Raw genomic sequence first — 137,777 nt, forward strand, 5'->3', positions numbered from 1 at the left:
TGCTTGCTGCCCCCCCAGAACTAGGTGGTAAGACCCTATAACGCACACTTTGCTTGCTGGACATAGAGAAATCAAACTTGAACTTATCAGGAAACTCTTACCCAACTTTCATAGAACCAGAAGGCTCAATGCGGGCACCTAGGGGGAGAAAAGACATTAACAGCCTTATCCAATGCTAGATCCTTCATGCTGTAATACTTATCTGTCAGGCACGATGGATTCGGCAGCATAATACCGGCAAGACTGTCTAGGATAGGAACCAAGAGCTTTCTTGATTGGATTTGAGGCCTACTCCACAGGATTCATGTCTGATACCGTAAATAGGATCAAAACTCATGTCTAAGGAAATTATAGGCATTACTAGTAAGCCCATTTTGGTTGTTTGCCTGAATGGTCATGTTATCAATTTTCCTTCTAAATATTTGTGTTTATGAGCACGGATTTGTGCAGTTCGCAACCTTGGTCCGAGAAGCTTAGTGCAGTGGGTGTGATCAGTGGAAACTCGGGAGAATTCAAAGGGAGGAGAATCAGCAGCTGTGAATGCCCAGTCACAGATAGAAGGTCGCTACTAAGTCTCCCCTCCCCCAAGGCTCCGGGGAAAATCACAGAAGAGAGAATAGAAAGAATATAGAGCCTGAAGCATGAGGAAGAAGGCTGTAAAAGGCTGTTTTCTAGGTATGACGTCGCTATTGGCATACATCAACACAACAGCAGCTGTGGTCACCTGCACAGGACTTGCACAAAATGGAGTCAGTAAAGATAGCGGCACAGATGGGGAAAGGGGCTGCCTGCTGAGGCCGGAGGACTAGCTAGAGAGCTATTGGCAGTTGATGGCTTCTGTGGAAGGAAGAGTTACTTTTCTCGGGGAAAGTATCCACTGGGAGGTTGATTATGGCCCAGTAGAGAACTACGTATGCATGTTCATGTGGGAACACTAGCTGAACTTAGTGGGATAAAATAAAACAAACTAGAAAACGAATAGGAAACCAAGAAGTTTAAAAGGATGTATTGGGACATCCATGGGGATTTGGAGGGGAGAGCGAAGGTGGGTATCATTAAGAAACATTGTATACATAGGTACATTGTACACACAGAGGGGAATGTCAAAGAGTGAATGCAAGTATTATTTTCAAATTAAAAGTAACACTGAAGGGATGGTGGACAGGCCATGAAGAAAGGAATTTTCTTTTTTTTTTTTTTTCTTTTTTTCGGAGCTGGGGACCGAACCCAGGGCCTTGCGCTTGCTAGGCAAGTGCTCTACCGCTGAGCTAAATCCCCAACCCCAGAAAGGAATTTTCTTAGTGTGACTTGATCACTTGGCGCTGAATAAGCACTTTTCTGAATCTCCAAGACAAAGCCAAGCCAGAAAATAGCAATAGTGTGTGCTTTAAAACTAAGAAGTTCTATAAATTGGGGATGGAGGGATAGATCAGGCTCATCCTACACAGGGCCCAGCATCTACATGGCAGCTCTCAACTCCACCTGTAACTCCAGTTCCAGACTATCCAATGCCTTCTTCTTGCCCCCACTGGTACCAGGCTCACAGATGGTACACAGACATGCAGGCACGCACACACATACATGAAATAAGAATATGTTTAAATCTTTAAATGGAATAAATACATTAATAAGAGATGGGGCATATAAAGATACCAATTTACATCATTTTGTTGGGAACGAACCTTTCCAAAAGGCACATTATTGTCCTATTGTGCTTATTATAAATAATGGTAAGGTTTAAAATATACCTTCGTGAATAGCTGAGTTAACCTCTCCAACCTCCACTCTTCCTTTGACATTTTATTCCGTATTATAGCTAAAAATAAAAAAAAAAGAGAGAGTACACAAGATGGATTTTACAACAAGCCTGGTATCCTCTGAAAAATAACTATCAAACATTAAGTTAAGGTGACTTTGTTTCATTATTCTAAACTGAATAGGTACTGTCCTGGGATTTAGGACATTCTCAAGAGCATGGGTCTTGCTATTGGCATTGAGGTTTTCGTATATCTACCAACTTTCCTGTCAAGAATCCATATGTCTTCACAATGGTGTAACCAGATTGAGACGTTAAGTAAATATAGACTCCTCTTTTATTAAGCCATTGCATTTTCTGTACAAAGAAAGTTTAGCCCATTTTGTAGTTCCAGGCCTTGCTTTGTTTTCTTTTTTTTTTTTTTTTTTTTTTTTTTTTTTTTTTTTTTTTTTATTAACTTGAGTATTTCTTATATACATTTCGAGTGTTATTCCCTTTCCCGGTTTCCGGGCAAACATCCCCCTCCCCCCTCCCCTTCCTTATGGGTGTTCCCCTCCCAACCCTCCCCCCATTGCCGCCCTCCCCCCATAGACTAGTTCACTGTGGGTTCAGTCTTAGCAGGACCCAGGGCTTCCCCTTCCACTGGTGCTCTTACTAGGATATTCATTGCTACCTATGGGGTCAGAGTCCAGGGTCAGTCCATGTATAGTCTTTAGGTAGTGGCTTAGTCCCTGGAAGCTCTGGTTGCTTGGCATTGTTGTACTTTTGGGGTCTCGAGCCCCTTCAAGCTCTTCCAGTTCTTTCTCTGATTCCTTCAATAGGGGACCTATTCTCAGTTCAGTGGTTTGCTGCTGGCATTCGCCTCTATATTTGCTGTATTCTGGCTGTGTCTCTCAGGAGCGATCTACATCCGGCTCCTGTCGGTCTGCACTTCTTTGCTTCATCCATCTTGTCTAATTGGGTGGCTGTATATGTATGGGCCACATGTGGGGCAGGCTCTGAATGGGTGTTCCTTCAGTCTCTGTTTTAATCTTTGCCTCTCCCTTCCCTGCCAAGGGTATTCTTTTTCCTCATTTAAAGAAGGAGTGAAGCATTCACATTTTGATCATCCGTCTTGAGTTTCGTTTGTTCTAGGGATCTAGGGTAATTCAAGCATTTGGGCTAATAGCCACTTATCAATGAGTGCATACCATGTATGTCTTTCTGTGATTGGGTTAGCTCACTCAGGATGATATTTTCCAGTTCCAACCATTTCCTTGCTTTGTTTTCAACACAGTGAAATCATGTAATTTGGAAAACGGGTTCCATGGTCCCTGTGTTGGAAGTACGGTGTTTGCAAAAGAACCATTTCATCCCAGTACTGATAGTAGTAAGCTGTGTCACCTCACAATAGAGCCTTGAGGTACAGCCTCAATTTCACAATAGAGGCTTCACATGCTAGCATTTTAAAGCTTGACTTTATTATATATAACTCTAGGAGATTGCTGGCATCCTGGCAACCTTGCTAGAAAAATGGAATAAACTTTTCAACTTCAAAACATAAACACATATCCTAAGTTTTGGAACATAAGGAGTTTTGTTACTATTTTTTTTAATTTACAAAAAAAAAAAACAAAACAAGAACAAAAAACAAAAAAACAACCAATCACAGGTTTTCTTGAAAATACCATAAATGTGTCCAATGATATATAATGCAAGCTTTCTATTGAAGATACAATACAATACAATATGATATTACATAATATTACTTTTCTGAACCTTAAGAAAAGAGCCAAAATTGATTTTTGGTCAGGATGCTAAAGTTAATATAATGTTGTCAGAAACTCACACTCAGTAGTGGACCATGTAGAGTGCAGTAACTTAATTCATGCTGGAAATAATGCTTGCTAATGGCGAAGATTTACTTTCAGAGAGAGGATAAAGTGTTGATTTAGAAGAAACCTTAGCCCTCATCTTTTGAAAGATTTAGTTTCTCTTGTTTAGAGTGTAAGTGCTTCTGAAAAGTGCATAAGAAATAGCTATGGCACACCTAACCACATCAATTTTAGCCAGCCCAGACTGACCCAAGTTACTCTGAAAGAGCAGCCAAGTGGGAGGACTGGCAGTAAAATGCATACTTTGATGGGTGTCTTTCTGAGGGTCTGTACCCCCTTCAAGAGCCAGTATGCCTTTCATGTGTCCTGGAGATGGAATAATACTTCTCTATTATGAAAGTTTGGGTGATAACCCAGTTCGTTCTTTGAGACAGGTAAAGGGTCTGTTTGGGAGTTCATCAAGGGAGATCCAGGTTAGGCATTTAAGGTTCATAGATTCTCCCACTTCCTTGTCACCTACACATTGTCCCTGGTGGCCTTTCCTAACTGACATATTTTGCTGTCACATCCCTTAGGGAAAGAAGTGATGGCCTTAAGACACATGTCCCTGTATCTCTGCACTCCTAAAATTCCCTCTTAATGTCCCATCTCAGAGATGACACTTAGAGTTGCCAGGGTTGGAAGGGCGATCGCTCTTCTAGCTGCTTCAAGCTGAGGGTGCTTAGGGCGTGTTGGTACAAGACAAGCTCCTGGGATTGGCCCACAGTACTGCCATAGGACTGCAACAAACAAGGACACCTGTAGTTTACAGACTTTGATACAATGAGCATCAAACCTAGCAATACAATGATGACAAAACCCACCAAAGATTAATGACAGGATGGTGATGACGAGGGAGCCAAGGAGCACATGATCCAAGTCCAATGGGAGAGGTAGACCTTGATCTGTCCCCGTAGCTTTGCTCTAGTTGCTGGTAGGGAATGTGTGCAGGTGGCCTCGTGTAGACTCCTGAGCGTTAGTCTCCACCTAGGGTGAGGTGCTTACGTAAGTGCAGCAAGGTAAATTTAAGACCGCACATGCTCAACATACCCATCACTGGTCAGCAAACAGGAGATCCAGGGCCAAGCAATTATGAATTATGTGCCGATGTCTCTTTGAGAAAGTGTGTGTGGCACTTTTTATGCAATGCGTTATTGCTTCGGTGAGCTCCATCATGGTGTTTAGTAATGAGCCAGACTAAATTACAATATGACTGCTGATGATATTTCCCCCGCCTCATTTTATAAGGATCCCTGCACTCCATTTAACAGTGACAAGAGGTTGGGGGGAGGGGTGACATAAAAAAGAATGATGTTAGGGAGCGTAGGCTGTACTGCATTATCTAGTACATCAGATGATATATATCCCCGTGTCTAATCCTGAAAGTAATTAAGAGTCTCCATATTACCACAAGAAACCACCCGGAGCCTGGATTAATTAACAGTCAGAGGAAGGGGATGGGTCAGAAAAGGCTGAATCTGTTCAGAGTCTGGTTTGTAGCTTCTCATGTATCATCCATACATGTGTGACTCATACTGGTCAAGACTGGCCTTCTCAGGAGAGTCTATATCTCCTTATGACTGGAAGGTTGAAGATAGTCTCAGTCCCTCGAGAGACTCCTTGCTCAGATAACCTACAGAGAAACAGGTCATCTGTTAAGGTTATTAACAGGTTGTACAGAGGCTTGACCAATTCTTGCTAAAATAAATGGGGGTTCTCTCCAGAGCCTTGGGATAGAACAGTCCAAATGAATTGTGTAGCCCTATGAGTTAGCTCCTCAATGACAATGGAGGGAAAACTATCCAGAGCAGAATGATTCAAGACAAGATCCTTCAAATCCAAGATGTAATAGTAAGTTGTTCCAGACAGGATCTGGGTCAAAGGGTCTACAAACTGAGATCCACGGGTGTAGGGTGACAGTGGTCACACCAATTAGTCATAGGTACTGTACCAACTTCCATTTGTTAAGACCCTTTGAACTCCCCAGATGGGTGAGGTATAGGATGTCCCCACCAGCGGGGACCCAGTTATTCAGGGTCCCGAAGAGGCTTTCTACCTGTGGGCCAAATGAGGGTGAAGAGAAGAAGGAGACCAAGCAAGATTCTGTTGTCAAGGTCTCGTTTATTGAAAGAAATGTACAGCATTTAAAGCTCTGAGGCAGGAATAGAAGCGGGAACTGAAGCTTAAGGTGGGGGAGTTTGGGAAGTGCCCAAGGATATAGGGTGAATCACTACACTGCAAAATATCCTCCTATAACTTTTTTTTTTAATTTTCTTTTTTTCGGAGCTGGGGATCGAACCCAGGGCCTTGCGCTTGCTAGGCAACCGCTCTACCGCTGAGCTAAATCCCCAAGAGGCAACAGGCAACAGTCTTCCGGGGACATGTTCTTTGAAAAGGTCGAACCCTTCTCAGGAATCTGCTCAGGGACATCCAGTGTTTTGCTCAGGCTGAAACATCCTGTCATTGCTCCCAGGGTCTTCCTGGGAGAGGCTTTAGTTCAACAATCTCATGTCTGTATGGCAGTCATTTCAAGGTTGAACCTCTGTGGCCATGCAGCCCAGAGTCACGTGGCCACCTTGAGCTATGCAGTCACAAAGCGGCCAGGCCCAAATCCAATATGGCTCACTACAATAGGAGCTACAATATTCCCTCAGATGTCCCTGTCTTTTAATGGCCAGAAGAGTAGTCTTGAGCTCCTCTATAACTTCCAGTTTGAAGGGGCTACTGTTTCTGGTAGAAAAAAAATGATTGGGACCTTTTAGATGTATCAGAACTGGTAAACTGATTGTACTTGTTCTACGGTCTTCCTATCTTTCCAGATGGAGGACTGAATAGTTTTCCAACAGAAGCAGACATAGACTCTCTCCTGGAGGCAGGATCAATTCTACTTGGAATTGAGACAGGTTATCTCTATTAGAAGGGCGGAGTTTCGGGCACTATGAGGAAAGAGTGTTTAAAAGTCTCCCTGTTGTTAGGCAAGAGGCTGTGTAAAGAAAAACCTTGAGACTGGCCCAGTATGCCAATATGATCACAGTTTGCAGGGATGGGGACCTGGAGAAGAGAGCAAAGCATAATACCTGGTTCTTCTGCCAACTGGGAAGCTGAGGGTGTACCATCCTGGTCATAAACTTACCTGGGGCGCTTCAAATTAAACTTGTATTTCAGGAAATTAGAGTGAGGGCCAAGGACCTATCAGTGTTCAGATGAGGGGGTGGTTGAGAGCTATTGAAGCTCAGGGGACATGCTACCCTCCCATTATTGCCTTTGTAGTGGGGACACAGTCCAGGCAGTGTAAAACATATTGATTATAGTTCTTTCTTGGAACATTCCCTCCAGAAGTATCCTGGATGTCCATAGAGGAAGCATGACCAAGAGGGATCCTACGGCACCATCTTGGGTAACTCTCCTAAGAGCCAGGAGGTCATTGTCCTAGTCAGGTTTCCATTGCTGTAACAAATGCCATGACCCAAATCAACTGTGGGCAGAAAGGTTTTATTTGACTCACTGCTTATAGTCAACTTTCAGGATCTATGGTAGGAACTCAAGCAGGGCAGGAACCTGGAGGCTAGAACTGAAACAGAAGCCATGGAAGAGCACTCCTTACTGGCTTGTTTCTTGTGGCTTGCTAAGCTTGCCTTCTTAGGGCATCCAGGACTACCTGCTCAGGTATTACTTTGAAAGAATCAGAGTTGAGACCAATCTGGGGCCAGTGGGAAAATTCCCACCACAAACCTCTGAGCACATGGACCCCTCCCTTCCAGGTAAATTCCTGGAACACCTGCAAGCCAAACTGTCACACAAAGCTACCTGTGGCTTCCAACGGACCCCGCCCCCCAACCCTTGGGAAAGTCCTGAATGGTACACTGAGTCGAACTGAAAGTTTTTTCACTACACCAAATGCGCATAGTACCCTGCCTAGTTACCATCCTGCAAATTCTGTCCCAATTGTTTGCAAGGTATATAACTTTCTGTTAGAACCTGGTTGGGGTCATCTGCCCTTGAAGAGGGACAACCCCAACATGTTGGAATGATTAAACTCCTCTTGCTTTTGCATCGATCACTGCTTCTGTGGTTCTCATTCAAGAGGTCCTGGAAGAGGTTTAATTTGGACCTCACACTTTACGCCTTCCTTGGAGTCTGACCCTCCCACATCATTCATTAATCAAGAAAACCCCTTATAGATTTGCCTACTGGCAATCAGAGGCATCCTCTTAACTGAGATTGCTCTTCCCAGGTAACTTGAGCTTGTGTCCAGTTGACAAAACTAACCAGGACAATCACTATGTATTATGTTATTTGTCAGTCTGAGTCTGTCTCTCTGTCTCTCTCTCTCTGTCTGTCTGTCTGTCTCTCTCTCTCTTTACAGGTGTATGCTGTAATATACTAAAGTAGCAATCTGGAGCAATTGGTCCAGACTGGCTCTTGCCTGGTTAAGCTAGCAGATTCTTCAACTTTCTATAGATCCCTGGGACTGATTATATCAAGAACTTCTCTTTCAAAAGACCCTCTCCTTCTGGAGATTCTGGGTTTCCTTCCTGCTTCCTCATGTCTCCAGAGAAAGGTTACAGGGGACTCACTGTCTCCCTGGGAAAGGTGACGGATGGCAAGCAATTGAAAAGCTTTATTTTGGACCTCCTTAGAACCTGCATAATCCAATGAATGAAATGTTTTCCAAATGTAAAGGGGGTTGGCAGGGGATCATTTCTCAGCACTGCTTCAGTTCCCATGGTCGCCAAGATTTGGAGGTCCTGTGTTTGGAACATATAGAAGACACTGCCCAAAGCTATTGCTCTCTATTACTCTCTTTTTTCCTGCTGAAGATAAGTTTTATCTACAATTAGAATCGTGTCCTTCCAAACTAAGTCTTACAGCGTTTGCTGGCAGGAAAGGTGGGACATACTGATCAAGATTCTCAGTGAAGCTACCTAGTACCCTTTGGCTATCTTTTAATCCCATCAGAGAAAAGAGCCCATGGACATAGGGGCTAGGGGTGGGGCAATTCCCCTTTTACTTCCTGTAGGAGAAATACCCCTGGAACCTTTGGAAGGGGGAGGTGTATACTGGGATCCTTTAAAAATTCCAGAATTTTGGAGGGTGGGCAGGATTCAGGAGGAAGCAGATGAGGGTAGAGGGACCTTTGAAGAGCTGGTGCAGCCAGAGGTGGAAAAGAAAATGTTTTGCCTTTAAAGAGAAAGAGGAGGTTTCAGGCAAGTTGGCCATAGAAGCTGGCATTTCCTAGCCAGTCCAAGATATGTCTAACAGGTAAAAAGGACAGCTGTACACAGGGGACCTTTGTCTATTTCCCTTCCTTTTTGTGAAGTAGGTCTTATTGGAGGAGGCCATTACAGTGAAGGCTCATGTGGGGTGACTTTTTCTCAACCCCCCTCCAGGGAATAATGACTCCTGGCAGAGAAAAAAAAATCAATCTCTTTTGTTTCTAAGTTTCTACGGATCTATTTTGTGCCTAGTGTTTGAGGAGGCAGATTCAGAGGGATCCTGGACACAGTTAGTCTTATCCACAACACAGTGGAGGAGAAAACACAAGGAAGTGTGATGGGTTTTCTCTTCCTCTGTTCCATCCCCTCATCTGTCTAGAGGGACATCTCTATCCTGTTGGCTGTGAGCTAGTCAGGTCTACTCCACCCTAGGGAGAGGCTGGATGGCCTGGTGGTATTATTTCTGTGTTATGTATGGTTCAGCCCCTGCCATCTTCCAGTTTTTTCCTTTAGATCCACTTTTGAGAATCATCGTGACTGCTGGCCCCAGTTTGTAGGGGGCTTTGTCTGGTAGACTCTGGCTCCTTACAGATTCCTTATATTCCAAATACTTTTAAAATTACCACTTCTTAAAACAGAAGGCCTGCCATCTGACTTCATGGACGAAGGGCTGAAGAAGGTAATGAGAGATAATTAATACTAAGTTTGCAGAATTCTGCCTAGAAAAGGTTTCAAGCGTGTCTCCCGTGGCTTTAGAAACACCACACCATTCGGAGGAGTCCCCAATAGTCCCATCAACCGTAAGATCTCCAGATCCCTGGAGAATCTGGTAAAAAGCAATCAGGGGGCTATTAGCCACCATAGTAACAACTCCTTTGGTCCCACCCAAAGCAAGTGGTGTTGGTGAAGAACACGATAGTCCAGATGAGCAAGAAGTTCCAGTCAGACAGGAGACAGACAATGAGGAATAAGCCAACAACAAATGCTGATCAGAGGAGTCTTGATGGTGTACTAAGGAGTGACTAAGGGTGTGTGCCTGTCCAGTGTTTTCCTTCCTGCCATGGTTCGCTGTCCTGCCCCTTGAGAGAAGAGGCAGCTGTCTTAAGCACACCGCCGCTTTCCCGCCTGCCCATCCCCCTTGATCATCCAAAGCACCTTGAGCAAAGGTGGTGAACTTGAGCACCTGACTGGCTGTCTGGTCCTGTAAAGGGCCTGGGGTTTTCAGGAAGCAAATTCCTTCATAGAGTGTAACTCAAATGAGCAAGGTCTTTGAACAGTTTGTGTTATCATGCCTACTTTCTCCAACGAAACGCTCACTTTCTCAAGTACCTCCGTTAATACAGAACGACATTTTATCTTATTATTCAAAGCCTGAGCGTCTTTGTAGAGCCATTTAGATTAATGAGAATAAGTGCTTCTGATTTTCTAATGTTTTGTCAGGTGTATTAGCTTTCTCAAAAAAAAAAAAAAACTTGTTTTAGAAATGCTGGGTGTGGGTGTAGAAGGTCGGTTGCTTGCCTTGTACCCATAAGGCACTGGGTCTGAGCTCCAGCCCCACAAATGAGAAGAGTGCATTTGTTTCATCCTCTATGGTCGATACGGTGTTGAATGACTTCTCCAGACTCTCAGATATTCACAAGATGCCTTTTAAAGCAAAAGACTATAAACTGATTTTCTATGGTAATAAAAGCAGTTTGCACTCTTATTTTTGTAATTAGTTAACTTAGTAAGCAGATATTAAGTCTTTTTTTTTAGACATTTTAATTATGAGCACATCCAAATAAAATCTGGGGGGGGGGGGAAGAGTTAAAAATCAGGACTGAAATGCAGTTATTGGCTTCCTTTTCGTAAGAGCGTTTGTAACTTCTATCTTACAGCATGTTAGATGAGACACGGCTATTTTTCAACACTCTTCAAAGCACGTCTGCCCTAGATAACGACAGTTGAATCCTTCAAAAGATGTAGACAAAGGTTATGTCTAAACTAATACTAAAACAAACAAACGAACAAAAAAACCTCAACAAAATCAAAACGAAACCCTAAATCTATGCTACTGGGAAGTAATTTTTTAAAATCTTTCTTTCCTTTTGGGGCATGTTGAGACAGTAATTGCTTGTGCTACTGTGAAGGGGAAAGCAGCAGCCACAGGGCAGGAGCTCCACAGTGAGGCAATGCAGTTACAGAACAGTCCAACGCCTAGTATTCACCTCCACACAGCGGTTCCAGTACTGCTGGAAAGAAGCATCTGTGCCTGGAAATATCCCAGTTCCCACAAACACCATTTCTGCTGTATCCGTACCCGTCAATAACAGGAAAATATCTCAAAGCATGGATTTGATTAAACTTTCCAAACGAGGCAATAAGTTTACTGATCATACTTTAACCTGTCACAGATAATGAAAGCAAAAATTTATTCTTCAAAATAAATGAACCGAGTCAATTTGTGGTGCTGTGACCTCGAGTTAATAACACGGAGTTTTTAAATGATTCATTTGCTAATCAAAACACTGTTATAATCTTTAATAGAGTGCCCTCCGTTCTAGTTTACTTCCTTGTTTTAATGAGGAAGCATTCGTTTCCCATGAAATGTTATTTAAAGCAATATTAAAGAGCAATGGAAATTCATTAAATATTTACTGGGAACAAGTCAAGCCAAAAACTCATTATTCATGCGTCAACAGACTATTTTATATGCTAAGTTATTTACGTATTCTCGGGCAAAAAGCATTGTACCAAGTTAAGCTCTCATCGAGTTTCCACCTTCTTAATCTCTAGCTAGGCTCCCTAGTTAGCAGTGTGGGGGAGGGGCAGCAGAAGTCGGCATTTTCAGAATTCTTCCTCTTTCACTCCCCACCTTGTTTTTGAGACAAAGCCTCTTACTGAATCTAGAGATCTCTGTTTCAGCTAGAATAGTAGGACATCGAGCCCCAGGGTCTCCTGTCTCTTCCCTCTAGGACATACACTATTATATGTGTATCTCGCTGCCATATGTGGCTTCCACATAGATGTTAAGGATTTGTGTGCTGGTCCGCATGCATCGAAAACACCTCACGCTCTCTATCCTCATAAGTAACGTCTTAGACAGTCACAAAACACTAGATTTTCAACACACCAAAGCAGGAGAGTAAAGACAGAAGGTTGAACATTAAACAACGTTGACAGGAAGGAATGTGGCCGTCGTATCTCCTGAGTCATCAGGATAAGCATGCTTAGTGTTTTCTTGGTATAGGATGAGATCAAACTTTGTAAATTTTGATTTTAGATAAAGCTTTGTTTATCACAATGCTTTTGACATTTTCTTCAGACAATGTTTGCAACAGGACAAGGATGTCTTTAATTTCTAAACTGTCTTGATAGGATGATCAATATGAGATTAATTTGAAATGTCTAATTCTGTCATTTCTGCGAAATGACAGAAAAATAGGATATCCATGTAATATAATATGAATCACCTTTTGGAATTAGATCCCAGGGACATAAAGTCACCCTGACATTCTGCTATTTGTAGAGTCAAAAGCCCTACTCAGATTGCTGGTTAGATGTTTTGTTTTGTTTCCACTCTAGTCAAGCTGGATTCATTTTGGAAGAGGGAGTGTCAACTGAGGAACTGTCTCCATCAGTCTGACCTGTAAGAGAATCTGTGAGGCATTTTCTTATTTAATGATCGCTAGGAGCCAGCCCAGTCCACTGTAGGCAGTGCCAAGCCTTGGACAGGCGGTCCTTGGTTTTATAAACAAGGACACTGAGCAAGCCTTGAGAGCTGGTAAACGGTCCTCTGTCCCTGTTCCCTGCCTCAGGTCCTGCCCTAAATTATCTTGGTGACTGACTGTGATTGGGATGTATACGCCCCAAATACTATTTTCTTCATAGTTTCCCTTTGGTCATGGTGTTTATCACCAGAGAAGTAAACCAATACACTCTTGGCCTTTGTCTCCATCTGGTCACAAATCAATACTACAGTGTTCTAGATCTGTACTTGTTCACAACACACTGGTTTTTTTTTTTTTTTCAATGTAGGCAATTTTTTTTTTCAAATGTAGGCGATTCCGTCAAGGGCCTTGTGTCTTCAAAGTAAAAGTCTGCCACTGAACTAAACTCCTAGGCTGTAGAACATACTTGTAATCGAATTCCAAAAGTTACCTAAGTATAACAGTTTATTATATGCTTAATTAACTCTTATATTAATATAAGGAAAACTTGTGATCTTTCCCAATAAGTGATGCTATTCTTACCAATCTTTGAATATTTCTTCTCCGTTATAACCACCATAAACTCTCTAAGCCTGTTCTCTGAGTGTATTCATTAGTATGTCTTGATTTTTCATTATCAGACAATCTCAGATGCCCATGGATAGGGGTGGAGATAAAAGCCCACAGTACCCTCAGTTAAACATAATGTTCTTCTGATGTCCCCTCAATGGAAGGTATTTTGATTTTAAAGATTTATATTAACCATTGAAATACAAGGTTCTGACCTAGGAAGTCTTCCTGAAAGCTTTAAAAAGCACTCAAGAACGGTGAGGGAGAAAACATTGTGTAGATGAAACAGGAAAGGCTCCTAAAGGAGGAGGTCAGAAAGAAGACAGACAGCGGCTGGGCCTAAAACTCAGGGGCTGAAAATGGGCTAAATATTATTGCATTTTAATAAAATGATAATTTTGTAATATCATGCTAATCTGGTGTCATTTAGAGTGCTTTAGAAGACAGCCCAGAGCCTGTTACAACTATTGTGTCTGAAATTCAGAATGTCTAGATTTAACTTTTGAACCATGATGTGAGAATTATTCTTTTTCAATGTTTAGTGAAATCCTTTAAGAAAAAAAAATAAACAACTTTGTGGGAGCTGGAGTGGTGGCTTATCAGTTAAAAGTACTAACTGCTCTCCCAGAGGTCCTGAGTGCAATTCCCAGCAACCACATGGTGGCTCACAACCATCTGTGATGGGATCCGATGCCCTCTTCTGGTGTGTCTGAAGACAGCGACAGTGGATTCGCACAACATAAATAAATCTTAAAAAGCAAAGAGAAAAAAAACTTTTTGGGTGATGTTTTCAGATGCATACGTGAAAATGGGAATGTAGGCGTTATAAAAGAACCAGGAAGACAGACTTCAGAGTAATCCCTGCTGATGCTAGAACTTGGCTCCCGATGCTGTGAACCCTCCAGTCCAGAAACCAGCAACCCCTGGTCCTGTTAGGACAGCAGTCCTTCACACAGCTGCGGCATCGTCCAATCACCATCCAAACATTTGCATGCCTTTTCAGAACTCTTATAATTGCCATCGAAATTGTCTGTTTAAAGAAAAGAGGCAGCTGAATGGAAAAAAGGCCTCTTTAGAAAGAGCGTGTGTTCAAATGATCCACAAACACGTCAAAATGTCCTCACATCAGCAGTCTCCAGAGAAAGCAGATGAAAACCAAACAGGATGCCATCTCCTATGCTCTAGTGTGTGTGCGATGACACACCAGCATCCTCAGGTGTCAACTCGGGAAGCCCCTGACACACACACTGATGGAAGAAGCAGAAATCTGTGTCGTCATCGCCTACTCCCTTGCCAACATCTGAACCAGAAAGTGCACACACTTATATGTGTTCTGTGGAGTCTATAACCTTAGGTTATATAATCAAAGTGCGTAAACGGGATTTTTTTTAAAGTGGAGATCTGTTTCAAATTTTTGTGCTGATCGATGATCTGCCTTTCCTTTTTAACGGGGGCGCCAAAAGTTTTTCCTCTTGTCAGGGTTGTAGCCTTCCAAGCCTGAGGGAGCTCCCTAGCCTCACCCTTTGGCAGTACTGCACACCTCAGGGTGGGGTGCCGTACTTATGGTAGGAGAGGATGTGGACTTGCATCATGGCCCGCTTTAGTGGTAATCACCCTCACATGCCTGAGGGAAGCAGGTTTTCTTTCCTTTGGCTCTACCTGTCAGGATGGCTTGACTTTCTCAGGGAGCTGAGGTGGCACTTTTCAGCAAATGCCCCCTTTGCTTTGGATTAGTGGGGCATCCTGGGCTAAAGCTCTCTTGGCACTTCAACCACAAAGGGGCAGACTGTTTCCCCCTTCTCTCTCTGTCCTTTAGGACCTCTGCCGAGTCCTGGGATGGAAACTCAGCTCCCCCAGAGAGAAGGATTTTACTTCATGTGATTGATGGTTCTGAGAAAGCACTCAGTGTTTTCTGTTTATTTCCAGGGGCAGACAACCAATCATACCCATGCATACTTGTTGCTATCTGACTCTCCAGTCTCTTTCCTCCTTCCAAACTGCCTGGCCTGACTAAACGATTGTTAGAAAATGTAATATAGAAAACAAAAAAGAATAGCGAGGAGTTATAGTTATTGATCACTATGAGCTTCAAAAGCTAAACACAGCCACCCTGAATGGCAGCCTTATTAGGCAAGTATCTGATCGCCTATCAGTATGCCGGGCTGATCATACACAACTGGGAAGGTAATAAAGTGGTCCTCATTTCACAGAAGTTGTCATCGCCCTCTAGTGGGAAAAAGCCTCATCACAACCTTTCAATGCCTTAGACCTTTCTCAAATTTTGGCTTGAATTAATCATCGATAAACTTGATAATTACAGACTGTGCCATTTTGGGAGAGTAACAGTTGAGTGCTTCATTTTACGATATTAAGCAGGTGAGAGTTATTTAATATAGTCAGCCATCTTATTCGGGTAAAGAATATACAGCATGACAAGACCAAAAGGACAGAACACAGGCTCAGGGGATTGTCTCAAGGGTGGGCTCCGCCTGTGAAAGGAAATCTGTACTAGGTAGCTGAACTTAAATTTGTTAAGGGAAACTCACATTGTCTCTGCTTATCCTAAATCCAATGTATTAAAGAATAATATTCAAAATGTGTTCCAAGCCTTTTAACCTACAACCCGGTACTAAATCACCAGGTTTAAAGATGCTCACACATTTCCTCTACTTCTAAACCCAAAGGGGCAAGTCGGCCTCCCCTCCCCCACTCTGAGCTGTTCAATTTGGCTGAACCTAGCTTTTCAGTTTTTAAGTTTGAATGGGAAAACTCGGTTCTAACCATGAGTTTTTCAAGCTAGACTGTGTGTCTGCTAAAATATGTCTTTAATACATTACACTTAGGCCTCATCCCCGACTTTGGCGTTTAGATGGTTCTGAATCTTTATTACTGTGGTGGTCAGACTCATTTAATAGCCTGCTCGTGACACACCCACGTTTTACATGGATTACGTGTAACAAAACAACTCATGGCATTTCTGTTGCGTAAATGTTCCTCATCCATAGGCCATGATAACATCAACACGCACTCTTACTTTATATAGACATTGTCCGAGAGAGGAAAAATATACCCAGATATTAATATAAATGGAGAAAATACTAAACTATATTTCTTGGTGAAATAAGTGCATCGGCACCACACTTTCCTTTCTTCCCTTTTCCGTTTTTGCTGGTAGAGGAAAACCAGCAGACAGAGAACCGGCAAAGATGTGTTCCTCCACAAAGGCGTCTTTTCCGACGCCTACGCAGAAAGCAGGGACCTCTGTGGAAATGCACACACTCCGGGTTCAGACAGCATCTGCATCTAAGACAGTCAGAACGTGTGTGTGGTGGTATAATCATGTGCACGTGTCATTTGCATGCAATCGTGCATGCATACGCATGTGCCTGCTTGTGGAGGCCAGACATGGAGGTCTTGCCGTACTGGTCTGCGTCTCAGGTTTTTGAAGCAAGTGCTAAGGATGATCCAGGGCCATAGTTCTCAACCTTCCTAATGCTGGGACCCTTTACTATACCAACTCAACCTCACTGGGCAGACGCATGTGGAAAACCCTGCCTTTCAAGAGGGGAAGTCACCCTGCAATGACTTCCTCACGTTGTGGTGAGCCCCAACCATAAGGTCATTTTTGTTGCTTCTTGGTAACTTTAGTTTTGCTACTATGATGAATCATAATGTAAATATCTGATATGAAGTATATAGGATATGTGGCCCCTGTGAAAGGGATCATTCAACCCTGCAAAGGGGTCACGAGCCACAGGTTGAGAACCACTGATCTAGACTTTACCAATGTCACTGAACTGGATGGCTAGTGAAACCTCTGGTTCCTCCTGCTAGGGCTGCAGTCATGCAACACCATGCGTGTGTGTGTGTGTGTGTGTGTGTGTGTGTGTGTGTGTGTGTGTGTGTGTGGCGGGGGCATTGTAGTTGGTGGTCGTGGTACTCACTTGTTTGTAGCTGTTGGTATCTGAACTCAAGTCTTCATGCTGGCACAGGAAGCATTTTACCTCCCAGCCCCATAACTGATTATTACATGAACTGTCAAACATTGCTTACTTGGTTCTATTCCTGACCCTTCTGTTTCACGAGTTGCAAGGGCACTGGCTAGATGACTTGGTTTTGTAACAGGTTCTCCAGGGTTGTTAGTGTTGCCGGTGTGGGGACTCCCATTTAAAGAGTCACTTACACATACATTATATTTGCTTTGGGTTGCATGGTGTAACTTTCTAGATGACTGGCCATCAGTGTTTGAGATGCTTAGGGCCAGAACAGGAACAGTTCCAGAAAACCAGAACCATCTCTCCCCTCACCAAGGGATGTAAGCTGACATTGGTGACTCTGTTCTGGTACCTCAGATAAACTTTGTTTTACTGAGTAAAGGGCCAGTACCCAGAACGGGGAACCTGCACTCAAGGGAAAAATGCACTCAAGGACACAGGTTCTCTGCAGTGGTCGGCCTGACCTCACTGTTTTTGCTAATTGCACATTTAGGCTTTTGCGACTATCTTTTTAGTCTGCGGCTGTGAGAAGGGAGCCTTGAGTACTTTCCAGTGAATATGCAGTCTTCTTGCATAGATAGATAGATAGATAGACAGACAGACAGACAGATAGGCAGATAGATATAGATCCTCAGAAATGTTCAGTCCTGCACTTGGATCCCAAGTACCCAGGTGTAGTTCCAGCTGGCTGGAATAAAGGCTCTCCATCAGCTCAGAGACTGGATCTGAGAGAGCTTCTCTGGTGGGAGCCCCCACGCCATTTTGAAGTGAAACTTTGTGCATGTCTCCATCAGGTAAAATTCTTTGCTTATTTCCTGGTGATAACCCACTAACTGGAGATCAATGCCATGTCTAAAATTGCATTTTGGAGGCTACCGTGTAGGACACTGACTCAGGTTGTAGTCCTCATTGTAGCCAGAACCAACTGTGACCTCACTAAGTAAATCGGCACCACCACTATCAATTCATCCGTTTGGCTCATCAAAAAGGGAAGAAGTCATCTGGATACAGAAAATGTGGTACATCTACACAATGGAGTACTACTCAGCTATCAAAATCAATGACCATGAAATTCATAGGCAAATGGATGGAACTAGAAAATATCATCCTAAGTGAGTAACCCAATTGCAAAAAAAAAACACACATGGTATGCACTCACTGATAAGTGGATATTAGCCCAAATGCTCAAATTACCCAAGATACAATCCACAGACCACATGAAGTTCAAGGATGATCAAAATGTGAATGCTTCAGTCCTTCTTTAAAAGGGGAACAAAAATATCCATAGGAGGGATCGGGAGACAAAGTTTAGAGCAGTGACCGAAGGAACGGCCATTCAGAGCCTGCCCCACATGTGGCCCATACATATACAGCCATCCAATTAGACAAGATGGATGAAGCAAAGAAGTGCAGGCCGACAGGAGCCGGATGTAGATCGCTCCTGAGAGACACAGCCAGAATACAGCAAATACAGAGGCGTATGCCAGCAGCAAACCACTGAACTGAGAACGGGATCCCCGTTGAAGGAATCAGAGAAAGGACTGGAAGAGCTTGAAGGGGCTCGAGACCCCATATGTACAACAATGCCAACCAACCAGAGCTTCAAGGGACTAAACTACTACCCAAAGACTATATACATGGATTAACCCTGGGCTCCAAATGCATATGTAGCAGTAAATAGCCTTGTTGGGGCACCAGTAGAAGGGGAAGCCCTTGGTCCTGCCAAGGTTGGATCCCCAGTGTAGGGGATTGTTGGGAGGGTGGTAATGGGGGGTGGATGGGAAGGGGAACACCCATAGAGAAGGGGAAGAAGAGGGGTTGGGGGGCTGATGGACAGGACGCCAGGAAAGGGAATAACACTTGAAGTGAAAATAAGAAATACCCAATTTAATAAAAATGGGGGAAAAAGGAAGGGAAGAAGTGTGGTTAGAGGCTGGATGTCTTTGGACAATGCTTCAGTGTAAGAGGACACTTACATATGTTCTTCACTCACAAGTACAGGATTGGGGACAACCCTGTTTCAGAAATAGAGTTGCACACCGTGTCCTAAACTAGGACTCTCTTAATTATTAAGATGCATAAATTAATATGGAAATAATAAATGCAAAAAAGCCCTCAACTGTTTTTCAACCAAATGTTTACTTCTTGCTAACAATATCTAGTTTCAGGATTCCGCAAAAACTGCCCAGTTTTTCACAACACCCAACATCATAATTTAATAACAAGCCGCAAGTAGTTTGACATTTAATAATGAAGGATTTCATCAATTTACTGATTATTCCTCTTCAAAGCTAAACATCTCTCAGAACAGTTGAATGTTACTGATGATCTAGTTTCTAAAACTAGGTCTAAGGAGATACAGTACACTCCATTCAAGCCCCTGAAGGAGTTATTCTAATGTCATGATTTAGGAGCAGAGCTTAGGAAATGTTTATAGAGTCTATTTAAAAAACAGTTACTCATAATCTAGGGGTCTTCAGTAGATCCATTTTCTCTGCCAGTTAAAAGAATTAAAAGGCATGGAAATTTTAGACAGTAAGAAAGCATCAAATAGAAGCAGCACATAAAGATTATTAGGGTGAGGAAAACACACACACACACACACACACACACACACACACACACACACACAAAGAGAAAGGAGCTCTGGCAGAGTGATGGTGCAAAAAATAAGAAATAAATCAACATAGGGAAATGGAATCTCAGTTGAATCCCAAAATGCTGAGAGCAGACTTTATTGGTCTGAGAGAGGGGCACGGGCAAACCCCACATCTCAGTATAGGAGACTACCGGAGAAGGCACCTAGAATGGCCTGAGTTTTTTGTAGCGGGGTAAGAGTGTGTGTGGCTTGATTCACCAAGCCTGCAGAGATAAACTTCAGGTCATGGTTAAGTCAGATTGCTTGGTTTTGTGGCCCTAGGACTTGGGCATCGTTATTTTCTAGTGTTCCATGAGGAGGTTTCTTTTAAGTCTTGGGGCCCTAGCTTGGGGGTGGGGAGTTTCCTTTAGATGGGAAGCCAAAGCCAGGTCTCTCCTTAAAAGCTGGGGGTTTTAATGGTCTTGGGGGGATGTAGTGAGAATTCTGGAATTTGGGTTTCTTTTAAAAGACACACACACACACACCACACACACACACACCACACACACACACACACACACACACACACACACACACACACACACACAGTGATATTGTAAGAATGTTATCATTTTAATCCCAGGTGTGGGGATGCGGGGCGTTTCACAGCTGCTAGGATTTGCCTCATGCTCTAGCAAGCCACAGTTTTGCCAGCTGCAGATGGTTTCTGCCATTGTGTGATGTTCGGAACTCTGGGTACTGTTCAGAGGGCATCTAAATGCTAGGGCTGAGAGAGGAGGGTGGGTGGTTGTTGGTCATTCAGGGGGGTTTGGTTGAAGTTTGTCAGAATTATGCTCAGAGGAAAAGCCAAAATGAAATAAATTAGATTCAGGGATATCTCTCTCTCTCTCTCTCTCTCTCTCTCTCTCTCTCTCTCTCTCTCTCTCTCTCTCTCTCCTATCCTTCTTTCTCTCCCATCTCGTGATAGTAGTGGTAAAAACCAAGGAGGTTAAGGGTGGGAAAAAGAAGAACCTGCAAAGTAGCAAAGACCAGTTACAAGGGAAGTCCTCCTTCTCATTTAGGATTGGTCAATTGGAACAAAGGGAGGCTGATGGATCCCTAAGTTTGGGGTAAATAGATCCTTGTTTGATATTGAATTTTTCTAGTATCTTAACTTGTCACACAGGTTCACCGAGATGGGGGCAGAAAAAGCTGCCAGGCTTTTGTTTTGGGTTAGGAGGCTGAGGAAGAAGGCAGCTGTGTTGAAAGTTACATAGGCATGGCCCTCTCCTATGTCTGCCAATCTGAGAAAGTTTAAATTCTAGTCTCTCAGAGTATCATAATCCAAAGTCACCGTGATAGAAACAACCTTTACTCGCAGAGTTTCTTGCATCTGGAAATGACTTTTCTGTGTTTTGAGAGAGTGTGTATACTCTGCTTTTGTGTTTATAATCTTGTCCAGTGCATTTTGATATAATCTGTCTATAAAGTGAACTTTTTGAACCAATGGCCTTATTTTGAGGTTTTCCTAGGAGCATTCTGTAGGGGGGCAAATTATCAATGGTTACCCACTCCAAAAAAAAAAAAAAAAGCCTTTAACCATTAGTCAAAATTCTTATATTTTTGGTTGTGAGCCTAGCCTTTAACGGCTGAGCCATCTCTCCAGCCCCATTAGCCAAAATTCTAATAAAAGTTTTACATTTTCCTACGTGGCTGATGGGAACAAAATTGGGATGTAAATTTAAACTGAAAATGATCAAGTGCCTTCAGTTCAGTAGAAATCATAATTATAAACTGTAAGACTACAGTTACAACTCCTAGTAAACAGCCATTTTCTACTCAATCTTAGGTTATATTATATTATCTTATCTTCATCTTGTTCCATAAAACACCTTAAATAAATTAATAGAAAAGGTACTCAGCAGATCTGAAATGTTACATTTTCTTGAAACGTTCAGTTAACTAATAAGAGTAGACAGCCCATATGTAAGGAGTTGGATGCCCAACCAAGTTCTTGGTGGCAATTATTCTGATGAGAATGTACAGCATAAGAAAGTAATCTTGTGCTTTTCCCTTCATCTATTATATCTATCGAAAGCCAGAAGCTTCTATGGTATGCGTTGTCATGACTGTGTATATGGTCATGATTGAGCAAGTCTGCTGGGTTTGGGGTCAATGGTAGACTAAATTACCTGAAAATAACCTCAAATTCATAATTGTAACATGAATAATCAAAGGGGATATAAAGGGTGGATGGCATTAAATAACATGTCATCATAAACCCTGACGTTTAATTCCGGTTTTTCTAATAGTCGAGGGGAGCGATTAGTACACCCAGTATCTTTCAAGGAAAGTTCCATAAATGAGCTGAATTAGCCACGACTCAAGGAAAAGAGCTGAACCGACGACTCCGAGGTTGACAATTTAAAAGAAATCTCAGTTGCTTTGTGATGTGTCGCTGCCCAAAACAACCTGAAGTTACCAGTTCCCTACAAAACGTCACCAACCATGATGAAAACATAACCTTCTTCAACTCTCTTCCATCTGCAGTCTCAATTCCAATCTCACAATGAAGGGACTATGTGAAGTCTACGTAGCCTACAACTTTATACGGGTGAGATTCATTTTGAGAATACACACATAAATATTCCATAGGACCGCACATTAAGATGCATAAGGGAAACACACTACAACAGAGATAGATGTTAATGACTTTTTTTTTTTTTAAGGACGAAATTTATAGTGTCCCAGGCTGATCTAGAACTAGGAACGATCCTCCTGCCTCTGCCTCTCAAGAGATGCGCGTACAGGTGTGATCCACCACCCATAGCAAAAGCAACCAAAATACATTCACACCAACTCTGGATGCTAACTCAATCTCCCCAGGCGTGGGCGCGCAGAAAATACTGCTCTGTAAACGAATAGGCTCTTCAAAAGGGGAAGTCGCCCTGAAGCAAAGGGCCGGTCGCCTGTTTAAATCTAGAAAGCATCAACCTTCCTTCATTACCCGCCAGAGACGACGGGATGAAATGCATTGTAACGAAGTTTCTAGCAATTCATCTCACTGGCAATGGAGAAGAGCGATAACCGCAAACAAATGCAGTCTGGCAGCTTGGAGGTTAGAAAGTTGGGAACACTCAGCGCCATCTGAAGATCAACAGAAGGTACAAGACACTTCTTCCTTTCACAGCCTAGCAGCGGCGGCAGAACCACCGGCTCCCTCGTCGGAGCCCTGACCCGCCCTCCCTCAGCCTCTGGCCACTCTGAGAGCTCCGAGCAGTGATTGACAGGAAAGCCGTCCGGTGCGTTGCATAAATGCTTCACTCCGGAAACAGTGACCCCACGCTTCCGTCCAACGCTCTCCCAGCATCCATTGCGTCCCGGCCCCGCTGTACTTCACCAGGCAGTACTAGGCCATAGATCCCGTGTTCCGGGCTCGGCGCTCCGGGCTTCCCAGGGCTGGGCCCGGGACGCGGCCTCCCGCCATGGCGCAGCTGGAGGGTTATTACTTCTCGGCCGCCTTGAGCTGCACCTTCCTGGTGTCCTGCCTGCTCTTCTCCGCCTTCAGCCGCGCTCTGCGTGAGCCTTACATGGACGAGATCTTCCACCTGCCGCAGGCGCAGCGCTACTGCGAGGGCCGCTTCTCACTGTCACAGGTTGGTTGGTCTCTGCTGGCCGGGCCCCGGGATGGACTCCGCACAGCCTGTGCCCTTACCTCTTCCCTCTGCCCTCCCAGACTTAAAACGTGAAGGGAGCTGGGTAGTGACTGTACCTAGCCCCGAGATTTATGGCGTATTTGTCAGGTGAATGCTTAAAGAGCAGGTAATGCCGGAAATTCGGACACCAGATTGTAGCACCTCACGGCAATTGACCAATTTGTCTTGCTAAGCCTTAGGACTAGAGACATGCAGGTGCCCCCTTGAAAATGCAGAAAAAAAACAAAAACACCCAAAGCTTACCTCTGAGGTTTTCCACTCAATGTTTTGAACGCGCAATGGAGAGTTTTAGGAGTTGATAGTTTTATTCTAACTTCATTCTTAGTTGTTGTTGTTTTTTTTTTTTTTAGGGAAAGGTACTGTTGTTTGGATTAAATTGGCAACTAGTCAGATTGCATCATTAAAAAAATACATATTTGACTACATAAATACACACAATGCGAAGATAAATATACTTTCCTTATCTGGTGAACACAGTATGGGTTGGCTACTGCTCCGAAACACAAAGTCTGTTGAAGAAAACCTGATTTCTTGGTACTGTTACTGATAACCTTTGCCATTTTAAGGATCACTCACCCGCAAAATAATAATAATAATTATGGTCTCTAATACACAGTGTGTTGCACGATGTAAAGCAAGGCTAAGCCCAAGGCCCAATTTGTCAGGTTTTGTGATTAGAAATCTTACAATGCAGCCTTTCTTGACACTTAAGGGTCTTAAGATCCACCACGGTTCTAACTATTGTTTGTATTATGGTTTGTAAAATTGGGAACTGGGCAATTTAGTCACAGAATATACCTTTTCTAAAGAGTGAGCCCTATTAGAAAGTAGAAGTGATTATAACTTACTTTCTGTTGGTTGTTGTCACTTTGATAATTGCAAACAGATTTGAGACAGGGAAGAAAATGTTCTTAAAATGGGGGCTGTGTTAGTAGCTCAGTGGTTGAGAGCCCCAGGTATTTTGGCAGAAGGCTATCAGACTTCTCTGTACCCACGCTGAGCTGCTCACAACCATCTAACCTCCAGGTCCAGAGGATCCCATGCCACCTTCTGGCTTCCTTGGGTACCTGCATTCAAATGTTGCAAATATATATACTTAGGTGCATGGACACACACACTAAATCTTAAAAATAAAACTTAAGAGATACCCAGTCTACTAGGTTTTACTTAACCATGTCATAGAATATCCTCTCCTAGTTCTTTATTATTGGAACAGATGAAACTTGATTTTTTTTTTTTGACATTTTATATTGACGGGATAATTACTGCTCTGCTTCACCGGCGGTCTTTTCTTTTTAGTGGGATCCTATGATTACTACATTACCTGGCCTGTACCTGGTGTCGGTCGGAGTGGTCAAACCTGCCAGCTGGATCCTTGGCTGGTCTGAGCATGTCGTCTGCTCCATCGGAATGCTCAGATTTGTCAATCTTCTCTTCAGTGTTGGCAACTTCTATTTGCTGTATTTGCTCTTCAGGAAGATACAGCCCAGAAACAAGGTAAGTGCAGAAGAAAAGTGTATAGCACTAAAGTCCACAATTAGGAATCGGCTTTACAAGACATGGAAGGAAATGTCCACCAGTGAGCATTTGTGTGTTTTTTAAAGCTAAGTGGAAATTCTCTACTTACATGGAGAAGATACTTGCATTTAAATACTGGAATAACTGTATTTGAAAATCCAAAGTAGATGTTTGTTAGTGAGTGAAACCAATTTAATAGTTCCATGTTTTCTTGAGGAACTTAGGTCCTCTTTAGTGGAAAGGAATTCTAGTTGAGTTTTGGTATGATTTCATAATCCATATCTTGGAGGTAGATTGTCTGGGTTTAAATTTAATCCTGGCCACAATTTATATTGTGACTTTTATGTCTTTGTCAATTTGAAGTAAGTTAAATCACATACCAAATAGTAGTAATACATTTGTCTCATTGAATTAGTGCTAAGAGTACAGGTACTAGGCTAGGACCTAATACACGATTTCAATAAATGTTAACTGTGGCAGTAACATTTAATAAGGTCTTCTCTGCAGTATGAATTATGAGGAGGTAGGCATAAAATACTGTAAGGATTTGGATGATACATGGCAGGAGCAGAGAAATACTGTCTCAGCCTGATGGAATGAAGGGAGGAAGGAAGGCTTTGTAAATAGCATTTATAAAACACAGGATTTTCAGAAGCAACAAGATGTACTATCTATATGCTAAGTTTACAAGCTGTTGTGGAACTTTACCTTGTGATCCACTGACTGATGGACGTAGGGGTCTCACTCTATAGCTCTGGTTGACCTCAAACTCTCTGTGTAGTTCTGGCTGGCCTAGAACTCACACAGATCAAGCTGCCCCTGCTTTCCAAGTGCTGAGATTAAAGGCACGAGTCAGCACACCTGGCCTGAGGAGGACTTTAATCAAAGAGATTCAAAACACTTAACTAAAATTGTCGGAAAAGAGAAAAGAAGACACTTGAGTTGGGAGTAGGCCTGCATGATTTTTTTAAAGGAAAAATACTTATAATTTTGTTATATAAAAAGTAAGCATTTCGTACGGCCTGCAGATTTCCCTTGTCTGTAGTGTAGAGATGTGAAGGGTTCTCTTTAAAGGGTGGTGGTGACGGCTAAGACCTAAGTTCAGGGTAGTGCAGCTGGCCACATCTTTACTGTGTTCCAGTCTCTTCGTTCCTCGGGTGCCTTAGTCCAGTGTCTTAGATCCAGTGACTACTAAATGATTTCTTCTGTGATTGAAAAGATTTTAAGCTATTAAGAGCTGTACCTCATTAGTATTTTAACAGTTTCCAAGCTGATTAATGTTCCTGACAATTACCTGAAGTATCCTTAGATGTTTGGTTGTGACCCTAGCCTTTAACGGCTGAGCCATCTCTCCAGCCCAACCAGAAGTATTCTTAAACATCATGTTACAAAGTTGGAAATACAATTCATTTAAATTAAGCTTCAGTGAATTTTTTAATAAATCTCATTAATTCAGCAAGAAAATGGCATGTTTAATTTATCCTAAAAATAATTTTTCTTTTTCCTTCAAGGCTTCTTCAAGTATCCAGAGAATCTTGTCAACATTAACCCTAGCAGTATTTCCAACCCTCTATTTTTTTAACTTTCTTTACTATACAGAAGCCGGCTCTGTATTCTTTACTCTTTTTGCTTATTTGATGTGTCTTTACGGCAACCATAGGACTTCGGCCTTGCTTGGGTTTTGTGGCTTCATGTTTCGTCAGACCAATATCATCTGGGCTGCCTTCTGTGCAGGACACATCATTGCACAGAAGTGCAGTGAAGCCTGGAAGACTGAACTACAGAAGAAGAAGGAAGAGAGGCTTCCCCCGGCTAAAGGACCGCTCTCGGAACTCAGAAGAGTTCTTCAGTTTCTGCTGATGTACTCCATGTCCCTTAAGAACCTGAGTATGCTTTTCCTTTTGACCTGGCCCTACATGCTTCTGCTGTTGGCATTTTTCGTTTTTGTGGTGGTTAATGGTGGGATTGTCGTGGGTGATCGGAGTAGTCATGAGGCCTGCCTCCATTTTCCTCAGTTGTTCTACTTCTTCTCCTTTACTGCCTTTTTTTCCTTTCCTCACCTACTTTCTCCGACCAAAGTCAAGACTTTTCTTAGCTTAGTTTGGAAACGTAGAGTTCAGTTCTCTGTGATTACTTTAGTCTCGGTATTTTTGGTTTGGAAATTCACTTACGTCCATAAGTATTTACTGGCAGACAATAGGCATTACACGTTTTATGTGTGGAAAAGAGTATTTCAGAGACATGAAATTGTCAAGTATTTATTAGTTCCAGCCTACATGTTTGCTGGTTGGGCTGTAGCTGACTCTTTAAAATCAAAGTCAATTTTCTGGAATTTAATGTTTTTTGTATGCTTGGTTGCTTCTACGGTTCCTCAGAAACTACTAGAATTCCGTTACTTCATTTTACCATACATTATTTATAGGCTCAACATGCCTCTGCCACCCATATCTAGACTTGTTTGTGAACTGGGTTGCTATGCAGTTGTCAATTTTCTAACTTTTTACATCTTTCTGAACAAGACTTTTCAGTGGTCGGATAGTCATGACATCCAAAGGTTTATGTGGTAGTGGCAGGGCTATTTTGAACTCTAAGAGCCTATTTCTACAACAGATGACTGGGTAAAGGAGTGTGGATTTCTTTTAAGTAAATTCAGGGAGACGAAAAGAATTACATTTGAGGCTAGCCTAAAAGCTTAGATAATGCTAATAAATTTGCTTGCAGTTGTCTTGAGAATCTTTTCAGAAGTTTGGGGATTTTCCGTGTATGTAGGGGACTGGGTGAGCTCCGTAGCACCAGAACCTGTCAACCAACTTCCTTTGTAAAGAACAGTGAAGAATGTGAAAACTGTTTACAAATAAATGACCTAGTGGTATTTCTGAGCAAAATTGCCAGATATTGCAGTAAATATAGCTCTGGTCTTAGTAACTTATGAACGAGATTCTGGGATGTCTATCTAGGAATTGGGTATTTTAACTAAGAATATAGAAGTGATGAAGCCATTTGAACTAACTCCTTATTTGAAGGTTTTGCAGGCCGAAGGTAAGCTGTGCTGATTATGACACCTTTTATAGATAATCTTTCTGAAATACTGCTCTGTTAGTTGTCCAGGGCTCCTGCACAAAACTGACCATAAACCTTGTGGCTTCAGAGTTTTTTCTCACATACGAATAAGCAGCACCTAAACTCGAGTGCTGGCAGAGCTCCTAAACTCGAGTGCTGGCAGAGCTCGCTCCTTCAGGAGACAAGAGTTCATTGTTCCTGTTCAGCTCACTCCTTAGAGGGGCCTTACTTTTAGACAGGTCCCTCCAGTCTGTCTGTGTCTGCACAGGACTGTCTCCACCGGCTTCTTGTGCAGTTAATGCCATTGGCTTTAGGGATCCTCTGATTCAGGGTAACGGTACCTGGAGACCCTGGATTATATCTATCACATTTTTAAAGTAAGTTCCCTTTCAGAGGTCCCACATCATTTTGGTGTGTGTGTGTGTGTGTGTGTGTGTGTGTGTGTGTGTGTGTGTGTGTGTGTGTGTAAGTAAGATGACCTTGATGAGAGCTTTTAAGTAAAAGTTAGTTTTTAAAAGAGAGGCCAAAAAACAACAACAACAAAACCCAGATGGCCAAGGTCATGTAATTTACATTTGTCCCTATTATCCAAACAAACCAGAACTCAGAAGGTGAGAGGTCATTGGTTTAGTTTCATTTTATAATTTAGGAAGCACTACTAGGCTCTGGGGTTTGCTTTGTCTGGGTTCCGGTTCTGTGCTGCTGTTTAAAGTTTGTTTATTGATTGTCACCATTGTTACAGACACTGTTGCTTAGTCCTGTGCTGAGAGTGTAAACACGGAAGTGTGACTTGGGCTTACTTAGCCCACTTCCTGAGCTTTACACACACACACACACACACACACACACACACACACACTCACTCCCCAAAGGAACAGAACCTTTTATTTTATTGGATAATGTTTTCTTTGAGTTTTAAATATGTAGTAAACTTTATACAACTTTAAAAACTACTTGGATAAAAGTTACAAGCATAGCCCTGGGTGGTCAGCCCGCACAGACCACTCTGATGCTTCGGAGGTTTGCTCAAGTGTAACAGTGACTGGTGTGTTAGCACATCAGAAAGCTTCATGACACTTTATTATGATAGAAGCTAAGTCCAGGAAGCAAACACTTGCAATTGAATAAAGCAAGTGCTGTCTGATGCTTAGTCCCTGGCTTTTGTGTCTGGGAACACAGAGGGATGGAGTGCTTCATCCCAGTAGTCTGCTGTAAGGAGGGAAGCACTTTGTCCCATGTAATGGAAGGAGGCTGCTTTCAGATATGTTGAGTCCCTTCAGAATTAGGAGACATCGTAGGGGTCTACAGAGAGAGAGAGAGAGAGAGAGAGAGAAAGAGAGAGAGAGAGAGAGAGAGAGAGAGAGAGAGAAAATAAGTACTGGTATTCTACACCACTTCCCATTATGTATTGGAAGTAGGACTTGGCATTTCAGACTGCAGTGCCATGGACTAAAAGGTGCTATTTAGTTGTTACTGTGATCTTAAAAATGGATGCATGTTGATACATTTGAGGTAGGGGTTTGGTTAATGTTGCTTGGGCAGTTGACAAGTTAATGGTCATTTGCTGATAAATTTCTCAGTCTTTTAACTCAGTATGTGAGAGAAAAAGGCTTCACCCGGCGGTTCACTTTTGGTTGTTCAAATTAACAGCCCCATCTCTGAAGTCATTTCACTTGGGAAAAAAATCCTTGCTTTTGCAAATGTAGATTGTATTTCTACTTTAATTTTTAAAAAGAATTATCAAGTAGTTTTCATTAGACTTAATTGATTTATTGATCATAAGAGGCTCAGTGGTTAAAAGCTTGAGCCCCCATTGCAGGGACCCCCGTGTGGTTCCTTGCCCCTAGGGCAGCCTCTAGGGCACTGACTGCAGGCTTCCAGCTCTGCAGCCTCCTGAACTCATCTGCTGTAAACACACTGCCCACCGCCTACTTCAGTTAAAAACTCTAAATGGTCAGTGTAGAAAATGTCAGCTGCTGAAGGGGTGTGGAGTGCGAGTTCTCCATCACTCTTCCAGTGGACATTTTAGAGCCTTTATGAAGAGGCCCAGGCTTGCCTGAGCTGCTCTAGGCTCAGTGGTCAGTTTTAGCAGCTCTGCTTTCTGTGACAATCCACAGGCATAGACTCACTTCCCAGACACATTAGAACGAGTGTGTGCACTGTACCTGCTTATATTTACACTTCCTTGGACAGCCTTCCCACGGCTGCGTCTCACCAAACCTTGTGGACATAGTGTGTTGTACTTTACACATAGTACATAATCTTGTACGAGGAATTTCTGTGCTCATGGACCATCTGTGTTTGTCGTTGTAAAACACCCACTGTAAACAGTGTGATTTACTTACAGGGAATAGCTTAGGATATCCGTGATGTATTTCTGGTGTGAACTTACCTGACTTGACATTGTGCTCATCTCCTTTGTCTGGAGAGGAGAGAAGGGAGTCCCAGCTTTCATTTATAACTCCTAGAGAGTAGACATATATTTTAGGTCAAGTTCAAACTGTATTCAGGTAAAATCATATCTTAGAGCAGTTAGAAAGCCTTTAAATGTTAAGACAAGTGTAATTTTAATGTATACAATATTTTGCATAGATGAACTTAAGATGTAGAAAAGAATGCCCTTGATTTTGGTTCCACATAAAAAAGACAGATTGTTGAAAGACAGGTGCTTGTTCCTGATCTCAGATGAGAATGTTATGTTTGAACTCTTGTTAGTACCTGGGGTGAGTCCTACCGCATTTCAACAGGATTCATGCTGTAGTACATATCTGTATGCTCATAAACATGCTGTTTGATGTATATCGAGTAAATTTGTATTGAATGGAGTTTTCAATATAGAAGGAAGCAGATATTCTAGAAAAGTATCATATAACCAACTTAATCTTAGGAAGCAAATGTGTTTTATACTAAGCCATCCTGACCCATCCTCTGCCTGTTTTCTGAATGTTATTTTCTATAGTAATGAATTTAGTCATGCCCGTTTAGTATGCGCCGTGTGCAATAGGCTTGATTCTAACAATGCCATTTAAATATGAAGTCATTCAGTAATTACAGTAAGTTTGATGACTTGTCTTTTACATTTCAATCAGTTAGAAACATCTTCTGTTTGGTTTTAGCTCTCTGATTTACTTTTCTTTGGGTGCATTTTAGGTATTTGAAGTCAATGGCAAAATGTTGCTGAGAAATATAAACAACTTAGTTAATGATGACATAATTTTAATATATCGAAATGATTCCAGCACTAAATTCCATAATGTTTGGAAGTTATTTCTAAAGTAAATTTGGTGATAATAGGTATCTAATAATCTCTTTTTATTATTTAAAATGAGATATTGATTAGTGGCATTCTCCATACCTTAGACACTGTTAAAGCAAAAGTAGGTAGGGTATATTTTTCTTTCAAAAAAGTAAATATATGGAATTTGCATTCAGAAATTTGATCAGTTCAATTTATTTGAGCCCTGTACTTTCACTGTCTTGCTCAAGATGAATAAGAATGAAAAGAATTACAGTAGTTGTCTTTCTCAATAGTGTTTTGCTGGTTCACACACACACACGCACTCACACTCACACTCACACACATCATAAAGCTGACCTTTTGCTATTTTGTTTCGCTATCAAAGCTGTACTGGTCTGACCTCTCATGTTATTGTGTGAGTTACAGGTTTTTAAAATCCTTAGGAGCCTTTTAGAGGAACATGTATAAAATGATAAACGCTTAGGTTTTATTACAAGATGAGTTGTTGAACAAATTGTTGATGTTTAATTGGAAAAACATAGCTCCCATAACAACAAGTTCTTACGGTTATTTGAAAGCATAATACATTGCTTTAAATGTAGATCAGTGGTCAACAAATAGGTTTTAACTCACAAAAACACCCTTTCTTAATTATGTTGTCTCTTTAGGGGCATAGAGCTCCCCTAAATAAGTTTTGTATTTACTGAAAACATTTCACTGGGAAAGCGTCAGTGGCTTGAGAGAGTAGATATGGGATAGTGTCTTTTCAAGGGTCTCAAAACCTGCCATTTTAAACGTGAGTTTATTGTAGTTCATGTTCTTTATATTCTTCGGTAAGTCAGGTTCAAGAATCTCTTGAAGTATTCTGCCTTTCATATATTTTGTTTCTGAAATAAAGTGGATGTTTAGCTTTCGTTAAGCTGGTTTTTAAATTGTGTCATACACCCAGCCACAGGTGGTGTAAAGTCTCAGCGCACCAGTAATGCAGTGTTTACCTCACATACGTTTGTGTTCCTTTGTCAGGAGAGAAGTGTATTTGGGTTTCCCCTGTAGTGAGGAATAGGAAAGTACTGTGTAATCAAATTTGTACTGAAATGTTTACTAGGTGATGACAGTGGGCTACATTTTAACGTATTCTTGTAATTTAACTTTTTCTACTAGTCTGGATTAAACTTTTTATAGTTTTGTATTGTTTTGAACCACAAAGATTTAGAATTCTCCACCTTCATTAATGATTATTTGTTGTTCAGGAAGGGTCTCATAATCCAGGCTAGCCTGGAATTTACAATGTAGCCAAGAAAGACCTTGAACTCCTGATTCTTTTGCCTCTACCTCTGGACTGCTGGGTTCCCGGCATGCCGCACCATGCCCAGTGTATGCAGTGCTGGGGAGCAAACACAGAACTTAGGGCAGCCGGCAAGCAGTCTGCCAGCTGGGCTGTTTCCTCAGCCCTGCTGCTTCTACTGTGGCCGAAAATGTTCCCTGGGTTCCATGAAGTGAAGGTAAATGTGAAACCAAAAGTCATTTGTTCCATGATTAATTGTGTCTCAGATGACGGAACCTAATGCACCCGGCCATGAAACTGTTTACCTCACAGACTGGGGGATGTTTCTGATAGTGATAATAGGTTTGGAAACAACCTGAACTGTCTACTTCTGTCTCGCTGGTTCTCAGGCCTCTTGTGTTAACTGTACCACATACACGGAGAGACTGAGGAGAGGGTGGGTTTTTGTCTCATATTAGAATAAGCAGAATGAGTATTTGTCTAATGTTACAAAGTAGCTGTGTGAGCTGCCTTTATGAGTGGGCAGCCTGACGAGAATCGGGCTCTTAGCTGCAGCTGAGATGGAGTAGTAGGAAGGACACTGAGTCTACCTTCCTTTTTGTAACATTTTGGAAAACAAATTCCATGGGAAATAGAACTCCACTACTTTTCTAGATCAGACAGTTGAGGCGCATACAGACTGTCTCTTCCAGAGCAGGCAGTCTCTCCCATTGTGTCATCACGGCCTCAGCTTGTTGTGTGAACACAAAATCTACAGCACGGGCTGAAGTTGTCAGCCCGATTAACAAGGAAGTAAAGATCTTTGATATCCAATAGAGATGTAGTTGCCTAAGAATTAATTTCTCAAAAGAACTTTGGAAATAAATGGTTGTTTTAAACTGATCTGTGATTTTTAAATAATCTTTTCTGAAAGAATTTGATGTTTATTTTAAATACGTGAATATATGTTTTAACCGTTTTTTAAGGTTTTACATTTTGTTACATTCAAAACTTAAGATGTTTGACTCTAAAATTGTGATTCATGTCATTTAAACTCTTGAATAAACCTATTTATAAGAATAAAAGCGTTTTAAATAGTTATTCCGTATGTTTATTTTATTGGTAAGGTAATTCATATTTTGTAACATTGTGCTCTCCTAACACGCTCCTAGTCCAGACTGAGGGCTGCTGTTTCCATCCACGCTGCTTCAAGCCATTTTCCTACCCAACTGTAAACTACTGATGTTGAACCAAAAGGAGTGTTAACATTCCAAGCATCTGTAGAAGAGCCCGTCACTTCCCTGGGTATCCATAATTCATAATACTGCCACAGTAACTAGGCAGGCAAGGTCCTGGATGGTCACACTGAGTTTCTGGCTAGGGTTTTCTTTGTTAGTCTAGCTCCATAGAAAAGCTGAAACTTACCAACACCTCTACCTTGGAAAGAATCAAACCTTGGACTTTGGCCATTACGAAGAGATTAATACTGCTGTGTTTTCACTCTTCGTGGGTGTGGACTTTCCCTTCACACCCTGCTAAGAGGTTACCCAAAGACATACAACACACATCTGGGGGCCCCTGTGACTCTATTCTTGGACACCATCTATTTACAGCTATTTTAGCAGTCCTAAATTCTGTCACAAGGTAAGTCGGTCATTTCAGATTTCTCAGGTATCCTCCGACCATGATATATAAATGTGTCCACCCAGTAAAATCTCTTATGTAATTTATTGAGTCTGGCAATTTCGTACATATGTAAAGTACATTCTGATTGGTGTAATCCCCCTCCCACTCTGTTGCCTGGGCAAGGCCTTTATGTGATTTTGAGACCCATCGAGTTTAAAGAGGATGACAGTGTGATCACATGAGCTTGGAGCTGTCAGCCTGGGGATCTGACCAGTGGGTACACAGCTGAAGACAAGACTGCCCTTCCATTGGCAATGGCCAGTAGAGCCATGGGCACCACAGGCGCCTTGAAAGGAAGGTAATGGCAGAGTTGTAGGACTCAGTTCATTTAGGGAATGAACAATTTATTTTTTCCACCTTTATTTATATAGCACTTAGCTACTGAAGATAACACTGAAAACAGATTTGATAAGTCTTTATGACTCTTCTGTTCCAGTCTTTGAGTTCTTTTCACTGCACCTCCTGTATCTGAAATTGTGGACATCTGGATCCTGAAATCCCTAGAATCTGTCAGTAGCAAGTAGTAGAGAAATGAGGGTAAGACTCTTATGATCTTTTCCCTCAATTCTATTTTTTTTTAAATTAATTTTGTTACCCTTATTTTTTTTTTATTTTTCTTGGATATTTTTTGTATTTACATTTCAAATGTTATCTCCTTTCCTCACTCTCCCATACCCCCTTACCCTGCTTCTATGAGCTCCCCCTCCCACCCACCCATTCCCACCTCAACACCCTGGCATTCCCCTACATTGGTGAAATGAGCCTTCATGGGACCAAGGGTTTTTCCTCCTATTAATGTTGGACAATGCCATCCTCTGCTACTTATGTGGCTGGAGCCATGGGTCCCTCCATGTGTACTCATGTATCCTCAATACTTGATAGAGTGCAGTAGATCCTTAGCAGGCAGCCCCAGCTGATGTGAAGTCATGATTCCAGAAGACAGCGCTTCATAGTCCTCCTTGTCTTTTGTCTCTTAGATTCTGTCTGCTCTCCTGTGATAATCTATGAGCCTTAGGGAAAGTCGTAGAAGTAGTTTTGCATTCACCAACATCTATTGCAAATATGTTTCTTTGGTCAGGGTTAAGGGTAGCATGGTTATTAACAAGTAGTTTGACAAAGATAATTTAACTACACAACAGTATTGGTTTGCCTTTGGGATGCCTAAGCCTTCTTCATCCATACACAGGCTTTATTATTAACACCATTAACAAGTTTTACAACGCCATGCATGAATACCTTCTTGTGGATTGGGCTTCACATCTAACCAGTGAGCAGAGCTGGTTACCCCACGACAGTTGTGCTACTGTTGTACCAGTGGATGCATTTTACCTGGAAGGTTGGTATTTTAATTCATAGACTTTACCTCTGGGTGTGATTATAGATACCCTCCACCCCAACAGCCTGTGTAGTTACATTTCAGTACCATGAAAACTAGCCAATAGGAAAGTAGCGTCTAGCACAGTTCCAGCATCACTTCTTAATCACTTGGCAACCAAGTGTGCTGTCTTAACCAATAGGGTCTTATTAACTAGTTCTGGTGGGTTATCAAAAAAGAGTAGCAAGAGTATTTTTGGGGAAATCTGAGGTATTCCTGACCCAACAATTCATAAGAAAGTCTCATGCCTGGTACTGGGGTTTTGTTTAACAATCCTTGACTTTCAGGAGCAATGTTACCCAGATGTATCCCAATGTAGAATATCCCCCTTCCAAATCTTTCTTCTTCGCCTAGATTTCTAATGTACGGCCTCTCATACATTCTTGGTTTGGGTTAATGTCTCTCCCTTGTCTGCCATCTTTCCCATTCCCCTGCCCTCGATCCCTGCTTAAACTGAAGCCTTAAGACTTGAAGCTAGGACCCACATATTGAAGAGAACTCGTCGTGCTTGTCTTTCGGAGTCTGGACCACCTGGCTCAGTGTAATCTTTTCTAGCTTCATCCATTTACTTATGATAGGGAATTTGTTTTCTGCTCCTGTCTCCTCTGTTTTGTGTACTTTTCTACTTGAATAGAAATCCCTTTCCTAACATTCAATGAATTTTCTTCTATGACTTTATTTTTTTTATTTTTTTAATTTAGAGAATACTTTATTAGTTTTTGTAATCAAACCCACGTATATAAGACCTTACATATTTAATACAGTGTGTTACCCCTGTACAAATGGAAAAAACTTAAGTTCAACATTTCTAGACCAATATGGCTGTTAATTTCTGTACAGTGCCAACTCAACACAGTAAACGGGGATACTTTTTTCGAAAGTTGACAGCACAGGTAAAGTTTCAAAAAATTCAAATTATATATCTGTATATATATATATATTTATATTTATATAAAAAGACCAATAATAGCAGTGTGTTATGCATCAACAGCAGCAACGGCTTTTCCAGGTTCTGCAGTCATCTGAACAAAACTGTAGAGACATCCAGCACACTCCATTAAAAAAAAAAAAAGTAAAAAAACAAAACCCGAGAAAACAGCACAGTTCTGTTACTCTTGTGGTACCTGGCACCATCTTTTTTTTAAATTAGCTTCTCAATCATCATCTGGAAAGAAAACATTCTGAGCAACATCATTAAAAACAGCTCTGATAAAGCACGGTCACTACTACGTATCATAAAGCAGGTACAAGCTATTTTACATCCACAGAGGTATGATACAGTACTGTCCTACATCTATAATACTAGAGGATACAATTTAAAAGGCATTATTTGAGACTTGATTCTACTTTTCCAGCAGAGGGCCCAAAGGATGGTGTGACACAGCTTTGTAAAGAAACATACTCTAGACAGGATTTCCTTTCACTAGTGGCACAGTTCTAAGGATTCATTCTCTCCATGAATGTCAGCTAAAACCGTTATTAAAAAAATGAAATATCCCTAGAACAAAACCGTATAACCACCGGATTCACATGAAGATGACCTAGTGGAGACAAGCTTGACCTCACCTTACCAACAAGCTATCAAATCTGTTATGTTTAAACAGTGAGACCTCCAAGGAAGGAGATGCCAAGTAGTGCTTCAAAGCTTCGGACCACAATCAAACACAGCATCCTTTTCAACAGAAGCAGAAGCTCATCTGAATATGCTCATGGATGCTGACATCAACATTTAATCATCTCCTCACTCATCCAGGAAGAGGGGGAGATCAGTTACTACTGTACTTTATTGTGTTCAACCAAATCACCATGTTACAAAAATAGCAAGCTGCCATAATAAAAAATAAGGCTCCTCTATCCAGCACCAGATAGCATCATTTTACTTTCAAGCCTAGAAATTGCACACTTGTATATAAACCAACCGAAGATGAGGATTGAGAGTTCATCTTGGTGGATTTTTCCTTTGATGAATATGAAGTGTCCTTCCTTATCTTTTTTGATGACTTTTAATTGAAAATTGATTTTATTTGATATTAGAATGGCTACTCCAGCTTGCTTCTTCTGACCATTTGCTTGGAAAGTTGTTTTCCAGCCTTTCACTCTGAGGTAGTGTCTGTCTTTGTCTCTGAGGTGTGTTTCCTGTAGGCAGCAGAATGCAGGGTCCTCATTGCGTATCCAGTTTGTTAATCTATGTCTTTTTATTGGGGAGTTGAGGCCATTGATGTTGAGAGATATTAAGGAATAGTGATTATTGCTTCCTGTTATATTCATATTTGGATGTGAGGTTATGTTTGTGTGCTTTCATTCTCTTTGTTTTGTTGCCAAGACGATTAGTTTCTTGCTTCTTCTAGGGTATAGCTTGCCTCCTTATGTTGGGCTTTACCCTTTATTATCCTTTGTAGTGCTGGATTTGTAGAAAGATATTGTGTAAATTTGGTTTTGTCATGGAATATCTTGGTTTCTCCATCAATGTTAATTGAGAGTTTTGCAGGATACAGTAACCTGGGCTGGCATTTGTGTTCTCTTAGGGTCTGTATGACATCTGTCCAGGATCTTCTGGCCTTCATAGTTTCTGGCGAAAAGTCTGGTGTGATTCTGATAGGTCTGCCTTTATATGTTACTTGACCTTTTTCCCTTACTGCTTTTAATATTCTTTCTTTATTTTGTGCGTTTGGTGTTTTGACAATTATGTGACGGGAGGTGTTTCTTTTCTGGTCCAATCCACTTGGAGTTCTGTAGGCTTCTTGTATGCCCATGGGTATCTCTTTTTTTAGGTTAGGGAAGTTTTCTTCTATGATTTTGTTGAAGATATTTACTGGTCCTTTGAGCTGGGAGTCTTCACTCTCTTCCATACCTATTATCCCTAGGTTTGATCTTCTCATTGAGTCCTGGATTTCCTGTATGTTTTGGACCAGTAGCTTTTTCCGCTTTACATTATCTTTGACAGTTGAGTCAATGATTTCTATGGAATCTTCTGCTCCCGAGATTCTCTCTTCCATCTCTTGTATTCTGTTGGTGAAGCTTGTATCTACAGCTCCTTGTCTTTTCTTTTGATTTTCTATGTCCAGGGTTGTTTCCATGTGTTCTTTCTTGATTGCTTCCATTTCCATTTTTAATTCCTTCAACTGTTTGATTGTGTTTTCCTGGAATTCTTTCAGGGATTTTTGCGATTCCTCTCTGTAGGCTTCTACTTGTTCTCTAAGGGAGTTCTTTATGTCTTTCTTGAAGTCCTCCAGCATCATGATCAAATATGAGTTTGAAACTAGATCTTGCTTTTCTGGTGTGTTTGGATATTCCGTGTTTGCTTATTGGGAGAATTGGGCTCCGATGATGCCATGTAGTCTTGGTTTCTGTTGCTTGGGTTCCTGCGCTTGCCTCTCGCCATCAGATTATCTCTAGTGTTACTTTGTTCTGCTATTTCTGACCGTGGCTAGACTGTCCTATAAGCCTGTGTGTCAGGAGTGCTGTAGACCTGTTTTCCTGTTTTCTTTCAGCCAGTTATGGGGACAGAGTGTTCTGCTTTCGGGCGTGTAGTTTTTCCTCTCTACAGGTCTTCAGCTGTTCCTGTGGGCCTGTGTCTTGAGTTCACCAGGCAGGTTTCTTGCAGGGGAAAAGTTGGTCCTACCTGTGGTTCCAAGGCTCAAGTTTGCTCGTGGGGTACTGCCTAAGTCCTCTCCTCGGCGGCAGCAACCGGGAAGATCTGTGCCGCTCTTTCCGGGAGCCTCCGTGCACCAGGGTTCCAGATGACGTTTGGTGTTTTCCTGTGGCGTCTGGATGTGCACAGAGTGCAGTCTCTTCTGGTTTCCCAGGCGTGTCTGCCTCTCTGAAGGTTTAGCTCTCCCTCCCACGGGATTTGGGTGCAGAGAACTGTTTATCCGGTCTGTTTCCTTCAGGTTCCGGCGGTGTCTCAGGCGCAGGGATCCTGCCGCTCCTGGGCCCTCCCCTACGGGAACCCAGAGGCCTTATACAGTTGCCTCTTGGGCCAGGGATGTGGGCAGGGGTGAGCAGTGTTGGTGGTCTCCTCCGCTCTGCAGCCTCAGGAGTGCCCACCTGATCAGGCGGTGAGGTCTCTCTCCATGACTTTATTTTTTAAAGAATGGTTTATTTATTATATATAAGTACACTGTAGCTGTCTTCAGACACACCAGAAGAGGGGATCTGATATCATTACAGATGGCTGTGAGCCACCATGTGGTTGCTGGGATTTGAACTCAGGACCTTTGGAAGAGCAGTTAGTGCTCTTAACCACTAATCCATCTCTCCAGCCTCCTTCTCCAACTTTATTGAATGTATTTTATTTGCCTTTGACCTGGATTTCTTCTCCTCCTATGATTCATTGTTTGGACTTTCACAGTGCCCCGAAGGTCTTGGATGGTCCTTTAATGAGTTTAACATCTTATTTTCTCTGACCAAGTGATTCAATTAGAATCACTTTATTTTCCTTTAAGTTCTGGTATTATATATTTACTTGATTCCTTCTGTTTGTTTGTGAGGCTTTGACCTTATTAGTTTTACCGAATATTTCATTTCAACGTTCATTACGGCTCGAGCCTTCTGTTGAAACAAGGGCCATTACTGTGGGATTAATAACTTCCGGAAGAGGCACGCCGTCTTAGTTTCCCATGTTGTTTGTCTTTGTAAGGATTGTTGGTTGTGCTGTTGGTATCGTTGTCAACCCACCCTTTGTTGATTATGAGTTGGGATCTCTGTGCTGTTTCCCTGGCTTTGCCCGGTGGTGCTTAAAGCTCATTCTTGGGGCTACTCAGTCAGTGCTGACTCACAACTGAGGTACACAGGCGGTCCTGTGTTGACTGGGGAAAGTGGTAGTTTCTGGTCTCTAGCAAAAGCTCAGGACTCTTAGATGGCCAGATAGGTAGAGGTGAAAGCAGCCAGTAAGGTGTGCAAGTGCTGAACACAGGTCCTCAGAGTTTGCCATTAGGGTCACCAGTGAGACTTTGCAAGTATAAATCATATTTATTTAGTTCCAGGTTGCCTTTGTCTAACACTCTGTGGTTTCAAGCATTGCTTCCTCTATATGTGATTAAACTGAGAGAGACTGACTATGAAAAGGTTCCTCTGCAATTACCTGCTTAAGAACCCCGTCTCAATTGTGCCCAGGGAATTCATTGTATAAAGAAGGAAAAATGCCTCCATTAAATTGCCCTGTGGTTCTGTCCTGTGACCATGACCATGACAACCCTTCCAAGGGAAAACATTTAACTATGACTGGATTACAGTTTCAGAGGTTTAGTACACTATCATCATGGCTGGAAACATGGCACTGTGCGGGCAGACACGGTGCTGGAGAAGGGGCTGAGAGTTCTACATCCAGATCAGTAGGCAGCAGGAACTGACTGAAACACATTTCCTTCCTCAAAACCACACCTTCTTCAACAAGTGCACACCTCCTAATACTGCCACTCTTTATGGACATGAGTCTATGGGGGGGCCATTTCTATTCAAGCCACCACACGTCCATTTTCTTGATTGACGATTGATGTGGGAGGCTCAGCCTATTTTAAGTAGAGCCACTCATGGAAGGGTGGGCCTGGGTTGTATAAGAAATCAGGCTGAACAAGCCTCAAGGAACAAGGCAGCACAGAATATTCCTCCATGGCCTCTGCTTCAGTTCTTACCACCAGATCCTTGCCTTGAACATCTATCCTGAATTCCTTTATGCTGAGCGACAATGTAAGATGATATAAACCCTTTCTTCTCCAAGTTGCTTCTGATCGTGGTGTTTACCACAGGAACAGAAAACAGCTAGGACAGTAGCTGAGACGTAATCCGTGGTAGAAAGGGATCTCAGGCAGTAAGTCTTACATAGAACCACTTAGAATTCTTTACTTTGGTCATAGGACTCTATCCTTCTTTGTAATACAGAGAAAGGCACTCAAAGCATGAGTTATAAATATTTCACTACCGTATGAAAATATATGACCCCTCTGATCGTACAAATATGTATCTCACATTGTATGCCCACACAAAAGCGCAGGTGTATCTGGAGATAAAAAAACATATGACGTAAGATGTACTGCTCAGAAAAGAAGAAAGAAAGCATGAAAACTGGACAGACGGGAGGACTGTAAGGACAAAGAGCGTCCTGAAGGACAGCCTGTCTCCAGTGATGACTTCCAGAACCCCCTTCTGCATGATAAAATCTCATGTGGGAGGCATTTTGGGAGCAATGAGTCCACCACATTGCAGAGAGAGGCTGCAATATGGCCGACGGATTGCCTTCTCTCTGCTTCTACTGCTTGTCTGGAAAATGTTCTTGGTCTAGTAAATTCCTCCGTGCAAGTAACTATGGTGGGTGAATTTCAACCGCTATTTGGGAATTTGATTTCCAAGGTGTATTACTCGACAGCTCCCTCCAGGTGGCAGCCTTGGACATCTTTCCTATCAGTTTAACTCTATTCTGTTAGCTTTTCTGTTATCACAGATGTTAATGTAAATTTTTTTTCATTACAAGCTGAACCAGCTATTATAGCTGCAATGCATTCTCCATAATTAAGAATATACTGAGTGATTTAGAATTCCTGGAGTTTATATGTGGTCCTTTCATAGAATTCTATTGTTGTTGTTGGTGGTGTTATTTTTGACTCATTGACTGAAAAGTCAAATACTTGTTGCAGACAGCAGTATAGAACATCGAATCATGGTGTTTCTGTCATCAAGTAGAAGAGAAAAACAACCTCAGCTCTTAGCCTTGAACTTTGATTTAGAAAGTTAGATTTCAACTGTTAACAGAATCGACCATTTTTCTCTTGAGGCATTTTAAGTGCTTATTACATTGGCTTTCTTAGAAAAGAGTTTTCTAATATATATAAATATTTTTTCTAAGATATATACATATCCCCAACCAACATATATTACATGTTAATATGTAATATATTACACATATCACACACATACACATATATGTGTATATATCATGTTTAACATGTATCTTTCATACTCCTGAAGTACCAGGAAACTGTTAGGCTTTTCAAATTCTGTCTTTGATCTTCTAATAATGTCCTTTGTGCCTAAGTTGGGTTGTTTTTTCTGTTATTCAAAACTAGCAGCTTTCTCTGGGAACGTGGGACCAAGTTGCACTCTTGTGTCAAATAGTACTCCGACAGTCTACTTCTATTGAAATGATAAATTTCTTTTTAACATGCTTTTACAAATGATTTCAGAATTCTGAATCAGACAGGGGTGGTAAACAAAAGCCATGTGATTTTCTATAGTCACATGCTCCCCCTTTCTCCTGTGGTTCCGCCCCTTCTGCCATGGCTTCCGTTATTCCATTCTATCCCACCTTTCTTTCTTCTCCTGTGTCAGTGGATACTCAGCCCTGACCCGAGGAGCTGCAAGTCCCGAATGAGCACGGAGTTTGTCTACTCGCTTTGTTCAGTTTGTCCAACCCCAAAAGACCACCAAGGAGCTGATTCTGATGCAATCGCATTAGGATCTCTTTTATTGCAAGCTCGAGTTGGGGGCTCCCTGCCAACCCTAACACAGCAGAACGGGAAGGTGGAGCCCAAACCCAGTTTCAGGCAAGCATTTAAGAGGGTTTCTAGCCTGGCACACATTTGACTGGGAGGCCATTATGCCTTTATCATAATTGGCTGGTGCTGGGAGCCAAACCATAAACTTAACTTCTGCTTTTCTCCTGATTGGTGGTTGTTAGGAAGTGATGTGTCAGGGGTAGGCTTCTAGATTCCTGTAGATTGGTTGGGGAGTAACCTGGAAACTGGCTCTAGATACTGGCTTGTTAGGGGGTAACCTGGAAACCGGCGCTAGATAATGGCTTGTTAGGCAGTAACCTGGAAACCGGTGCTAGATACTGGCTTGTTAGGCGGTAACCTGGAAACTGGCGCTAGATACTGGCTTGTTAGGGGGTAACCTGGTAACCGGTGCTAGATACTGGCTTGTTAGGGGGTAACCTGGAAACTGGCGCCAGGTGCTGGTTTGTTAGTTAACTCGAGGATAGAATCTGAACCCAAAAGATCTGGCCTCTCAGTTCCACATTCCAAGAAAAATCTAGTTTTAAACAATGGAAAAGTAACTCTAGCTGAAGCCGAAGGAAGTAGGAAAGCCATCGGAAGCTCAAAAGCTCACTTTTAATAACCTAACACCTTCCGGGCACCTCATGTCTAGAACTGGCTCTCGATGGGGTTTCCCTGCTTTGGTCACTTGTTTGATTTTCTTTGCCAGGTTGAGTCTCTCGCTGTAGCAGCTGTGACCAGCAGAGGACCTGCATTTATACCGAGTCTCCTTAGCTGTCATTGAAGAATAGGATTGAGGTTTATCCACATCCTGTCTTTGCTTATGCTGAATCTTGGGTCCAGGAAGCTCTTGTCAATAAGTATAAATGACCAGTGTCTGCTGCATGCGAGGTCCTGCTCAGTGGAGTCTCATTGTTAACTTAATTCTCAGAGGAACTATGAGAGACAAGCGTATAAAGAAGATATCATTCCAGGGCATCTGTCTATCTATCCGTTTACAGTTAAAGAACTGGGAAATAAAAACTAAGAAGCTGTTCCAACTGCTAAGTAACAGAGCCATGTTTAATACAAGGGAATTCTCCCCCTATCCCCGTCCCCCGGGCACGATGCTCAGAGAACATGCAGATTCTAGCGTTTGGCGCACATAGCAATGAGTAGCCCCAGTTTTTTTCCATAACTCTCTCCCAGGAAAAGGTAACCAATGGGGCAAGACAACACTTTTTTTTTTTTTTTTTAGGATACCAGAGTTAGCATGCTTTTATAGTAAGTCAAAACAAAGGCAATAAGTCATTCTCAGATTTAATTTTGTCCCTCTGGTCAACTTTGTGTTTTCTTTTTTTTTTTTTTTTTTTATTAACTTGAGTATTTCTTATATACATTTCAAGTGTTATTCCCTTTCCCAGTTTCCGGGCAAACATCCCCCTCCCCCCTCCCCTTCCTTATGGGTGTTCCCCTCCCAACCCTCCCCCCATTGCCGCCCTCCCCCCATAGTCTAGTTCACTGGGGGTTCAGTCTTAGCAGGACCCAGGGCTTCCCCTTCCACTGGTGCTCTTACTAGGATATTCATTGCTACCTATGGGGTCAGAGTCCAGGGTCAGTCCATGTATAGTCTTTAGGTAGTGGTTTAGTCCCTGGAAGCTCTGGTTGCTTGACATTGTTGTACTTTTGGGGTCTCGAGCCCCTTCAAGCTCTTCCAGTTCTTTCTCTGATTCCTTCAACGGGGGACCTATTCTCAGTTCAGTGGTTTGCTGCTGGCATTCGCCTCTGTATTTGCTGTATTCTGGCTGTGTCTCTCAGGAGCGATCTACATCCGGCTCCTGTCGGTCTGCACTTCTTTGCTTCATCCATCTTGTCTAATTGGGTGGCTGTATATGTATGGGCCACATGTGGGGCAGGCTCTGAATGGGTGTTCCTTCAGTCTCTGTTTTAATCTTTGCCTCTCCCTTCCCTGCCAAGGGTATTCTTTTTCCTCATTTAAAGAAGGAGTGAAGCATTCACATTTTGATCATCCGTCTTGAGTTTCGTTTGTCCTAGGGATCTAGGGTAATTCAAGCATTTGGGCTAATAGCCACTTATCAGTGAGTGCATACCATGTATGTCTTTCTGTGATTGGGTTAGCTCACTCAGGATGATATTTTCCAGTTCCAACCATTTGCCTACGAATTTCATAAACTCGTTGTTTTTGATAGCTGAGTAATATTCCATTGTGTAGATGTACCACATTTTCTGTATCCATTCCTCTGTTGAAGGGCATCTGGGTTCTTTCCAGTTTCTGGCTATTATGAATAAGGCTTCGATGAACATAGTGGAGCACGTGTCTCTTTTATATGTTGAGGCATCTTTTGGGTATATGCCCAAGAGAGGTATAGCTGGATCCTCAGGCAGTTCAATGTCCAATTTTCTGAGGAACCTCCAGACTGATTTCCAGAATGGTTTTACCAGTCTGCAATCCCACCAACAATGGAGGAGTGTTCCTCTTTCTCCACATCCTCGCCAGCATCTGCTGTCACCTGAGTTTTTGATCTTAGCCATTCTCACTGGTGTGAGGTGAAATCTCAGGGTTGTTTTGATTTGCATTTCCCTTATGACTAAAGATGTTGAACATTTCTTTAGGTGTTTCTCAGCCATTCGGCATTCCTCAGCTGTGAATTCTTTGTTTAGCTCTGAACCCCATTTTTTAATAGGGTTATTTGTCTCCCTGCGGTCTAACTTCTTGAGTTCTTTGTATATTTTGGATATAAGGCCTCTATCTGTTGTAGGATTGGTAAGACAACACTTTTATAAGCAATAACTCTGGGGAAAAAAAATCATGAATAGGAGTGACATTTGCAGCTTTGGTGACTTTTTTTTTTTTGGCGGTGTTTGACTAAGGAATAACTTTAAAAGCTATTTATTTGTAGTGTGTGTGTGTGTGTGAGCATGTGTGTGTCACATGTGTGAACATGTCCACAGAGATATCCTTTCCTCTGAGGCTGTCGTGACAGGTAGTTGCGAGGTACCCAACATGGGTGGAGAGCCAGACTCTGGTCCTCTGCAAGAGCAGCGAATGCTCTCGACTGCTAAGCCATCTCTCCAACCTGTGCCTTCAGCAGTTGGGAAACAATTAGCTTCAGGATTGCCTGGCTATCAGGAGACTGAAAGGACCACATATAACATTGGGAGGAAGCAAACTGATTATGTGAAGAAAGGCCTTTCAATTCTTATATTTGGGATTAGAGATGGTCTCTTTAAGACCCCAAAATGGTTGCCAGTGCCTGTGTCAGGTGGTAACTTCGTTTCCAGGTAGTCATAACGTTTTCTAGACACTGCAGGCACCCGCAGAGGTCACATACTCATAAACATGTTTTAAACAATGTACATTGAGTCCTTATGCCTCGTGTGAGGTTTGCATTGTGTCTTGTTCTTTATACGGGTAGTGGTTACCAAGTCCACACAAATTTTCTCTTACTTAATTTTAAAACGAAATTTGAAAAAAGAAATACCAAGAAAAATTTGTACAAGTAGTCATGATTTGGATGTAAGGAAGTGGTGTGGTAACTGGCGGACTGCTGCTCCAGACGGCAGAAAACTTCTTTGAATGGCAGAGCAACAAGACTGAAGTATTTTGAAGTGTTGTGTGTCAGGCAGGGCAAGCTAAATTTCTGGTAATGATGTTTGTTGATTTGTCATCTCCTTTCTGCCTTTAATTCTTAAACTGATGTTGCATTTCTTTATGTGAACTCCACAGAACATCTAAACACCCTGCCCGTCCCCTTCTTTTCCTGAAATCTTTAGAGACTAGTGAAGAGACTAGAAGGAGGTTATCATGAGTTCACGACTGCCTCGTTTACCTCTTGGGTTATTTTATCAAGTCCGAGGTAACAATTTTCTTTTCTGACCACAGTTGGTAACCAAATATAAAACCTGCCAGTGCTCTCATGATCCCAACCATAAGCAAAGGATGAGGCAAGTGGGGACCACACTAGAGTGAATGTCCATCTAGGGACAGTTCTTACCTGTAACCTCAGGAGCATCATCGCTGAATTTTATATGAAGACGCTGCTTGGGAATGCCAGATGGAGCCATGGTCAGAAGGGGATTTTGCTAACTAAACCAGCAACACATAAAATACAATGGTTAATTTTAACTAGCAGTTTTGATTGGATTTAGGAGTGACATGGGGATTAAGAAAGTACACTTCCGGGTCTGTGAGGGGAATTTTTAGAGGTGATTACCAGAGGTGAAAAGGCCTGTACTTAATGTGGCCAGTACCATAAATAGAATGGGGCCCTATGGGGAGTGGAAAATAGGTCAGGAAAAAGACCATTAATGCCTCCCTCCCTCCCTCCCTCCCTCCCTCCCTCCCTCCCTCCCTCCCTCCCTCCCTTTCTCCCCCTCCTAGCCCCCCACACTCACACTCACACACAGACTCTCTCTCTCTCTCTCTCTCTCTCTCTCTCTCTCTCTCTCTCTCTCTCTCTCTCTCTCTAGCTGTGGTCAAGGTTCCCACCATGGTATTCTGCCTTGTCTCAGTCCAGATGGACTCAACCAATCGTGGATTCAAACCTCAGGAACCCATGAACTAGAACAGAGCTTTCTTCCTTGAAGTCAATTTTTATTTCCTACAGGTAATTTGCACAGTAACAAAAATGACTAAATTATACTAATATTGAAGGGTTGGGAATTAAGGGATGAATCTAGAGATGATTCCTGTACAGAAAAATGCTCTGACTTCTCACATGGTTTGCAGATCCCTTGATAGCCAGGAAATCTATTCATTCAATAGATTTCTATTTGGAGAATGGATATACAGCCATGAACTGAAGGGGGGAGGGGATAAATCCCCAGGTTCAGACAGTAACAGTCTCGTAAAGAGGCAGAAAGTAATTGAGGAAACAAGGTTTCTTCAGAGGGTAGGAAGTGCAATGAAGAAAAAATATTTAAGTTATGTTCTCTTTTGAAAAAGATCTGGGTTTAGAAGGGACACTGGAAGAGAGGAAAGGGAGTCTCTTCAGAGTGTGGAACCTTGAATAATAAGAATGGAACTCACTTATTAGAGTAAGCAGGAGGACAGTATTCCAAAAGACAAGAGCTCCAAATACAAGGCTGACGTTGGGAACACAGCATCTCCTGCAATTCTCACTAAGTTTTACAAAAACACTTATAAAAACAACCCATTTTAACAGATAACAAAACTGAAAACCATAGTAGGTCATTTCCTTAGCTGTAAGGTGCCCATCATCTTCACAAAGTATTCTGCTGTGCTATGGGATCCAGAGCTCAAATTCAATGTATCAGTAAAGAATTACAAAGGGAGAGAGAGATGCCCATCTCAACCGTAGGGGATCTCCCGAATGGTGCTGCTTATTGATTTTCTTTCTCTAAGATATAGACAGAGTTTCCATTGTTTATTGATTCACTGTGTATATATTCTGTGTGTCTACTGCATAATTTTACAATTTATGCTCAAGGATAGAAATGCAGAATTTGATGGTATTGATCTATTTTCTTTCAAGGAATTGATAGTGGGTTTCCTAATAGGTTGTTTATTGATTCTAACCATATAGTATAGTCTTATAAACAATTACCCGGAAAAATCTTATTCATGTGAAAACCTTGTGGCTGGCAAGTAATTGCCTTCAGAGTTTATTATCTCATCAGTACACAAAGCCCACTCTTTTTTCCTCTTTTGACTAAGAAGGGAAAAGCATCGTTAACATCCTAACATCTTCTATTGATTTCCACAATCAAGCAGAATTTGACATGGTACTGGTTTATGATGCTCTGGGTTATTTTATTATTGTCTCTAACCTTTGATCTTAGATCATTATTGTGTAGATCTACTATTGCCAATTGTTTTCTTTTGTGGTGTTTCTGACTTATATTCTTACCAATTAGCCTTGTCATACAACAATAATGAACTAAAAAAAAAGATGCATATCTACCCACATTCAATAAATATGTGAGTGATCTTGTAAAGAAAAACCTTCGTTGACTTAAGCAGAGGCTGTACTTAGGGTTAGTCATGGAAACTCTTGTGTCTGGAGTCGATGGTATCAAAAAGAATCTGCAAATACCATATTTTGCTGACTTGAAAGGTAACTGTTGCCATGTTTGCTTTGTTAAGGATTTCAAAGTCTTTAGAACATTGCGCTGCATTTTAACCTCTTCTGTGTTTTTGCTATGAAGCGAAGGGGATTGGGTAATGCAGGATTTGCAGTTTTATTATAGAAAGAGTTAGGCTGAGAACTGGTTTAAGATGTGAGGGTTTGCATGTGCTTGGCCCAGGGAGTGGCACTATTAGAAGGTGTGGCCTTGTTGGAGGAAGTGTGTCACTGTGGGGTGGGCTTGGAGACCCTCCTCCTAGCTGCCTGAGGATGTCAGTCTGTTCCTGGCTTCCTTCAGGTGAAGATGTAGAACGCAGCTCCTCCTGCACCATGCCTGCCTGGATACTGCCATGCTCCTGCCTTGATGCTAATGGACTGAACCTGTGAACCTGTAAGCCAGCCCCAATGAAATGCTGTTCTTTATGAAACCTGCATTAGTCACGGTGTCTGTTCACAGCAATAAAACCCTAACTAAGACAGAAGGTATTGGTGGCATGGAAGGACAAAGATGGCTGTGATTTTGAGTGAGGCTAAGGGGCAAATACCAGGAACGAGGAAGTTAAAGGGGAAAGCAGTAATATTGATGCAAAAAACCCTGGATGGTGTAATGGAATACACCAGAAACTGCAATATAGATCAAGGTATGGGAACTTGATCTTAATCACTGTGTCTCCAGGGCTCGCATGCTCCACAGGGACAGAAGGGGGCTCGGTGTTGCCTGTATCAGTCCAGGGTAGACGGAAGTTAGACTTACATAACTTCTGCCTTCTCCCCATGCTTACTATTTAATTTTAAAATCTTGGCTACTTGTCTCTTTCTCTCATTTTTAATTAAAAATAAAGAAGAGACCAAAGCAAAGCAGACAAGTTTCTCCAGAAATTTAATAGAATTCAAGAAGTTTTTTTTAGAGTACTTTTATGATATGGCTTTTGGGAAATATTAAGGACACCAGATGCTCCAGAATGTTCCAAGACTATGAAATGAGATTATTGTTCAGGGTCAGGACTGCGGCACCACACCACAATTTACTTTAAAATTAAAATTGCTATGTGGGATTTAATTTCCTCCTCGGAAGAGCAATAACCTTTCGAATGAATCAGACCCAGCTATTTATGCTTATTGCAAATAAGACCGCGTCTCCAACCCTACGAAGCGCTCATATAGCAAAGCCGTATTTGAAAAAGCAAGCAAAACGACATACACATGCGTGCACACACGCACCCACATTCACAGAACCCCAAACCACACAACTGTTTTGCTATATGGAAAGAAACATGGATGGATGTGGATGACAGTGGAGTAGCAAGGCTGTGCAGGAGACCTGCTGGGTGGAGGAGCAAATGTTTTATTGCCTATACAATGAATGAATGAATGAATGAATGAATGAATGCATTGTAAAAGTCACCAGTATCCAACTTCACTGCCTCTTAACCCACTGTCTATTCCTACCATATGCCAGCTTCCCAAGATCCCTTTTAGAAGCCTGCTGGAGTGGTAGCCGAGAAGCTCTTAGGGCCCGGAGTGACAGTTTTGAACATTCATAAATGCTACCTGATGGTGTTACCTTTTTCCTTGAAGAGTAAAGGCCTTAGAGTCTACGAAACTGCGAATTCCTCAAAGGAGGAGCCTGTGCGGGAGGCTGGGGCTCCTAGATCCTTTCAGATGCTAACAGAAGTAAAATCTGTTATGGGATTATCCCACAAGAAGGTGGTGTAAGATTCTGATGTTTCGAGTGCTCCCGTTTCAGTTTCATCGAAGCAGATGAAGCAGCCGGACATCCAGGCCATAGCTAGCAAGCAGCACAACTCTTCATAGTTTGAGTGTGAAGCCCCTGGGCTTTTCAAGGGACGGCCCAAAGCAGCATGTCTACTGGGTACCCCTACACCCTCCTACTGTCAGTTACAGTGGTGAGTTGTTAGCTATGGCATCTCACAGACCGATGCCACGCCCTTGTGTCAAGTCTTAGATTTTTCTGAACGTTTTCACTTCTTTTATCTTATGGATTCATGAGAGCTTGAGGGATGGCGGAGACTGCAGATGTCATGGCTCCCGCGTAACAGCTAAGCTGAAATCATTACCAACTTCCCTGCCTCAGAATCCAGTGTCCAATTCAAATACACAACACCCTAGGAGCCTACGTCATTGACTTGTGTTACACTGGGTCAGGTTATATTGGTTTCATGCTTTGTGAAATAAGGGTGACTTTAATTGAAATTTAGCGTTCATATTTGTGACATGAAAGCTTATATAAAGTATAATGATTTCTTATTTTGGTTGATATAGTCAAAGCATGCCACGATGTAAAATATTTTTGTTTGCCTGTCTTTACTTTTGTGTCTTTACGTTTGTGCCCAATAGATTCACCTTCCTATCCCTCGTACCGCACACTGAAAATTAAATACAAACAGAAAAACTAGAGATCTCAACTGAGACCTTATGAGATTTATGACAAGTTGGAGTCTGAAGATGTTTTTCCTCGCATATACTCTTTCCCAACGAGGTAACTAATAAAGGCCCTGCCAAACGTCTGACAATAAAATGTTTCAAACCATGTCAAGTTTTTTATTTTATTATGGAAAAAACCCTCACATTTATAGCTGAATTCAATTTTACTGAAAGACTTACATCTAGGTCTTTAAGTTCCAAAACTGTGAGGTCAAGACGTTCTTACAATTCAACAAGCTTCTGCCTAGTCCCAGAGACATGCACACAAGCGACATTGCAGAGTGGCAATGCCACTTTGTCAAGGGAGCCTTCCGCAGTGGTTCTCGCTCCGTGCTGCCTCCTTTCCCTGCACATTCATAGGCTCTGTGTGTAACACTATTCTGCTGGGTACCAGGGCACCTAATGGTGCCTTCTCTGGCTGGTCAAGGAATGGCAACGTCCTACTGGAACATTCAAGAACCCCCTCTTAATTGATAAAAGAGGCACCATTTCCTTGTTTTACTGATAATCTCTTCCATGTTGCTGGCATTGGGACGGTTTTCTATCATAGGTCTCACTTGTGGAAACTATAGAACATATAGGGAACAGAGGTTCTCCCCAGCTCCTTTGAACTTGTTCCTAATGGATCTATGTTCTATTTTTTTAATTGGGAGATTCGCAGACTAAGGAAATGTATTCAAGACAGTCCCCATACTAAATCAAAACTTAGTAAATTGGAAGAGAAAGTCCAAAATATACGGGAAAGAAAATGAAGATGTCCTCCCCGTTCCTGCCTTGGCAGAATTAATATTTGTAAAAATGGCTATATTTTTTAAAAGTCACCTACAGGATCAATGTGTTCACCGCCAGCATTCTAGTGATGTTCTGCAAAGAACTAAAAATGATGAGAATTCATGTGGAATCATAGATCACAATTAGCCAAAGTCATCCTTAGTAAAAAACAAACAAAAACCTGATCTTAAATAATAATACAAAGGAAAAGACAACATGGTATTGGCACCCATCTGCCAAAGAACAGAAGATATGATTAGAAACAAATCCACATATCAATAGTATCATGTGTTATTACACATAATATTGTAATTATGACATTTTCATGCATGTGTGTAATTTACTTTGGTCATGCCTACCTCCACACATTTGCCCAATGGTCCTTTTCTTTCCAGCCAGCCTCAGTTCCACTGTCATACCCTTTTGTGTGTCTTTTTTGGTGTCCCAATGCTGTGAAGTGACACCAGGACCCCAGGAACTCATATAAAGGAAAGCACTTAGTTGGGCCTTGCTTACAGCTCAGAGTCCATTATCAGCATAGCTGGAAGCCTAGCTAGCAGCAGAGTGGGAAATATGGCGGGAGGCGTGGCGGTATGCAGTCAGACACAGGTCCGAGAGGTCTACATTCATATCTGCAGGCAGCAGGGAGAGAGAGATCACCTGGGCTTGGGTAGGGCTTCTGAACCCACAAAGTCCATCCCCAGTGACACACTTCCTTCAATATGGCTACACCTATCTAAACAAAGCCACACCTCTAATCGCTCTTAAGTAGTGCCACTCCCTGATGACTAAACCTTTTGCTTCAAGTTCCTACAATAAGCGACCCACTAAATTTAATTAAAGTTGTTTGCAAAAGCATGGGTGAAGGGTATCTAAAGAGCATAGTCTACACCACTGAGGAAAATGTCTTTCTGCCTGTCAGCAACTGTTAAGTGCATTTACATTCTCAGGGCTAAATAGGGATCCCTGATCCCCCTTTCCCCTCCAGGATGGAATGTTGGTGAGTCCAAGTCCTCTATGGGTCTGATGCTGATAACCACAGTCGCTGAGAGCTCAAACACACACGGCTGTGTCGTGCCCAGAAATTAAATGTTCTACCACCTGTCGGCTTCCCCCAACTCTCATGCTCTTTCTACGGCCTCTCCTGCGATGTCCTCTGAGCCCCGAGGGAGATAGATACGTTCCACATAGGGTTCCGCTTTCAACACTCAGTTAACGGCAGCTCTTTGAGCAGTTCTGAGTTTGCGAAGTAACCACTACCCACTGTTCACCAGCTCTCTCTCTGTACCAGGCTGACAGCGGTGTTGATCTGTGGACATAAATGCAAACGTTTAGAAGGTGACTTTACAGGCACACTCTGTCCAGTTAGCAGAGTGGATGCAGTAGTTTCCCCACTGGGGTCTAGGAACTGCCTGGCCATGCGATTTTGAGCATATCTTCTGTTCTCCATGTGAAGGCCTCAAATCTGGGCAGAAAGCAGCCAGTTACCCCAATATCAGATTTTCTACTATTGGGTAAAGACGTGCTCTACTGAACAGGTCTTGTCTGGCCCTCAGTAATGTGAAATGCGGGATCCACAGCCTAGTAAGAGCGTTTGATAGCTGCTCCCTAGCAGGCTGCACAATAATTTCTGGCTCTGGAACACAAGCCATTGGTAGCCATTGGTGTTAAAAAACTGAACACCATCCTACGCTAACACCGGCACCGTCAGGCCACATGGCATCTGTGGGGTATTTTCATCTCAGTCAGCCAGGATGCAAATATTTGTCAAAAGTGTCAAAGCATACACTGGGGTTGGGAGGGTATTCACCTAATTATATTGGCAAAATTAGTTACCCTGTAGAAGAATGAAGATTAAAAACCCATATCCCTGTCTCATCAATTCAAAGCGGACCAAAGGCCTTAATTTCAAACCTGAAGCATTGAAACTGGTAGAAGATAACATGAGGGAGCGACTTCGGGATGCAAGTGTGTGAGAGAACTTGTCTTTGGGATGCAGGTGAGCACCAGAACTTTCTAGACAACTGAGGTAGCTCAAGAAGGAGCACACTGAACTATGTGAAACTGAAAGGTTTACGCACAGCAAAGGAAAATGCAGGAGAGGAAACAGACAGCCTACACATGGAGAAAACGCTTGCCAGGAATCCTCCAGACAGAGGATTAATATCTAGAGAATATATTTTTAAACCACAAAAAAATTAATATCCCCCAGCTAGTCCATCAAAGAATGAAATGAATAGGTAGTTCTTACAAGAAGAAATACAAATGATTGATAAATACATTAAAAGATGGTCTCCAGCCTTGTCCACCGGTGAAATGCCAACCAAAATGAAATGAGTGCACCCCGCCTTAACCAGGATGGCTATGAAGAAAAGATAAGAGCAACCATGGAAAAAGAAGTGGGGATAGAGGATCCCTCATGCATAGCCCAGGGAGGTTTATTAGCCACCATGGAAATCTGTGTAGCATTTTCTCAGAAAATGAACATTGTAACTACTATGTGACCACTGTCTGGGCCTGCAGCCAGAGGGTGCTGAGTCCCACCACAGAGACTGTGTTGTTCACAAGAAATCTCAATCAGCCTCCATATACATACGGATAATGGAAATGCGCTACATTTCTCTCTCTCTCTCTCACACACACACACACACACACACACACACACACACACACACACACACACACACACACACACACACACACACAAAACGGGGTTTTATTTAGCCACATACGAAATTCTGAATCATCAGTGAAATGGATGGAACTGAAAAATGCGAGTGGGGAAACTCAGTCTCAGAAGGACGAACACCACACGTTCTTTCAAACATTTTGTTTTAGCTTCTTATACTTCGTATGCATAACTTTGTGGACATGAGAAAGGTGTGCGCCAGGAAATAAGAAATAGGTTCACGACGGGTGGTGGTGGGGATTACTTTCAGCAGAAAACATTTTATTTAGCAAATGTTATCTACCGACATTTAGGTGAGCATTTCCAAAGAGTGAACGTAAAGTTGTAATAATGCACTCTGGCCACTAGGTGGCAGTACATATCAAGGTTCTGCTCTCTCCACGGTCAGAGCCGGGCACTCTACCCTCAGTAATTCCCAGCTATCCCAGCGTTTTAGCTGTCACCTACCTAGTGAAAGCCCGCGGAAGCGTTCCACTTACTAGTCTCTTAAACACAGTGCCTCACATTCAAACCATGTCCAGAAGGGAAAGAATATTTGTTCCTAAGAAAACACCTCTACAATGATGCTATTCACTTAATAATGCCTCCCGGCGAAGGAGGGTGGCAGCAGCGGTGCGGATATGACCATATAGCCATATTTGTATGACAAGTCATTTCACACCATGATTTATGTGTGAAAACGCCACAGTGAAACCCATTTTTGTGTGCTAGCTAAATTAAAAAAATAACGGCATGTTAATTTCTGCCAGCAGTCTACATGAAACATACATTTATATCTTTTCTCGTCCTGGTTTAAGTGTTAGAAATATTTGGAGAGGATTGTATATGTGAAACACATGGAGTTCCCGTTCAAACGGATGAGGAGAGTCCGGTGCTCTTTATGTCATGACTAAAGAGCTGGCTTTCACTCGTATCTTCTAACTGTATTCTACGTATTATAAAAAGGTAAAATGCATGCGTTTGACTGAACAGGTTTTCTTCACCAAGTAAAAAGAGTAAGATAGTGAAATGGTGATCCAGACAGTGAGGCCTGGATCCAGGATAGTTGTGAAATTTCCTAAAAGAGCATACATGCATGACTAAGAGGGAGAAGCAGGAGTCAACCTACTGATCAATTAAAGGGAATGCAAATTCAGCTCACGGAGACAAGCCACTTCAATTAACAGAACATGGAGTCACCTGTGCGCTTGCATGCTGCCAAAAGGCCAGTTGCCTCGGAAAACTGATTTCCATTAACTCCTAAGTGGTGGACCCAGCCCAAGGTAATGTGTGGTAGGAGTTAGTGTCTGTTTGGCAAAGGGTCCAAGCACCAAGCTTCATAGCAGCATTCTCGACGTTTCTACAGTGAACTGGAACCAATCCGTATAGCCTCATGGGGGTAAGAAATAAATAAATTATAGTGCAGCTACCCAGTGTAATATTAAATAGTATTGAGGACAATGTGGGCTCAGGGAACATTGTAGAAGTGGGGCAAGAGGTTGTAAGAGTTAGAGGATCAGGGAATCTGCTGAGAGATTCAGTGTCCTAGAAATGACAGGAAGATTTACCTATGAGATTATAGCCGTGATCAAACAAGAATGAGACCGAACAAGGAAACACCTACGGAAGAGCTAACATAGAAGGAGAGAATCTCACGGGATTCCACCCCTTGAGAAAGAACCACAGGCAACTAAAGAATGCTGAGAGCAGGAGAATTAGTTCTCATCGAGGATGGACCCTTAATTCAGTACCCGATACCAAGCAGATAGCCCGGAAATCGCATATGTATCTGGTACTAACAGAATCCTTCTCTTTTTCAACCAATGCCCTCCCTGTAAGTGGAGCTATCGTTCAAGGCTAACCTGCGACTGATGAGCAGTTAATTGTCTTTTGCAGACTTGGGTCGGTCTTGGTAGCCTCACCAGACGGCTGCTGCAAAGGAGATCCTTCAGCCACGATGAGAAACTTTTAGAATAGGTAACTCTGGAGCTGGAACTTTTCCTGAGGTAGAAAGTAGAAGGCCCTTGACGTTTGGTTGGGTTCATTTTCAGTAACTCTGTGCTCACGCGCTTTCCCCTGAAGTCTAGAGCGGCTGCTACCTTTTTACCATTTGCCACTATTAGCCTGTGATCAGCATCATGAAGCAGTTTGATAGCTTGTAAGAGTCATGGGTGTCAGAGTTAGGGGACATTGAGTATAGGGTCAGAAAGTCCCTTTTGGTGTCTTTGCTTTCGCTACACGAGTAGTTTAAATTGAGTTGGCTAAAACATATTTAGATTGTGGTGTCTACCCATCTACATTTTTGTTACTGAGGCAAAATACTGGACAGAAAATTTAAGAAGAATAAAGACTTAATTTAGCTCATGGTTTTAGGTTTCACCCCATAATCACTTGCTCTACCACATCTAAGCCATAAGGAAGCAGAGCTCCGTGGCATGTGGAGAGCCAAGTATCTTACCTCACGGTGGGTAGGAAGCAACAAGATAGAGACAGGAAGGGTTGAAGCAGGCTCTATGCAAACCCTAAGGACTTTTCCCTCCTGGTTACCAAGTTAGGTACCATATTCTAAAGTCTCCAGCATTTCCCAAATCAGGGCTGATAGCCGGGGACAAAGCTGTCAATGCCCGAGTGTATGAAGGTCATTTCACATTCAACTCATACCGTTACACGAAGAGGTTTAAAGAATCATAGTCTTAGGCAATGTTTCTCTTGGAAGCTCTATTGTAATTTTTACAAAGATTATAAAATGTAATAAATGCCATACTTATGAAATACCTTGCCTAAGTTTTTTTTTAATTCATTCGTTTTGAGACAGAGTTTCTCTGTATAGCCCTGGATGTCATGAAAATCTCTCTATAGACCAGGCTGGTCTCGAACTTAGAGATCTGCCTGCCTCTGCGCCCACATGCTGGGATTAAAGGTGTGCACCACCACAGCCCGGTTGTAGTGTTGTTGTTGTTGTTGTTTTAAATATTTCAGAAGCAAGTTTTCTGAAAATGACAAGATAGTGCTGAGAAACAGGTAGTGTCTGTCATGCAAAACCCAGTAAAAGGAAGCACCACTTATAAAGAGAAGATACCATCATCAGAAATGGCAAAAAAAAGTGTCAAGGTCACATTAATGACAGTACATTGCCATTCAGAAAAAAAAATGATTCTTCCAGGAATATTCCTCTCGTACAACTCTCAAGGGGCATAACTTTTGTAGGTCGACATGTGGGCGGGCCCATTGGAACTGTAGATCAACCTATGGGAGGGCCCACTGGAACTGTAGATCAACCTATGGGAGGGCCCACTGGAACTGTAGATCAACCTATGGGAGGGCCCACTGGAACTGTAGATCAACACATGGGAGGGCCCACTGGAACTATGTTACACCAGAGTACTGTCACTGGCCTGCCCAGAAATAAACCTGTCTTATTTGGGAGATAAGTACATCTGTGGGTGTACAATGCTTTAGTTTTTAAGAAGGAGGCCATTAGTACTGTAATCAAATCAACAGATCTCCATGCCTTGATTCTAGAACCACTAAGCAATCTTCTGAGTCTAATTTGATTTCCTATGTATCTTCCTATGGAGATAAACTTCGACAGTCAGAGAAATGAGTATCTACCACCTGACAATAATTTTCTCATTTAAAATGAAACCAACACTCTGGAATAGTGCGCTTGCCTGTATGCCTTAAGTTACGGTACAGTAAGCAAATACTTTATAATTTCATACAGTATAAGATGCAGGCTAGCCTAATTTTCATTGTAAAAATCTAAAGATCAGATGCATGACAGATAAGACTTCGAAAATAAAGGAGAACTTAGTGAAGGTTCTTAAGGATTGCCAATGGGCACGAGCCAGCATTGAAGTCATCCAAAGAGCTCTACGCTTTCACTTTCCTTCCCAGGGACTCTGGACGCCTCTGACAAGTATGATCCTCCAAGTAGTAATAAAGATTTTGTCCCTTCCATTATAGAGAAAGAGATTTTTACGTGGCAAACCCACTCCAGCTCTCCAATTTTTCTGAGCTTTTAAATCCATTTAGCGTCATGAATTCAAAGAAGATCAGAGGTCTCCACCTTCTTCCCAACTGGCCATCTTCTGATGCAAACTCCAATCTACCAAACAGGTAAACCTTAGCACCGTTGTTAAGGTTGAGACCGTCAGTGATAAATCCAGATTGATAAATTTAGCTCGATCTGGCTTTTTCATATTGTCCTACAAGTTTAAAATCTATTTTACACAACCCCCAAACTGTTTACAAGAATTAAGAAACACATTAGATATGCTGCTCACCTGCCCTTGGGGCTGACTGAGTATGTCAGCCTTGGAAGCCGGATGATACTTGAGTCTGGTTCTAGGAAGGAAAAACCCACAAACATGGGTGATGTAGGTCAGCACTGATTGTACAGGTCTTTGCTCCCGATCCTTCACAGAAGGTTATTGGGGGTGACTCCACCGGTAATGTTGGATTAAGTTACTTTTCAAATGTGGAGATGGCACTGCTTCAGGGGCATGGATTGGGATTCATCCACCACTCATTGTGTGGGGACAGTGTCCTCATAGAAAACAAAGCCATAATAATCTGAGAATTCGGTGTCGTGGGACCCACCAAGGTCACTCAGCACATCTCTACCCTGTTTTACCGTCCTACCTTTCCTCAGTTTCAGTACCTCATTTTAACAGCACATACCCTTCAAGTCTGGACTTAAGCTTGTATTACAAGCAGATGATCATACGGTGAAGACTAGAGCTTGGTCTCTGCAAAAGCCAGGTCTATGGTTACTTGAAAGATCTCTGAGGGCAGTTAGAAGTTTCCGTGTTGCTTATGCCTACCTCGAACTGGTAACTTTTAACTCTAAGATCGTTCTTTTTCTTTGCTACTTTTTGTCCTGAGATGTGAGAAGAAACAAGCAAATATTGTGATATTCTGCAGTTTCTAGAAATGATAATTAAACACACACACACACACACACACACACACACACACACACACACACATCAAGTTCTTTGCTTCTTACTACCAGGAATGTTAAATACATTTATTTTACATAGTTTTAAAGCACCCTACATCATGAATTCTTAGTGTTGCCACACCACCAAAAATACATTTAGCAATTTTAGGTTTCAGTCCATTAGAAGGCCAGCTCCAGACAGAGTCAAACCCAGTAGGAAAATCCATCTTTACAATTCTGCAATAATGCTTTTCCAGGACTATTTGTACCACACTTTTTATTAGTCATGACTGTCTAAAAGAACCTACATTAATATATGTTAACACATGCATATATAAAATGAGGTGATTTGCTAGAATAGGTAATAATATTTGAGGTTAGGTAGTCCAATGGTGACCATTTTATTGGCTGTAGAGGTTAAGTATATGGCACATACATGTGCTCTGGACAGGAAGTTGGGTGCATCAGTATTTCCAGTCTGGTGCTGGAAGGTCCAGGGAGATTCCTGGAGAGTGGCTAGTCTTCTGTCCACACTAGAAGGCAAGTTGTATTTGGATACAGAAGCAACAACAACAGCCTAGGCAGATTCTAAAAAGAAGTAAAGGCAGACAGAAAACCAACGATGATTTTTCCTTAGATCTCCTTATATCTAGGCTGCCCAGTAGACTGTCCTATACAACTCAGGTGAAGCTTTTCTGATTTAATTCTTTCTGGTGTCTCACAGATCTGTACACAGGCCCTCTTCACAGCTGATTCCAGAACAACAGTTCTCAAAAGGTTGAACGATGCTTTCACAGAGGTCGGATGTCCTGCATACCAGGTATTTGCATTATGGTTCACAACAGTGGCAAGATCACAGTTATGTGTAGCAATGAAAATAATCTTATGGCTGGGAGTCGCCACATGATGTGGAACTCTATTGAAGGGTTGCAGCATTTGGAAGGTTGAGAACCACTGTTCCAGATCCAGTCAAATTGTCAGTCAAGTTTAACCACTGGTAAGTTTATCAAGTAATTCAGTGCTAATAATAACATGGATGAGCTGGCACTGGTTCTGTGGAACCTTTTTGGAGGGAGTCTCTAGGCAACATATTTTGCGAGCTGAAAATAACCTATACCATGTCTGCCGGGCATTAACCACATCTCATGGAATTCATGGCATGACTAATCAGAGAAACAGATGTGGCCACTTAAACCTTAAAAGTACTCTCGTTTATTTTCGTCCAGAGAATGAATACATACAGCCACACTTTCTTTATCCTTAGTGGAAAAGATGGCTTGTGTGGAGTAACTATAATTTCCCTGATCCTTGTGAATAGTTCATGAGTCACAGCCAAAGCCCAGTCACCTGCGTATTTCTATTTTCAACCCTTTGTAACTACTTATGGACTGGAATACCTCTGGAATCCTGAAATAGACCAAACACATGTATCACCGTGTTTATTTTGGGGGGTTTTAAAATATTAATATGGTTAGAAAGCAACAAGCTATTGAATAACTAAAATAAAATAATAGCTTTGAAAAGGCAGGTATTCAAAGCAGAGCTTGCAAGCTGCAGAGAGAAAAGATTAGAATTTCACAGGCCTATTTGGACCCACTACAAAAAATCAAACTTCCTGCGCCTTTGTTGGACGATACGTGATCATATTTGTAACTAATTTGACCCACTTTGGTGAAGGACTGAAGGTATTGTGTTAGTCACACTTCAGCTGAACTAAACATTTTCAGAATCTGATTTAAAGAATTTTGAGAACTTCCTCAAGACTTTCAAAGTTTTTTAAATGATAAAGAACAAGATATACTGTGTAGTGTATTGACTAATTAAGAAAGAAAACTGCAGTATAGAATTATACTTCAAAGCAAGGTGTTGGGTAGCATGCATGAATCAATTGAATAGCCCTGTGAGACCGCCACAATCAATCTATAATCAAATATAATCTCCATTAAAATCTCAAATGGCCTGTGTGGCAGTTTGAAAATGCTTGACCAAGTGAGTGGCACTATTTGGAGACGTGGCCTTGGAAGAAGTGTGTCACTGTGGGCCTGGGCTTTAAGACCCTCATCCTAGCTGCCTGGAACCAGTCTTCTCCTAGCAGCCTTCAGATGAAGGTGTGAAACTCAGCTCCTCCACCATGATGATAATGGACTGAACCTCTGAATTAAATGTTGTCCTTATAAGAATTGTCTTGGTATGGTGTCCATTCACAGCAGTAAAACCCTAACTAAGACATCCTGCTTGGAATAAATTGTCAAATGAAGGGTAAAATTTTTATGAAAATTCATGAAGCTCAAGAGAAATCTTTAGAGCTCAGTGAAAACAACCCCTGGGTGGGTGGGTGGGAAACAAATCTGAACACAGACATTCTTTAATTTTAATCTTTCTTGGAAAGGACTGGCAATGAGCACATGTCATCCAAGGTATGAGCACATATGTATGGATGAATTAAAGTTTGGAGCTTGGAAATGCACTTCCATAATTATATTCAACTGATTTGACAATTCAAGAGCAAATGAAAACATGATTCAAAAAGTTGTTCATGCCTATAATCAATGTACTTGGATCCTGTACAGGCAGGAGGAACAGTTCAAGACCATCGTCAACTATATAGTTAAAGGAGAGTCTTGGATACTTAAGATCTACTGTAGTATGCTTCCATATAATTCACCAAATGGCCCTTAGTGTTAGTTGTCCTTCTCATCATTGTCTCCTTATCCCCTCTTCCCTCCCCTTCTCTATTTGATCCTCTCTTTGCAGCCCCTCCCTATTTCTAGCTATATATTCTATTACTTCCTTGTGAGATCCTCTCCTTCCCCAGAGTTCCTTACTCTAAAAACATCTCTGTGGTTTTTGTTAGTACTAGCATGCCTATTAAAGGCATATAAGACAATACTTACCATATTTGCCTTTTGGGGGTCTGGGTTATCTTACTCGGGATGATTTTGTTCTAGCTCCACCCATTTACCTGCAAAATTTTATTATTCTTTTAACATTTAAGTAACATTCTTTTCTGAAAATGTATGACATTTTTATCCATCCATCCATCTCCTGATAGACATCTAGACTGTTTTCAATTTCTGGCTACTACGAACAGAATAGTAATAAACATGGTTGAGTAAGTGTCTCTTTAGTAGGATGAAATGCTCTTTGAGTGTATGCCTGAGTGGTATAATGAGATGTTGATGTAGGTCTGTTCTCATCTTCTGGTGGAACTTCCACACTGGTTTTTCACAGTGACTGTACATGTTAGCACTCCCATCAGCTAGGACTGAGTTTCCCTTTACCCGACATCCTTGCAAGCACGAGCTGTCATTGGTTTTATTGATAATGACCACTCTGACTGGTGATCAAAGGTTTGATTTCCATTTCTCTGAAGACTAAGGATGCAGAACACTACTTTAAGTGGTTCTCAGTCATCTGTGTTTCATCGTTTGATAACTGTTTATTTCTATACCCTGTTTTGAATATGATTATTTTTTCATGATGTCTAGTTTATAAAAACACTCTTTATGTTTTAGATATTTATCATGTATAGGATGTATAATGAGTAAAAATATTTTTTCCTTTCTGTGGCCTCACCTGAAGAGTGATCTCCTTTGCCATACAGAAGCTGTCAACTTTCATGATTCCCCATTCATGAATTGTTGGTCTTGGTGCCTGTACTCTCTGTATGCTGTTCAGAAAGTCTGTTCCTGTGTCAAAGAGTTTAAGACTATTCCTCATTTTCTCTCCTATCAGATTCAAGGTACCTGACTTCATTTTGAAGCTCTCTATCCATCTGGAGTTTTGTATAGGGTAATAAATATGGATCTATTTATATTCTTACACACAATCATCCATTTTAACCAGTACTATTTATTGAAGATGCTGTCTTTTTGTTCCAGTGTATATTATCTTGCAAAAATCAGGTCTTTTAGACACATGAACTCCAGATCTGTGACTTCAATCTGATTGCACTGATCAATGTGTCTGGTTTTGTCTCCAATACTATGAATTTTTTCTTAGTGTAGCTCTATTATACAATTCGAGATTGGGGATGGTGATACGTCCTATCACTTCTTTTATTATTCAGTATTTTAAAAAAGATGTTCTGGGGTTTTTGTGTTTCCATATGAAGCTGAAAATTAGTTTTTTACTTTCTGTTAAAAAATGTGTTGAAATTTTCATGCGGATTGTGCTGGATCAGTAGATTGATTTTGGTTGGATGGCCACATTCACTATACTAAGCCTACTTATCTATGAGCATGGGCGAACTTCCAACCTTCTTATATCTCCTTCAATTTCTTTTTGTCAGGAGCAAGCCTGGTGAGGGTCTACTTTTCTTTCATTTACATTTAAAATGTTCTCCCCTTTCCTGGTTTCCCCTCCAGGACCCCTTATCTTATCCTTCATCCCCCTGCTTCTATGAGGATGCTTCTCCTCCCAACCACTCATTCCCACCTGACTTCTCTGGCATTCCCCAACCATTCCATATACAGACATCAAATCCAGACACTATCATGGATGCCAAGAAGTGCTTGCTGACAGAAGCCTGTTATAGATGTCTTCTGAGAGGCTCTGCCAGAGCCTGACACATACAGAAGCAGGTGCTCACAGCACACCATTGGACTGAACAGGGAGACCTCAATGGAGAGGTTAGAGAAAGGACTGAAGGAGCTGAAGGGGTTTACAACCCCATAAGAAGAACAACAATATCAACCAACCAGACCCCCAGTGCTACTAGGAACTAAACCACCAACCAAAGCATGTATATGGAGGGAATCAAGGCTTTAGCAACATATGTAGTAGAGAATGGCCTTGTCTGGCATCAATAGGAGGAGAGGCCCTTGGTCCTGTGAAGGGGCCTTCTTTCTTGTCAGTTCTTCTTGAAGAAGAGGAGGGGGGAAAGCGTTGGTGGAGGGTAAGACTTTGTTTTACGAGATATTTAGGGTTGCTATAAAATAATAAAAAATTTACTTATCTAAGTCTAAGTTACTCTACTGCTGGAGATGACCTGACTATTGTGTTCCTCTGAGGCCAGAAACTATTGTCTCTGGCACTTAACATCTCATCCTAAAACAGCAGATTAAGTATTAATTGCTAGAGCCTTTCACCTTTTATCCAGATACATCTTGCTTGTCGGGTTAGGGGGACATTTGGAGCAATAAACTTCTATTGAACCAGGAGAAGAAAATAACACTCACATAAAGAAAAACTTTTTTTCAGCTGACAGCAAGAGGGTTTATTGTACATGAGTTACACTTGGCCACAAGAGAGAACAGAACTAGTCCAGAATGCCAAAGGTCTGGGACAGCGGGAGTATTTTGGTTGTGGGGAAGGCACAACCCAACCCAGCTGATCTCTGCGAGGTGATGTTCTTGGTCTACTGAGACTTATTACCGACAGGAGCATACAGTCCAATAACTTGTTTTGGCATCCCGGCCTTCAGCATCCCTTACTACTTCTCCTGCAGGCTTCATGGGTGCACAAGATGGTTTACTTGGACCTCTGCCTCATCTTTCTTCTCTTGTGCTTCAGCCTGCCCATTCTTTTCTTCCACCACTTTGCTCTCATGGTGCAGGAGTCTCAAGGAAGATGTCACTAAGACCAAGAGGAGAAAAACTTTTACATAAGCAAATATACATATACTCACATAAGTTCATATACAGATTCATGAATGTGTATTTATATATTTTCATTCAACTGGTTGGGTTCAGCTTGCATGAATTCTCATAATTACATACTCACACACATGAATATATTCTCACAATTACATACTTACACACACACAGACACACAGACACACAGACACACAGACACACAGACACACAGACACACACACACACACACACACACACACACACACACACACACATCCATACTTACATAATCATATGGAGCAAAAGACCAAGCACTGGAGCAGAAAGAACTCACTTATTCTCGATGAAAAGTGAGCTCCAATTTTTATTGCATTGAGAAAGGAAAAGCTTCTACTCTTTTAATGCTAAATGAATTAAACCCAAGTTTGTAAGACAAAAAGCTTTGCTTCTTTTATAAGACTAAGCCTGCCTTGTTATTATGAAAGGAGCTGTTCTGTCCCATGGTAAGAAGAAGCCTGCCTGTTCCTTCTGTTCTCTTCAGCTTCTTCTTTTTTCCCCTTTCCCTCTGCATTCTGCACATTGTTCTCTTGGTATTGTATGTTACCTATAGTCTCTAAGTTACTCCACTCTGCATTCTCCTTCTAATCTTGCTCTCTCTTCCTGCTCTGATGTCCCAATAATGCCCTTACTCTCAATGCCTTTTCTTCCAATGCTACGCCTGTACTTCTAAGTTCTTCTTAGTTCAGTTCTTTCTAAAAGGTGTTCTGTCTAAAAAACTTCTCAGCTCAGTTCCTCTCAGCTCAGTCCTGCCTCTTTTCTTTTTTTCTCAGCACTTAAACATCTTTCAGAATACATGATCACACGTTAAAAAGTTCATCACAAATTCACACAAAAAAATCAAATCATAAATTGAAATAGAAGTTTACAATGGAGAATGTTTATATGCATATCCATTAGGAGTAATTATCTGGATAAACAGCCACCACCTGTCACAGCTCCATAGGTTCACTAAAGATTTAAAACCACAACTAAGTTGTTAGTGAAGTTTTGTATAGATAAGCCCAGTCAATATTTTATCATCTGTTCTAGCACTATAATAAATCATCAGTTGCCTTTTCATGATCTTGGTTAATTGTTTTACAACCTTTTGGATTGTATTCTGAGTAGGATAAAGTTTGATTATTATCTAAGAGCAATTAACTGGTGACACATGGGAGACTGGCAGATTTATTATTGCAGATTTGACTACCAGAAAAGGACCTAATAGCAGTCCCACTATAAAAGAGCTTAATAATCACTGATATAATTTTAGGAATTCTTAGAGAATCATCATTAAGACTTAAGAAGTCATCTATTTGTCTATATAGCATCACTACAAGACAGTACATCTTTGTAGATCTGCAGCAGAGATCTACTCCAAAGGGGTAGGCTAAAACCTAGTTATTGCTATATATGTTTAATAATAACAGGAAAATATATTAATAGCAGGAATCTTTCCTAAAATGAGTTCTCTTACGGCCTTGCCATGTAAGAGTGAATCTGTCACAGATTATATTATAATCCGAAGCAAACCAATTCAGGAAGATCACCTGCTAGTTATTAGCTTGATCCATTATGGCTCCTGACATTTTCTTAAGTGTCTTAAAGTTGTTATTATATAAGCTTTGTACTTGTTTGATTAGAATTATCCCAAGATATTTTTGAGGCTATTGTGAAAAGAATTGTTTTCTTATTCTTTCCTGGTCTCTATCATCTGTATATAGGAAGGGTGCTGAGTTTTCTGTGCTAATTTTGTATGCTTGTGTTTAATTGAAAGTATCTATCAGCTATATAAGTTTTCTGGTGAATTTTTTAGTGTCACTTATGTTTAAATCATATATATATATATATGTGTGAATAAGAATACTTTGACATCTTTCCTTCCTGTTCATATTCACTTGATGTCTTTCATCTTTCTTATTACTCTAGCTAAGAATCCAAGTACTATATCGAATAGGTGTGGAGAGAGTGTACATCTTTGCTTTATTTCTGATTTTATTGGAAATGTTTGAATTCTCCCTCCCCACCCTTTCTTGATGTTGTCTGTGGGCTTGCTGTAATTTGTCTTTATTATGTTGAGACCTGTCCCTTATATTGATAGTCTCTCTAGGACTTTTATCATGAAGGGATGTTGGATTTTTGTCAAAGATATTTTCAACATTTGAGAAGAGGATTACATGTTTCTGCCTTTTACTCTGCTTATGTGTTAGATTATGTTTATCAATTTATATATTTAGAACCACTCCTGCATACCTGGGATGATACATAGTTGATCAAGTTGGATAAATATTTTGATGTGTTCTTAAATTCTGTTTGAAAAAACTTGATTGAGAATTTTTATATCTATGTTCTTAAGGGAAAGAGGGCTGTTATTTTCTTTTTCTTTGTTATGTCTTTGTGTTGTTTAGGTATCATGGTAATTGTGGCCCTCTAAAAAGAATTAGATAGTATTTTTTCAGTTTTTATTTTTTCCAGAATAAATTGAGGACCACTAAGTTATACCCCAGACATTTTATAAGGGGTGTACTTTTATACAATAGTATAGTTTAGTCATATTTACCCCCTCTACTACCCTTCAACTTCTGACACCCCTCCTACCTTCATATGCTCCCCTTGTTGTTTTATAACCTTCTAAATCTTAACTAGTGCTGTCCATACACACATGGGTATAAGGTAACAGCCATTGGAGCATGGGCAACCTATTGGTAGCCAGCCACATCCCTGAAGAAAACTGACACTCCTTTTCTCAGAAACCATCAGCTGCCAATCATGAATCCCCTCCCTATGCATATTGGACTGTTGATTGGCTTGATCTTATGCAGATTTTGTGCTGGCAACCACATCTGTTGTGAATTTATGAGTACAGTGGCCCTGTATTATCCAGAAGACATTTCACAAAAATCATTCTCCATCCCAAGTTCTCATAATCTTTCCACCCTCTTTTCTTACCATGTTCTTATATTTTTGGTTGTGAGCCTAGCCTTTAACGGCTGAGCCATCTCTCCAGCCCCTTACCATGTTCTCAGGTCTTGGAGGGGGTGGTTATATAGATGTCCCATTTAGTGCCGAGCATGTAGAGTCACATATTTACTCTTTGATCAGTTGTGAATCTCTCTTTGTCTTAGTCTCCATGCACTGCGAAAAGAAACTTCTCTTAGGAAGATGGAGAGTTGCACTGATCTGTGAGACTAAGGATAGGCATTTATAGGGAAGTTTGACATTGTTATTCAGCAAAAGAATAGTAGTAGGAACTATGACCCACACAACCACAGGTTCTTACAGTTCTATAAAATAACATTAAGACAAGAATAAAACCATCTTTGTGTATTCTTTCTTCTAGCCTTATCTGTCCATTCAAATTGCCACTGCTCTATCCTGCAACCTACACAACCTATTTGGAGAACTGCAAGGGTTTCAGAACAATTTCACTGTTACTCTCCAAGGCAAGGGCCAAATTGAGTGCCTCTAATGTGACCTTCACAATGGCAGCTTCCAGCATGCAATTGCATATGTTGCTGCTTCCCATCACTTTTCTCTTGTTTCCTCCCAGAACAACTAGCCTACCAATGTCTTCAGCATATATTTATATTATTTTATCTCATATTGAATATAACCTGAACAAGGAAAGAGCCAATGACACACCTACTGGATAGAGAGAAGCCCATGAGGATCTAGTTCTAAATTATAGGCAAGTGAGAAAAGCTGGGAGCAGGGTAGACAGCTTTCCCCAGGGAAGAGCGCAACAACCGGTTGTACACTACCAAGTAGCCCTAAAAACATACATACAAGTAGCATTACACATACTGGACAGGATATACTTTAGAATGTATGTGCATTTATGCATATATGCGTGTAATAACGACTAATGAAAAATAGGCCATGAATTTGAAAGAGATTGGGGAGGGTAAATGGAAGGTAAAGAGAAGGGAGAAATTTGGCTAAATTATAACCTCAAAAAAAATAAATAAAAAGATAGAAGTCAAAACAGAAACAAAGCAGGAAACTAGACACAGGAATCAAAGAAAACACCCCCTAGGATTGCTGTTTACTGCATTGCTCATTCACATGGCTTGCTCACCCTGCTTTCTTAAACAACTTAGCAAGACCTGCCTAAAAGTAGCATTGCCCCACCAGTTGACTTGGCACTTTAATCATTAATCTAGAAAATGTTCAACAGATTTGCCTACAAGGGAATCTTATGGAAAGCATTTTATCAACTAAGATTCTCTCTTTCCAGATATGTCTAGGTTTGTGTGAAGTTGATAAAAAAAAAAAAAAAGAAACAACCAGCTCACACATAAATCTACATATATGATTCTTGTTTCTACAGACTGGGCATGCTCATATGACTGCCTTTTATATGCTATCTAGTGCTGCTTTCCTCAGATTCCTTGGGTGTTAATTTTTTTCCTAGGTGTGCTGCTTATTCTTTTGTTTCTCATCTCTTTTTGTATGGCAGCTAAATATCTGCTATATTATATTTAGATGCATTCCCAACTGGGTTTTTTTTGTTCATTAGTCACTCAGAGTGTTATTTTTATTTGGCATTTCTATTTTTGATTAATTGATGCCTTGTGTCAGGGCAAACTTCCAGAAGGACCGAAATTATCTCAACATCATACAACAAAACCTTTCTCCTGCTCAGGGGAAAAAAAGATGATTATATTGTAGTTATTATTTCTCAGCAAGCTTTGCCAGCTCTTGCTGCGTTAACTTAGTTGTGCATTTGTACTGACAGAGCATGATTGGAATATGCAAATTTCATTGCCCTGTTTAGATCTGTTTAGAGACAAGATGGGTTCCAGGGAGGATTTGTTTATGTTCTATTAGGATTGACTGGGTGGGAATTTTGCATAGGATAATGAACTTAATCCCTGTGAAAGCTGAGTGGATTGTATTATCAGTCACAGCCTCTACCCTCCTCTGAAATGTGCAGAAGTAGGTCAAGGCGAAGGCTGCTGCTTGTACCTACATGCGCACACAAAGTCATAAAACAGAACACACGCCATGTGCCATCGTTCTAGAGCTGTCAATCATTTTCAATATGAGCATGACAGAGATTAGATTGTTCTGCTTCCAAGTAAATACCAAAGGGATAAAAGAACTATAAAAAATCGATCCATAAAATGAATAAAAGCAACAGGACTTTTAAAAAGTTAACCAATATATTTGCAATGATAGATATCTAGTTTGCTGTCATTAGAATGTAACTAACACAAAGAATAAAAATGACTTTATTTGGGGGATATGAAAGCTTATATTTATAAATAAGGAAACATTTTCACAGAACATAGATATACATGGTAAATTTTTATTCATATTCGTCTTTGTTTTCTTTGTAAAATCACAAAAAGAACTCAAATTTACATACCCCCATACTATGTTGTAATCATCAGTTCCATGCTGGAGTATGGTTCATTTAAACCTCAAAATAACGTTCTGAGGAAAGTGACATTGTCTTTGTGACAAAGACAGAGACCAGGAAGCACAAAGATTGATTCAAATAAATTCCCATCCAAGATGAGTAAAAAAAAAAAAAAAGCAAAAACAAAAACAAAAAAAAAAAAAAACAAAAGCAAAATAAAGCAAAACCAAAAAAAACAACAAAAATTTTATCTATCACTGTTTTTCATTATGGGTTTGTTTGTTTTTTTAATGTTACTGTTTTTGGTAATGTTTTGTTCTCTACCAAGGCCATACATGTATTCACTTCCACTTCCTCTGATGTTCTGATGCCTGCCTTATACATTAAACTCTTTGCCTATCAAAAATTAATATTTAGACAGTGTGGGAAACTGTACATTAGATCTCATCAACTGTAAGACATACATTCTTAGTTAGGGTTTTGCTGCTGTGAATAGACACCATGACCAAGGCAACTCTTATGAGGACAACAATTGGGGCTAGCTTGCAGGTTCAGAGGCTTAGTCTACTATCATCAAGGCAGGAGCATGGCAGTGCTCAGGCAGGCATGGCACAGGAGGAACAGAACAACATCTTGTTCTGAAGGCAAGCAGGAGATTAGCTTCCAGGTAGCTAAGATAAAGGTCTTAAAGCCCACACACACAGTGACACACTTCTTCCAACAAGGACACACCTACTCCAACAAGGGCATGCCTCCTCATAGTCCTACTTCCTGGGTCAAGCATATTCAAAACACCACACTTACCTTTCATCATTGTAGCATCTCTACCACCAGAATTCTCTATAAAATCAGGAATTTAGAGGCCACTCTGATTCTTTCTGTGAAGGTCAAGACAGTGCCAACATCAATGTGAGATGCTAATGGCAACATTCAGGATGAAAACACACACATAAAAAGAAAAAAAACCCTATGTATTTAAATAAAACATGCCTTTTCAAGAAACAAAACAAAAACAAAAAAATCCCCACTAATATGTTCAAAGTAAATTGTATAAAATTCTCTCAAAGAATTACTAAAATAAAGCTATAAAGTAGGCTATGGCTAACATATAGACCCACAACTTAGTCCTGTGGGATGATGTCACAAGTGAGGCAGGCACAGGCTAAAATGAGGCCTGTCATTGGACGAGAAGGAAGGATGGGCTGGAGAGAAGTTCGACGGAAGAAGGGGAGACAGGAACGGAAGAGAGGAGGGGAAGAGAGAGTAGCCGGGGACATGGAATCTGACGTTAAGACTCCACGATGTACCATCCAATTAGACAAGATGGATGAAGCAAAGAAGTGCAGACCGACAGGAGCCGGATGTAGATCGCTCCTGAGAGACACAGCCAGAATACAGCAAACACAGAGGCGAATGCCAGCAGCAAACCACTGAACTGAGAATAGGTCCCCTATTGAAGGAATCAGAGAAAGAACTGGAAGAGCTTGAAGGGGCTCGAGACCCCATATGTACAACAATGCCAAGCAACCAGAGCTTCCAGGGACTAAGCCACTACCTAAAGACTATACATGGACTGACCCTGGACTCTGACCCCATAGGTAGCAATGAATATCCTAGTAAGAGCACCAGTGGAAGGGGAAGCCCTGGGTCCTGCTAAGACTGAACCCCCAGTGACCTAGACTATGGGGGGAGGGCGGCAATGGGGGGAGGGTTGGGAGGGGAACACCCATAAGGAAGGGGAGGGGGGAGGGGGATGTTTGCCCGGAAACCGGGAAAGGGAATAACACTTGAAATGTATATAAGAAATACTCAAGTTAATAAAAAAAAAAAAAAAGAATAAAGATAAAAAAAAAAGGATTAGACAAGGCAGCCCAGTTAGGGAAAACAGATCCAATGGCAGACAATGTAGTCAAAGATAACCCCTGCTCCTGCTTTAGGAGCCCGGCATGGAGAGCCTACTGGGAGCATTGGGTGATTGAGATTATCATTCTGAGCTAAGGAGCTAGCTCATCAATTGAATGCTTGCCTAGCATGAATTGTGCCCAGGATTTTATTCCTAGCGCCTCCAAACTTTAAAAACCACAAGCAAATCCACGTCTACATGGTTCTTCTTGAATATCGTTAGTGCAAATATAAACTTTAAGATTGGAATGCATATCTGTAGGCCTGAGAAGGCTTTAAAGAAACTGTATTTTAATTTGTTTTATAACTCTTTATGAGTGCTAAACCTCATTCAGAGAACTACATTCTTGGGGGGGGGGCTTGATTCTGTGCATGCTTATCATTTATATGTTTTTAAGGCAATTGTAAAAATCAGTATTAAAAACTTAAAAGTTCACTCAGCAAAAAAAAAAAAAAAAAAAAAAAAAAAAAAAGAGCACCAGTGGATGGGGAAGCCCTGGGTCCTGCTAAGACTGAACCCCCAGTGAACTAGACTATGCGGGGAGGGTGGCAATGGGGGGAGGTTTGGGAGGGGAACACCCATAAGGAAGGGGAGGGGGAAGGGTTAGGGGGATGTTGGCCGTGAAACCGGGAAAGGGAATAACAATCGAAATGTAAATAAGAAATAAGATGGAAAAAATAAATAAAATAAAAAAAAAACTTTGAATAAATCTGAAAAAAAAAAAAAGAAAGTTGTTAAAAGGTATTTTGGAGCCAAGTGCAGATATTTAAATATCAAAGAGTAATTATTGGTCATGTATTAAATATGATCATTGTGTAAAAGTCATTAAAGAAAATGTCCATATTAAAAAAAAAGACTCCACGCTGCACCTTTACAGGTTATTATGAGTGTTCTTGAGGGATGGATGTGTACAGGGCTTTGCATGTTTAGGTGGGCGATTATATCTTATCAATTGGATCAGAGGTTATTGTGTTGTGTGTTCTTTCATGTAGCGATTTAAGTGTAAGAATGTGTGCGGCGGCTAGAGACACTGGCCCATCACGGAATTGGGAAGTGTGTTTCCTCCAAGATATCTAGCAGGTATCTTGGGGCACTATGGTGCCGGACCTAGAGCGGGTTTTAGACTCTTTTATTCTTTATATTTTTACAACAACGTGGTGCCTCCTTGACAGCTACATTATGTTCCACCTATTCCTGAGTTCAAGGAACACCTCAGACTAGGTGGTAGAAAGACTGATATCAGTCTTCTTGACATGATAACATTAGGGGCTCATAGTTTCTGTGGCTGGCTGCATCAGTTCTGTTCAAGATCAGGCCAATCAACACTCTGGCAAGAATGAGGAAGCCCCTTAGGAAGCACCATCCAAGATAAGGAGGTATTAGTGGCTGCAGACTAGAGATAAAGCCAGCTTTCTCTAATAAGAGAGTTGATCCTGCTAGGATGACAGTGACCTAGGTAATGGCCCCAACACCTGTGCATATTGGGAGCAGTAAATGGACTCAGTAGATTGAAAGAACTTCAGAAAGAAAGTCAGTTGTAGTGCAGAAGGATCCATGAACAGCATGAAACTGCATAAAAGCAGTTATGTCCAATAAAGTTTTATTTACAAAAGCAAAGAGGCCAAGAGTGTTCCTGCCCCAATTTTACCCTATTGAAGTGTACGAAGGCTATTGATAAGAGTGTATCTAGTTTTAGTTCATACTTTTTACACTGATGGAATGTAAAATCTTGGTGGACTACAACAACAATTTGTTAATCTTAGTTTTAAAAGATGAACAAATTGACAACTATCATATCATTAATTATACTCAGCATTTAATGCTATCTTTATCAAAAATCCTAGTATAATGGTGGCCTTCCAATGTGACCCAATGCTGTAACTCTCTACTAATATTATAGAAATGCATATTGCCAGGGCATAATCTTGCAATGTTTTATCATCTCTTAATATCACTTTCTGATAAAATTATTTCTAACTTTCTATTCCAGTCCTTTGTAAAGGAGACTAAAATACAAAGGCAGGGACTCTACAGTTATGGCTAGAGTTACATTAAGCTAATCAAATTAATTTTAGAAGAATTACATATTTACTGAGACCTGTCTTTGTATCAAGGCCACTATATCTCTTTAAGTATTTGGTAATGCTTTATATTTTATTAAAGTAAGTACTTTCTATTTCTTGTAAGTCAAATAATAAGTATTTATATTTAATGGCTATGAAAATGAGTGTTTATTTTCTAGCCTCTCTGTTAGTTATATAAAATAGCTAATGATTTTATAAGGCGCATAATCAGACCTTTGTATCTCAGTAGTCTGGTTATATTTAGTTGCCTAGAAAGATTACCTACCACATTTTGCACCAACTTAAAATTTTCTCTTTTGTTCTTAAGTTTTTTTTGCTAATGTATCATTTTTTGTGTTAGAATTCTAAACATCTAATATATTAGAAACACCCATATATCTTACTGTTAAGTATGAAGTTAACTATTGCTTTCTTATACCGAAGATGTATTTTACTACTATTATGTGGATTTTAATGCCTCAAAATTAGCATTGACTATGAAGATGAACATGCAGTTTCCTTCTTTTGCTTATTTATGAGGAACAGTAGGGCCATTCATTTCTTATGAAAAAATTCTTGAATTATCAGTATTCTTCCCACTTGGGTGTAATGTGGTGATTAATTTACTAATAATTTGTTTTCATTCTTGTACATGCATTAAAAACAAGGAAATCTCATCTTTGACACATTTTTACTAAAATCTAGTCTTTATTAGGTTTTGGGCACTAAGAATCTTGAGGCTTTAAACAAATAGTAATTATTTTGTCCTATTTTACGACTGCCTACAGCACTAGAAGTATGCATTTCTTAAAGTATAGAATTTTATCGGTCATAATTAAATGCACTATTTTATACAACTAACGTTTACTAACAGGTAGGTTTATTTACCGTAGGTTCATAAAAATAACACGCCCGTGACTATAATTTCTGTAGTACTGAATTTAAGTATTTAACGCAAAAAATTTTGCATATAACTCCAGGAATTGTAGAATTTCTCAAAATTCTCCAGCTATCATTACAATTTTGGAGCATCTTTACCCTCCTGTCATGAAGCCCTCTAATTATCATCAGTGGTTTACCAGCATCAGTGCTCATCGTAACCTTGGGAAGCCACTAAACTGTACCCTTCCTCGTTGGGCTTGGCTGCTGTTTACATTTCTCACAAATGGAAAAATACAATATGTGCTCTGTTTCTGCTGGCCCTTTGTTAGCATGACATTTTCAGCGTCTGTCCATATTTTAGCATACACTAACACCACTATTATTGCTCTTTAAAATGATATGAATCTATAATATCCTTGTAAAGCTTTTAGGATTTATTCTTTTTAGAGCAATTTTAGTTTCATAGCAAAACTGGAAGGACATGAGGAGTTCGCACAGCCTCCCATACACTGCCTCCCACATGAGCAATGTCTTCACCACAGCACTGTAAAAGCTGCAGCTAAAGACACACTGATGCAACTCACATTGGGGTCCAGTCGTGAGGCTGTGACGTCTGCGTGAATACACGTCTGATGACAAATGACATTTATCCATAGTCAGCAGGCCTGCTTGAGATACTCAGGGAACTGGGGCTGGAAGAAGTCTGCTTATGCTTCAGAAAAAAAACCCAAAGCAAGGAGCAACCCACGAAGACCCCCTCCCCTTTCATAAATTGTTTACCACACTAAAGACAGTGGGATTTGGGAGAATGGGTCCAGGGACTAAAGCTTCAGGTGTTAGCTAACTTTATTCAGAGCATCGGACAATTTATACTCCAAGAGCTAAGAGGAGTCACAAGAGTAAAGTGTACAATCCCAAGGGTAAGCCGCACACAGCAGAAGCATGTTTTTCCAAAGAGGTACGAACAAATAACAGATAACAGTAGCCAGTTGTAATGAATCAGCCCTGCCTGCTAAACCTGGGGGAGCATGAAAATGCCAAGATCGATTCTGTGATTGGAGGAAACTGAGGTCATAAGACTCTTGTTTTCTTGGAGTTCTCTCATAAGCACTCGGAAATCTCGCACAACTCCACTCTTAGACTGTTCAAATACGGTGATGTTCTCTTACGATAGCAGTAAGGAGGTAGAGACAGGAAGTTAGCCAGGTTGAAAAGACCATGAGCTATGATGAGAATGGTAGGCTGTGCAGGGCTACATAGTGGGGGTCTTAAAACATGAAAAACAAACAAACGAGTCTTTTATTGATGTAAAGGTTTATATTTTGCCCATTTCCTGTTCCTTCCCCTCTACCATCTGGAAAACAAAGTAATAGAAAAAAATTGACAATCTAATAGGACCCTTATTCAAAAGGACTTGTAGCCCTTCCCTGTAAGGCTACCCAAGTCTATGGGATATTTATTACCGGAGTATATTTAGAGGTTACAAATCTTTATTTTGGTTACTGAACTTAGACTTACATTAGCTGAACTCCAGATTCTTCTGCCTAATAAAATCACATAAGAATATCTAGATTCTTATCTTTTTCTGTTCCAAGGCAGCTGTGATTACCACTGATGAGTATTCCCCTGGAAGACAGCCAATACTGATTATCACTCTGACTCCAACTACCACCGTGGCTTGAATATCAGCTCTGTGTTTGCTGATTAACATCGCCCCTTGGCCTCTGCTGCTCCAGGATTCATTGCCTCTCTACATTTAGAATACTTAACCCTGAAGCTGAAGCTTCATTGGAATTTCTATTCTAGAAACAGCAGAGTTCTTCAAGGATGCTAGAAATCCTCTCCGAAAATGCAATTTTCAAAATGGTGATAAAGATCTTGTGGTCTGGGCCTGTGTTTATATCAGTTCTTTCCTGATAGGTCTATTCTAACCTCCCGATCTCCCCAAGCATTTGTATATATATCCTCTGTATACTAAGGAAGTTCTGGTATTTTAATTTCACCTAATTAAAGTCACCCTTAAATTCATATTTTAACCAACAACTCAAATTGATCCCAAGTATTCAATCCAAAATGTCTACTTGACTTACATCAATACATTTAGCATAATCTAATTTTATATACCTTCTAAAATGATCCTAAACTACTGAGTCACTCCCAAAGACATTCCTCATATTTCCATGTTAAACTGGAAAAAAAAAATCACAGTCTTTTTTGTGTGTTACCATACTGCACACTTGTACTTTCAATAACTCGCTGGGACTTAAATCTTGTTTGGAGTCCGTAAGCAAAGAAAGAAGTGAAGGTAAAGTCCCAAAGAGAACCAGTGATGCTTTGCAAGGTAATTGTCTGGGGAGAGACCATTCTGTGGTGTTCGCACAAAGACGGTTAACCTCTGTAAGCAGACATCAAAAATGGGGCTGCTCCAATGGCGTAGAAGAGTCGATAGAATTTTTTTTTTATGATTAATGTTTCCACTTTTGCTAGACTCTACCCATATATCCTCAGTCTGATTTTCAGAATACTGTCATTCATAATTAATATACATTCTTTAAGACAAAAAAGTGATACTGCAGAATCTATTTTCACTGTAATGTCGATGCACAGGTATGACAGGGCAAGACAGTGCAGAGGTTACGCCATAAGTATTACTGCTGAGGCCATGTCATGTTAACTAGAATTGGATCTCCTTGATGGAGAATCCCATGGACAGTTACCAAACTCTATTCTAGGAACCTGAGTGAGGTCAAGATTCACCAGATAACTTATCTCAGATTTTGTTAAATTGCCTGCTTGTTCAGAACCTCCTCCAGGTAACCACTTACCTTAGCTTCTGTCAAACTGCTTCCTCTGCAATGCTAAAGAAACCCTTTGCTCTGGACAGTAGGGGCTACATCTGGGTCCTCATATACCTCAGTGGAGTTCCAGTCATCTGGAATAGACTTTCGATTGGCTATAAACTGTGTCTGAGTGTTTGTATCTGGTAGATGCCTCACAATAAGAATTCGAGTTTTTGTTTTTTGTTCTTTTTTCTATAAAACAAACCTTGGCCCAATCTCTATAAAAAGATAATATTTTTAAAAATAGTAGCTATAGAAAAGTTCAGACCGTTGATGCAGAGGCTAAAAGGAAGCATTTTGGCTTCGATCTTATCTTTCTCTTTCCTCAGTTTCTCCCATACAATTAAAAGAAGCAGATAATTCACTGCACTAATTAGAAAATGAAACAACCACTGAGAATAGAATAGGAGGTATTTGCACAATGTGGGGGTGGTGAGGTGGGTTCCAGATCTGCAGGAAAGCCTGCAGGAAGCACAGGCTGGAACTCTCAGGTTCAGGCAGAAACTGTCGTGGACAGGCAAGATATTCTTCTTTAAGAAGGCCTTCGAACTCAAGCAGTATTACAGAGCAATAGTGATAAAAACTGCATGGTATTGGTACAGAGAGAGACAATTAGACCAGTGGAATAGAGTTTAAGACCCAGAATTGAACCCATACACCTGTGGTCACTTGATTTTTGACAAAGGAGCCAAAACCATCCAATGGAAAAAAGATAGCATTTTCAGCAAATGGTGCTGGTTTAACTGGAGGTCAGCATGTAGAAGAATGCAGATGGATCCATTCTTATCACCCTGTACAAAGCTTAAGTTCAAGTGGATCAAGGACCTCCACATCAAACCAGATACACTCAAACTAATAGAAGAAAAATTAGGGAAGCATCTGGAACACATGGGCACTGGAAAAAATTTCCTGAACAAAACACCAATGGCTTATGCTCTAAGATCAAGAATCAACAAATGGGATCTCATAAAACTGCAAAGCTTCTGTAAGGCAAAGGACACTGTGGTTAGGACAAAACGGCAACCAACAGATTGGGAAAAGATCTTTACCAATCCTACAACAGATAGAGGCCTTATTTCCAAAATATACAAAGAACTCAAGAAGTTAGACCGCAGGGAGACAAATAACCCTATTAAAAAATGGAGTTCAGAGGTAAAGAATTCACAGCCGAGGAATGCCGAATGGCTGAGAAACACCTAAAAAAATGTTCAACATCTGTAGTCATAAGGGAAATGCAAATCAAAACAACCCTGAGATTCCACCTCATACCAGTGAGAATGGCTAAGATCAAGAACTCCAGCGACAGCAGATGCTGGCGAGGATGTGGAGAAAGAGGAACACTCCTCCATTTTTGGTGGGATTGCAGACTGGTAAAACCATTCTGGAAATCAGTCTGGAGGTTCCTCAGAAAATTGGACATTGAACTACCTGAGGACCCAGCTATACCTCTCTTGGGCATATACCCAAAAGATGCCCCAACATATAAAAAAGACACGTGTTCCACTATGTTCATCGCAGCCTTATTTATAATAGCCAGAAGCTGGAAAGAACCCAGATGCCCTTCAACAGAGGAATGGATACAGAAAATGTGGTACATCTACACAATGGAATATTACTCAGCTATCAAAAACAATGACTCTATGAAATTCATAGGCAAATGGATGGAACTAGAAAATATCATCCTGAGTGAGCTAACCCAATCACAGAAAAACACATGGTATGCTCTCATTGTAAGTGGATATTAGGCCAAATGCTTGAATTATCCTAGATGCACAGAACACATGAAGCTCAAGAAGGATGACCAAAATGTGGATGCTTCACTCCTTCTTTAAAGGGGAACAAGAATACCCTTAGGAGGGGATAGGGAAGCAAAGTTTAGAACAGAGGCTGAAGGAACGCCCATTCAGAGCCTGCCCGACATGTGGCCCATACATATACAGCCACCAAACTAGATAAGATGGATGAAGCAAAGAAGTGCAGGCTGACAGGAACCTGAGAGACACAGCCAGAATACAGCAAATGCATAGGCGAATGCCAGCAGCAAATCGCTGAACTGAGAATAGGACCCCCGTTGAAGGAATCAGAGAAAGGACTGGAAGAGCTGAAGGGGCTTGAGACCCCATATGAACAACAATGCCAACCAACCAGAGCTTCCAGGGACTAAGCCACTACTCAAAGACTATACATGGACTGATCCTGGGCTCCAACTGCATAGGTAGCAATGAATAGCCTAGTAAGGACACCAGTGGAAGGGGAAGCCCTTGGTCCTGCCAAGGCTGGACCCCTAGTAAACAGGATTCTTGGGGGGAGGGCGGTAATGAGGGGGAGGGGAACACCCATATCGAAGGGGAGGGGGAGGGGTCAGGGGACTGTTGGCCTGGAAACCGGGAAAGGGAATAACATTTGAAATGTAAATAAGAAATACCCAATTTAATAAAGATGGAAAAAAAAAGGCCTTCAAACAAATTGTAATTCAGAGGTGGAGGATAATCAGAGTTAAACCACAAGGTGTTGTCAGAGAAAATTACTCAGAGTCAAGGAAGAAAATTATCAGAATCAAAGGGAGACTTACTTGGCATGGGGGAGCACATAATCCCTCTGAAGAACTTCATGGCTGAAGAAAGAGGATCGTAAGTTATAAACATAACAATGGAGTTGCCTGTGCAAACCTTTCTTATATAGGGAGTACCAGGGACTAGGGAGAAGAAGATACCTGATATTGGAAATCATTCTTAGAAAACACGCAGGGAGTTCTTTAGAGAGAGAGATAGCTCCTGCCCAGTCCCTTTTATTTGATGCATTCTGGTTTTGACTCATTCTAATATTCTGCTTTCTAGAGATAATTCTACTTTCAGACTTAAAATTTTAATTCACAAACACATAGGAAGGCAGTTATAGCCACCTTGGATTCCAGGAAAAGCAAAGCCTCACAGGACGGAGCACCTAGCAGCTGAGGACAATTGTCTGTGGGAGTTGATACTGCAGGCCCAGAAGAGCTTGCGAGAGCTCTCACGAGGACAACGATAATCGTTTCTGACTTAGACCAACCTGCAGGACCGGAGCTCAGGGAATGATCACAGCTCGAGCAAGGCTAATGAAGTATGTGAATCTCTCACCCCATCTCAGTTCTTCTATTCAGATCTAAAGGTACTTTATGCAGGTGCAGAGGAACTCAGCGACCCTAGGCTCTGATTAAATGACTTTTCTTTGCTTTTCACAGCAACAACAGAAAAGGAGTCTCCCACTTTTGTCTCAAGAACACAGTAGAGTAGATCTCATCCTTGGCATTTAGTGCAATATGGTTTATGTCGGCCTGACAGATGATGGGCATTGATTGCATCTGCAGAGGTCTTTTGCAGAAGGACCGTGATTTATGTGTACACAGCTCCGGACTGTCAGTTTACTCAAGATGGCTTGTAAACAAAGTTATCGCCAGACTTTCCCTATGGTTTTATAAAGAGTCAATTTTTTTAAAATGTAGTTAAAGAAGGATCAGCATTCATTATAAAATGATTTGTTTATACTGATGAATCAATTCTACAAATTTATGATATAATTTCAAAACTATAATGTACTTTATTGAGAATAATGTGCACTTAAAAGCTACCAGAGGGCACTAAAATCATACTATTCATTATAATTAACTATGTATGTAGACTGGAGCTAACCTTTCATCATCATTCCTCTGTCTACAGTTTGTGAGTCGTGTGTCTCCAAAATTCTTACGTTGAGAATGAGTTTTGAGATGAGAAGCCTTTAGGAGGTGATTGGTCCATGAGTACAGAGCCAACATGAACAGAACCATTGTTTTTATGAATGAGATGTGAGGGAGCTTGCTTATCTCTTCATTAAGAAACAGAGTGAACGACACTTGCATCCCAGTACTTTTGGTCTGAGTTTTTCTCTAGATCTGTTTAAAAAAAAAAGACTTTTTTCTCATTTGTAAATTTACCTACTTCATGTATGTCATTTTTGTTGTGCCACCAGAAAGAGAGACAGGATTGGATGCCTCTTGGTTTTGTTATCTGAAATACTTATGGAAATATTCAACACCATGCACCATATTTCTAGAGGCAATGAAGTATTCTGCAAAGTAACAAGTCAACACGTACAACTTTAGCTTTGAAAGGCTCTTGTGAACAAAACAAGGCAGGTAATCAGATCAAGAGTCATAGGTGAAGAAGTATGCTTTCAGTTAAGTTTAACTTTTTTGATTTGGCAACATTTAAGCAGAAACCTAAAATAATGAAAAGAAAATGTCTAACATTGTATGTATTGTGTGGTAAGTTCCAAATAAAAATTTAAGGCCTATTGTTAGATGAGAATGGTCTTGTTATTCACTACATACTTGAAATATATAATAATAGATTTATTCTGAAGAAAAATTCTGTTCATTGTTAAACAAACAAGATACAATAAAAATATGAACTTTTCATTGCAATTTCACAGAGGAATGGTCTCCTTGTGATGTCAACAGAGAGAAAATAGCTAGCTTCACACTATAATAATAACTCAATAGAGAACAAGAGCAACTTGCTGGCCTCCCAACTTCCTTTTAAAGAACAGTAAAGGTCAATCTCCCATAAAAAGGGCTTTCATGCCCAGTTGTCAGCTGTGAGGCAGAAGTTGCTTAATACTTTGACAGGACAGAGGTCCCAGGAGGTATTCTTACATGTTCTCCAAACTACACAACATGATTCTGATAAGCTGAGAGCTGGATTTTTAATTCATTCTCAATCTAATAGCAGTCACTAATATTCATTCAATGATGCTGATGACAACAGACCTCAAATAATGCTTTATTATTTAAAATATAATTTACTTTAGGTTAGAAAAATGAAAGGTGTCAGTCATCTTGAGAATATTGTTATATTTCAATTGGAATCCTTTCCTTATAATTCTCACAGGATCCCTCCTGTCCACACTTTGAACTCCCCCATTTTATCCCTAGTTTTGTAGCTGACAACCTGCTGTCTGAGGCCTCTCCTTCTCTGGCCATATTCCCAGTAGACTATGCAGATTTCTTAAACCTTCTTCTTGCCCCATCCCTTGTCCCATGATAGCATTCACTGGAAACCTAATGGCTACACAAGTGATCTTTACTCTCCTTCTTGTCCTCCAATTCTAATTACTAAACCTCACAGGCCACCTGTTGTAGGCCACCAGTTAGAGGTTCACCTTTCATTCTGTCCCTATTCCAAGGGAGACTACTCAGACCTTTGGGGAAGATTCAGCTTCCTCCCTCCCATGAGCTCTTTCGGCAATTCTCCTCTAGCCTATCCCCATTTCTTCATTTTAGCTCCCAATACCTAGAAACCCATTCTATCCTGGGATTCCCAAAGGCCACACCTGGTAGGGTCTCAGAAGAACTCCGTATCATGGAACCCACAGCCACCATACTCTTCTAAAATCTAGAGAGGGCCACAGAAATCAGTGAATAGAACATCCACCCAACAAAGACAAAAATAGGTATCAATACCTAGAAGTACAATCACCCAAACCCAGATGCTTAAATGCCAGCATAAAAACACAACTAGCAGCCAGGACACCAAGTCTCCACCAGATCTTACCAACTCCACTATAGTTCTGAAAAATCCAATACAACTGAAGCATAATTCAAGGACCCAAAAATACCTATTATGATTATGCTCATGGATATTAAAGAAGATATGACCAAAATCCATAAATGAAATTCTTGAAGACACAAACCAATAGTGGAATGAAAAATGAAATCTCAGGACAGAATGTGGAAATGGAATCTCCAGAGAGAGCCCAAACTGAAAGAGACTGGCAATGAAAACTTTAGGAATTCAAACAGGAATGTCAGAGCAAATCCTACCAAGAGAATGCAAGACATGAAAAAGAGAATCTCAGATGTTAAAAATGAGATAAAAGAAATGGATACCCCAGTTAAAGAAAATGTTAAATGTAAAAAACTTCAGAAACAAAACATCAGGGAAACCCAGGATACTACGAAAAATCCAATCTATGAATAATAGGAATAGAGGTAGGAAAAGATACTCAGGTCAGAGGCACAGAAAATATTTTCAACAAAAATCATAGAGGAAAATTTCCCTGACATGCAGAAAGATATTATGAGGGTACAAGAAGCATACAGAACACCAAATTGAAGGGACCAGAAAAGAAACTCTCTTCAATCTACAATAATAAGAACACTAAACATATAGAACAAAAAAAGAATATTAAAAGCTGCAAATAAAAAAGGCCAAGTAACATATAAAGGTGGAACTATTGGAATTACACCTGACCTTTCAACGGAGACTCTAAAAGCCAGAAGCACATGGACATATATTCTATAAGTACAGAGGCCAGGCCAGCCTACTATACCTAGCAAAACTTTGAGTCACAATAGATAGAGAAAGAAAGACATTATAAAATAAAGGAAACACAAGGAATAAATAATCTCCAAAAGAAAATCAAAACAGGGGGACCTATTATGCAACAACAAAATATGGGAATTACAAATAGTCGTTGATAACTATCAACATCAATGGTCTTAATTTCTCCAATAAAAAGACACAGCCCACTAGACTGGATTGCAAAATAAGATTTATTTTTCTGATCGATCCATGCTTATCACCCTGTACAAAGCTTAAGTCCAAGTGGATCAAGGACCTCCACATCAAACCAGACACACTCAAACTAATAGAAGAAAAACTAGGGAAGCATCTGGAACACATGGGCACTGGAAAAAATTTCCTGAACAAAACACCAATGGCTTATGCTCTAAGATCAAGAATCGACAAATGGGATCTCATAAAACTCCAAAGCTTCTGTAAGGCAAAGGACACTGTGGTTAGGACAAAATGGCAACCAACAGATTGGGAAAAGATCTTTACCAATCCTACAACAGATAGAGGCCTTATATCCAAAATATACAAAGAACTCAAGAAGTTAGACCGCAGGGAAACAAATAACCCTATTAAAAAATGGGGTTCAGAGCTAAACAAAGAATTCACAGCTGAGGAATGCCGAATGGCTGAGAAACACCTAAAGAAATGTTCAACATCTTTAGTCATAAGGGAAATGCAAATCAAAACAACCCTTAGATTTCACCTCACACCAGTGCGATTGGCTAAGATCAAAAACTCAGGTGACAGCAGATGCTGGCGAGGATGTGGAGAAAGAGGAACACTTCTCCATTGTTGGTGGGGTTGCAGACTGGTAAAACCATTCTGGAAATCAGTCTGGAGGTTCCTCAGAAAATTGGACATTGAACTGCCTGAGGATCCAGCTATACCTCTCTTGGGCATATACCCAAAAGATGCCTCAACATATAAAAGAGACACGTGCTCCACTATGTTCATCGCAGCCTTATTTATAATAGCCAGAAGCTGGAAAGAACCCAGATGCCCTTCAACAGAGGAATGGATACAGAAAATGTGGTACATCTACACAATGGAATATTACTCAGCTATCAAAAACAACGAGTTTATGAAATTCGTAGGCAAATGGTTGGAACTGGAAAATATCATCCTGAGTGAGCTAACCCAATCACAGAAAGACATACATGGTATGCACTCATTGATAAGTGGCTATTAGCCCAAATGCTTGAATTACCCTAGATCCCTAGAACAAACGAAACTCAAGACGGATGATCAAAATGTGAATGCTTCACTCCTTCTTTAAATGAGGAAAAAGAATACCCTTGGCAGGGAAGGGAGAGGCAAAGATTAAAACAGAGACTGAAGGAACACCCATTCAGAGCCTGCCCCACATGTGGCCCATACATATACAGCCACCCAATTAGACAAGATGGATGAAGCAAAGAAGTACAGACCGACAGGAGCCGGATGTAGATCGCTCCTGAGAGACACAGCCAGAATACAGCAAATACAGAGGCGAATGCCAGCAGCAAACCACTGAACTGAGAATAGGTCCCCTATTGAAGGAATCAGAGAAAGAACTGGAAAAGCTTGAAGGGGCTCGAGACCCCAAAAGTACAACAATGCCAAGCAACCAGAGCTTCCAGGGACTAAGCCACTACCTAAAGACTATACATGGACTGACCCTGGACTCTGACCCCATAGGTAGCAATGAATATCCTAGTAAGAGCACCAGTGGAAGGGGAAGCCCTGGGTCCTGCTAAGACTGAACCCCCAGTGAACTAGTCTATGGGGGGAGGGCGGCAATGGGGGGAGGGTTGGGAGGGGAACACCCATAAGGAAGGGGAGGGGGGAGGGGGATGTTTGCCGGGAAACCGGGAAAGGGAATAACACTCGAAATGTATATAAGAAATACTCAAGTTAATAAAAAACAAAATTAAAAAAAAAAAAACAAAAAAAACAAAAAAAAAAAGATTTATCCTTCTGAATCCAAGAAACACATCAAGGATAGAAATTACCTCAGGGTAAAGAGATGGAAAAAGATATTCCAAAAAAAGTCCCTAAAAAGCAAGCTGGTATAGACATTTTAATATCTAACAAAACAGCGCAAACAAAAACTCATCAAAAGAGATGGAGTAGGGCATATTCATCAAATGAAAAATTCTCCAAGAGGACATTACAACTCTAAATATCTACACCAGACACAAGGGCATCTACGTTCATTTGAGAAGCACTATTACAGTATAAATCACATATTAACCTTCACACAGGCATAATAGGTGACTTCTATACCCCATCCTTATTAGACAGGTCATGCAGACAAAAATTATGTAGAGGAATGTGGGGGTTAAATGTCTTCATAAACCAAATGGACCTAACAGATATTTATAGTTAAAGCCAAACACAAAATATTATACATTCTCAGCAGCTCATGGAGCTTTCTCCAAAATTGACCACAAAGTTTCAATGGACAGAAAAAAATTGAAATAACACCCTGCATTTCATCTGAACACCATATATTAAAACTGGATATCAATATCAAACACAACAAAAACATCAGTAAGCTTACCATCAGAACACACGGAAACTGTACTACCGAATAAAAAAATTGTCAAGAACGAAATTTTAAAAAATATGATAAAATCTTTAGAATTGAATGAAAATGGAAACCCAATGTGCTCAACTTATGGGACACAGTGAAGGCAGTTTTAAGAGGCAAATTCATAGCACTAAGTGCCTCCAGTCGCTAATTGGAGAGATCTCACATTAGTAGCTTAATAGTACAACTGAAAGTTCTAGAACGAGAAGAAGAAATAACACCCCAAAAGAGTAGAATTCAAGAAATAGTCAATCTTGGGGCTAAAACCAATAAAATAAAAACGAAACCACAAAGGATCAGTGAAACAAAGACACTTGCTCAGCGGTGTCCATTGTTACTCTGTTCATAATAGCCAGAAATTAGAAACTGTCTAAATGCCTGTCAATGGGAGAATGGATAAAGAAAATGTGGTATACTTACACAATGAATATTACTCAGTTGTTAAAATAAATAAAATGTACAATTATGTCCATAGATTATTTTTTAAAAAAATCATCCAGAATTAGGTAACCCCAAAAGACAAACATGTTATGTATTCACTCATGTGGATATTATCTAAGTCTTTTATAAGCATGAAACAATTCATATAACCACATTTTTGGGTAGAAAGGAAGGGACTATGGGGGAGGGATGGATCTCCCTAGGAAGTGAAAATAAAGTAGTTATAGAGGGATGTGAGGGAATTTGAATGGAAGAATCAAATGATGAGGAGGAGAGAAGAGGAGGGAGAAGGAGGGAATATGGGAAGTGACATCTAAAAGTAGTGTAGCTGGATCATCTGGTAGACCTATTTCTAGTTTTTTGAGCAATCTCCACAATGATTTTCTTAGTGGCTGTATCAGTTTGCACATGGACCAGCAGTGCATAAGTGTTCTCTTTCTCACATCTCTGCTAGTATTTGCTATCATTGGTTTTATTAATCTTCACCATTCTGACCAGGGATAAAACAAAACCTCATAGGTAGTTCAGTTTGCATTTCTTTGTTGGCTAAGGATTGTCGAACACTTTCAAATTATTTTTTTAATCATTTGAAGTTTCATCTTCTGAGAATTCTCTATTTAGTTCCATATCCGATTTTTAATTGGGCTGCTTGCTTTCTTGATGCTTGCGTTTTTTGTTTGTTTTAATAAATAAAATTTTATTATGAAGAGCTTCCAAATGGAACATATGATAGCACTAGATTAACCTGACCCAAAGCCTACACATCTCAATGGACTGGTATAAAATTAAACAGCCATTTTGAAGGTGCATCACTTCATACCTGGTTTTATGCTTTTATTTTCAAATCTATTTAATGCACTTATCCATCACACACACACACACACACACACACACACACAGAGAGAGAGAGAGAGACAGAGAGAGACAGAGAGAGACAGAGAGAGACAGAGAGAGACAGAGAGAGACAGAGAGAGACAGAGAGACAGAGAGACAGAGACTATGACAGAGTTAAGTCAGATTAAGTCAAAATCTTGGTCATCCCTTGGAGTCTATGATCCCGCAGAAGGCAGTTTCCAAAACACCAGACCGAATGAAGTGCCCACTATTACTCTATATCTGGGACCTGTGTCAATTACTTAGTCTTTGTGTGCTCAGTACAGGGGGTCAGAAAGTCCTTCCTCATGCTTGTAATTCCGATGTATTATCTACTTTCTTCTGAAGTATATACAGTCTATCAGGCCTTCGATCTATTTAGAGTTGAATTTTGCGCAGGCTCAGAGATACGGATCTAGTTTCACTCTTCAACTTGGAGCTATCTTGTCTGATCAACATTATTTATTGAATGTGGTGTCTTTTGTGTTTGGCTGTCCCTTTAAGACGGGGAAGGCTGAGAGAAATAGTTCCTTAGTAATGTCGGTTTTCCCCTAACCATGTCAGTTCTGGACAAGGGTTGGAATGCCATGCTAGTTTGGTGTGTGATTCTATGGGGTTAAAGTGAAAACTAAAATATAGCAACTCTACCCATTCATTTCCCTCCTTCTTTTGGTTAATCTGATTAAAGGTTTGTCAATCCTTTAAATCCACTCGAAGAGCCAACTCTTTGTTTCCTTATTCTTTGCACTCCTTTTTTTCCACTTCTCATTTGTTATCAGCCCCTGATTTTTATTATCCCTTGTCTGCTCTTTGTGTGTATTGTTTTTCTAAGGCTTTCAGATAAATCATTAAGTTATTTAAGATCACTCTAGTTTTTTTAAAAAAGAATCTTGTATATAAGTACTCTATATAATTTCTATTCTTCCCTCTCACCTTCCCATTCTTCTTTTGTAACCCCAAATTCCCTCTCAAATTCATGATATCTTTTTTAATTATTGACACATATACATGCTACACCACACACACACACATACACACACACACACACACACACACACACACACACACTCTATCTTGGTTATGTTCTTTGAGATCTTATAACAAGAATTAGGGGTATGAAGTTAGGAAAATGTTACTGGTTGTTAATATCTTACGTATATCTTTGGGTATTCTTTTTTTTTAAATTTATTTAATACTTAATAATAATTCTTTGGTTTCCGGGCAAACATCCCCCTCCCCCCTCCCCTTCCTTATGGGTGTTCCCCTCCCAACCCTCCCCCCATTGCCGCCCTCCCCCCAACAGTCTAGTTCACTGGGGGTTCAGTCTTAGCAGGACCCAGGGCTTCTCCTTCCACTGGTGCTCTTACTAGGATATTCATTGCTACCTATGAGGTCAGAGTCCAGGGTCAGTCCATGCATAGTCTTTAGGTAGTGGCTTAGTCCCTGGAAGCTCTAGTTGCTTAGCATTGTTGTACATATGGGGTCTCGAGCCCCTTCAAGCTCTTCCAGTTCTTTCTCTGATTCCTTCAACGGGGGTCCTATTCTCAGTTCAGTGGTTTGCTGCTGGCATTCGCCTCTGTATTTGCTGTATTCTGGCTGTGTCTCTCAGGAGAGATCTACATCCGGCTCCTGTCGGTCTGTACTTCTTTGCTTCATCCATCTTGTCTAATTGGGTGGCTGTATATGTATGGGCCACATGTGGGGCAGGCTCTGAATGGGAGTTCCTTCAGTCTCTGTTTTAATCTTTGCCTCTCTCTTCCCTGCCAAGGGTATTCTTGTTCCCCTTTTAGAGAAGGAGTGAAGCATTCACATTTTGATCATCCGTCTTGAGTTTCATTTGTTCTAGGCATCTAGGGTAATTCAAGCATTTGGGCTAATAGCCACTTATCAGTGAGTGCATACCATGTATGTCTTTCTGTGTTTGGGTTAGCTCACTCAGGATGATATTTTCCAGTTCCAACCATTTGCCTACGAATTTCATAAAGCCGTTGTTTTTGATAGCTGAGTAATATTCCATTGTGTAGATGTACCACATTTTCTGTATCCATTCCTCTGTTGAAGGGCATCTGGGTTCTTTCCAGCTTCTGGCTATTATAAATAAGGCTGCGATGAACATAGTGGAGCACGTGTCTTTTTTATATGTTGGGGCATCTTTTGGGTATATGCCCAAGAGAGGTATAGCTGGATCCTCAGGCAGTTCAATGTCCAATTTTCTGAGGAACCTCCAGACTGATTTCCAGAATGGTTGTACCAGTCTGCAATCCCACCAACAATGGAGGAGTGTTCCTCTTTCTCCGCATCCTCGCCAGCATCTGCTGTCACCTGAGTTTTTGATCTTAGCCATTCTCACTGGTGTGAGGTGAAATCTCAGGGTTGTTTTGATTTGCATTTCCCTTATGACTAAAGATGTTGAACATTTCTTTAGGTGTTTCTCAGCCATTCAGCATTCCTCAGCTGTGAATTCTTTGTTTAGCTCTAAACCCCATTTTTTAATAGGGTTATTTGTCTCCCTGCGGTCTAACTTCTTGAGTTCTTTGTATATTTTGGATATAAGGCCTCTATCTGTTGTAGGATTGGTAAAGATCTTTTCCCAATCTGTTGGTTGCCGATTTGTCCTAACCACAGTGTCCTTTGCCTTACAGAAGCTTTGCAGTTTTATGAGATCCCATTTGTCGATTCTTGATCTTAGAGCATAAGCCATTGGTGTTTTGTTCAGGAAATTTTTTCCAGTGCCCATGTGTTCCAGATGCTTCCCTAGTTTTTCTTCTATTAGTTTGAGTGTATCAGGTTTGATGTGGAGGTCCTTGATCCACTTGGACTTAAGCTTTGTACAGGGTGATAAGCATGGATCAATCTGCATTCTTCTACATGTTGACCTCCAGTTGAACCAGCACCATTTGCTGAAAATGCTATCTTTTTTCCATTGGATGGTATTCTTAAGTTTGCATTACTTAGTTATTTATCAAGTTTCTTATTATTAGGAAATATTTACAACCAATCCCTGGCGGCTTCAAAGAGCCCTTTTAGATAGCCTCTAACATGTGAAAAGGGTGTATGACTTGATGTTTCTTTTATATCTTCTTTAGTTTGTCCTATAAAGTCACTATCAAAATATGTTGGCTGATAGGTTTCCTGAATCGCTAAGGAATGATACCCCAGATGAAAATAGTATGAAGAAGCAAAGAACGTTTATTCCTGCATGGAGTGACCCAATTCCATCAGGATGGAAGGACCCCAACTGAATTCACAAATTCAATTTTGGTGGGTTTTCTCTCTAGAGGTCTGGATGATGCTATGGTTCAGAATAACTATTCTTGCTTCAGGCCAAGGAGGAGTAGTTCTTGACCCCCTTGGCTGCAAGCTTGGCTAACTGTCCTTTTGCAAGCTGGGAGGGTACCTCTTGACATAAGCCTGCAGTTGTTCCAGTAACTGACTTGCCCTGTTCTGCGGAGTAGGAACTCAGGCCTGGTCTCCTACATTGCTAGTCTGCAGCCTGTCCTGAAGTCAGCTTGGCTCAGGCCACTTTACTCCTTTCAGGTAAGAACTCTTTTCTTACCTTGAATACCTAGGTCTTTAGAGGGCTGCTTTGACCTTCAAATATTTGCCTAAGATTTCTTCCAAGATTTATCTGGGGACAGATAATAGTGTTTCTATTTATAAGATTTTGGTCAAGTTTGGAACAAGTTTTAGAACTCAGGATGACAGAACAAGAAGAGTAGAAACGTGCCATGTGCTGTGGAGCATCTCACAAAATCAGAGCCTCTCTGCTTCCTCAAGCTGAGTCCCTCTTTCTTCTACTGATAGAACAAGGGCGTCTCTGACATTCAGATTATATCTTGTGCTTTTCTTATAAAGAACAAATTTCACGTGACACCGGTTATCTTCCAGAACAGCATAAAATATGTGCTCATTATGTACAGGTGAATCTCTTTGAGCAAAAGTTGAAGCATAAGAAAGATTCTAGAATTTACACCTGGCCGTACTAAAATAAGACAAGATCAAGGCTTTCTTGAAGACTTAATCAGGAGAAAATGGTAAAAAAACAAAACAAAACCACAATAGATGTCTGTAGGTGGGAGTATAATGACAATACTTAACTTAACAGACCTTAAGAGAACATGTGCAAAATTGCCGAAATGTAAACTGAGAAACCTTTACCAGAGGCTTCAGACTCCTCTTCCAGCTAGAGTAGCCTTGGAGTACTTGATACAGCTATATGAACAAGCCAGTCTCTACCCCTTTGTCAGCAGAAACAATTCTGGGGTATTCAGCTAAGTTAGATAGGCCAAGTGTTGCCCTACCCTTTAAGTTTTCCCTTGATGTCATGAGTTTTAGGCAGAGAGATTTGATCAGGTTTGATCTTCAACAGGTGAAAAATGTGCCTCTTTACTACTGCAGTGTCTCCCTGTCCGGGTTTTCTCTACTGCCCTGTAGGATCTATAGGGGGATCTGGGAGAGCAAGTTTAGCTCCTTACAAGCCCACCTCCAAACATATATCCTTTTGTCTTTGACCATCCCTCCCACCCCTCCATCACAATGGAAGAATATTATTATAGTTTCTCAAGACACCATTGTAGCACAGCTGTGGTTCCCAGCCCATCCCCTAAATTATGTCTCCTCATTAATCATTCTTCTCTTTGTCTCTGTGCTTACTTGACAACTTTAAATTAAGTCTTTTTTCTACTTAAACAACAATGAAACAATGGTTTAAAAAACATTTCCCCCTTTTTCTTATTCTAATTAATTTCTTTAAACTCTGTCACTTTTACCCAAGTTATTTGAAAGTAATATTTCCAAGACCTTAAAATATATATGTGCTACTCTAAAATTTTTTGCATGTGTCAGTTCATTTAGTTATCATAATCAATTTTTACTATACCAAGTTTATACATTAGGAAAAAGAGGGCTAGAACTGCTGTATTAGTTGCATTAAGTTCCAGAACCAGTTAAATGTGGAGATGAGGTATCGCCAGAGATAACCGACCTCCAATACCCATCAGGCCCTTCTTTTCTGTCCAAAAAAGAAGTTTCCACTCAATGCCCTGAGTGCTTCGCACAGTACCCTATCCCTCTTCAATCCTAGGGAAACCATTCTTGCCAATATCTACTTCTTAAAACTAATGGAAGATTTCAAGTTTAACTTATTTGAGATCATGAGTAGAACTTGACACATTGACATTTCTAGGCACATTACTTACTTCGACTATGTTTGCTTATATTCTGAATTTCTTATTCAACATTTCTAATACAGAACTTGTTTTATACTCCCAAAGATTTATATGAACTCAGTAGTTGAGTTGTGGGTAATAATGAGATGATATATATCTAAGCCAATGTTAATTTATTTTTCTGTTACCTATAGAGTTGCCTTGAAATTTTAATTTATAAGATTTTCCTTACATAAGAAAATTTAGATTTAAGAATCTAAATGCATTTGTAATGTAGTTTGTCCAAGAACTATATTAAGCATTCTTCTTATAACCTACCTATCCATCTATCATTCTTATCTATCTATCTATCTATCTATCTATCTATCTATCTATCTATCATCTATCTGTCTATCATTAGCAAGGGATGAATAAATCATAAAGAAACCATTATCTTTGTGAAAGTTTGGATGTACACACACACACACACACACACACAAACACTACAGACTGCACAGGATTTTGTAAGTTTATGAATTAGTCTGTCATCAACAACATTGGTAACATTTGCTGTATCTGACACATAATACACTAGTGTAGGCCTGAACACAAGGGTCCCTCAAGGCTCTGTGGAAGCTGACAAGGTCAACACCTCCTCCATGTTCTCCTAAGTCACACTGCACATACACAGAACAGCAAACCAGGACAATGAAACTGCCATTGCATGCCCCAGATCCAGCAGACCTGGGCAGCAAGCCCTGAGGACACATCCCTCAGATGCATTGAGCAGAGAAGAACATTGTCACAGAAAACTGATTTGATTTCCCTCCAAGATGATGTTTTCAGACGATGGTGAGAAAATGGAGGAAAATAGCGGCTTCACATAACAACACATTTAATAACTTTTTTCTTTCAGTGTACAGGAGTATAAAAGATGTTCCTTCTTCCATTTTGGTGGCCGGTCAGCCATTCCATTTATCTGGGCTGAAGGGAGCTAAGTTCTGGGCTGCATTCTGAGCCAGTAGTAATCCTTTCTGTCTTGCTCAGTCTTACTCCTGAATCTAAGTTGAGTTTCCTTCTGAATTTGCAGAAATGTCAATATGTTCACATTTGTGCCATCACTGGCCATAACAGACAAGCTATGGAATCAATCTAGTCACATCTCCAGAAGACCATAATGGCACATTATTTGACCATAACTATGGATGAAGGCCTGTTATCTGCAGTAACATGGCTGAGCCTAGAGGACTCACTGAAATAAGGAAGGAACATGAAGCCAAACAGTAGTACTCACTTGTGGAACCCCAAAACTGATCTTGTACAACTAGAGAGTAGAAAAAAAAAGGTTACTAGATCCTGAGGTATGGATATATATATATATATATATGTATATATATATACACATACATACATACCTTTATATATATACATACACATATATATGTATATATACATATATATATATATATATATATATACACAGAGGATGCAATTAGAAGGGAGGAAGAACTTTGAGTGTTTGATGATCATTGATGATCAGGTAAGTATGCTTTACAACAATTAATTGAATACTTTAAAAGTAGCTGACACAGAGGAGTTTGAATGCCTCTCAAGGGAAAGAACTCACGAACATTTGAGGGAATCGATATGCTAATTATCCTGATAATATAATTACACACTATGTGCATTTTTAAACTGTCACAGTGTCGTCCATGGTTCTGTACATTAACGTTTTCAATTTTGAGGAAGAATATTTGGACATACTTCGAAATGAACATTACAAAACTGATGTAGAGGGTCACTGGCCTGTCCATAGCCATTGCGACATCATCATCTCCCTTCCTACTGATTCTCCTAAGACCTTTAACACCCCTTCAGGGAAGTTATGGCAAATGATACTTTTACACTATAGGAAACAAAACAATAAAAAGTGACAGAGAGTTGAAATAAGTATAGAAACTACTCACTAATGTCTCATCAGATAATGTCTGGGGAAGGAAAGAGTTCCAGAGAAGGAGAGGGGTACGTAAAATATAACTTAAGACAGAGATCCAATTAAACACCAATTTCTAGAAGTTTTCATTTAGTCAATATAATACATATTTCAGTCTCATTATGGTGTTTTCCCAAATATCAAATACCAAACTAAATTATAATCACTTGCCAGAAGGAGGAAAAAAAACTCAACTTAGATTCAGGAGTAAGACTGAACGAGACAGAAAGGATTACTACTGGCTCAGAATGCAGCCCAGAACTTAGCTCCCTTCAGCCCAGATAAATGGAATGGCTGACCGGCCACCGAAATGGGAAAAGGAACATCTTTTATACTCCTGTACACTGAAAAAAAAGTTATTAAATGTGTTGTTATGTGAAGCCGCTATTTTCCTCCATTTTCTCACCATCGACTGAAAACATCATCTTGGAGGGAAATCAAATCAGTTTTCTGTGACAATGTTCTTCTCTGCTCAATGCATCTGAGGGATGTGTCCTCAGGGCTTGCTGTCCAGGTCTGCTGGATCTGGGGCATGCAATGGCAGTTTCATTGTCCTGGTTTGCTGTTCTGTGTATGTGCAGTGTGACTTAGGAGAACATGGAGGAGGTGCTGACCTTGTCAGCCTCCACAGAGCCTTGAGGGACCCTTGTGTTCAGGCCTACACTAGTGTATTATGTGTCAGATACCGCAAATGTTACCAATGTTGTTGATGACAGACTAATTCATAAACTGATGAAATCTTGTGCAGCCTTGAGTATGCTCTCTCTCTCTCTCTCTCTCTCTCTCTCTCTCTCTCTCTCTCTGTGTGTGTGTGTGTGTAATCAAGATGATTACTTTCATAGGATTTCTTCATCCCTTGCTAAGAAGATAGATAGATAGATAGATAGATAGATAGATAGACAGACAGACAGGATAGAGATATATAAAGAACTAGAAAATAAGAAGGCATAATATAGTTCTTTCAATATGCCCACAAATGTGGACATATTGACATTTCTGCGCATTCAATATGCTGAATTTGCTCATCAGTTACAACACTTTCTGCACGAATATGTAGGTTGTGTGCATATAAGATACCATCATCTGTGAGGACAGATGGTTTAATTCTCTGTTTCCTATTTTAATTCCCTTTATTTCTTTCTCTCTTAAAATCCTTTATGGGCCGGACTTTCAGTATTAACTTATACAAGGTGGTGAGTGTGGTCTTTCTTCTCTTATGGCCTATTTTAGAGGAGACTCTGGACCTTGCCCAGTTAAATGTGTTATGGGTTGTGGGTGTCCAAAGACTTAATCTGTGGTTTAACGTTTGACCTACCCTAGAGAAATCTCCATCTGTAGTTGAAAAGCATGTGGGTTCAATAGGCAGAGAGTGCAGTGTTCTGGATATCTTGAGAGGTACACCTGTTTCATGAGAAGCTTTTTAGTTCAATGTTATTTTGCTGAATTTCTTCCCAGTTTTGAACGTGGAATGTTAACATTCTCCTTTTATTCGGTGGCCATACCCGCTTCCCCATTGGATCCCAATAATTTTTTTTTAGGTTTATAGGTTTTGGTGCCCTAGTGTTTCTTTTACATACACAGACAATTGTTTGATCCTTGTGCTAAACTTATCACTTTACACTTAAGCGATTTGTGTGTGTGTGTGTGTGTGTGTGTGTGTGTGTGTGTGTGTGTGTTGATGGGTTTCTTGTAAAAATCTGTTTCTTCTGACCAGCATAGCTGTCGTGGCCTGCCAATGACTGTTGCTGAGGAACTGAAATACAATCATGATTCAACACATTCTGGGGACTACAGGTGACGCTGTTCAAGAGCTCTTTACTGGGCTCTGCTGAAGCTTTTATCCCAATATAGATCAAGGTTCAACAGGGACAGAAAGCAGCACGCATCTCTCATCACTACCACCAGTTGTGTGCAGGGTACAGAAGATCTCATGGCCAAATGGGGAGTGCGTGCACAATGCCCCTGAGTGTCTAAGCTGCATTGCTGAACAGGGAGGGGGCTGCTTGCTTTTCATATTCCTCCAGCATGGAGAGGCATTCCCAAAGGGAGTAAAAAAGAGCTATGGGAACAGGGCTCACAGAGCCGTACAGTGTAGGAAAGTCTATTACGTGCAGGACACATGTCCCCCCCTTTTCTGGGAACACATCAAGAGCAATACAAACACCATATGATATATGTTCGTGAGGCATTGAAAACCACAGGTAAAATTAAATTCAAAGTTATGTTACATGCCTGTGGTTCCAGAAAGGGAAAGCGCCAAGAAAACCAATTCTACCAGCTACACCAGGAAGGAGTCATGATGTTAGTGATGCCCTCGAGCAGTTGGTCCACCAGTTGAGAGAATCTGTAATATTGAAGATACCATCGGGAAACTGTTCAGGGCCAAGTGTGCTGTTTCAGCAGTAAATAATCAACGGCAGCTTGGTTATTTATAAAAACCAGTATTCAAAGTTCCTTCATTTTTGTATCTAACTCTCCTAACATAGAAACCATGACGTGGCAGTTTTGCTGAAGATGCGAGCCAATTGGAAGATTTGATGCTGAAGATTCACTCTCAGTCTTAGGACTGGAAGCTTGGTGGAAGCTACCATTTGGTGAGGGCTTAACAATTGCAGAGAGTCATGGCAAGTAGATACCACACTTCCAGTCACTCTATGTGTGTGTGTTAGCTGACAAGGGCAGCAGTGAAAAGTCTCTGCCAACAGGGCAGTATCCTGAGAAACTTGCTGACAACGTCCAAAAGGCTGTGTGGTAACCTAGGAAGGTCTCTCCAGAAGGCAAAGATGTATTTCCTTCTATAACACATTTAGGGGGTGCATGGTCAGTATTAATACACTCAATACATAAGTAATGACCCTGCATCCAAAAGGTAATGGGCTATGGCTGAGTTATATGTCCTAAGTGGAACACCTTGTGAAGTGACCTTGTCACTTGTGACATTAACATAGTCATCATAGCTTATTGATAATCAAACCAGCTTTTTTGAGATGGAGGACAGAGTTTCTCTCCTGAACACAAAGTGAGGTTTTGAACACGGTACTGTAGCCACTTTGGCCCGCAAAGCTGTTGATTAAGAGTAACGGTGGATCCAAACAAGAAGTCTACCTTTAAAGTAGCATTAGTGTAAAAAAATAATTGCAGTCCTGTTTTCAATTTTGCATAAGTGTAACGCCCTGTCTCAGATATAAAGGTGGGCGTCTTTAAAAATATGAAGTCTTTAGACTTTATAAATATTTCTTGTATTCTGTTTAGGGGTATTCTTCCAAAGACCCCCCTCACACAATCTTGGCTGTGCACCTCTAGCCCACCGTTAACACCGTCTTCATCTGACGGAACCAATAACAGTTTCACAGTATATGAAAGTACATTTAGCAACAGTGGAGAGCTGATTACAGTGGGACCCACAACAGAGACAGCTGGTCGATAGATCTCTTATATAGCGAGAAAATGAATGTTAGCGAACATCCCGAGGAACAGAGTGGTGGGGGCGACAGCCAGTCCTCCTGCTCCCTGAATGAAGTGCTAGGCCTCTTCTGTAAGGCTCTCCCTTTCCTCTTCTCCTCATATTTGCTGCCTGTGAGGCAGGGATTGTGTTGTGAGTGATGCTTCCAGGGGTTTCTCATAAGCAAAATCACAATTCATGACCGTGTTTTAGTCTCCATGCCGGCACCCAGATGCCATTTCTATCTTCTGTGAAACTGAAAACATACTGCCAACCCCATGGCTTAGAAGGCCAGGGTTCCAAGCGTTACCGATTTCACTTTTCCACCAAACTGGTTGGGGAGCTGGTGGCAATGGCCCAGCAGCACACTGCTGCTATGCGACAAAACACCCACCCATTATTATTCAAAGTTTTAACGTTTATAGAATGTAAAGTAGGGAACAATAAATCTTTGGGGGAGGTAAAGTTTCCACCTTTTATGTTTTTAAAGAAACATTTCTATGGTAGGGTGTTTATGGTCAACCGTCCCTGCAGTTTTAAAGGGATATCTGTTATATGCTTAGTGTGTCAATCAGCTAAGAAATTTCCACAGTGGTTTGAGATTAAAATGAAACAATAAATTGTTTTAAGTGCTTATGTTAGGTTTCAGGTATTTTGGTGGGTTTGAATGTATCAAATTTGGAACTTGAATTAACTGTAAATTTTAAATAATGTAAGGACTTTTGCTTTATGGGTACCACCTTGGTCCCTAAGTATCTCCAGGGTCTTCTTTAGAAATACAGAAGGACACACAGGGTCAGTGTGGGAAGGGATCCTGGTTTGTGCTTGATGTTGGAGAAGTGATCTCATTCCTTTGAAAGAAATTGTTATTCATTCAAATACTAAGTGAAGTGGGATAATTTATTGTCAGTAAAGCATGGAAAAGAGTTTCTAAGGAACAAGGTCTCAACAGTCTTAGAGCTAGAACCTCACTCAAAGAAGCAGCTAGGGGGTTGGGGATTTGGCTCAGTGGTAGAGCGCTTGCCTAGCAAGCGCAAGGCCCTGGGTTCGGTCCCCAGCTCCGGAAAAAAAAAAAAAGAAGTAGCTAGATTGTCCAATAGAGACCCTTTTCTTCCAGTTGAAGGGGGCACCCTTTCCCCAAATTCTCCTCCTTTTATATTCATTTACTGTGGTGACTTGAATAAGAATGGACACCATAGGCTCACATATTTGAATGCTTGGTTACAAGAAGTAGCAGTATAGGAGGCATGACCTTGTTGGAGTAGGTGTGGTCTTGTAGGAAGTGTGTCACTGGGGGTGGGCTTTAAGGTTTCAAAAGCACAAGCCAGGTCTAGTGGTGCTTTCTCCCTACTACCTGCTGATCTGGATGTAGAAGTCTCAGCTACTACTCCAGCACCACCTCTGCCTGTATTCTGCCAATGCTCCCAGCCATGGAACTAAACCTCTGAATCTGTAAGCAAGCCCTAGTTCAAAGCTTTTTTTTAAAATAAGAGTTGCCTTGGTCATGGTATCTTTTCACACCAATAGAACAGTGTCATTTACTCATGCACATACGCAAAAAAAAAAAATATTTTCACTCCAAGCTATTTTATTTCCCGAGGGGTGACCCTGGAGCTGCAGGCCACTCCAGCTGACCTAGTCGGATCTATTTTAAGAGATTTTCTGAGCGTGGTTTATCCAGGACTTCAGGTAAGAATGACAGGAAGCTTAATGCAGGGAGTGTTAAAGGGCACACGCAAAGGGTTGATGAGTGCTGGACCTCAAACTCCAAAATGACACTGCAAAACAAAATTTTAGCATAATTTCTGTGGAGGATAGAATGGATCTGATCTCCTAATAAAATGAGGGTTGTGTTCTGCATACTAATTACATTGCCAGTGGAAAGAGAAGGGATGGGGAGAATAAGAAAAGGACGAGGCACAGCATAAACAAATCTTTAATGAAACAGACCTATACTCTAGTCTAATTAAAGTTCTCATGATATACAACGGCAGGCATTTCTTGCCACTCCTTATGTCCTGGCTTTGACTTCAAACAGTAGATTTCTTTGTTTTGTTGTTAAAGTCATTATTTTGTTTCAGTAACACAAACTTTTTATTATGTCGAGATTTAAGTCAAAATAAGTAACAAGTCGATCTGAGTAATTATAATTTTTTTTTGCCTTCTGTTTCTTTAGTCTGATTAAAGTTTGGGACAGATGGATATGGGTGGTCAGTGTTTGGTGACTGAACATCTTACAAAACCTAATGAACGTTTTAAGATACCGTTGGGGCTGTTGGACAATATGTTGTGTTATCCAGAAGCCTGAAAGAGCGTTATAGGCGTAAACAATTTACGAAAAGGGTAAATGTTTGTTTAGTATTTTCTAGAGCATGGGAGTCAAACATCTCATCTCTAGAATTTGACAGGAAAGGAAAGTCGGGCTACTGTATACAGCCTTATAGTTAAAAATAGAAACAAGCTGTGAGCAAACTGCCTAGCTAACAGACACAGGCTCCTTATGATTCTGCGGAGGGAGCCTTCTGGCTTTCACTGAGTGGTCGTGATTTGAATGAGGAAGGAAACATAAGAAAGGCTGGTAATTTCTAAGATCTGACCTCTACGGCCTGCTGAGCTTGTGTGATTGCCTCCTGCTGTCAGATAGACGGGCTGTTATCCATTTTTATAGTCATTCTCTCAGCACTAGGAGGATAGACCCAGAAATGTCTACTTCATCATATCTTCTGAGTCTCTATGCCATACTTGCTAATCAGTTTCTGAAAAGAGAAAGAGTAAGATATTGGATAAATTCAGAAAAGGAATTGCTCAAATTAATTTTGACAGTGTTAATGTCATATTCATAGTGTGAGAATTTTTAACTTTCCTTTGGGGTCGGGACAATAGAAGCGGGAGAGGTTAGAAGGTCATGATTCCTCAGTTTAAATACGCAGTTCTTCCTATGGTGAGGCTGAGTTTGTATACCAGGCTGGAAAGGAAGAACATTTCAAAAGCTGAAATCAATAAAAGTCGGTGGAATAAAGGAATGTAAGCATGGGGCCATTGTGCTCTCGGCATGCCGCCGGCTCTCCCTGCTCATGATTAAGACTGTCCACCTGGGATTCTGAAATGCTCTGTGTGATCAGGTGGGACCACGGTGCCACTGCTGTGAGGAGTCTCTGCTAGTGCATACCAGTTCTTTGTTCCAGAAAGAGCAGAGATCTGAACTCAAACCACACACACACACACACACACACACACACACACACACACACACACGACCCCTAGGTTTCATCAAAGCATTGCAAGTCACTCCTGGATAAAAAGGGAGAAGGCCTCAGACTCAGCATCATAGTTTTTCTCCTCCATTAACTGCTCGAGGCTAAGACCACTTTGCTTGGAGGGAGTGTAGGTCTTAATGCCTGTTCTTCATGATGAGTATTTCCAAGCTTGCTTTCCTTTATTCTTTCTTTCCTTGATGACTACATTTGTTCCTATCCCATCATGCCCTGAGAACCTCTGCTTTTGTTTTTCCTTTCCAGTTGTTAGGACATAAACTGGCTGGGAAAAAACGTTTATTCCATACTCTCTAGATTATGGGTAGATTATTCACACTGCTCATCCTACTCCCTTACAGATTGTACATTTGAGGGAAGAGGACAAATGACACATTTAGTCTAGAGATTTTTGTGAAGGTGGATCTTACATAAGCAGAACAAAATTAGGAATCTTTTAAGGTCACTGGCTATTGAAGAGTCATATAGGGCAAATATTCTAAACAACAGACCCTTTTCCATGGTCACTAATGATGAAGGAGAGGGTGTAGGTATACACATGTGTTGGTAAAATCTGAAGATTTCTGTAAAGTGTTTTCTATAAAGGAAGGACATTCAGGGAAACCACCAGGATTAAAAGGGGATGCATTAAGCATACAAGAAATCAATTGTTCCTATAGGGTAGGAGAACAAAATAATGTCAGACTGCTGGGTTCTGAACACGTGAAGTGATTTGCCTTCTAGGTCCTGGCTTCCCAGAGTGAAGAAGAGGTGTATAGCTTCAAGGTTTAGCCCCTTGAGTACTCTGATGAAACCCAGGGTCATGTGTGTGTGTGTGTGTGTGTGTGTGTGTGTGTGTATCTGTGTATGTGTGTGTCTGTCTGTCTGTCTGTCTGTCTGCCTCTGTGTGTGTCTGTCTCTCTCTCTGTGTGTCTGTCTGTCTGCCTCTCTATGTGTGTGTGTTTGTGTGTCTGCCTGCCTCTCTCTCTCTCTCTCTCTCTCTCTCTCTCTCTCTCTCTGTGTGTGTGTTTGTGTGTCTGTCTGTCTACCCCTCTCTCTCTGTGTGTGTGTTTGTGTGTCTGCCTCTGTCTCGCTCTCTCTGTCTGTCTGTCTGTCTCTCTCTGTGTTTATCTATCTCTCTGTGTGTCTGTCTGTCTGCCTCTCTCTCTATGTGTATGTGTTTGTCTGCCTCTCTCTCTCTCCCCCCTCTCTCTCTGTGTCTGTCTGTCTGTCTCTCTATCTATCTCTGTGTGTGTGTCTGTCTCTCTCTGTGTGTGTTTGTGTGTCTGTCTGTCTCTCTGTGTTTGTCTGTCTGCCTCTCTCTGTGTGTGTGTCTGTCTGTCTCTCTCTCTCTATCTCTGTGTGTGTGTCTGTCTGTCTCTCTGTGTGTGTTTGTGTGTCTGTCTGTCTGTCTCTCTCTATCTCTGTGTGTGTGTCTGTCTGTCTCTGTGTGTGTGTGTTTGTGTGTCTGTCTGTCTGTCTCTCTCTCTGTGTTGTGTTTGTCTGCCTCTCTCTCTCTCTCTCTCTCTCTCTCTCTCTCTCTCTCTGTGTGTCTGTGTGTGTGTGTGTGTGTGTTCTGTTAAGCCTTCTATTGCTGAGCGTCCCACACAGCCCCACAACCAAACTCTTGCCATTTCACTCTCTTCCCTGTTCACTCATCTTCTCAGAAACCCAGAGTCCTGTCCTTTGCCAGGCCAGTGCAAAGCTCCGCTTACTCAGTGGGTCATGGGAGAGCCAGCGTCCCTGTTCAGACCTTCTTCTAAGCTAGCATCCTGCATCCAATGCCCTGGCCTAGACTCATCCCCTGCCTGCCTTGCAAAGGATCTTTAGGCTTACGCCACCTTCTTTACTCACGGGCCCCTCCCACAGGTGGTCACATCCAAGCTTTCCTCCCAGCAAAAGCTATCCCCACTCCAGGTTTACACCAGGAACCTGTACATCAGTCCAATCCACTCTGTACACTTGACTTCATCTCACCCAAGCCATTTCCAGCCTCTAGGCCCAACCTGCCCACACATCCTCTCTTCTGCTCTAACTCATTCTGTTTATATCAGACTTAGAACAGAGGAAACCCACACGCCCAGATCTCATCATAAATATGCCAACAACATTAAAGATTAAGCCAATATCTTCTTTCTGAACCCTATTAATCATATAGAACTACCTATGAGAATGACTTAGATAGCCTACAAGAATTACCTAGATAAACCTCAGGATGTATAACTTTTTTTAAAAAAATCATAAACTTTATCACAGAATTCAAGTAGCTTAAAGAAGACACATAAAAATAGCTCAATGAAATTAAGAAGAAAGAACTTAAGGAGAATAAATACTTGAATGGTGCCTAAGAAAACACAAGCATGGGCTGATAAAAATCCAGACAATCCCGGCCATGAGAATGTAATTCAAGAAGGACATGGGAGCCGTCAAGAGGACTCAAGCTGAGAAGAAGATGGAGTTGAAACACCCAATAACTCAAGTAGAAAACTGAAAGGAAAGTCTTCATGTAGAGGGAATCAAGTAACCTATCAGGACTCCAGATAAAATAGAAAATGTAGACCAAATAAGGAAAGAATATGAAAGGTTAAACACACACACACACACACACACACACACACACACACACACACACAAGGAAAATGCAAGAAATGGGAAACACCATGAGAACAAAACCTTTTCCAGTAGAAGTACAAATGAGGGAGAGAAAGTCCAAGTCAATCAAACAGATCAGAACTTAAACAAGATCACAGACAAAAAGATTCCCGAAGGAAGGACAGACTTACCTATACAGGTAGAAGAAGTGCAGAGAACATCAATAGGTAAGGCCAGGAAAGCAAATCCCCATGCACATCATTGTTCAAACACTAAGGATACATAACAAAGAAATTGTATTGAAAACTGTAAGAGGAAAAGGCACAAGCCACATGTAAAACAAACCCCATAGGAGTAACGGTGGCTTTCTTAATGGAAAGTTTGAAAATCAGAAGAGGCTAGACCGAAGCATTCCAAGTTCTGATGGCTATGATAGCCAGCCAAGACTCCTCATAATTACCTACCATACTTGGAGGAGAAAGATAGAATTGCCATAAAATGAACAGCCTCGAAAACTTTATTTCCAACAATTTGAACCTAGGGAAAACACAGGAAGCAAGAGTTCAGGCTGAAGAGAGGACTGAGCGTAGTTTAAGTCTATGGTCCCCATCTTACATGAGAACACTCTTAGCGGGTAACAGAGCTAAAAGAAAGCAACTTATAGCAGTAACATGGGTCAAAACCACAGTTCTATCCACAAGACTGTGACTTTAAAACAGGTATCTTGTAGATGCATGTCCAGTGTGTCTAAGTGTGCACGGGTCATTGGATTAATAAAGCACAATTTTATTATGTCCATCGATGCATGGAAAAACTCAAGTGTTTTCATCATAGCAGTTGTAAAAGAACACAAAGGGTGGGAGGAACCGTGTTAAACCATCTGGAAGTTCTTTTTGAAAAAAGTGACTTACTGACATTCTTGCTGCGATAAAAAAAAAGAAAGAAAGAAAGAAAGAAAGAAAGAAAGAAAAAGAAAGAAAGAAAGAAATGTGAAGAAGAATGTGAACTGGATCCTGCCAACCCAGAGACCTTCCTTGGAGAATGGACTTGAAATAGTTTGGTAAGAGGATGCCACTGCTAGTTTGGAGTGGGTTTAAACTGTTAACGGAGATATTTAGCATAGCTAATTGGAGGTGATAGATGCCACATTCAATTGGGAGGAGAAATGAATGCTGTCAGCTAAGGGCTTTGCACTGTGTGTGAACTGGTTTTAGTTACTATAGTAACGAAGTAGACTCTAATATCCACTGAAACAACTTGTAAAAGATTATGGAGGCAATAGAATGGACACCTTTATACAGTAAGTGAATTATTAGAGCTCACTGTATAATAACGACATGTTATAGAGTGATAATAAATAAGAATGACATAGATTCATGTAGAAGCTTTGGGGACAATATTCCTTATGAATAAATATTTTACACTGGTGACTAGAATTAAAGAACATAACTCTACTGATCATGCTTGTATAGCAAAATGTATTTTGTTCTAGAAGGAACTGCAAATTTATTTTAACCATATGATATATTTATATAGCAAACCATTATAATATATTTATATTATATGGATAATGCTTTGGATTGGGTTGGACATTATAGATAAAAGTATCTAAAGACACTTCTAAGAAGTGACAGGTTCCAAAAAACAGTGATATACACATATGAAGATGTCAAGATATTGTAAATCTTTTATGACTCAAGTTTAATTTAGAAAAGAAATAGAAGATTAATTGCTCCACACCAAGTCTGTCAGAACTTTGAAAGAGAAAACAACAATGAAGTCCGGAGGCTGTTTGCAGAGATACGGTCAGCATGGGGTCAGCATGGGGTCAGCATGGGGTCAGCATGGGGTCAGCATGGGGTCAGCATGGGGTCAGCATGAGGCAGCATGTGAGACTCAGGCAGATCTGCTCACTGACTCCCTGATAGCCTGATAGGCCATGCAACCTTCAGGGAAACTGGCCCTTGCAAGTCTTCTTTGAATAAGCAACTGGCTCTCAGAAGATGGAAAGATCCAAAAGAGGAAAAAGAACTAAAGAATTAAACCAACCATGCTTGTTCAGTTATTCAGTCTTACTAAACTTGCTTATGTGAGTCTCTCTCTCTCTCTCTCTCTCTCTCTCTCTCTCTCTCTCTCTCAGCTTAGGAAATAAAAGACAAAGTATCATGAATGACATTCAAAAACAGCGTCCCTTCAATGTGGCTCACAGGTGAGAACAAGTGTCTCCTTTTTTTTTCTTTTCTATTTTTCAGAGCTGGGGACCGAACCCAGGGCCTTGCGCTTGGTAGGCAAGCGCTCTACCACTGAGCTAAATCCCCAACCCCACAAGTGTCTTCTTTAACAGTTACTTGGTGTCTTGATGTAACATTTAAGATTTTGAGTATGGGCAGATTTTACTTTTACAGTTAAGGTGGTTGAATAATATCATCTATTCTGACTTTGAAGGATTCCATCCATTAATAATAATCAGAGCTGTCAGGAAATGGGAAAGGTTTCTAAGTGGAAAGGTTCACTTTTTCTTTTGATTGCCACAGGCCTAAAACAGCCTCAACGACCAGAAATACAGGCTCACTGCCACTCTGAGTAAATTATGGGGAGAAAAGAATCAGAAAGTGGCAACTGCTGTTTCCATTAGGGGGCTGCCAGAGACCTGTAGACAGGGGAAGGCTCAAGTCTGACTTGCAAAGGATTTTCTGTGAAAGAGGAGACCATATATGGAAAAGCAAATGAGTAGGGGACAGGAGGTAGTTGGACACGTGGTAAAGAAATTGTTCTGAAGTCAGTACTTATCCCTATTAGGAATATAGTTGCCTAGTGATAATTAAAGGCATAGATTTACATGGCAATTAAACATATTTAAAATGATATCCTATTGTCTGTGGCTTGGGACATAATATAGTTCAGTGGCAGAGTGTTTGTCTAGCATGAGGCTAGGGTCTTTAGGCTCAATTCCCCATGTTGAAAAAGTATTGTTCTAATACTAATGATATGCTTAAAATATTAATGAACTCTGATTAATTAAGCATTGAATTGGCCAGAGACTGCAGTAAACACTCTCAAATAAACAGCAAGCAGGAAGAATCTATATGCCTTAGGAGTGGATAATCTCTCAGAATACATAAAAGGGTTAGAACAATAATACACTTAAAATGTATCACCATATATTGGGCTTCTATAATCAACCAATAGTCCTTTGGGGGAGAAATTTCTTCTTCACTTATTCTCCAGTGCCTGACAAGGTCTTAGTATACAGTAGACAGTATCTATTGAATAAATAGTCTGCTTATGTGGAAAACCTCAGACTGGAAAAGCAGTTCAGAGACAATATTCACAGGACAAGAAGAAAGAGTCAAGTCTCTTCAGTAGGCTGGTGGGAGTTTGAGTTTGTTTTTGGATTTCTTTTGACAAGTAGAGATCTATGTAAAATGAAACACAGTCACATGAACACATTTCTACATTCAAGACCTGACCTTGGTTCACTGTGAATAATTCTGAGGTGACAGTAAGGTTGACAGAATTAGAACAGAAAATATCAGTGCCCAGCCTGCTACCAGCTTCTAAAAGGCATATGAATGCACAATCTAACCAGGTCAATAGTGGGAATCAACAGGAGCCTGTAGGTTTAAATTTAGGTGTAATTACCAAACCAAAAACCCAAAAACAACAACAACAACAAAACAAAACAAAAACAAAACAAAAAACCAAACCAAAATAAAATACTCAAGGCAATAATTTGTATAAATAAAAATAATATTTTTATTGCTTTCAAATAAAAGTAAAATGAATTATTGGGTACAAATAATAAATTGTAATCAGATCTAGACAAGAAAACAAATGACTTTTAAGTCTGGAATTCCTGGGCTAAAGAGATGGCTAAGTGGTTAAGAGCGTGTTCTGCTTTTCCAGAGGACATGAGTTCAATTCCTAGTACCTACATGGTGGCTCACAACTGCTTATAAGTCCTGCTTCAAGAATTTAATGACCTCTTCTGGTCTCCCTGGGAATCTTCATGTATACATGTACACACACACACACACACACACACACACACACACACACACACACACGCACCACACATTACATAAAAATAAAATCTTCCTTAAAAATCAGAGTAGTAGAAAAAGCAAATTTCTCTAAACTATTTGGAGAATATCTAATAACATTCAGATACTTAATGACGGCAAGGTAGAAGAATGAATGGATGGAGATGGTTTCTTAGCAAGTATTTGTTCCAAGTCTCCTGTATCTGTTGCCATGATCCTGAATCAGGATCTTTCTGATTGACTTGGAACGTAACTCTTTCTATTCCTCTCTTCCTGAATAGAAAATGGAAGAAATATGATGGAGAGAATAAAGGAGACCGGGGTATGTATGTAGTATGTGTGTATGTATGCACATATGTATGCATGCATGCATCAAGATTAGCTTAATTAGTGCTTCTATGCTTCTGAGTTGCTATTCCTGTATGATGAGGTGAAGTGCTGTCAGTAGCATGGAAATGCGAAGTCTCTCTTGACACTTGGAAGTGAACGTGGCTACTGAAAACTCTCCAGGCTGTGGAATAGTTTAGGGAGGGTGGTATATGGTACATGAATATGCTAAACATGTGAGAGGATGAGTCAATGCCAGGCAAGACAGAGTGGGATGACATAAGAGTTATCAGGAGATTCAAAATAACTTGAAAGTTAAAGATGGGAATTTTATGGAAAAAGCATTGTGTATAGTACATGTATGTGAACATAAAGTTGCTTTTAAAATATTCTTATCTTTCATTCTGTGTGGTGGTATTCTATCAATATAATTCTTTTTAGCCATATTTTTCTTCTACAAATCTTATGGCTACTTTATTAAACCAATGTCTGAGCTAATCTGAGATGAGGTCCTTCTGTCCCTTGACCTTCTTTAGGGACAGTAGATAAACAATCCCTACAAGCATTTCAGGGAGTTTCATACTTGACTGAGAAGTATTTGGAAAAGCTGTCTTATTCCCTCTCAAGTCACATGAGTCTCACTCTTAGCTTTATCCTTAGGTCAAATACTCCTGACTACATCCTTCCTTCGCTCCTGAGGCTGTCCCCTGAATCCAGTAGCCACTGCCCATTGCTGCCTCCAAGGCACCTTCAGTAATTAGAGGATCCACTAAGGCATCAATATTTGTCTCCCAATTCCATAACTCCCACATTTCAGCTGAAACAAGGCACTCATTTATCAGTTTCGAAACTCAAATATATAGATCTGGCTCAGGCTTTTAACAAGACTCTGCATTCAATAAGTGAGAGGTGTAGCCACTTTTTGGCCCAACCAAATTGAGCAACTGTGTTTAAGAAAGTGTATACTCACGAGGTCTCAGCTTCTCCCTGGTTGAGGACTTAACTTCCTGCACATAGTACTGAGCCCATGTCTCAGCAGACTTCCTGTAAGAGTCCATCAGAAAGAAATAATAGCATAACATGCTTGTCTATCTGTCCTCCTAAGCACACACTGGCGTTCCAGCTGAATTTTCTTCCTCAAGAGGGAATCACTGAGTAAATTCTGTTTCAGGAAAGAGAAACTGAGCTCCACTCTTAGAAAATTCTGGACGTATTTTAAAATTGTGACACACATGTACATACCTCTGCCCATTTGCACACAATCTCATTGTGGATCTGTTATCTTAAAGTGATGAATTCATGTTAATTGTTCAAATCCAATCATACAGCACACGATTCAGCTTCACTGTCTCCACTTTGTAAATTCCATCTCTGGCAATCACATTTTTATAATGTCTTCACATACTTTCTCTTATTATTCTAAACAAAGGTTCACATTCTTTCTCCTTATACTTTTTAAATTAAATTTTTATTTCCTTCATTACTGTGTATCATGCGCATGTGTATCATGTGTGCATTTGGAGGTCAGAGAACAACCTTCAGGAGTTGACTCTCCTTTTCCACACCTGGATGCAGGCTGTTGAACTTGGTTGTCAGGCCTGCGTGGCAAGCTATTTTTAGCAACGATCTGTCTCACTGGTCCTCTCCTGAACTTTGAAGACCTCTTTCCATGTTGGGAATATTAGTCATTTGTTTACAGCATTGTTTGGCGAGTTTTGTTCTCACTTTTAAGGTTGCCTTTTGATTCTGCTACAAAACATAAGTTTGGCAATGCAACTGTAGGAGAAATTTGTAAATTCTTCTACAGGTATTCTCTCACTGTCTCAAAGTCTTCTGCAATTATTCCAGAGGTTTGCTTCCTGAACAGGTTCACCAATATGTCAAAGTAATATGCTATGGCTATGCATTTGCACACACAGATCTAGAGTTTATTCCTGTATGGAACATGGACTCTGGAAACTCTAACTTGATTTTTTTTAAAGTGAATACTTAATTTACCCAGTGTCATTTAGCAAGTAATCTCTTCTGTTCCAGTAAGTTGAAGGAAGACATTTTAATTTCAGGCAAAGGGTGAGGAAACATAGGAAGAAACCACTGGGGAGGATGTCAACATTGCAAAAGTTATTATTCCTTGTGTGTTCACTCTGTGCTGGATAGAGCATTGTCTACTTAACCTCACTGTATCTTTATATCAGTTGCAGTCATCAGATCAATGTAGATATGAGGAGAACAAGGCACAGGGTGTTCAGTGCCATTCCCAAGGGTGGTGAGGTCGCTTTGGTAAAGCCAGAATCTAATACTTCTGGTTTGGATTCTGATAAAGTGTGGGGCATTGCTCATTCAGAGGACCAGTTATCACTTGTGAAATGTGGACATGCAAAAAAATCCTTTCATATCTTACAAAATGCAGATTCCCTTACAAAATTACAGGTTCTCTTGTCCAGTGCTCTTGTTAAGAAGTCTGAAATTCTGCGTTTCTGATAAACTACATGCTGTTGCTCTACTGCTGATCTAGAACATTGGTAGGATAATTGTCCAGGGTGCTGAGGGCAGTTAATGACACTAGAAGAGGCACAGTGACGCCCAGGAAACATGATCAGAGAAGGGCTGTTAAGATTCAGGAGAGAATTTTCAAGACTGATTTACCTCAAAATGTTAGTAGGTTGTCTTTGTCTCTGGAGATGGTGTTGGAAGAATGAAAAATAGGTACCCATTTTTTGTTGTTTAATTTTGATCTTTTAAAACGAATAAATTAGCATTGTTGTTTCTTAGAATCAGGCAGTCACAATGCATATATATGTATGTGCAACCAAAAGGAATCAGGAGTGTTGTGGTTTGCCTTGGAGTTCTCTCTGAATTTGTAAAATAAAGGCAAGAGTGTGAGATTTGGGCAGAGGGAGGAGTCGTGAGCGAGAGGGGAGGAGTCAGGAGAGGGGAGGAGTCAGGGGAGGAGAGGAGAAAGGAGAAAAGCGAGGAGAAAGGAGTCTTGGGAGGAGAAGCTGGAGACCTGGCAAATAAAAGGTGCAAGTGATGAGGGATTTGGGAGCGAGGAATAGGACAGTGTAGGGTGGATCTGCCCAATCTAGACGCTAGATTGTTTTCATATTAATCAAGTTGCGTTTTCTTTGTATGGCTGATTCGGGTTGGAGAGGTTACTGCAACACAGGAGGTATGGCTTAAAAAGGCTTCTAGGTGACAGCATATGGGATGGATCCCCAGGTGGGGCAGTCTCTGGATGACCTTTTCTTTAGTCTCTGCTCTACTCTTTCTCCCTGTATTTCCTCCTGTGAGTATTTTGTTCTTCCTTCTAAGAAGGAACGAAGCATCCATATGTTGGTCTTCCTCTTGGGTTCCATATGATCTGTGAATTTTTTCCGAGGTATTCCAAACTTTTGGGCTAATATCCACTTATCAGTGAGGACATACCATTTATGTTCTTAACCCAGTCACTATTGCTGATGCCAAGAAGTGCTTGCTGACAGGAGCCAGCTATGGGTGTCTCCTCAGAGGCTCTGCTAGAGCCCTACTGATATATAGATGAGGATGGTTGCAGCTAACCATTGGACTGAACAAGGAGACCTCAATGGAGGATTTAGAGGAAAGACTGAAGGAGCTGAAGGGGTTTGCAACACCATAGGAAGAACATCAATATCAACAACCAAACCTCACCAGAACTCACAGGGGCTAAACCACCAACCAATGAGTACACATGGAAGGACCCATGACTCCAGCCACATATGTGGCAAAGGATGTCATTGTCCAACATTAATGGGAGGAAAAGCCCTTGGTCCTGTGAAGGTTTGTTTCCCCAGTGTAGGGTAATGTCAGGACGTTGAGGTTGGAGTGGGTGCGTGGGAATGGGAGCATCGTCATAGAAGGAGGGGGAGGGGGTATGGGAGAGGGCAGAAGGGGATAACGTTTGAAATGTAAGTACATAAAATATCCAAGAGAAATAAAATTATTTAAAAAATAAAGTAATTAAATAAAAATTTGCTTTAAAAACAAAAGGCTCTTAGGACATACAAAGGTGACAGTTCAAGAGCAGCCAGATGGTATGCAGAGCCCAAACATTAGCACAAATTTTTTCTAAAAACAAAATTAGTAGTGGAGTAAAGACAAGGATAAACTCTTAAAGGTAAATGTGGAGGAGGAAAACCATTTTCCAGATAGGTAGATGAACCTGAGCAGAGAACTGTGGTCAATGCTTCGTTCATGTCTGAAATTCTTGCAGTTATTTTTTTGTACACATTTTAAAAGTCAAATTCTTCTATTTTCAATTTTTCTTTCTTTTTTCTAGAGAGAAAGAGAAAAAGGTGTAGGGGAGGTAGGGAGAATGGGGGATGAGATGAGGGAGAGGAATCTGTGATCAAATTATATTGTATGAGAAAAGGTTATCTTCAACTTAAAAAAGATGCTGAATTATGGAGAAAAAAAGAAAAATAAAAATAAAGACAACAATAAAAGCATCTTATTATTGTTTTTTTTTTAACATTAGCTCTGTTTTTTTAAGGACATAGTTTCCTAGTCTTCAAATTTGCCATCTCTGCAGCTCAGAGGTAGCAAATTCATCGCCTAAGTGTCAGAACTAACTTTCAAGGCTCTTGGCCTTGTATAAAATGTAGAGGGAATGCTATTTCTTCATGCTAAAGTATTTTCTTTACATATATTTGCAAATAATCTGTATTCATGCTAATTTCTATGCTACTACATAGCTAATTTACTATTTTAATGCCTCTTTAATAAGAATCAATTATATATGTAATACTTACGGTTTCGCTTTCTCCAAAATCATAGCTTCTCTAAACTAATATTTATTTCTTTTCCTGCCCCTCCCTAAATTGATCTTTTTTTAACCACAAAGGATGCCAGCAAAAGACATAGAGAAAAAACTCCTTGTTCAGTCACACAGTTAGCTATCAGTCATTCATAATGGTTGAGAGACAATAACATAGAAAAGTAAAATCAATTTATCAGACAGATACAAGTACATCTACTGTCTTTGTACTCACTCATTAATTCTAACTCCATTTTCTTCTTGTTCCATTTGTAGGCATACCGAGGAAAGAGTCAACAAGCAGAAAGCAGAACAGAAAAGACATCAAAATAGTGGGGGTGGGATTACAACACATCCAAGGCACCCAGCTCTGAGGACTGAAAGGAACTCCCCCTTTTCACACTGCAAGGGGGGTGGAGCTCTTGTTTTGAAGATATGCAAATAAATGTGCTAAAGAAAATACTTTGTTCCATTTTTAGTCTGTAACTGAACATGTGTTAATTTCCCGTTTCTTTTCCTCCAAGCTTTTAGACATTGTCTTCTTTCTGAGCATTTCCCCTAATGTCCTTCATTTTATTAAACTGATTATGACAGGAGTGTACAATTTGCTTCAGTCCTGTCAAATCTGTTTACTTCCCAGAAAAAGGTGAACTATTAGAATCTGCCTGCTGTGATTAAGTGTTGGAAAGAGATATCACCAGAGTTTCTCTTTGTACAGAGAAAACCCACAGAGTTCCTGGGTACAACATGCTCAAAATTACGTTGAAAGTCTATAATAAGAGAGTAGCGTGACGTACAGACTCATATTGACTGAGATAGAACTGGGCTATAGGAACTGTGACTGGGGTTTTATTATTAATAAATACTAGCCATCAAGATGAGATTAGTTATACATGGCTACTTACTGTACAGCACTGAAAGTTATTTGATGTCAAGGTATAAACATTAGTTACCTGGAAGTTAAAGACAAAACAATGGTGTTATAGTAAAAATTTCTGCCCTCTTGCACAAACATCACTTTCTTGTTTCCTCTGACATTGGAGCCCTTGCAAAAATGAGTCAAACTATCATTAGACTCCATGGCTCCTAATAATTTGTATATTACAGGTTTCTTCTTCCTTACCCTACATCTGATGTGCTGGTAATTCTGTGTTTCCCCACTCCAGTTGTGACCTATGAAAGTACCATATCAGGCTCCTGTAGTTCATAAATCCTGGAATCACTTGGGAAGCAGTGACTAAGCGAACAAAACTGTCTGAAGGCATCTAGGAGAGGCAAAGGCTAGTGGGTGACTTTCCTGAGATGGTCCACCATTATTTTTGGCCTGCAATGAGCTCTGAGAAACAAGGCTTCAAGAGACTATCTCAGGATTGATTATTGCTATTGTTGTGCTTCTCCTGTCACCATTACATAGGCTAATAATCCACAGGCATTAGTCTACCTTATTGGACAGATTTTCATTGTTTTATAGCAATGCTATGTAGACAAATAGATGATTTCTTAATTTCTAATAATGACTATAATAATGACAAGTAATTTTTGGCACACCGTAATATGAAAACTGCAATTAGGAAATCTGCAAGCCTTCATGTGTCAGAAGTTAATTGCACTTAAATATAAATCAGGCATGTAATGAATTTATGATCAAGGAATACATTCCTTTTAGGCTGTAAAACCATTATCAGATAACTAAAGGTCATAAAAAGGAAAGAATGATTTGTTGTGGGTACAAGGACGGAAGACAAAATATTGACTGGGTTTATCTATCCAAAACTTCAATACTTGAGACACTAGGCAGATGATTTGCCTCTTGGCATACTGTGCTAACTTAGACCTAAGAATTATAGTTTTTAACTTTTAATAAACCTGAGAAACTAGTGGCAAAAAATGAACATTTAGTTAGATATCTAGACTTAATGGAAAATATGTAAACATCTTTGTTGTTATTTCTTATTCAACTTATGATTTGAATTTATGTTTGAACTTGCTATTATATTAACCTTTGAAAAAAAGATGCTTGGAATACCATGTGATCATGTATTCTGGAAAAGTATAAGTACTAAGAACAATGACAATAGTCAAGTCAGGTTTTCTTAAGATCAAAGTTGGTTTGCCCTATTCTTTCTCTTAGAAATAAAGATTAGAGCTGCTCAAAAGTTTGTTTTCTTGTTTGGATTTTCTCTAGTTGGCAAAGAGACAGTGAACTCCAGACATTGGGGGTGGGGGTGGGGCTGGGGGTTGAGGCTGGAAAGCCTGTGAGAAAAGAACAAAGAACCTCTTTACTTAATCCTCCTGCCATTTAACAATAGGGTGTTAATTGCTTCATGCCTGTGGGTTCTGGCCTCAGAATAATTTAGAGTCAAGACAGATAAAGATTATTTTATAGGAAGCAGACTTTACTCTCCCAAAACCAAGTTTTGCTTTCCAAAGATGTTCTTCCCCTTCAGTTACATTCCAGAGAGAACCAGTACTCTGGCAGGATCACTGCTCAACACCTTCCTAGGCTGTGAGTGTGATATCATCGGTCTTGGTATTTGAACCCAATTTGGTAATAGAGGTGTCTTCTTCTTCTTTGGTGAACTCACAGAAACAAGAACACAAACCCCCACTGATCACAGGTGCTCATCATTTGCGTGTAAATTCATCAACTGATACCTAAAAGCTGTTTGATTTGCAGCACTAGGAAGCAATATTTACATGTAAATCAGACCGAAATCTATGCCAAAGTGGGTATGTATACAACAGTGTGACAGGCATTGCAAGGCCAAATTTCAGGAGACTGAGGCTCCCTCCATACAATCTATTCCATAGTATGTACTTACTACGTTGCATACTACATACTTACATTACATAGTAAACTGAAAAATTGTGGGAAAGGGAAAGTGAGCATTGACTCATTTAAAAACCAACCCAACAGCCAGATGAACACCAGACGTAAAAACTTCAGCACTTGGAATGGAAGGATAAAGTGAGAAGACAGCCCCAAGCACCACTCCTTTCCACCTTTCCTGCCTCTGCCCAGGAAGGCAACTCTTAGATAGCAGTGTCCTATGCCATGCCACTTTGTCCTGCACTGTCTCCATGTGCCACCTGGCATGACCATCTTTTAACATATAAGGCAGACATCTAGGGTGCTTTACCCTTCAGCAATTTGTCTACTTACTCATCCTCTTCCACATTCTCACCTTTGGTGGTTAAACCTTATGAATTCTAAGTATGGAATAGGCTGTTTCCAAATGCCCCATCATTAAGTCCTTTCTAACTTCTCTCTGTATTTCATACCCCAGGCCCCTTTCTCAGATGTCCCTCTTCCGAGCTCCCTCACTTAACTTAAGCTGATGTGTTTCTAAAAGTTTATCTCTCTTCCTCATTCTCAATTTATAATCAAGCACACCATCCCCACTTTCTTGTAATGTACTACTTTATTTATTTATGAGAATTTTAGACATGTGCACAATGTCTTTTGATCACATCAACCTCCTATTCTTCCCTTCCAACTTCTTCTCCCAACACCATATATAACATCTCCCAACACCATATATCATTTTTGTTGTGGTGGTTATAACCCAGTGAATCCAAACAATGTTGCCCATATGGATGTGGGACCATCCACTGGTGCGTGGGTGTAAACATATGTAGTGTGAGGAAAGTTTGAAATTATGTGCGCTTAGTAAAATAATAGTGGCAGGTTAACTTCTAGGGCTATGAATTATTGGCTAGATTATAATACCAGGCATACGTTTCCTCCTGTGAATCAGTCTTTAGATCCAATCAAAATGCAGTAAGTTACCCTTACTATGTTCTTGACCTGTTGCACTCCTGTTCCTATCTTTACAGGGTAGCCATTATGGTAGCATGCAGACTTCACAGGTGGATAAGACCTATTTTGATGAACTTTCTTTGCAAGTGATCTCCATAAACCTTTCTAATACTGTGAAAACTAGTTAGTAGGGAGGAAACTTCCAGGTTAATACCTCCTTTATTTATCCATGTCCTGTGACCCAAGTATGTGGATCTTCAACAGTAGGGTCTCACCATCAAGTTATCTTGGGAAACCAAGAGCAACGGTAATATAACCTTTATTGTTTTAGTAGTCTACGGGATCCCCCTCTGATCAATAACATGAGGCAAGGTGTGATGGCTATTCTTGCTTTCCATATGGAATTAACTGAAAGCCAAATGGTCTCACCTCTAGGGGATTTTTTTTTTACTTAAATCCTTTGAAGTAGGAAGACCTATCCTTAATCTGGATCTTTGAGGTAGAAAGATCCACCTTTAAATTGAGTCACATCTTCTACTGGGAGCCTCTATAAAGGACATGGAAGTAAGAAGCCCTCTCTACTTGCTTGCTCTTGCCCTCAGTAGTAAGACCATTCTCTCACTGGAATTAGAGCCACTGCTTCAGGCATTGCATACCTGGCACTGGGCTTTATATTTAGCAACTTTTGGTTTCTGGGACGATTATTATTTGCCATGTATAATAATGACATTTAATTCTCTTTCTCTGTCTGTCTGTTTGTCTGCCTGTCCCTCTCTGTCCTTCTCTGTCCCTTTGTCCCTCTGTCTCTCTGTCTCTGTCTCTCTCTGTCTCTCTCTGTCTCTCTCTCTCTCTCTCTCTCTCTCTCTCTGTGACTGTGTCTGCGTGTGTTTGTGTGTGTCTAAAATAGTAAGATTCCATATGGCTTTTCACACATCTTTAGACAAATAGCACCATATGTTGTCTCTCATGTGAATTCTGGCATCGAATATTTAGATTTTGTTGCTATTATTGTTATTTATTTTGTCATTTTTCAGACACAAGGCATCACATCACAGCAACTGAAACACAGATTGTCAAGGCATTGAATCACGACAACAGAAGCATAGACTGCCTTTCTGCTTAACCTCCAGACATGTTCATGGAATAAGAAGCCATGAAAGATAATGTTTGTGGTCATTCTTACTATTCAGTAAATGTATTTTAAATGTAATCACATTTGCTGCCCATCCAAAAACATTTGAGTCCACTAATCTCAAGGTTCCTCTGGAGTCCATATATAGACATACATATCCCATAAACTCACAATTTAAAAGTCTAATTAAATTTTATATTCTTAGATATATGGTTAAAACTAAGACCTAAAGGAAAGCTTGATGTCTCAGTCAATTGTGTGACAAACTACATTGGAAGAGATAATTTAAAAATAACAGAAATGTCTTATAGTTTTGGAAGCTATACACTAAAGATCAAGGTGCCAGTGGATTTTCTTACTGGTAAAGGTCTACTCTGTTCCTAACAGTGCACTTTTAATCTATGTTCTCACAAGATTTACAAAAAATAACCTCAGGCTGTTTTTACAGAAGCATTATGTTCATTCCTCAAAGGGAAGCTCATGACCTCTCACCTCTAAAAGGCCCTGCCTCCAAAATGCCATCCCTTTCAAGATCATGTTTCTGTTCCAGTAAAAATGTAATGTCTAAATATTCACACTCCTCCTGGATTTCATTATTTATTTTCACCATATTTGCCACTCTTTATACATACCAGCCCCTAGAACTAGTTTGTAAAGATGATGATAAAAGCCCTTCTTTTCAGATTAGTAATAGAATTCTAGACTTCACAAAACTAGGTTAAGAATAGTCAAATGAATCAGTGATGAGAATCCCGAAAGTAACTTTTCTCATAAAACTCCTAAGAAAAACGAGATTTAAAAGGATAGAGTATCTCTTACTTTATAACCAAAAAAGTCTCCAAAAAATGCAAGATATTTGCTTCCTCCTGCTCCCTTTTCAAGCAAGCATCTGAGCCGGAACAAGTTTCATCCAGTATCTGATGCAAAGAACCTTTCAGCATTCCCGAAGACTGTCTGAACTTGGGAAAATTACTCTTAGATTTTGTATCCTCACCTATAAAAAATAGGATAATTTAATTTAAGTCATGATTTTTCTAAAGAACCAGTGTGAGCAAAGCCTAGAGGTGACAGCAGCACAAACTCTAAAGAATGCCTGCTGGATCTGTCAAGGGCTCCCTACTGGATTCCTTTGTTTTTTGTTTTGTAACTATAAATCTGCACAAGTGGCATACTTTGATATAAAATCTCATTGGCATGGATCCCTGTTAGTCACTATAAAATGTCATTTGGTGGAACTGGAATCCACTTGAGTCCCAAGAAACCAATATAGAGCACTTTTGAATGAACAGAATACCACCTTGATGCACTGAAGTCTTGTTTAAAATGGAGCAAATGTATATAACCCGTGATAAAAGGGAAAGAACATGCTATTCATTGCAGCCTAGAACTTTTTTCAAGTATCTGCAGCCAGGCTTTGGGCCCAGTATTTAGCATTATACATAGCAGAGACCATGGAGGCATGCTGTTTATCGGTTCGGTTCACTGTATATCTTATGCTCATCTCTCTCTCTCTCTCTCTCTCTCTCTCTCTCTCTCTCTCTCTCTCCCTCTCCCCTCCCCTACCCCTCCTCCTCTCCTTCTCTCTCTTTCTGTCTTTCTCTGTCGCTCTGTCTCTCTGTCTTCCCCTCCCTCCTTCCCTCTCTCCCTTCCTCCCTTCATCTCTTCAGGTCTCTCCCTTCACCCCCTCTCTGCCTTTCACATTCATTTCTCTGTTTCTCTTCCGAAAAGAGCAGGCCTCTCATGAGTATCAACCAAACATGGTATTTCAAGTTGCCATAAGATTAGGCATCTCCCATGTGTTAAGGCTGGGCAAGACAATCCAGTATGAGGATGAGCCTAAAAGTAGGCAAAAGAACCAGAGAGAGGCCCTGTTCCCAGTGTTAGGAGTCCCACAAGAAGTCCAAGCTACACAACTGTAACGCATATACTGAGGGCCTGGGTGAGTTCGATGCAGGCTCCCTGGTTGTCTGTTTAGTCTCTGTGCGTGCCTATGAGCCCAGGTTAGTTGATTCTAGAGTTTTCTTGTGGTGTCCTTGACCTTCTGTCAGCCTACTTTCTTTTTTTTTTTTTTAATTAACTTGAGTATTTCTTATTTACATTTCGAATGTTATTCCCTTTCCCGGTTTCCGGGCAAACATCCCCCTAGTCCCTCCCCTTCCCCTTCTTTATTGGTGTTCCCCTCCCCATCTTCCCCCCATTGCCGCCCTCCCCCCAACAATCACGTTCACTGGGGGTTCAGTCTTAGCAGGACCCAGGGCTTCCCCTTCCACTGGTGATCTTACTAGGCTATTCATTGCTACCTATGAGGTCAGAGTCCAGGGTCAGTCCATGTATAGTCTTTAGGTAGTGGCTTAGTCCCTGGAAGCTCTGGTTGCTTGGCATTGTTGTTCATAAGGGGTCTCGAGCCCCTTCAGGCTCTTCCAGTTCTTTCTCAGATTCCTTCAACGGGGGTCCTATTCTCAGTTCAGTGGTTTGTCAGCCTACTTTCTTATACAGCCCAAAACCTGCTGAGCGATGGTACTGTCTTTAGTACCATGGCCTTCACAGATTAATTAATTATTAATTAATTAATTAGAATAATAATAATAGTAACAACAATAGTAAGCCCACAGATGTGTCTACAGAACAAATGGAGGAATTTTTTTCAGTGGTGACTCCTCTTCCAAGATGACACAAGCTGCTGTCGAGTTAACAACAATGACAGAAACAAAAACACTTAACCAGCACAGAAGTAACTTCTTGAAGGGTCCTGGGTAACTAATTAATGCAATTATATTTGTCCTTTACTAACAGTCTTTCAGTATGCCATCAGAGAGCTAACTGGCATATGTCTACCTTTTCTACCCTTTTACAGGTATCTAGATAACTGTGCCCAGCGTTCCTTGTGTCATATAATTTCCCCTATTCCCAGTACACTCTTCCAACTTACTGTTTCTAAAGAGTAATGTTATCACAGATCCTGAGTACATATAACTCACACACAACTGACTTGTCAGCAAGATGTAACTGGTGTTTTAACACTACCCACAACTGTCAGCTCAGAGCAATGTAATATTTTTCAGACTTGACCTCCACGAGCTCTGTGCAAATTGCCAAAATTCACGCTTCTCATGCCTGCTGTGTCTCAGAAGCTGATGTGCAAGCAAGGAAGACTTCACAAGAGCAAGAAACGCGTTTTCTTCAAGATATTCGTCAAAACAGTAGCAAAATGAACCTAGTTACAGTGGAAATGCAATGCTCTATTTTAACTCAGGGGACGGTATTATATAGATATAGAATTGTGGTCTGGGCTTCAGGGCTTTGACAGTAGCATGTGTATATTTTTTCATCATCGTTTGAACCTAAAATCTATGGATGCTAGCAACTGGGCATGTGGTGCCTTCCTTTTGTTGCATAAAAAGGTCAGAGTGGCTCAGAAGAGGGAGAATTTGCTAGAATTGAGCCTGCAGAATTTTCAAAATGTTGAAAGCAGGCATTGTTGAAACTAATGCCAGAATATGCCTAGAAATATTACTGTAGAAATGCCGGAAGCAAGAAAAACAAAGTCTTGGGGAATCTGAAGGTTGTCAAAGGGTCTCTGTCAGGAAACCAGGCTGCCTTTCTGCTGCTTCATTTCAAACACCCGCCTCTAACTCTAAAGGGAGGAGGCAGTAATAGGGTAGTGTCAGGTTTCAGAGATTAATGACAGGGTTGGAAACTCTGATATTTTGGAAGAACATTAAGCAACAACAAAAACAGCAAACAGAAGAAGCTGGAAGTCATCCATCATCCACATTTGATCCCAGCTATTCAACATTTCATCCCAACTATTTACAGGTCTGAACCAGTGTGGAGTTCATTCTGGGCAGGGGCTCTGCCCTTTACTGAATCAGCTACTGTGTAAATGGCAGTAGGGGCTGGACACAGAATCAATCGCAGTGCTGTGAGGACTGGACTAACGTTCTAAATGGGAGACTTGAAGCTTATCTAGCCCTTACCTGAGGTTGGAGAGCCAATTAGACAGAGGATATAGGATTTGTAAGCAAGGTAAAAAACAAAACAAAACAACAACAAAAAAACAACTAACCAATCAACCAAACAAACCAACACCCCCCCAAAAAAAACAAAAAAACAAAACACTATCACCACCACCACCACCACCACGAAAAACAAACAAACAAACAAACAAACAAACAAAAACCAAAACAAAAGCAGAAAGATTTGCCTGGACTTCTTAGGTCAGAAGAGCTGGTAACCATGGAAGAGTCATACAATTAAAGATTTAGAAAATTAGAGATTTAGAACGTGACTATACATTTCCAGAGCTGAACAACAAATTGGCATTGTTGCAGAGGAAATTACTGAATTTGAATGAAAAATATGTCTTTAAAGGCATCTGGGAGAAATGCAGGAAGAGTATAGATTTCATTTAACAAGTGTTCCAGATGAATAGAGACCGTGAGCTGAATCTACTCCTTAAATAAGAATAGAAATGATTTAGACAAGAGTGCTACAGTCAAGGGACCTATGCATTGTGAATGGTATAAATTTAAAAACAAGCAAAAATAAAACACATAACACAAATATTGATAATAGAAAATCTTTGAAGGTACCATGGGGAATTGTTACTAGTAAAGAAGCCAGGTCAGGCCATCATTTGTATTTTTTTTTTAAATCAGTCACATTGGAGGCAAAAGTTAAGGTAACAATGTGCTCTTGATTTGGGGTTCCATATTTGTAATTTAGTTAGGAAAATCACTCAAATATATATGGATAGGAAAAGATGTATTCAGACCCTTGCACAACCATGTTTACTACATCACTGTTCAAATGGCAAAGTTAAGGGACTGACCTAAGGGGTTGGCACACATTCATAATGGAATATTTTCAGTCATAGAGAACACAAATGTGTCATCTGCAGAAAAATGGATCCAATGGAATATATACTAAACAAATTAAGCCAGTCTCAGATAAGTATCATGCATCTCTTCTCATTTGTGATTCCTATATTTTATATAGATAACTAAATTGTATATCTATATAACATGAAAGCAAAAGTAAAATGCAACAGTGACAAAGAGATTAATCATTGAGGGAGGACAATGGGATTAATATGCATTGTATATTGGGTCAAAGTGTTTTATAGCAGAGTACCATGTCCAATGAATATATACAATCAGAATTTTGAAAATTAAAAAGTGATAACATTTAGTATGAGGAACTATATGGACAGGAAAAGTGGACAGGAAATTAGGGGTGCCCACTATATCCTGTAATAAACTCTGTTCCTCTTATAAGCTCTTGTCAGCTATTAGTGGGCCTGGAAAACTAGACTTCCCATCATAATCAATAGCTTCTAAAATTGAGGACCAGAACTTCAGTAATTAACTAGTGAGAAGACTGGAATATGAGTCAGGTTTCTGGGCATGAGATATAACACCAGGAAGTGACAACGGATCATTAATCTATAACTATGTTAACTAGGATCCAGGAATATTGTATTGAATAAGATTACTAAGGCTTCTGAAGAGAGAACAAAAGCATTACCCATTTCTGATACACTCAAACTATATGGTCCCATTAATCATCTGGACAGAAAATCCCACACACCAATAAAACTGATCCACAGGCTTTGGAAAGATTTTAAAACTTAAATAAAAATTCAGGTTAGCACCAGGATTCCTCTGGTATTGTCCATTCTCATGCTTAGGGGTGCCAACTATATTCTGTAATAAACCCTGTTTATCTTCTACACTATACTCTGTGCATTCTTTGGACAGGGCTAGGGAGCTAAGCCAAGGCCAGTGTAAAGTCCCAGTGACACACGGTGATAATATATATAATATTATATATATCAGGAAAGTAAGCATTAAGCATCTTACATGAAAGGTCTACAGGGCTCTATTGATTATCTAGTCCAGATCTATCTTTTATTCTTCCTAAATAAACCTTAACTTTATAAAGAAATTTGTCTTTTCCTTGTTCTGGAAGCCCCTGGGGCAAACTCGAGACACATTCAACACATTGCAGAAGTCAGAAAATGTACCCCAACTAATGAAAACCAAGTTATTACATTTTGTTTAACAGGGTGGGTTCAAGACAGATTACTTAACTAAAGTGGCCAGAATAAGTCTGTGAGAGTTAGGCAGAGACTTTTAGAATATAATTGAATTAGGCAAATCCTAGGAAGAGGAAAGAGCTATAAGCCCCAAGTAGAGGGATGCTATAAGGTCAGTGCATCAGGGATAGAAACTGAGATTGGCTCAGTAGTGGATGTAATTCCGAAGGCAAGAGGGTGGCATAGCTTCGTGAAGGCTCTGTATTGCCAAGGTTGTGTCTTTGATATCGATTGCCAGAAGGAATTCTTGACTTATGATTAAATTGAATGCTGAAGCCCACAAAGAGAGCTGAGGTGTATATATTGTCACAGTGTCAACACCATCACATCGCCATGTAAGAAAACAAACTCGAAACTTGAGTGCTTGGTGGAAGACTAACATGCCTAATCATGTTTGAGGATTCCCTTCTGCTTAGATTATCTACTGTTCTGGATGGCCAGAGGGTAGTGTATGACAGCCGTACTTTGGATTCAAAAGGAATTTATTCAATATGTAGCAATAAATACGTATTTATTAAATATGTAGGAACTTATTAAATGATGCATAGATAATAAGTACTTAGATAGATGATAGATAGATAATTGGATAAATATATAGATTATGGATATATAATAGAGAAATGATTAGGTAGATGATGATAGATAGATATATAGATAGATAGATATATTTTAGACAGATAGATCGATGATACGTAAAGCAAAACATTATCACATCAGGTGTTGATAGTAGTTTACTGGTAGTAGTAGGTTACCACTACCACATCTAGTAGTAATTATATGCGGTAGTCAGCTGGGGGTCCCAAAAAAGACAATGCCTGTCAGATCAGAGTGAAGCTTCACACACCCAGGTGAAACTTCCAAACAAAAAGAACCAATAGAAAAAGGTCGCAATATCAAATTGAAGGCTTACAAATATGTAGAAGAAATGGCCTGAGGAAGTTGAGGCAGTCAGCTGGAGTTATCTGTTGAGTTTTCTCTCCACGTCTGGGCTTTCCAAGATTGAGGTCAAGCCTCTTCTTTCTCCTGCAAGCATTTTATACTGTGTGGTCAGCAAGAGCATGCTCCACTCTGGCTGGGCTGTTAGCTGTTCTTAAGGGTTTAATGGCTTTTACTCTTGGGCTTGTCTTACTGCTTGTTCTCTCCCCTCTAAGTCACAGAGTTAAGGTGACCAGCCCATCTCTATTCAGAGGGTCTTCAAGAACAGTTGACCTAATCGTGCTAGGATCTGAAGTTAGGGATGGGGGAACTAAGTTTCCAGAGGCAGCTTCTCAATGATCTCAAATATCACTTAATGACTTACTGATGTAATGCACTGTATCTACTCTTGGAACAATGAATTTCCTAATGTGTAAGTTATGAGCTTGAAAGTAACATTCCTTGAAAGTGGGTTTAATGCGTAACAGAGAGGTAAAAGGGAACGAACAACACATTATTATATCTAAGAGTGATGCAATCATATAGCTTTAATTATTTGAGGAACACAGAGAACTTTTATACAAAATGTGTTTTCCTACGAAGAATACTACTTTATTTTTAATAAAATATATAATTATTGCTCAGAGAAAGACTATGAAACCACAGGCTAAGTTGCACTGCCTTTGATAACTGTGCTAATTTGATATATTATTTCTTAAGAATCGTGAAGGAATGACATTCAATTAAAAAGATATAACCTTCTGTTATTAAAGTGAGCATGAATTTATGTGTTCAATGGCTCTTTTGTGTCTGAAAAGGAACAGCTTAGTTAAATACATGGTTGAAATTTTCAAGCAAACAATATAAAATTGAAAGTAATGTAAAATTCCCATGGGAAGTCTTCAAAGCAGGAATTCTCTTTGTAATTCATAACTCATTTATAAATTCTTTCAGCAGATGTTTGCCAAGTATTTAAAAGTAGATGCTCATTTGAAAGATGAAATGGTCAAGGGTGCTCCATATGCACTGCTTCTCTATTTTCTAGCTATTGTTTCATTCACGTTCATGAATCTATTCAGAATACACACATTCATCTCCTGTTATGTGATTGAAGGATTTGACTGTGAACAACAGGCAGCCAATCAAAGAGAAGTCAGGGAAATTCACCTATTCACCAACTAGTATTACAGGGTTAAGGCATGTACAATGATGTGTAGAAGTCAAGAACATTGGGGTTTAATGAAAATTCTTTATTGTAAAGTGCCCTTTTCTGGTATCTGTGGAGATAACGGAAACATACACACAATCACACAGACACATGCACACCAACTGAACATACATCTTAAATTATTCTTTATTTACAGTGACTATTGACCAACAAATGTCACTGTGACTCAGCCTTCAAGGGTACCCACCGGAGAATATAGAACTTACCCTTTTCACCAGTTAGTGAATATTTTTAATTATGAACAGTGTTTGATGTGACAAGTAATTACATGTAATATGAAAGAAAAATTTATATTGCTAGGTATGATACATCATGAGCCCAGACTTAATCCTAGTGCTACAACTTTATGACCATAGAGAAGTCACTAGATCACTCCACAACTAAATTTACCTATCTTTGAAAAAGTAGTCACAATTCTTATAGCTAAAAATATTAAAGGTATAATTAAAGTATGTAAGCTTTGGAGGAGTCAAATATGGCAGTATTTAACCCTCTACCCTTTCCTTGTAAAATATGCTTACTAAGAGTTCTTGAAGGATGGGTATGATCAAACTACATTGTGGAATACCTGTGTGGAGTTCTCAAGGAATATATAAAAAAAGATCTAATTTAAGTGAGAATTCTCAGGCCTGATAGTGTAGTTACATTGGTATAATGATTTCCTAGCAGCATGCTTGAACCTCCTAGAAAAATAAATTTCAACTCAAAGAACAAATATAATATTGATTTATTAAAATAGCTTTTTCTAAAGTTGGATTATATTTCTGCTTTGTTGAAAGTGTAGGCATTTAGATGAAGTGTAGACTTTCCATTATTAAAATAGACATGTATGTTCTCTTCATAACTGATGACAATTCTTTTGTAATCCCTGTTTAGAAATATATTAGTAATATATATTATATTAGTTATAAATATATAATATAATGTATATTAGTTAGGAATATATGATATATGCATATATATGGTATTTGAGGATAAATAATACATTATAGATAGATGATGGAGTCACAAGTAGAGTGAGAAAGAGAGAAGCAGATAAGTAAATTGACTCATTAGTTTCCAAAGTAATATGAATCATTTCTAAAAAAAAATCTCTGTTGGAAGCCTGAGCGCCTAAATTAAATAAAAATTTAATCCTTCTATAATGTCAGTGTTGATTGCCAACTTGACAGGTTCTGGGACCATCTAAGAGCAAGGTGTCCTCAGACACAGGATAAGGGATTACTTAGGTTGGATGTAGCTCTGACAGATTATATTGGTGACAACAATAGAGGGTGACACCATTCCCCAGGCTTGGGTCCTAGACTACATAAAAGAGGGGAAGCCAACTGAGCAGAACATCCATTACTCTCTGCTTCTTGACTATAGATGTCGTCAGCTACCTTCAGCTCCTGCCACCTCAACTTTCCTGCTGTGATGGACTGAACCCTCAAACAGAACTAAATTAAACATTTTTTCATTAAGTTTTAATCACAGCAACAGAAAAAATTTTAATTCATACAATAGAAAAGTATTTCCACAATGCTTCTATTTTATTATTTCATAAGCATCCCTCCATTTTTCTAGATTAACTCTTCAGGAAACAAAGACATTTCTCATTGCATAAACCCACATTAATGTTCTACTTCTTGGATCTGAATCTAATTTAACAGTTAAATTCAATAGGCCACTAAGTTTCTATTACTCTGTAGATAAGAATGCTACAAGAGATGAGTGGGTGGACCCATCAGTCAACCAGGGGTGTGCCTAACCTCTTGGATATGGTCTCTACAGGTTCTATCTCCCCTTTGTTGGGCATTTCAGCTAATGTCATCCCTGTTGGGTCCTGGAAGCCTCTTGCTTTCCTTGCCTCTGGGACTTTCGGGTGGCTATCCCCAGTTCCCTATCCCCTGCCACTGCACACCTCTATTCAGTTTCCTGATCTTCTGTATATGTCCCCTGTCTCCTCCCACACCTGATCCTGCCCCCACTTTTCCCTCCCCTTCCTCTTTCCCTCCCAACTGCCTCCTGCCCTCTACCTCCAATGATTATTTTGTTCCCTCTTCTAAGTAGAACCGAAACATCCACACTTTGGTCTTCCTTCTTCTTGAGCTTCATATGGTCTGTGAGTTGTATTCTGAGTATTCCAAACTTTATGCCTAACATCCGCTTATTTGTGAGTACATATCATATGTGTTCTTTTGTGACTGGGTTATCTCACTAAGAATGATATTTTCTAATTCCATCCATTTGCCTGTGAATTTCATGACATTGTCTTTAATAGATGAGTAGTACTCCATTGTGTATATGTACCACATTTTCTGTATCCATTCCTCTGTTGAGGGACATCTGAGGTGTTTCCAGCTTCTGGCTATTAACATGAGGACCACAATATATGATTTAGGAGAAGGACTGAAGGAGCTGAAGGGGTTTGCAACCCCATAGGATGAACAACATTATCAACCAACAAGACCCCCAAGAGCTCCCAAGGACTAAACTACCAACCAAAGAGTACACATGGAGAGACCCATGGCTCCACCTGCATATGTATGCTTATCTGGCATCAGTGGGAGAAGAGGTCCTTGGTCCTGTGAAAGCTCAATGCCCCAGCATAGGGGAATTCTAGGGCAGTGAGGTGGGAGTGGGTGGGTGGGTGGGTAGGGGCGCACCCTCATAGAAGCAGGGGGAGGAGGATGGGAGGGGGATTTGCAGAGGGGAAACTGGGTACGGGGATAACATTTGAAGCATAAAGAACTAAAATAACCAATAAAAAAGAAAAAAAATAAAGTAAATTTGTTTTACCCACCCCCTGAAAAGAATGCTACACGATAGCTTTGAAATAAATGTCTAGAAGGGATTTTCCAGCTCTGCTGGAACCCAGTAGCTGTTGTTGATACTGATATAGTTGACAAATGCACAGAGCCGCTACTGCCTGTTTTGGTTTGTTTATGTTTTTGTTTTGTTTTGTTTTGCTGATCTTTGACTATCAAAGTTCATGTAACCTCTTCCCCCATGGAGGTTTCCATCATTCATATTTGCCCAGTGCTTCTTATTCCCTTTGAAAAGAGAGCTGTTTTGCACTAGTAAAAAAAATCCCTTCATGGCAACTGCTATGACAGCGTCTGACCAAGTAACTGAGTGTTATAGCTTAGCCACATATCCATGAAATTAGGTAAACAAGTACCTTACAATTTATAGCGTGTATCATAGCCGTGACTTAACTTGATAGTGGAAACATCTAGCCATGCAGTCTTCATAATAAGTAATCACAATTTTTTCCTCACTGCTTACATATATAAGCACTTGGGAGTCAGTGTCTGAAATCAAACAAGCAGAGTCATTTCAAAGAGTCTTAAGCACAAGTCTTCAGCAAAAACCATTTTCTCTTATATCAGTGCCTGTCAATACACATTTGATTCATTTATTGATCAACACTTACCCCATTGACAACAATTTTAAAATGCAGCAATAAGGAATAGCCATCAACATTACATTACCTGTAAGGAGTTAAGGATCAAGGAGGTATTTCATTGGCTTGGATTTAGCTCAACTCATTAACTATATGATCTAAAGACTTCCAGCCGAATGTTACGTAAAATTCAGAAAACTGAAATATGTGTGAAGTGGCTTTAAACTTCTATATTATTTTAAGAACATCCCTGTCATCCTGCCTCTGTATTCAGACAGTGGTTCTTAAGGCTCATGTACGGTAATGCTGCTAAAACATCTATCTTCTATTATATGAAAAGTCTAAAATGCCAACAACTATGTATACATCCCCTAGGAAGAAATGGTTTCTTTCTTTGATTTTGATTAATGCTTTCTGCTAGCTTTGGCTGGCAAGGAAGACTAATGGATGCCTACTTTACTGCTGCACAGGAACAAAAGGATCTGCACAGAGAGATGTGCAACCACTGGGACAACATCGGTGCCTCAAAGATCAGAAACAAATCACCAGTGAGGCAGGCCTCTAGACTCTGGTTTCCTTGGCTGCTCCTAAATTACAGCTTCTTCCATAAAAGGAGTAAGGAAAAGTGGCCATTTGTAAAAGAAAACAATATTACAAATTTTGACACATGACTACCTATAATTAAAACCAACACACAAACACTGCCTCAAAGGGGTTAGTGCTGGAGGATTAGTAGTGCTCATTTTCCTTCATGGTTATACTGCTTTTTAAATTTGTTTTAGGTCTCTCATTCTTTACCTTAACTCCTTAGCCAGCTAGTGTGAATCTTTTCTCAGCATATCCAAGAATGTTTTTAATAAATCCAAGTGACTTTTCTTATGCTAGGTCATTCTTGCTATATCCTTGATGTTAAAAAGTTAGTATATTTCTGATAATCTCTGTTGAACTGGAAGTTTCTTATTAATAGAGTTGGAGAGCACAACAGCTTCTATAATCAGATTGTTTTGTCAGAGATGGAATGTATGCTGGGCCATTTTATGTCAACTTGACTGAAGCTAAAGCCATCTGAGAGGAGGCAACCTCAACTGAGAAAATGTGGGCTGTAGGCAATCCTATAGGGCATTTTCTTAATTAGTGGTTGATGGGGAAGGGCTCAGTCCATTGTGGGTAGTGCTATTCCTGGGCTGATGGTCCTGGGTTCTCTAAGAAAGCAGGCTGAGTAAGCCATGTGGAACAAGCTAATAAACAGCACCTCTTCACAGCCTCTGCATCAGCTCTGAGTTCCTGTCTTGGCTTCCTGCCTTGCTTGAGTTCCTGTCTTGGCTTCCTGCCTTGCTTGAGTTCCTGTCTTGGCTTCCTGCGCTGCTTGAGTTCCTGTCTTGGCTTCCTGCGCTGCTTGAGTTCCTGTCTTGGCTTCCTGCGCTGCTTGAGTTCCTGTCTTGGCTTCCTGCGCTGCTTGAGTTGAGTTCCTGTCTTGGCTTCCTGCGCTGCTTGAGTTCCTGTCTTGGCTTCCTGCGCTGCTTGAGTTCCTGTCTTGGCTTCCTGCGCTGCTTGAGTTCCTGTCTTGGCTTCCTGCGCTGCTTGAGTTGAGTTCCTGTCTTGGCTTCCTTCCATGATTGTATAAATTGATGACATGACTGCTCCATGACATGGTTAGGGGGAAGGTTGTTATTGCAGACACAAGAGAGAGAAGAACAGTCAGAGGCATTTGAAAGAGTGCAGAGCAGGGAGAACTTAGACTGGACATGGGAACAGAAGGAGAACAGACATGGGCACGGAGAGAAAGTGTGGGGGAGAAGAGGGAGACAAAGAGGAAACCGAGGAGGGTCACGCTGAGAGAGGACAACAAAAAAAAGGAGGACAAAAGAAGGAGCATAGTTGAAATAGCAGGGTTATAAGGAGAATGTAGCCGATAGGTGGGAAACCTGTGAGTTGAAGAAGTTCAGGGTAGGGGAGGAGGTGAGAAGAGCTTGGGTGCTAGCATGGACTCTGAAATACATACAGGTCTTGGTGGTACTTACTGAGGGAGCCTGGAGGCCAGCATGCACTTTGGTGTTCTAATAGATAGCATAGATAGCCATTTGATCCTTCTGCCAGTGATAAGGGACATCTCTCTTTTGGGTAGAAGGTAAACAGTTTCCTCTACAAGTTCTTGAGGAATTCTACTTTGTCCAACTGCCAGAATTTGGGGGAATAGAAGTTTTCTTGGGACCTGCCAATGCGGAACAGTGATTTGGAAGTGTAAAGCTAACGAGTCTTTTCTTCCCCAAGTGTCTTTGGTCTTCGTGTTTCCTCACAACAATAGAAACACTAACAGGACACTATATTATGGCAGAACTTGACTGAGTTTTTTAATTCTCTGGTTGTCATGTTATCATTCCTACTAGTGGGTGTGACCCTGTACTGATGCTGTCACAAGAATGTCAGTTTCTTTATTGGTTGTTTCAAGTGAAAAGAAATCCCACTTCCTTCTAGATGTTAGAAGACACTGAGGTACATTGTTTGTGTGTTAATGTGATCTGAACTTAAGGAGGCCTTGTGTGTGAAAGAGGCTTTCTTCCATAACAGAAGTATAACTTTGCTGTCAAAATGTTATGTAAGAGACTTTTATAGGAAAAAATGGTACACACACACACACACACACACACACACACACACACACACACCCCTACTCACTTCAGAAAGGGAACCCATAATGACCAAAATAATGATAGTACCAAAGCTCAACTGGGTGAGTTTTTTTTTTTATTGAGGTTACTAACAGGAATCTGGGTAAGGGGTCACTTGTAGGAGCAGGGATGACTTAAAAACAACTGCATCACTGAAACGCTCACCCCAAAATAGTGATGATTCACAAAAGCTGCAAATCCTGGAGCTCTGCCACAGCTCTGTTGGCCACTCCCCAAAGCCATCAGTTCTTTATTCCCTTATGAAGCTGTAGATGGGCCTTTGGGAATCTTGCCAGCTTCAGCTCCCTCAGACATTTGACACAATTTGCCTCTTGAGTTTTATGAACCTTCCACTCTCTCCTAGAGGGAACATTTCAAGTGCAAGAAGAATGCTATACAAAAATGTGTTCTGGGACAATCAGGAGTTCCCCAGGAGGTGTTGCCAATCAAAGACCTTCCTTGTCTGGATGTTAAGGCTTTACAGAGTTGAGGCATCATGGAGATGAGCTGGTCAATCTTGTTGTCCCTCCCGAGGGAGTTCATACACTTCTCAATCTCAGTGTCTGGACTAGAATTTCAAGGGCCAAGAAAGTACCAGATTACCTGTAATTTCTAGGCAGCTGGGCTACATTGGTATGTCAGAGGAGAAAACATATAATAATGAGGAACCAGAAGACAAATGAATGTTCCCAAGCAGATTTGTTATTTCTGGCCTCTGGCCAGGGCAGATAGAATAATAGAACCATAATAGTTTTGAGTCTCTGGCCAAGAAGGACCTGCTTGTCAATTAGAGGGAGCTCATTTCTGAGGCCCCTGTACCAAACTGCTCAACCACTTCCTTCTCCTTTTCTCATTAGTACCATATAAAAAATCACCACAGTAGTTTGACCCAGACCCCATCAAAACTATTTTTGTTCAGATAATTGGAGCATTCCCTGACAGAGCTACGACAGCTACAGGTACCCTATCATTGGCCAATCTGTTTCTTTCATAAGTGAGTTAAGATCCTGGGGATATGCAATACATAGCTTCGGTTAGGACTCTACTTTCTTATTAATTAGTTACAGGATAGTTAAGATATTAGCCGCCGAGACCCATCACTTAACAATTTTTAAAGGCGATAATTAATCCATCAGTACCTTGGAATCATTAATGCTACCATCATTATATGGAATCTTGAGCATTAAAAAAATAAAATACAGCATAACCTCTGTCAAGATGTTTATATCCCACACACTTAAAGTGCCCTGTTTACTGTTCAGTAAGTATTTACATTTGTTCTTTCCTGTTAGCTATGACATTGAACTTGATGACAATCTTGTGACCATGGAACGGCACTGTCCTCAGGAATGTTCTTTTTTTAAAAGTTTGAATTCATATGAGGCTATTTGGCTCTTGAGTGGAAGCTTCGGGAGTTGAATAAGGGCATCAACAAAACCAACAGAGCAGTGCCAAGCTAAAAATTTAATGTGTGGGTGGCACAGAACTTACAGGATGCATGGAACCAATCCAAGTGTCTTTCTGCTGGTGAGTTGATAGCCTCTGTAATAACTGACCAAAAACCTGGAGTGTGCATTATTTAGCATAAGGAATGACAGCCAGTATATGCTACCACGTGGACAAATCTTGCCCATGTTTTACCAAGTGAAAGAATCCAGATACAGAAATATTAAAATGAATTCAATTTCTATTACATAATCACAAAAGGGCAGTTTTAATGACATGTATATCAGTTCAGAAGTTGTCTATTATCTGTGAGTATAGAAGCCGTGATTGACTGAAAATCAGCTCCAAAGGTTTTGGGAATAGGGGAAATTTTTAATATGGAATTGGAATAAGAGTCGAACAATCCTTCCCTACAAATTGGTAAATTTATAGTATTTGCATAGAAACCTAACAAGTCTGTTGAAATTACACATGCTCAGTCCAGGAAATTTATATTTATACATTGGAGTCCTATTTATTTCCACATTTACTAATAGAAAAATTTGAAATCATCTAAGTAGTCATCATATGGCATAGCAAACCTAAATATTCATGAATATCACACAGGAACCACTTGTTTCATACACGTTTGATTGGTGATCTAGTTATCATATATCATGAGTTGAGGCTATCAACTCACTATATATATATATATATATATATATATATGGTAATAAAGACTTTCATGGAAAATATTACAAAGTATGTAGTTCAATATAAAAAGCAAAATCTAAAACACGATCAGTATAATGCAAGAAGAAACATAATGTGAGCACAACACATCACTGTGTGCATCCTGGGAAGTGAACCCATTGATTTTACATGATTTCATATGGAGCTTAACACTGTTTCTTGTCATGGGAAAGATTCTGGCTTATAGATTTTTTTGACTTCCAATATATAGTGACATGATTTTTAGTGATAGGAATATGTTCGGAGAATCATCACAAATTCATCATTCTATGACAATCATAGAATATATTTTCACAAACTAAGACAGCTGCGGTGACAGGAGACAGTGTAATCTTATCAGACCACTTTTGCATATGTGGCCCCTTCATTGGCCAAAACAGTTATGAAGTGCATGAAAATATGTCGTTTTATCTCTTTTCTTTTACTTATTGTATTTTTTTTTGCTACATTGTTTTATACATCAAACTTGAACATTAAAAACTATTCACTTCTTTTTCTGAATAGCATATATTAAGGAGGTCAGGCTTTTTCTTTATACCTGCAGACATTAGCTAGGTAAGGTGAGTATGTTTTGGAAATCATGTGTTGGTTTGTTTGTACTGGCTTCTGGGTTTGGGGCTTTGGTTTTGATTATTAGAGAGCTGTGGAAGTTACAAAGACTCAAGGGCTAAAATCCTAGTGGAACAATTGTTCAAACGAGATGAAAGCTCAGACCAGCTCCATTATTCCTTGAGGATTTTGCAGCTTAGAAATGACCCTGTCAAAAGTCAGCTTTCAGGAGAAAGATAAATGGGTAAAACTTTAAGTAACCATTCATGACTAGAAAGAGGAGTTAGAGTTGACACATTTCAAACATAGGCTGACTTCCCCCGGATAACTTTAATGAGCCGTGAGAGTGTACAAAGGGTACAGAGAATTCATTGAAATTATTAAAGAAACTAATATATAAAACTAAGTTTGAAAATATTTGAAAATCAGAGCTGCACATTGAATGTGTGGAAGGCATCTAGATTTCCTGCTAAGTTTCTGCAGCACTGTGGTGTATGAGAATGGGCACCTCGAGGAAGGGTGAGTTTATGTGGACCTCAGTCATAGCCTTTGATAAGACTTACATGATCAGCCAAATTAACTGGTCTCTCTGTAGTGGGGGAGAATGAGTTTCACTTTCAGATGAAGGTTTGGATGCAGTCATTGGACTACACTACTGAATAGTTTCAGCATCTAACTTATGATGGGGAACTAGTCACAATAGCAGACACAGGGCTGAGACTAGCAAGGGCCGAGATAGGAATGTTCTCCCATTGTTTCATAGAATGACCCAGTGTATGTGTTCCTCCAATTATTTCTAAAATATAATTTTCTTTTTTTTGGACTAAATGGGTTATATTTACGAATATATATGAATAGACAAATACAAACATGAATGCATCGACTATTGCTGAAAAAGAGAGACCATGAATTGGAAGGAGAATTGGGATGGGTACGTGGGAGCATTTGGAGAGAGGAAAGGGAAGGGAGAGATTTTTAAGTTATAATCATAGAAATGAAATAAAAAAAACCCAGCTATATGGAATAGGTGGATGGATGGATGGGCAAAAGATAAGCAAATAGTAGAAGGGCTAGTCTTTTTTTTTCTTTTTTAGACAGATATAGATAGTTTATTGACTGAACACCTGAGACTGATTGATATGGATGTACCCAAGACTTCAGAAGCTGAAGCTATGACCCCCAAACACAGGGCAGCTCATAAAGGTTAAAACCACAAAAACCAGAGTCAGGTCACACACAGGTGCCCGGTGGTCAATTCTGACTCAAGCTATAAAATAAAATGTTCAATTAATTCAAACATTGTTTCAGCTTCATAAATACTGATATAGACAAACTATTTCTTAGATAGAGCACAAACAGTATTTGATAAGTTTTACTTAATTAAATAAGGAAATGTTTTTAGCTGGGACCGGTGGTCACTCCCAGTGGGAAGCTGACTGAAGGTG

At 40.4% G+C, this 137,777-nt stretch overlaps 1 protein-coding gene and 1 long non-coding RNA gene across 9 annotated transcripts; one reads left to right on the top strand and one right to left on the bottom strand.

Annotated features, from left to right (window-relative positions):
- The first annotated feature begins 23,048 nt into the window (after positions 1-23,048).
- On the top strand, positions 23,049-33,554 carry Alg10 (ALG10, alpha-1,2-glucosyltransferase). 3 transcript variants are annotated; one of them, XR_015623783.1, is made up of 4 exons: positions 23,049-23,313; positions 24,673-24,870; positions 26,403-28,052; positions 28,797-33,554. XR_015623783.1 is itself a non-coding variant. In NM_139101.3 (4 exon segments), coding segments are annotated over 3 exon segments (1,425 nt in total). In that variant the 5' UTR covers positions 23,049-23,142; the 3' UTR covers positions 27,459-29,296; positions 29,325-33,554.
- A 31,547-nt stretch (positions 33,555-65,101) lies between these two features.
- LOC148004930 (uncharacterized) lies at positions 65,102-114,817 on the bottom strand. Of its 6 annotated transcripts, none has more exons than XR_015624946.1 (6): positions 114,652-114,797; positions 110,613-110,686; positions 81,160-81,201; positions 71,704-71,777; positions 68,550-68,669; positions 65,119-65,496 (listed from the first exon to the last, which is right to left on the bottom strand). It is a non-coding gene; the product is annotated as an uncharacterized LOC148004930 (long non-coding RNA). The 6 variants fall into 6 exon arrangements; XR_015624947.1 differs by lacking the exon at positions 68,550-68,669 and adding an exon at positions 102,027-102,185 and having other exon boundaries at positions 114,652-114,788; XR_015624942.1 differs by lacking the exon at positions 68,550-68,669 and having other exon boundaries at positions 65,102-65,496; positions 114,652-114,817.
- Between the last annotated feature and the right edge of the window lie 22,960 nt (positions 114,818-137,777).

This window comes from Rattus norvegicus, chromosome 7, assembly GCF_021556685.1.
Source record: "Rattus norvegicus strain SHRSP/BbbUtx chromosome 7, alternate assembly SHRSP_T2T, whole genome shotgun sequence".
Taxonomy (NCBI): Eukaryota; Metazoa; Chordata; class Mammalia; order Rodentia; family Muridae; genus Rattus; species Rattus norvegicus.

Coding starts and splice junctions, on each gene's coding strand:
- Alg10 (XM_087555726.1), top strand. CDS start 23,143: ATGGCGCAGCTGGAGGGTTATTACTTCTCGGCCGCCTTGAGCTGCACC. Junction 23,314..24,672: donor GCCGCTTCTCACTGTCACAG/GTTGGTTGGTCT, acceptor TTTTCTTTTTAG/TGGGATCCTATGATTACTAC. Junction 24,871..26,402: donor AGATACAGCCCAGAAACAAG/GTAAGTGCAGAA, acceptor TTTTCCTTCAAG/GCTTCTTCAAGTATCCAGAG.